The sequence below is a fragment of the Solanum pennellii genome, chromosome 4 (genome assembly GCF_001406875.1).
Source record: "Solanum pennellii chromosome 4, SPENNV200".
Classification (NCBI taxonomy): Eukaryota; Viridiplantae; Streptophyta; class Magnoliopsida; order Solanales; family Solanaceae; genus Solanum; species Solanum pennellii.
Genome location: NC_028640.1, coordinates 54,796,599 through 54,910,066, shown reverse-complemented (window position 1 = coordinate 54,910,066; position 113,468 = coordinate 54,796,599). Strand labels below are relative to the sequence as shown.

Sequence of the window (113,468 nt, the reverse complement as noted above, 5' to 3'; positions counted from 1 at the left end):
TTTGATCATAGATGTTCTTGTGGTGATGACTTCCAGATTTTGGGGAATAATAGATGTTGAATTTTAGAAGTTATTGAATTGTCTTTTTATTAATGAGTTTAAGTCTTCCGCATCGTATTTTGTTCATTATGGTTAAAATGTCAAGGTTTAGATTGGTTGGTTCGCTCACATAGGAGGGTAAGTGTGGGTGCAGGTCGCGGCCCGGTTTTGGGTCGTGACATAATGACTCCTAAAGAGATCAATAACACGACCTCCTATATTGAGTGCACATTATGATGCGACACTTGAAATAGGAATGGCTAAGACATAACGAACCATCTTCGCGAAAATAAGAAATCTCGGCTCATTAACTTTCCACCACATTAATATATCAAAATCATCACTATTTGGCTCAATATCATTAGCAAGATATCTTTCCATTTATTACCTGAACTTCCACTAACTTCTTTATGCTTCTCAAATTGTTGTTTCGTTCTCATTCTTTCTCTATTTACAAAGTTGCCACAACCACTCACACTAGATATACTTGATGAAATGTCATCTGAACATAGCTTTCCCCCAACTTATTAGTCCCTAACTAAAAGATACTTAAACAACATAGACAGAAAAAAAAAGTTCCATAGTAGAGGACCAGAAATACTTTCATGATCAGTCCCTAACTCATTTCGTATTAGAATTTGAATATACATATATATAGATATCTAGATGAAGCTAAAAGCCTAAGACTGAAGAGTTAAGATGAGATATAAGAACATATCAGTGAGGATTGAGCACTAACCTTCGACTTTTGAGTTGCGACTTGCGATCAATGTAATATACCATGGTTTCACGGTAGTTTTATTGCTTTTTCCTTAAGTTTAGTGGGTCCAAAAGCCTTTTTGTACTACTTTTTATTTAAGTTTTTCTTTATTTGCAGGAAATCTGTCTAACAGATGAATGCGGAGGTTTTTGAGCGAGAAATACAGAAAAGTACCACCTACGGAGCTTGTGACGGTTCGTCGTGCCCGTGACGGTCCATAGGTGGCATCGTAGTGCAGCTGCTGAAGGAAGATGGGGAAGTCTAACCAAGTGTGGGGTTACGGACTGCGTGACGGACCGTCGTAGCCATGACGTTCCGTCCTGCTTGTTCGTCATGAAGATCAGAGAAGTAGTCCCAGTACCCAAATTCCAAGAGTTCAAGTGTTTTGAAACAAAGACCCTCGACGGACCGTTGTGCCTGTGACGATTCGTCATACCTGCTGTCGAGGGTAATGAAGAGAGAAGCAGAAGAAATTGCACAAGTATGGGACGACGGATTCCATGACGGTTCGTCGTGACCATGACGATCCGTCGCGAGGTCCGTCGATCCAGTCGCGTTTTGACAGATTTCCAGCAAAATAGAGTCCTTATTTAATTAGGTTTTTTTTTTATAAATAGTTCAAAAAACCTCGTTTTTGAGGTTAGACCCTTGATTATTTTTAGACTCTTGATTTTTGAGCTTTTTTTGTGGATTAAACTTGAGGATTATTGTTACACTTTTGGAGAATCTTTGTTTTTCAATTAATTTCAGTAATTGATTGTTGGTGATTTTTGTTGATTACTCAAGCGAACTTTCAGATTTTACTCTTTCTCATTGAAGTAAGTACATGAATTCTTATATCATATATTTGAATATTGTGATTATGACTATGGGTAACTAAACTCCATAACTAGGGTTGTGGGAACCATAGGCGAATAATGAGGTAAAACCTAACTAAAATAACAATTCTAGAATAGTGTCTTGCATGTATTCATAATTCATTCGCTTAGAAGTCTTTTTAACGGATGACCAACGTTAGAACTCGCCTTAATGCTACTTGCCGGACCAAGGAGGTAGATAATAGGAAAAGAATTATCAACATAGATTTAGTGTATACTATCTAATAGGCTAGTATTGATTGGCACGAGGTAATAACTTAGTCAAATATCGAATACGATGCTTAATATGAGGTAAAGATAAGGGTTAGTATAGCAACACACGTAGCCGGACCAAGGTGCGGAGTGAAATTTTCTAGATGCCGGACCAAGGATTTAGAAATACATAACTTATCACTTTGCATGCAAGATACTAGGAAAGAATTGTTATAGTTAGAATTATCAAGTTATGAACCTGTGGGGAACACGTAAGCCCTAGTTACTTTTATTAATTGATTAAACTCCAACATTTGAAGCTGTTAGTTGTCTCCTTTAATTTCGTTAGTTATTTTCATTTATTTAGAAATAGAAAACCCCACTTTTATAATTTTTGCTTTCCAAGGAAATAATTGACTGAACAATAGTAATAATAGATTAAAGTTAAGTCTAAACTATTATCCTCGTGGGAACGATCCCAACCTCATTAGTAGGGTTATTTACTTGACACGACCGTTTTACTTCTTATTTGAGAAGTAAGTTTGAGCGTATCAAACTTTGAAGCCGCTTCTGGGGAAAGTAGCTTTTAGATTAACTTAAACTTATTTCTATAGTTTAGTTGATATTTTCTTGATTTTACTTTGTTTTATTGTTTTTGATTAATGCAGAACCATCTTCCTTGTATGCCAAATACACGGAGAGGAAGAGAACCCTTGATTTCCTACGATCACGAATTAGAGCGTACACTACGCAATATGAATCGAAACTTGGGAATTAATGATGATGATCCAAACCAGAACATCCCAGCTCCGCTTGATGTTCATGGTCAGTTGTTACCCGATGCTTCGGGTGAACACCAACAGAGGGGACAAAATCCCGCTCCAAGGCCCCAAGAATAATATTGAGGCTATGAAAATATAGCAGACTCCGATGGACCACTTGTCTTACCTCCTCTACCACCAGGCCACACCTTTGTGGTAACTAGTAGCCTGATCCAAATGCTCACTGCCAGATTTTTGTTTTCAGGGCTACCTTATGAGGATCCACATGCCCATATAGCTAACGTTAGGTCAGTGTGTAAAAGCTGTGTAGGGAGTCCTGACTTGGACTTGGATGTAATAGGGCTAAGAGTGTTTCCTCTCTCATTGACGGGAGAGGCTGCTATATGGTTCACTGAGCTCCCTTACAACTCAATTTTCACTTGGAACCAACTAGGGGACGTTTTCTTAGCATGCTACTACCCGGTCTCCAAGAAACTAAACCACAAAGACAGAGTGAACAACTTTGTGGCACTACCAGGAGAGTCAGTTAGTAGTTCTTGGGACAGATTCACCTCATTTTTTAGAAGCGTCCCTAATCACCGTATAGATGATGAGTCACTAAAGGAATACTTTTATCGGGGACAGGATGATAATAATAATGCGGTGTTGGAAACTATAGCAGGTAGATCTTATAGGGAGTGTCCTTATTCTGAGATTGCTGAAAAATTGAGAAAATCTCCCAGAATAATAAAGTTTGGAGTATTAGGAAGTCAGATACCGGGAGAAATACCTTCGCAGTGCACTCCACTCACAACCCAGCCACAGAAGAGATTCGTGAAGAAATGGCTCAGATGAGAACTGAGCTTGGGTTGGTACTAAAACATGTCACCAGGGGTGCAGAAAAGATAAAATTCAGTCAACTACTTGTCGAAACCACCGCCACAAAATGATGAGTGCTATTATGAGGAGGATTCCTATGCGGTAAATGAGCAGAAGGGGGGTTTCCCACCAAGTGCCCAAGGCTCTAATCAGGAGAATTGGCGCCAAGGTCAAGGGAACCAAGGTCGGAACTATAATAACTATAACCATGAGGGTCATTATGTCCGAGATGGAAACTACAACCGCGACAAAAACTTCAACAGGGGTAACTATGGTAATAGAAATGATAGGAATGAGCCCTATGTTCCTCCTCAAAATCGTGAATTTACTCCTAGGGATGGTGGAGGTAGTATGGCGCGAGTTGAGGATATGTTGCATAAAATGATGAGGAGGTTCGATGCTAGTGATGAACACAATAAAGAGTTGAGGAATGATTTAGCGGGTATTGGGCAAAAAGTCGATACACATGCAATATCGATTAAGCAACTTGAGTTACAATTGGCCCAATTATCTGCGACTGTGAACACACGGCAACCGAGCACTCTTCCTAACAACACTGTCCAAAATCTGAAAAATGATGGACATTGTATGGCAATCACTACTCGCGGTGGCAAGCAAACCATTGACCCACCTATGCCGTCTAATGAGAAAAAGGTGACAAAAGATACTGATAAAGTGGTAGATGTTAATGGTGAAGTAGAGGATAACACTGTAAAAGATGCTGAAGTGCCTAAAAAGGTAACTCCCATGCCTAGGCCACCACCCCCATTTCCTCAAAGATTATTGAAAAAGACCGAGGATGGTAAATATCGGCGTTTTATAACAATGTTGAAGCAACTTTCTATCAATGTCCCTTTGGTAGAAGCTTTAGAACAAATGCCCGGTTACGCCAAGTTTATGAAAGATCTGGTTACAAAGAAAAGATCGGTCACTTTTGAGGATGATGATAGAATGCAGCATTGTAGTGCTATTGCTACAAGATCTCTGGTCCAAAAGAAAGAAGATCCGGGTGCGTTCACTATTCCTTGTACAATCGGGCTATTACATTTTGCGAAAGCATTATGTGATCTGGGGGCAAGCATAAATCTCATGCCCCTCTCAATTTATAAAGAGTTGGGTTTGGGTGATCCAAATCCCACTGCAATGCGGCTACTGATGGCTGATCGAACAGTAAAAAGGCCTATAGGGATACTCCACGATGTGCTAGTAAAAGTGGAGTCGTTCATATTTCTGGCTGCTTTTGTTATTCTTGATTGTGAAGTCGATTTTGAAGTGCCCATTATTCTTGGGAGGCCATTCCTTGCTACGGGAAGAGCCTTAGTAGATATGGAAAAGGGGCAGATGAAATTTCGGTTGAACAATGAGGAAATGACCTTTTACATTTGTAGGTCCATGAGGCAGGGTGGTGAGCTCCAATCTGTATCTACTATATCCTACAACATTGGTCAGACATCTGAGACACAAATAGAAGAACGTCTAGGTGTAGAAGCATTAGCGGTAGTGATAATGAATTTTGATAGCGATTGCATTGAAGAGTATGAGTCATTAGTCGCGGCCCTTGATCGAGGTGATGTTCGGTTTAAACCGAAGAAATATGAGTTAGATATGAAGAATCGCGAGGCACACCCGCGAAACCATCTATAGAGGAGGCTCCAAAGTTAGAACTAAAAGCTTTCCCATCTCATCTCAGGTATGAATTCTTAGGAAATGGTGACACTTTGCCGATAATCATTGCATCAGACCTGAATGAACAACAAGTTGAGAGTTTGGTTAAAGTGCTAAAAAGGTTCAAAAGAGTTATTGGGTGGACTATTGCGGACATTATTGGGATCCCTCTTGGTATTTGCTCTCATAAATACAACTCATGCCTGATCATAAGCCAAGTATTGAGCACCAGAGACGCTTCAATCCACCTATGCAAGAGGTAGTGAAGAAGGAAATCATTAAGTGGTTGGATGCCGGAGTAATCTATCCGATCACCGATAGTAGTTGGGTATGCCCTGTTCAGTGTGTACCTAAGAAAGGGGGAATGACTGTGGTCCCTAATGAAAAAAATGAACTTGTTCCAATGAGACCGGTTACCGGATGGAGGGTGTTTATGGATTACCGCAAATTAAATGCATGGACTGAAAAAGACCACTTTCCTATGCTCTTCATGGATCAGATGTTGGATAGACTTGCCGGAAAAGGGTGGTACTGTTTTCTTGATGGATATTCGGGGTATAATCAGATTTCTATTGCACCAGAAGATCAAGAGAAAACCTCTTTTACTTGTCCATATGGGACCTTTGCATTCAAAAAAATGTCGTTTGGGTTGTGCAATGCACCCGCCACATTTCAGAGATGTATGATGTCGATATTTTCCGACATGTTGGAAGATACTGTAGAAGTTTTTATGGATGATTTTTCTATGGTTGGTGATTCATTCGAGCAGTGTTTGAACAATTTATCTGAGGTCCTTAAGAGATGTGAAGACTGGAATTTAGTACTAAATTGGGGAAAATGTCATTTCATGGTGAAAGAAGGTATTGTTTTGGGTCATCGCATTTTAGAAAATGGCATAGAGGTTGATCAAGCTAAAGTCGAGGTAATAGAGAGACTTCCCCCACCTATATGTGTGAAAGGTGTGAGAAGCTTTCTTGGGCATGCAAGTTTTTACCGAAGATTCATCAAAGACTTTTCAAAGATTGCACATCCATTGGGCAAACTGCTGGAGAAAGATTGTAAATTTTGTTTTGTTGAATCATGTCTTAAAGAATTCGGCAAGCTAAAAGAAAAATTGGTGTCTGCACCTATCATTATTTCTCCGGATTGGAACAGTCCATTTGAGGTGATGTGTGATGCTAGTGGGGTTGCTCTTGGTGTTGTATTGGGACAAAGAAAGAACAAAATCCTTCACCCCATTTACAATGCTAGTAAAGCCCTAAATGAAGCTCAGAAGAACTACACAGTGACTGAGCAAGAACTTCTTGCAGTAGTCTTTGCTTTTGAAAAACTTCGCTCCTATTTGCTAGGTACTAGAGTTATAGTGCATACTGACCACTCAGCATTGAGATATTTGATGGCAAAGAAGGATGCGAAACCTAGGTTGATTCGTTGGGTATTACTGCTACAAGAATTTGACTTTGAAGTGATGGATAGAAAAGGAACTGAAAATCAAGTTGCTGATCATTTGTCTCGTCTAGAGGATGAAGCTATGAGAGAGTTAGGGGATAAGACTGACATTGATGATACTTTCCCCGATGCAAGTCTTGGCTGCTTCACAAGACTTGATTCCATGGTTCTCAGATTTTGCGAACTATCTGGCTAGTGATATTCTTCCATCGGACTTGTCTTTCCATCATAGAAAAAAGTTCATGTACTATGTGAAGAAGTTCTTTTGGGATGAACCATACTTACATAGGAGCTGTGCCGACGGGCTTATTCGGCGTTGTGTGCCAGAATGTGAGATGTTGAGTGTGTTAGAAGCATGTCATTCCTCACCCGTTGGTGGACATCACAGCGGTATCTGAACCGCTCATAAGATATTATAATGTGGTTACTATTGGCCTACTCTTCATCAAGATGCTCATGAGTTTGCTAATGCATGTGATCGATGCCAACGAGATGGCGGCATTTCAAGAAAGCAAGAGCTCCCTCTAAACCCCATTCTAGTGATTGAGTTATTTGATGTTGGGGTACTGACTTTATGGGCCCTTTTGTGAGTTCTCATGGAATGAAGTACATTCTAGTAGCGGTTGATTATGTACATTCTCTCGTTTTCGCAACCCAAGGGCAATTATTAGTGATGGGGGCTCCCACTTCTGCAACAGATTGTTCAAGGGGTTATTGGAGAAATATGGGGTTCGCCATAATGTGGCCACTCCTTACAACCCTCAAACTATTGGGCACGTTGAAGTGTCGAATAGGGAGATCAAATAAATATTGTCAAAAACAGTGAATGCTAGTAGAACGGATTGGTCAAAGAGGCTTGATGATGCTCTTTGGGCCTACTGGACAGCGTATAAGACTCCCATAGGTATGTCCCCATACCAATTTGTATATGGGAAAGTTTGTCATCTTTCGGTTGAGTTAGAGCATAAAGCCATGTGGGCTATGAAGAAGTTGAAAATGGATTGGAGCAAAGCTGCAAAACAACGGTTAACTGGGTTGAATGAACTCGATGAATTTCGCCTCAAAGCTTATGAAAGCTCAGCCCTCTACAAAGAAAAGATGAAGAAGTACCATGACCAAAAAATTGAAAAACGAGAGTTTATGGTTGGGGATTTGGTGCTTTTATTCAATTCTAGGTTGCGCTTGTTTTCGGGCAAGCTCAAGTCCAAATGGAATGGTCCTTACTTGGTTACCTAACTATTCCCTCATGGAGCAGTTGAGTTGGAAACTAAGGAGGGTGTGCGGTTCAAGGTGAATGGACAACGCATAAAAATCTATTTCGGGCATGCTGAATCGGCGATTGAAGTGATCGAGGCATACCATATTGATGAAGTCTGAGTAATCAAGTGTCCTCAGTCGTGTCGTGACGTAAATCAGGCGCTTGTTGGGAGGCAACCCAATACTTATAGTTTTTCTTTCTTGTAATGGTAGCATTTTCTACTAATGGGTTTTTAAATTTGCAGGCACATCACCAGGAAATTCTACAGAAAATCACTCTGCAGCAGTCACTGACGGATACATCGACGGACCGTTGTGCCTGTGACGGACCGTCGCATGAATCTGTCGTGCCAGGTACGTCTTTCTGTTATTTTCAAACTAGGGCACACGCAATGGAACTAACGACGAACCATCACAAATGAGACGGACTATTGTCGGGGACTCGTCGCGTCATTAATGAAGCGTACCCGACCCGACCCGGCTGGGGTTTTTTAAAAATTCAACATTTAAAACCCCCTCCCCTTCATTTCACCACATTCCTTCCCTCTTTCTCCCATTTCCCTCCCTTTTCAACTTCCAAAGTCATAACCCCCCTCTCTTACAACCGATCGTTTTCCCCAAATTCTCCAAATTCCTAAAATTCACTATCTACTAGTCGGAGCTGCCGTTGTGGGTCTCTAGTTGATCACCAAGTACCTTCCTCTCTTGTTTTTCTCAAATTCTCAAGTATGTGTCTCTAATTTCTACTCATTTACATTGCATTTTTGTTTATCAATTAGTATTAGCCTAGTTTTTCTTGATAGGTTCATTCTTTAATAAAATTCTGTCTGACCTAGGTTGAGAATCCTCGAAATTGTCGTGTTAAAACTCTAGAAACAGGTGCTTTAGCATTGCTAGTTTACTAGGTAGTTGGGTTAGATAAATGTAGGTTAAAACACTAACAATTCCATTTGGGTCATAGGGGATGAATGGGGCATCCCCAGTTCTGTCGCTGAATGACAGAACGAGACCCCGATGATGGATCGTCGTGCCCACGACGGATCGTCATTGGGTCCGTTCCAATAGCCCCAACACCCCACTGACCAACTTTCTCCAAGTGTCCACCAACGGACACATGCGACGGACCGCCGTTCCCATGACGATCCGTCCTGCACAACCGTTCTGGTTGTCAGAGACCCTGTTCCGAAGGGTCTCTCACTTTTTCTAAGTGTCCTCCAACGGACACATGCGACGGACCGTCATTCCCACGACGGTCCGTCCTGCACAACCGTTCTGGTTGTCAGAGACCCTGTTCCGAAGGGTCTCTCACTTTTTCTAAGTGTCCTCCAACGGACACATGCGACGGACCGCCGTTCCCATGACGATCCGTCCTGCACAACCGTTCTGGTTGTCAGAGACCCTGTTCCGAAGGGTCTCTCACTTTTTCTAAGTGTCCTCCAACGGACACATGCGACGGACCGCCGTTCCCATGACGATCCGTCCTGCACAACCGTTCTGGTTGTCAGAGACCCTGTTCCGAAGGGTCTCTCACTTTTTCTAAGTGTCCTCCAACGGACACATGCGACGGACCGCCGTTCCCATGACGATCCGTCCTGCACAACCGTTCTGGTTGTCAGAGACCCTGTTCCGAAGGGTCTCTCACTTTTTCTAAGTGTCCTCCAACGGACACATGCGACGGACCGCCGTTCCCATGACGATCCGTCCTGCACAACCGTTCTGGTTGTCAGAGACCCTGTTCCGAAGGGTCTCTCACTTTTTCTAAGTGTCCTCCAACGGACACATGCGACGGACCGCCGTTCCCATGACGATCCGTCCTGCACAACCGTTCTGGTTGTCAGAGACCCTGTTCCGAAGGGTCTCTCACTTTTTCTAAGTGTCCTCCAACGGACACATGCGACGGACCGCCGTTCCCATGACGATCCGTCCTGCACAACCGTTCTGGTTGTCAGAGACCCTGTTCCGAAGGGTCTCTCACTTTTTCTAAGTGTCCTCCAACGGACACATGCGACGGACCGCCGTTCCCATGACGATCCGTCCTGCACAACCGTTCTGGTTGTCAGAGACCCTGTTCCGAAGGGTCTCTCACTTTTTCTAAGTGTCCTCCAACGGACACATGCGACGGACCGCCGTTCCCATGACGATCCGTCCTGCACAACCGTTCTGGTTGTCAGAGACCCTGTTCCGAAGGGTCTCTCACTTTTTCTAAGTGTCCTCCAACGGACACATGCGACGGACCGCCGTTCCCATGACGATCCGTCCTGCACAACCGTTCTGGTTGTCAGAGACCCTGTTCCGAAGGGTCTCTCACTTTTTCTAAGTGTCCTCCAACGGACACATGCGACGGACCGCCGTTCCCATGACGATCCGTCCTGCACAACCGTTCTGGTTGTCAGAGACCCTGTTCCGAAGGGTCTCTCACTTTTTCTAAGTGTCCTCCAACGGACACATGCGACGGACCGCCGTTCCCATGACGATCCGTCCTGCACAACCGTTCTGGTTGTCAGAGACCCTGTTCCGAAGGGTCTCTCACTTTTTCTAAGTGTCCTCCAACGGACACATGCGACGGACCGCCGTTCCCATGACGATCCGTCCTGCACAACCGTTCTGGTTGTCAGAGACCCTGTTCCGAAGGGTCTCTCACTTTTTCTAAGTGTCCTCCAACGGACACATGCGACGGACCGCCGTTCCCATGACGATCCGTCCTGCACAACCGTTCTGGTTGTCAGAGACCCTGTTCCGAAGGGTCTCTCACTTTTTCTAAGTGTCCTCCAACGGACACATGCGACGGACCGCCGTTCCCATGACGATCCGTCCTGCACAACCGTTCTGGTTGTCAGAGACCCTGTTCCGAAGGGTCTCTCACTTTTTCTAAGTGTCCTCCAACGGACACATGCGACGGACCGCCGTTCCCATGACGATCCGTCCTGCACAACCGTTCTGGTTGTCAGAGACCCTGTTCCGAAGGGTCTCTCACTTTTTCTAAGTGTCCTCCAACGGACACATGCGACGGACCGCCGTTCCCATGACGATCCGTCCTGCACAACCGTTCTGGTTGTCAGAGACCCTGTTCCGAAGGGTCTCTCACTTTTTCTAAGTGTCCTCCAACGGACACATGCGACGGACCGCCGTTCCCATGACGATCCGTCCTGCACAACCGTTCTGGTTGTCAGAGACCCTGTTCCTAAGGGTCTCTCACTTTTTCCAAGTGTCCTCCAACGGACATCTACGACGGACCGTCATACCCACGACAGTCCGTCCTGAATAACCGTTATGACGGTCAGAGACCCCTCTCTTAAGGGTCTATATACTTTTCCAAGTGTCCTCTACGGACAACTACGATGGACCGTCATACCCTCGAAGGTCCGTCCTGCATGACCGTTATGACGGTCAGAGACCCCTCTTTTAAGGTCTCTATATTTTTTTCAAGAGTCCTCTGATGGATACCTATGACGGACGGATACCTGTGACGGTCCGTCCTGCATATACCGTCATACTTGTCAGAGACTTCCCTTCAGGGTCCTCCATATAAACAGAGTCTAAGTAAGACACGACAGACCCCATGATAGTCCGTCGTACTCACGACGAGCCATCACCAGGTCCGTCGTGTTTCACTGTTACTATAGAAATGTCATTACATCTTAACTCTTTTATTTATTTTGTGTGGCTTTGCTTGTCTTGTTTGCTCCTTTTAGTACTAATATTTATTCTTTACAAGCACTATCTATTATGGCACCAAAACAAGATCGATTCTACGCACGCGGGTGATCGATGTTTGTCGCCCCATCTGCCTGCCTGGTCATTGCTCTGATGATGAGAGTGACCCCGAGTACGTGCCCCCAGGTACTTCCACCCCATCCCGAGCTGCACATGCTATCAAAGCCACACCCAAAAAGGTGGCGTCCGGCGTAGTCACTGCCTCCCAGTCTGATGAGGAGCGCACACTGACCGGCACAACTTCTGGGTCAGCTACTAATGAAGAAGGAGCGTCTGGCTCCTTAGGAGTTTCGTGGTCGGAGGAAGCCTCCAGATCTACTGAGATCCCTGCACCCGCCACCGCTGCACAGTCTACCTCGTCTGATGAGGCTGACAGTTCGGAATCCACACCCGATTCACCGACTCGTGCTCGCACCCCGGTTATCGACCAGCCCAACCGGTGGTGTGTCGACTGGCAGTATCAAGTCTATTCCGATGCAAAGTTCTTGAATGACAAAGGAGTCATGATTCGGACACTTACATTGGAGCGGCGAGTCCTTTTGGGAAGTCTCCCGACGATGCCAGAGATCCACAATCTCTTCACCATACATCGACTGGAGTGGACAGCGCTTCCGTTGGGACGTTATAGTGAAGAATTGGTCCGAGAGTTCTACGCCTCCTACGTAGCGACTCTCCGATCAAAGATTGATAGGCGGGCTGCCCCCGCCAAACAGGCCCCACTGGAGCAGGTCCGAGTACGTGGCATTCAGGTTGATATCTCCTTGCCTGCATCCGTCGGTATCTATACGGCGAGAATGTTGATGCTAACCGGACCCCTCTCACTGCCGAGTTTGACTACCGATGGAAGATTGCCAAAGATGGCCAATTCCTGTGTGAGCCATCGCTGAGAGAGACCACCAAGAGGTGGATGGCCCTGCACTTGTCCGTTGATGGAGAGGGTGCTGACTGGGTGACCGAGCCGAAGGGAGCCATCAAGAAGGCTAACATGACCTTCACGGTGATGTTTTTGTGGTTAATTGTCCTCCACTGCCTTTCCCCCACAGCCGCTGATAATATAGTTACATGGGATCGAGTAGTACTGATGGCGGCGATGATAGCCGGGTTTGAGGTGGATTTTGCTTGGCTTCTACAGGCGGTCATGCATGAGAGGGATTTTAAGGTCACAACTACTTACCCTTTCCCGTGCATGATATTTTCTCTATGCAGGTCCGCAGGTGTGCCTATATGGCACGTTGATCAGCTCAAGACCCCTCTGGGCACTGTTGATATCGGCCTCATCAGGGATGAGGCCAATGAGTTGGCTCCACGCAGAGGGCCCCGTCCAGAGTTGCCTCCACTTGGTGACAATCTGGCTGATACGGTAGCACAGGCCCGCACGGCTACGCAGGCGGCTTCCACTGACACTACCCCGGTCGAGTCTATCCCGGGTAGTAGCACTGCCCGGAGCTCCTCTCGCTCAGCCCCTTTCTCCGCTCTAGTCCCGTTTGCTAGGGTCCAGAAATTAGAGGCACAGATGGCTACACTTCTGCATCACATCCAGCCTTGGATGCAGAGGTCTATTGCTGAGGCAGAAGAGCGCTTGGAGCGGAGAATGGTCCAACACAGAGAGCGGAAGATCGCTAAGGTTCATCAGCGCTTGGACGCTTTTGAGTTGTGGGTGCTAGCCTGACCAGCCCCTCAGGTGGATTTGTCGACCCTTCAGGCTGCGGTCGACAGTCTTCGCACAGACATTGATATGATCTTAGAGGCTAGGGTGCTTGAGTCTGAGGCCCCTTCTGCAGAGCCTGCTGAAGACACAGTGATGGCGGCCCTATTCGCCACATCAGAGATTCCACCACCTTCTCCTCGAGAGCATGCCAAGAGGCGTAGGGGTCGAGAGAAAGATGAAGCTCAAGCACGGAAGAAGGAGCACCGTGAGATGGAGGCTGCGAGGAGAGCCTTGCTTGATGATGAGGAGACGCGTCAGATAAGAGCAGTAAAGTTAGTTGTTGGGGCGTCTAGCTCCAGAAATGTGGAGATAGCGGGAGGCACTGCTGATAGTGTTGTTGATGCTGAGGACACTATTGAGGGTGTCCAGATTACAGAGGTAATGGGTTCCGGGGAACCGGACCCACCAACTTTCTGATCGTCGGCGCTTTGCGCCCAAGGTTTGCTTCACCTACCTCTCTAGTATTTCAATTTTTTTGTGCATTAGGGACAATTGAATGTCTTTTTGTTGGGGGGTGGGGTAAATGGAAAGTGAGTGCTAGGGTGAAGTCTGAGTAGCCCAATTCACTATCCTCTTTTGGGGTTTTCTTGCCTGTGTTCTTTTTCCCTAAGAGACTGATTATTTTTTCTGTTGAACCGACATGTCTATATCTTGTGTACATAGTTTAATTCTGAAGCATGATGGCTAAAATGATATCCTGATAAAATGAAAATGATGCATGACTAGGCATAGTAATTGATAAATGTGTGGCTCTAAGCATGACATAGAGGTACACCACTGTATGACCCTAAGTCTAAAATTCAAACTAGGTGTCTGATACTCTGGTAGAGTAATGAGATGTCAAGTGAGTGTGAGGAAGATTTGAATAGTCCACTATTTGTACTGAGCTAGAACTTGTCTGGTTAGTCCTGCTAAAAGTAAGCTCTAATAGACAATTAGGAAATGATCATAGACCCTTATTCGATATAGCCCATTTTTAGCTTAAATAAAAGAAAACCAAATGAAATTTATCCTTCTTTGATCCAAATGATTTGAGCTTAAACTAGACCTTTCTTTTTCACCCCAATTGATCTTTCTGAGAATAATGTGTTGGCCCTGGTCCCTCCTTGGACATGTGCACCTCAGCTTATGCCAAAATCATAAGTTGAGGGAGGCTAATGCAGTAAACAACCCTTTTTATGGCCCTGACCCAACTTTGGGTATTGTGTACTTTGACTCATGGCAAAGCCATGAGTTGAGGGTGGCTATTATGAGGAATGCTCTGGAAAGAGGGGTTGAAAGAACAAAGAGAGAGAAAGAACAAAAGTAAAGTGACTTAAGAATTAGTTGAAAGAAAAGTAAAAAAAAAATATTAAAAAATATATATATACAAGAAATACAAGCAAGAAAAGAAGAGAGTCACTTACATAAATGAAGAAAGAAGGGAAAATAGCAAGGTGAAAGAATATGAGAAACTGGGCGAGATAAAATGATAAAAAGTGGTATGTTTAGCCGATATGTCAAGGAGGGCAAAAAGTCACTAAAGTATACCTAAATATACCCTACCTGACCCTGAGCCTATGTAACAAGCTAATAAAGTCCTATCGTGATCCTAAGAGTTGTATAGCGAACTTAAAGCAGTGAAAATAAAGACAAGCTTATGGCAATATGTATGAATGAGTGTGAATTTGTTCTGAGAGTGAGTGTTGAAAAGTAATCCTTATACTCAAACTGAAATCATTGTGTGAAAAATGAGGATTTTGTTTTGAAGTGAGGACACTAGCTGCAATACCGGAAATATTAGCACCTTAGTGAGAAATTGAAGAGGATAGGTGTTAATGCATGGTGAGTCCGTGTCATGGTCTGATTCCACATAATTCAAGCCTAATAGTGATAGCATGCATAAATATGATGATATTGATCGGGATTGATAGCCAAATGATTGCGAAGGATAAAACATGGATACTATTGTACAAAGATTTTGTATTGAGTCATAGTGCGTCGCTTGAGGACAAATAACGTATTTTAATGCTCTTTCCTTAAGTTTAGTGGGTCCAAAAGCCTTTTTGTACTAATTTTTATTTAAGTTTTTCTTTATTTGCAGGAAATCTGTCTAACAGATGAATGCGGAGGTTTTTGAGCGAGAAATACATAAAAGTACCACCTACGGAGCTTGTGACGATTTGTCGTGCCCGTGACGGTCCGTAGGTGGCATCGTAGTGCAGCTGCTGAAGGAAGATGGGGAAGTCTGACCAAGCGTGGGGTTACTGACTGCAAGACAGACCGTCGTAGCCATGAGGGTCCGTCCTGCTGGTTCGTCATGAAGATCAGAGAAGTAGTCCAGTACCCAAATTCCAAGAGTTCAAGTGTTTTGGAACGGAGATCCTCGACGGACTGTTGTGCCTGTGACAATACGTCATACCTGCCGTCGAGGGTAATGAAGAGAGCAGCAGAAGAAATTGCACAAGTATGGGATGACGGAGTCCATGACGGTCCGTCGTGACCATGACGATCCGTCGCGAGGTCCGTCTATCCAGCCGCGTTTTGACAGATTTCCAGCAAATAGAGTCGTTATTTAATTAGGTTTTTATTTTTTATAAATAGTTAAAAAAACCTCGTTTTTGAGGTGAGACCCTTGATTATTTTTAGACTTTTTGTTAGACTCTTGATTTTTGAGCTTCTTTTGTGGATTAGACTTGAGGATTATTGTTACACTTTTGGAGAATCTTTGTTCTTCAATTAATTTCAGTAATTGATTGTTGGTGATTTTTGTTGATTACTCAAGCGAACTTTCGGATTTTACTCTTTCTCATTGAAGTAAGTGCATGAATTCTTATATCATATATTTGAATATTATGATTATGACTATGGGTAACTAAACTCCATAACTAGGGTTGTGGGAACCATAGGCGAATAATGAGGTAAAAACTAACTAAAATAACAATTCTAGAATAGTGTCTTGCATGTATTGATAATTCTTTCGCTTAGAAGTCTTTTTAACGGATGGCCAACGTTAGAACTCGCCTTAATGCTACTTGCCGGACCAAGGAGGTAGATAATAGGAAAAGAATTATCAACATAGATTTATTGTATACTATCTAATAGGCTCGTATGGATTGGTACGAGGTAATAACTTAGTCAAATATCGAATACGATGATTAATATGAGGTAAAGATAAGGGTTAGTATAGCAACACACGTAGCCGGACCAAGGTGCAAAGTGAAATTTTCTACATGCCGGACCAAGGATTTAGAAATACATAACTTATCACTTTGCATGCAAGATACTAGGAAAGAATTGTTATAGTTAGAATTATCAAGTTATGAACTTGTGGGGAACAAGTAAACCCTAGTTACTTTTATTAATTGATTAAACTCCAACATTTAAAGCTGTTAGTTGTCTCCTTTAATTTCACTAGTTATTTTCATTTATTTAGAAATAGAAAACCCCACTTTTATCATTTTTGCTTTCAAAGGAAATAATTGACTGAACAATAGTAATAATAGATTAAAGTTAAGTCTAAACTATTTTCCTCGTGGGAACGATCCCAACCTCATTAGTTGGCTTATTTACTTGACACGACCGCTTTACTTCTTATTAGAGAAGTAAGTTTGAGCGTATCACAATGCACTTCCGAGTGACGCGAGCTGAGTGTTGAGAGATGAGTGACGATCAGACGGAAGTTACGGGCGTACCGCGTACCGCATATGCTATGAATGATGAGTTACGGACGGCGGGCGGCAAGGAGAGGACTGAAGAGAGACTAGCGTGCTGACTGCTGCGTAGTAGCGTATATGTTATGTTATCAATTTAGATTTTAGGGACAGGAATTTTGATTAGGAATTTAGGACTTAGGCAGTTAAGCTTGGGCAGTTGGGCTGAGAATATTATTAAGTTGTGGACTTTTGGTTGTGGGCTATTGGGCCGGCTGGGAATGAGGTAACAATTCACAAATATAAACATATAATTTTGGTTTTTTGGTTAACCGAAATATTAAATCTAAAAATCGAAAACCGAATCAAAAAACTGAAATATTAAAATTCAAAATCGAAACAGACCGAAATAACCAAAAACCAAAACCGAAATTAGAAAAAAATTGATTCGGTCGGTCAAAGAGATAAAACCAATGGGCAAGTGCCTAATAATCTCTTACTGCAAAAAGAAAACTCAAGTTCACGTGAAAACATAGTCATCATAAAGTTGTAATTCAGAAACCTAACATATACTTTAGCACGTCTGAACAGAGCAATTCAGAAATCAACAAATTCGATAAGAGCTAAAAACAACATCAAAATAAGTTTTTCCTATCATCTTCTTTTCACCAAATGATAGAAGAGACCAGAGATAAATGCCCGAACTCTTACTTCCACTTCGATCTATGCAAAAACATTTTTTATTTCTCTCGACGTTCAATAACTTACCAAAAAAAACTTTAATAAAGCAACAATATAGGTAGACACATGGACAAGTTAAATTAGAACGATAAAAGAACACACTGCAATGCAACATTATGCGAAAACACACAAGAAGTAATTATATTTTGTTTTAATTTGTGAGCGTATAACCTAATTAAAGCCTAAGCTGTCAGAGAAAGACATTTACTTGCTTAATTATGCTTCATAACGACAGTCATGTGCAAACCTTTTTCATGGTCCAAGTTCATGGAAATTGTTTTTTTGATAATAATGGGTGACAGGGAGACTGGAATTCAGGTCCTTTTGTCTATTTCGATACTATGATGTAGCGTGTGATCATCTCATCTAAATATTAAGTTGTTAAAAAGAACACATATTTAATTACTTAATTATGTTTCCACACATTTGAAATTCCAAACATTTATCGAAGAGAAATAGACTAAGAGTAATGAATGCAAACATTAAGATATGTGGTTTCTTAGCCAAATTTATGGGCATGGAGTTTAGCTTGTTAAAATTCTAGAAAAGTGATTCTCTTCTAATCCCACAACATACGCATTTCGTGCTATTTTCTCTCCTCTCTAGATTTCAAGGGTTGCTCTTAGTTTTGCTAGTCTTTTTCATCTGAGTATAAATTTTTGGCAGACTTAACTTAATTTTTGCCATAATTTTGATTCTCTTCGAATTTTGACCAACATAAAAATGAAAACTTTGTAAACCTACATAACAAAACTTCAAATACATAAACAGGAACCCCATCTTCTTTTTATTATTTGCTTACTGCAACTCTTTTCACCTATATATTTGTATTCTTCATTAACATCAAAACTTCGTAAACACATTCAACGAAATATGAAAAATTGATGAAAAAATTGGAGATAAAGAGAAAACTGAAAAAAAAAAAGAAACTTAAACTTTAGCATCCATTCAACCTTATAACATAACACTGAAAAAAATAACACACAAATATCTTAGAATTGCAGCAACGTGTAAGTGTTAGAAAGTTGATGATGAAGAAAGCTTTGAACTTTGGTAGATTGACTGGATTTTGATAAATGGGTCGGAAGTGGGCATGGAGGACACCTGTGACCCACATATAGTGAAGTGGAATAAATATAATAAAATAAAAATACCCTCATTTAATATATGAATATGACTGAAATCGGACAGGTTAATACCCAATTCCACTCACACTTCTACTATAGTAGAATTAGTGCATCAAATTACTCGTGCCTTCAACAACATTATGCTAATTTAGGTCCACGGATGGCCCATCAAAATAACTATTACAAGAAAATAGTTTTCTTGGGAACATAGTTCCTAAAATGTTTGTCCAAACATCCTTGGATGCGAACACTGGAGAAGCTACAAAAAAAGGTTGGTGTCTAACCTTCATACTTTGCATCTTGCTTGCTTAGTAGGTTTGTCATCTTAATTTTTTCCATGAATATGTGGAGCGGTGGTGGTTTCTCTAGCCTTTGCATTAGTGACTTGCATTTAGAGATCAGGTTAGAATGGAGCAAGTTGTCATAGTTAAAGGCTCTAAATTCAGACATATCAGAGTTTCCACAGGGGTTTCGGGAGGCGAAGCCTAAAATTCGTTTCCCCTTATTGTTTCTAATGACACTACCAATGCCTCATATGTTGAGACTATTGCTCATAAAACTATCAACCTCATATGTTGAGACTATTGCTCATAAAACTATCTCTATTGAGCATAAAAGTACCAATATGGGGAGGGGTTCATTTTAATAGAATCTCATATGTTGTTTTTCTTGTTAGTAGCAATAAGCAAATGATATTCAGCGGCGTGGCAGAGGGCAATGCTAAAGACGACATGCTTTTTCTTTTTTTCCGAATAGATTATTGTTCCTAGTGAACCATATGTTCTTAAAACACAAGGCAGCAAAACATCCCAATTAATGCAACATTTATAGGGTTTTCCTTCCCAAAGTCTTTTTTTCAATTGGTCAAGGTAGAGAGGGAAGACTTGATACAGTGGATGGAGGTGTTACTGTCTTCCACAATTTTCCAGAAAATGTTGGCATTAGCATTTCTAAAGAAGACATGGTTTATATCTTCTACATTGTGGTTGTGGCCATTGACATTACGCAATAGGGGGCACATTCAGACCAATCATGTGGAGGTGGTCTAAAGTGGCAGTCTATAATGGTGCAACAACCAGAAGAAACATTATAATCTTTGTAGGACAACATGCCTTCCAAATCCAATTGAACTTCTTGTTATCATTAACAGGCGTATTAGGGTGGACTTGATTGTAGATTAGATAGTAGGCCCTATTGGTGGTAAAGATGTCATTATTAGAGAGGCCACACATAAGATTGTCATCTCTATTATTGTTAAAACTGAAGGTATGAGAAAGGATGCTAGCTTTTAGATCGCCAGGATCATGGAAAGAGAGGTTATAAAGTTCCAAAGCTTTAATAAGAAATGATGTCACTGACTTTAAGGTTATCTCTCCAAAAGGAAGAGGGCCTTGGATCATACTCCTAATGGAGCGTTAGAGCGGAAGCCAGTTGTAGCTGACCTTATATCCTTTGTGGAAAAACCACCTATGACCCTCAGTAGAGTCTTTTCAACCCTCTAAGACATATTTTAAAATCCTATATATAGGCATTTTCCTCCAGTTAGGGTGAGGCCTATAGTACTAATTGATTAGTATATTGCCCCCAGAGGCTAGTAGGGTTATGGTACAATCTCCAAGTAAGATTGGTGTAGAGGGATTTGTTTGTAGTCTCACTCCTATGCATGCCAAGGCCCCTATCTTTTTTTCTTACAAGTTTGGATATCCTGCTCAGTAGGTGAATTCTTCTTTTCTCAACATTAGCCCCCAAATAAAATTCCTTTGAATTCTATTAATGATGTTGTTGATCTTAGACGAGAGCTAGGTGAATTGCTTAGGAATGCTTCTAAGGGAGGATTTGAAAATCACAATACTGCCTCCATATTTAGAAATTTGATTGTGAGGGTTCTGATTTGGGTAAAATCATGTATTTTCTTAATTGGGAAAAAGACAAACTAATTTTTTCTTACATTTTTTGCTATTTGTTATTCTTTTTCTTTTGAATGTATTATTTTTTCATCTTTGTTTTTAGTATTTCATTTACTAACTAAACTATAAAAATATTAATAAACTTTTTAGAAGGAAACACTTCTTGGCAAGCAGTTTAATGTTAAAGGAAGTGAATACCTATAACCTTCAAATCTTGTATTCACCACTGAGAGCTGCAATTGATCCATCAAATACATCTCTATATGCTTTTCCTTTTTCACGCGTTTTCCTCATCAATAAACCAACAAAAATTGAAAATGAAGTTGTAAGGGCTAAGAGTTTTGTGAATAGTTGTTTGCATAAGAGTTTTTTGGTGAGTGAGTTTGAAATTGAAACTCACAACATGTATACTAAGGTGATGAAAAATAATGTCTTTTATTTGAATGTATGTTTGAAGCTTAAAACGTTACTGCGAGTATCGTGTATTCATTTAATATTAGGACATTTAGTAAGAGCATATTATTTTTGGAATATGTATATATTTAGGAGAGTATTACCTTATTTACAATACTTTTCTTGGTTAGCAAGGTTTAGGAATTTGTATATAACTTTGGCTACAACCTATTCAATGGGAATGAACGTAAACATTGTCACTTTCTGGAAAAAAAATTCACATGGTATAAGGGTTGTAAACCAAAAAAACTGAGAGATGGTTAGCGAACATAAGAATATTAACAAAGACGGAGTCGCTGGATCTAGAAACATCAAAACTCCCATTAATGATCTGGTTTCTCCATTTTTCCTGCTTTCAGTAGATCACACCGGAATATTTATAACTCATATGATTTTGAAGGGCGACAACTATGACGAATGGTATAAGGCAGTGAGAAACACTTTTAGAGCCAAAAAGAAATTGGGCTTTATCGATGGATAGATTACACAACCCATGGAAGAAGAATTTGAACTTGATGACTCATATATCGTCAATTCGATGTTGGTTTTCTAGGTCTTTAACACCATAGATCAATCACTTCGTTCACTGATTTCTTGTATGAAAATTTTAAATAATTGTTGAAAGACTTGCGAGAACGATTTTCAGTTGGCAATGATATGAGCATACACCAAGCAAACTTTCATCCTGTAAACAAGGACGACAAATTGTTACAACATATTATGGTAAAGTGAAAATCAAGTGGGAGGAACTTGTTCTCTATCCAAAAAATCCTATGTTCATATGCGTTGGGTGTACATATGGGGTAGCGAACGAACTTGTACAAGAACAAGAAAATGAGAAAGTTCATCAATTCTTGATGGGACTGTATCATAAGGTGTTCAGGACTACATGTTTTAACATATTGAGCACAAAACCTCTACTAATTTAAATAGAGTTTATTCCATGATTATACAAGAGGAGAGACATCGGAACCTTGCTCGAGCTAAAGAGGATCACTCATATGTTGTGGTCTTTGTTGTGTATTCCTTATCTACTGCTTGCAACAACTATTGTTGCATACCATATAATGACCCATACAAATCACCATGTGCTAAATGTGAACGATTTAATCATGAAACAATTTTTTTTGTTAATCGGCTATCCAAAATGATGGGGTACCGGACGAGGAGAAAGAAATAATAATGGATGTGGTTGTGGTAAATGATTTGGAAACTTAGGTGATTTTGAATGCAGTGGCACATGACGTGGAGTTGCAGTAGTTGCCAATATTGCGCAAGAAACCGGATAAAATGGTAAGACAAAGGAAGATATGAATGCTTAGATGACATTATCAAATGACCAATGAAGTACACTTTTGTTTATGCTTAATTCCCATAATAAGAACCATGCAAAATTGATAGGTAATGTTCTTGGAATTCGTTGGATTGTCGATACAGGGGAATCTCACCTTATGAGTGGCGATGCTCATTTATGAAATGACTTATGTAATGTGCCATCATATTTGGTTAGTCTACCAAATGGTTCCACAACTGTTGCTTCGAAAATGGGAATTGTTATACTCACAAACCAAATGAAATCACACCATGTTCTTTTTGTACCTCAATTAAACTGCAATTTGATTTCTGTGTCTGAGCTCATGATTGAAAATAATTATTCAGTCATATTTTCTGATAAGCTTTGTGTGATACATGATCGAACTTTGAGAATAGTGATTGGTATGGGTGAACAATGCAACACAACATATTATTTCAAGGACAAGAACAAACAAATAATTCTCATAAGGTGGATAATTTATTCATGACATCATCGGCTTGGTCATCCGTCCAATAAGATAGCTTCTCTTCTTCCTGATATTAGTAGTCATAATAGAGTAGATGAGTTGTGTAGTATCAATTTAAGAGCAAAAAAAACACGAGAATTTTTTTTCTATTGTTTAAATAAAAATGTTGATTTACTCGAATTAATTCATTGTGATGTCCCTTATCACATTTCTTCTTTTTGTGGTGCAGTGTATTTTCTTACTATTGTAGATGATCTTTCTTGTGATTTGTGGGTCTACTTAATGACCGAGAAAAGTGAGGTTAAGCACAAGATAAAATAAATATGTTCCTTGGTCATATTACTCAATTCGGATGAACGGCGAAACTTCTTAGAAGTGATAATGGTAAGGAGTTCACTTGTCTTCATTCTTTCAATGTAGAACATGGCATAGTGCATCAAACAACTTATATTGATACCCCTCAACAAAATGGACAAGTGGAACAGAAGCATCGCCATATTTTGAATATGGCACGTGCACTCCGCTTCCAAGCTAATTTGCCAATTTCATTTTGGGAGAATGTGACTTTATTGCCGTATATCTTCTTATCGAGCTTTCACTCTTATATTGAATGAAAAGACTCATTGAAAAAGAACCTTCATATAAGCCATTAAAAGTATTTGGATGTATTTGTTTTGCTCATTGTAAGTCTTTTGATAAAGATAAGTTTGGTTCTATGAGTCATTGATGCATTTTTTCTTGGATATATCCTCTTGTCAAAAGAGGATGGTGTGTATATGATTTGAAAACTGCAAATCTTTTTGTGTCTCGTGATGTCACTTTTGATGAAAAAAATCTTTTCTTGCGAGACTAATACTTTCATTGGATACTCCTATTGTGTAGGATGATTACTCAACCTTTACTGACTTAATGGGGGAGTTTTGATATTTAGCCCAACATCAATAAAAATAGTAGCGCGGAGATTGCTTCGCCCGGTCCTACTCAAGAGGAAATATGAACATAAATTCTGCTATTATAGTTATAGTAACTTCTATTATGGGTAATGTTCTTGATTGAGGACATCGGGAACATAAAGTTTCTAGTAGACTAAAAGATTATGTATGTTCTACAACTCAATGTCATGTTACTAGGTGCACAAATACCCCAAAGCGATGCTCGTCATCCCCCAATTCACAGTCCTCAGGTACGCCGTATTCTATAGCTAACTAGGTGACTTGCAATAATTTTTCTTCTAGGAACAGTTTTTTTTTGGAAGTCATGACTTAAGGTATTGAACCCATAAGATTTACTAACGTTGTACATGACCCTCTTTGATAACATGCTATGAAAGAAGAATTTGATGCGCTGAAAAAGAATGGTTCATGGACATTAGAGTTTCTTCCTCGCGGTAAGAAAATTATCGGATGTAAATGGGTATATAAAATTAAATACAATTCTAATGGTACAATTGAACGAAACAAGGCTCGACTTGTGGTTCTTGGTAACAAACAAGTGACCGACATTGATTATAACTAAACATTCGCTCATGTGGCAAAATGTTAACTATACAAATTTTCCTCAGCATTGCTGTAGCTAAAAATTAGGAGTTACATCAACTGAATGTTCATAATATATTCTTGCATGATGATTTAGATGAAGAAGTTTATATGCAACTTCCACTTGGATTTGAAACCACGACTCAAGAGAAAGTTTGTCGTCTCTGCGAATCTTTATATGGACTGTGACAAGCGCCAAGAAATTGATTTGCCAAACTCGTTATTGCTTTAAAGGCATTTGATTATGTGCAATCATATGTCGATTCTTGTTACATGTTCTTGTCTATGTCGTCGATCTAATCATTGCAAGAGACAATATTTGCATGAGTGTTTCCACATGAAAAATATTGGGCCTTTAAAATATTTTTTGGGAATAGAAGTGGCCAGAAGTCTAAGTAGTCTTTTTTTTATCAAAGAAAATATGTCCTCGATGTCTTGAGTGAATCAGGTCTTCTTGACGCCAAATTTGCCAATTTTTCAATTGAGTAGAATAACAAACTTGCATTGGACAACGATACTGATTTTGTTGAACCTGGAAATTATAGGTGATTGATCAATCGATTGATTTATTTGACCATCACTCGTTTTGAATTGTATTTCGGTTCACATATTGTCTTAGTTCATGCATCGCCCTAAGCAAAAACATTGTGAGGAAACAATAAATTTACGGGATATTTGAAGGGCAATCTAGGTCAGTGAGTTTTCATGCATCTCCATAAGGATAAACATTAACATTGGGAAGAAACACTTCATGTACTGAGATATTTAAAGGTTAATCTAGGTCATGGAGTTTTCTTGTGAGCTGATAACAACTTGCTCTTAAATGCATATTGTGATCTAATTATGCAAGTTGTCCGATGAAACGATGCTCTATAACTGGTTATGTTATCTTGTTGAGGGAATTCAACTATTTCATAGAAAACTAAAAAGCAACATACTGTCTCTCATTCTTCAACCGAAGCAGAATATTGTTTAATGGTTGTAACATTGTGTGAGTTGAAATGACTTAAGGCCTTTATTACGATCCTTTGGCATCTTTCATAAGAATTTTATTCATTTGTGTTGTGATAGTCAAGCTGCTCTTTATAATATGCAAATTCAGTTTTATATGAGCGTACAAAGCATATTAATGCCGATTGCCACTTAGTTCGTGATGAAATAACAATTGGTCACATAATAGCATCTAGTAGACATATTTACCAAGACGCTGAGAAAATAACAATTTTTGTATTCACTTCACAAGTTGGGCATTTATGATCTTCATGCTGCAACTTGTGCGGGAGTAATATGAGATTTAGTAAGAATACTATTTTAGGAAGATATATTCATTTTAGAGACTATTTTCTTATTTACAATACTTTTCTTGATAACATGTATAGGAATTTATATATAACTGTGGCTACAACCTATTCAATGAGAATTAACGTAACCAACCTTCAACAAAAACTCACATTTAACATCAACAATTTTATCAATTTTACCTCTTTAATTCTTAAATAAGATATATTCTAGAATGTTACTTGGTAATACATTTAACAAATTACTAGTAATGTAATTTTTGTAAATATATAATTATTTAATAAATTGCTTTATATAATATTGCTTAATTTGGTAAAAAAATCACTATTTGTCTAGTATTTAAGCCGTTTATACGTGTATATGGAAGAGGAAAGAAACCGGATCCACGTGTAGGGTAGAACTGGAGTAGTAAACCGCTAAATATAGATTTGAACGACGTCGTCACTGTCCAAATCATCTTTACCAAAGCCCCATTTTCTTCCATTCTTATATACTGTATACTTTCGAGGCTGCCAAATCCCAGTAACCAAGAACTGTTCTTCCCTTGTTTCGTATCGATTTTCAAAACCAAGTTCGAACACACACAAAGAGGGGAGATGGAAGATGAAGAAGAAAAACACATTGAAATGGAAGAAGAAGATGTAGAAAAGGCTTCTTCTGATCCTTCTGATGATTCGTTTATCAACGATGATGATTCAGATGATCCTATAATGGATGACGATGATGATGACAATCAACAATCGCTTCCTGAGGTTAAACATTACCGACCCATTTCGTTTTTTTCTCTTTCTAATTTTTGTTTGCTAGAGTGGTATTTTATTTTTTTGATTTGGTTTGTAGGAACCCTTAACTGATAAGGAAATTGAAGAGCTCATTGCTGAGCTTTTAGAAACTGAGAGTAAGGTATGGAATTCTGTTTTTTTTTTTTTTTGGTTTGACATTGAATTTTCTGGGTTGGACTTGTTTTAGCTTTTTTTGTTTGTTTGTTTTTGTTGGGGGTTGAATGTTATAGGCTGCAGAGGCTCAAGAGGCTTTAGAAGAAGAGTCAGTCTCTAAAGTGGAGGCTGATGTTAGAGAAGAGTTGTCACAAACTCTTAAAGGAGATGAGGTGCATTTTGGGCTTCCCTCCTTTTTTTTTTTTTTTGGTTTGATTTAATTTTTTGCAATTATATAAAACTATTACCCCCCTATCATTTACTTTGAAATTTGGTCATTTCAGTTGGAAAATGCTGTAGCTGATGAAATGGCAACCTTCAAAGAGGAGTGGGAAACTGTTCTCGATGAACTGGAGACTGAAAGTGCTCATTTATTGGTATGAATTATTCTTTATCTGTCAAATGAATTTGTTGATTTTATCTTTATGAATTAAATCAGCTTTGAGAGATGACTGCAAATAAAAGGAGCTTCACCTGCTTTGTTATCTCGAAGCTCTGGATGAACAAAAAAGGGATATCTTGTTCTTGCTAGTTCCTGTTAGAATCATGCTCGAGGATGTTTTGTTTACACTAATGTATTGGGCAATGTACTCAGGGTTGAACTTTATGAAAACAAGGTACAAAAGGATAGCATTTGCTGTTAGTTTAATTGATAGAGGAGTAGCAACATTTTTTTAATATAATAGCAATAATAATAGTAGTGGAAGTAGAGGGGTAGCGAAGAAGCGGTAGGGTAGAGAGGCACAAGTACCTTGTACCTCGTACTAGCATAGCTGTCAAGTTACTTTGTCTACTATGCTTTATGCACTTAGGAAGAGTTCTCTTCTTTTTGATAACCGTGGTGTTCGGTCCAGCTTGCACGCACCTTGACTAATAACCGGTTGGGAAGAAATCACCTAGTGTTTTTGTCTTATGGGATTTGCACCTCCGACCTCATGGTTATAACCCACTTCATTGACCACTAGGCCAGGGTTCAATTAGGAAGTATTCACCTTGTATTTTTCCACTGAAATTGAAATCCACCTGCATAGGGGTTGAGTAACCTTGCCCACAATGCTTAGGTCAACAGGAAGAACTCACCTAATGTCTTTTCTACTGAATTTGAATGTTGGTTCTTAGTTACCTACTTCCCCACGTTGTCACTCCAACTGTTCGACCGGGAGATATCACCCCTTTTGGAGGCAGTCAATTAATTTATCAACTACTTGGAAGTGGCAGTTGATATTTTGTTTATGAGTGTCATGCCAAAGTTAAACTTGGTTAATGCTGTCAGGTTTAGGAGATGCAACTGGTTTCAGTAGACTTACTGTTAGCCCTAGGTTTTGGGGTTCATTTGGGTAGTTTCTGAAATTAGATAAGCAGAAACTTGTAACAAATTTATATAGAAGGCAAAAGAGACAAATTCGTACAGGAACAACTCTCGATGGAACTGCTTCACAAGGCATAGAAAACTGGTGAAGTCATTTCAATTTCTTTTCACATATAAAAGAACTGGTGAAGTAAGTAGATGAGAACAGATGAACCAACCGGAAGAGAGTATGTCCAATCATTATGTTGTGGAATGTTTGGATTAGTTTGACTGTCAATGCCTCCATAATTAATTGGTCAGCAAAAGGTCTTTTATCAAGTGCAGTTTTCTTGCTACTTATATGACATGGCAACACCCAATTGACCTAAAAATTTATTATTCAAGCATCTTATAAACTGGAAAAGGCACAGAAGCTAGAGTTAGTTACTTAATGTATTTTGGGCCTTTTTAGAATCTCATATCACCAAGTTAGATGCTGTTTGGCTCATCATAAACTGATTGGAAGGGCCAAAGCTAAGTTACAATATGTACGGATTTTGATGTACCCTAATTTGGAATCTCTGGCTACTCAATAAATACACTGGTTTTGCTCATCATACGAGGATTCACTTCCATATTACCTATATACTATTGTAACTTTTCATATCCGTTGTCCCATATGCTGTTGACAATTAAGCTACGGTGCACTTCATTGGGAAAAGAAATAAATCATCTAGGATAAAGTTATACATAGCAATTTGGTTACCAAAAAAAACTGCTGCTTTTTTGCGTTTAAAGGAAATTGAGCTAATCAATTGAAAAAATTGGAGTTCTCTTTCCTTTTTTTGATGACAAGGGAAACCCACATCCGCTACCCTTTGGGTACGCACAGGGTGAACCCCCCGCTGCTATGCAATAGCTTAACTTTTTTTTTTCGCTTTAAGCCCCAGGGACTTGTCACTTTTTGTACTTTATGCATGTAAATCACTAGTTGGAAGTAGATATAAGCCCTTCAAAAGGAAATAAACCAGGAGACTGAATTATTAATACAGAGAAAAAGCAATGCAGTAGTTGCTGGTTCATGGGGGGATTGCTTTTGCATTGGATGTGCAGGTTCTTTATTAACCATTTCTTTTTTCTTTGTCCATGTTATAGATGGTGTAGTTCCTCTCTGCTACCTTTTTCCTTAATATCTCCAAGCAAATTCTTGCTTAACCCAAATGTCATTGAGTTCACTTGGTACATATCTTTTCCATATATAACTGGAGCCACGTTGTGCTGTTATGTTGATCATATACTCCACGTCATTTTTTTTCAACAACAACTACAACTAACCCCGTGTAATCCCACAAGTGGAATCTGGGGAGGGTAATGTGTACGGCCGCAAAACTTACCCCTACCATGTGAAGGTAGAGAGGCTGTTTTTGATGGACACCCGGCTCAAGTAAAACACAACAAAAATCAGTATGAAAAGGAAATATAATAGCTTTTTCTTTTTTACTATGTGATATAATTTTTCTTGTTATGTTGTCGTGTTGTTAGTATGCTTGATTTTTGTAGCTCTTAGTTCCAAATTCTACTTAATTAACTTGAACATGCTGATATGATTAGGAACAACTGGATGGTGCTGGAATTGAACTCCCTAGTCTCTATAAGTGGATAGAGAGTCAGGCTCCTCACGGTTGCTGCACTGAAGCATGGAAAAATAGGACTCAGTGGGTTGGTTCTGAGCTGACAAGCGACCTCACTGGAGCAATTGCTGATGCTGAGAAGTATCTTCAAATCCACAGACCTGTAAGAAGGCAAGTTACTCCACCTATCTTATTCCAGTTACTCAGTGATAAACAAGGTATGTGTTGTGACTTTGGCCGCTGGCTTTGTTATGGGGCAGGAAACATGGAAAAGTCTTGGAGGAGGGTGCCAGTGGTTTCTTGGCAAAAAAACTTGCTGGGAATGATGGCAGTGAGGCTCAGGGAGGGAGCAGTGGTGTAGATTGGGGCTCTTTTAGCAAATTATGCTCTGATAACTCTTCATCATCTATGGGTACTACTTCATTTGGCAGCAAAGATTGGTCCTCTGTTTACCTCGCTAGTACACCACAGCAAGCTGCTGAGCTAGGACTAAAATTTCCTGGAGTGGATGAGGTAAAACAATTTGATGTATTTCGTTGTGATTTGTTGAGACATGACATACCCTTATTGTATGTATTTGCATTTTAATACATGTATAACCTTCTTTAGTTAATTTTGGCCTTGCATGCCTCAATTGCACCACTATATCTCCCTGAAGTTGCGTCTGAAACTTGGCCTTCAATCTTCCTTGCCCTCTCCTACTGATTATTTTGATACCGCTCTATCTCATTGAAGTTGCCTCTGAAACATGACTTACATTCTTCCATATCCTCTTGACCACTACTACCCAATGGATGACAATGTGACAATCTCCATTACCGACACTGACCCTTTCCACTTAACACCACATGGCAGAAGGTTTCCTTTGGCACCCAAGGGTGTACCTAGTGGCCAATGAAGTGGTTAAGAAGAGGTTGTGGAGGTGAGAGGTACCTGTGGAATTAGTTGAGGTTCACCAAAGCTGGCCCGGACACCACAGTTATAAAAAAAAGAGAAAGAAACGTTGATCACAATATCCTTTCCGTTGAGCAATATAAGAAGTTATCATCTCTTGAGCTCAAAGGTATATGAGCAAAGATCTATTTATAGACGGGAATCATTGATAGCGTGCAGTCAAAGGAAACGAGGGAGAAAGGAAATAAATGTGGATTGCTGAATAATTTGGGCAGTTAGTGTGAGAAATTTATAGTGCTAGGGCTGTAAACAAGTTGAGTTGAGTAAGAAAAAACCAAGAAAAAATTTAGCTGGCTTGAGCTTGACTGAGCCAATTCTATTGAGGTTTGAGCTTGACTTGGTGCTATACGTGAACAACTCATGCTCAAGATACAAAAGAACAAACAACTCATGCTCAAGATACAAAAAAACAAACAACTCATGCTCAAGATACAGAAGAACAGAGCACCATTAGGGTGACCAACCAAGGTACAATAGTTTTTCAATCAACCACGGTAGAAGTAGAACAAAGACCAAAACTAATTATCCTCAGACCAGCTACTCTTAATAAGAATAAAAATCTCGGAATAATAGCTACACTTCTGTAATTCAAAGAGCTACCTTCTAAGAGGTATAGGAGATGGAGAAGAAAGCAAGTTGATGCTAATAGGGGACTTTGCATCAGTAAAGGAGGCATGAGAAGCTAGTGTGTAGAGTTGTCATGACGTGCAAAGGGAGGAGGAAATGGTGGTGGCCTGATGAAAGAATGTCACGGTGTTCTCCTTTTCTTATGCCTAATCCTAAATGAGCTGAGTTATTATATATCTATAGTCATTACGAGCTAGCCCTGACACCACCGTTATTATAAAAGGATGCAATGACACAGTGAGTAAGATTAGGAGCTGAGAGGTTGAGTAGAAATGGAGTGACAATTATTGTAAGATGTGCAGAAGCTTAAGATGAAAGAGATGATGCCTATAGTTAGCATTATGTTGGGTGTATAGAACTAACCAAGTGCTTTACAGTTTATATCTATGGAATCTCTTTTATTTGAAATATTTGGATAGTTTTTTTGACACTAGTAACATTGTATTTCAGTCAGTACTTAGGTAGTACTGAAAAACCATATTTACAAAAACAAGAAAAAGATTAAAGTCCTTCCAATGCTAAACTAGGAACTAGATGGACCCTAAACCATCTATGATCGACTCAGTCTCATTGGAGTGATATAGGATATCTTGATTGTGATATTGAAGCAAGATTGTAATTGAACAAAATTTTGAAGTCAAATAGGCCTATATGTCATTCAACTTGAAATTGGTAATTTGAGGCTTGGGATTGGTTGTATCCATATTCTAGCAGTTCAAGCTTTAAACCTTATGGGTTGAGCAAGCTTGAGGAGCCTGTCATTGGACGTTGGCAATTTACACCTCTAATATGAAATAACTTCTTGAAGGGACAGTGGATAGTTTGCAAGTATGAAAATGATTTGAGACATAATATGTAAAGAACAAGGAACCGACATGATTACTAATAAAAAAGAAGCACAAATATTCCTACATTGTAAAATTATGGAAGAGCTTTGGAGAATGTTCATTAACCTTAACAGGAATATCTGGACAATGCCTGGATGGGTCATTGATGTTCTACACAGTTGGGAGGAAGCCGGTTCTCATGGAATTGACAGGTATAGATGGAGAGCTGTCCCAGCTAGTGTTTGGTGGACAATTTTGAAAGAAAGAAATTCCAGATGCTTTGAGGCTGTGGGCAACTCTTTGCATAAGATCAAGTTGAATTGTCTCTTGATTTTTTGAATTTTTGGTGTAAGCTGACCTACTCAGAAGAATTTGTTGATATTATTGATGTTCTGAGTAGCATTTAGGATGACAGTTTATCTTTTAATAGCTGAAGTGCATTTGTAATATGGTTTTAGTACAGCCTACGTGCTGTTTGTCTGTTAATACACAGAACTTGCCGGTTTCAACTTCCAAAAACAAGAAAAAAAAAGCACTAATATGGGAAAAACTTTAATTTGGTGATCTCTAGCAATTAAGAGTATAACAAAGTTATTTTGTCAAAAAACAGAATATAAAAAAGTTATTGTAGGCTTGTCATTAAATCAACAAAAAGTTACTGAAAGTTAAAAGTTAGTTGAACCTGTTTATTCTTTTCAAGACATCAGCAAAGTTCAGACATATTCAGAAATGAATATACTTTCTTGTAAGGGATTTACATGAATAATCTTTTAATATATTTATGTTAATTAATAATTTCTTTAATGTATTTTTAGTTTTTTTAAACTATATAATCAATTTGATACGATTTTTTTAGGAAAGTATTTGACTATTTTTGTTTGTAAAAAATTACGACCAAGTCTTTTTTGTTTTATTAGAGTTTGAAAAAGGAATGTCCTTTCTTATAGTTATAGGTAGAGCTATATTTATAGTAATTATGACGAAAAAGCCTTTGGTTTTGCCTACAAAGATGCCATCCTTGATCCCATTCCTTCCATGCTGAACTGCCTCTTTTCGTCATTCGATGATTCCACCTTCCCTTTCTACAAAATACGTAGGTGCGCCCTCTTTTCGAATAACTAAATTAAAAAGACCAATCAAAAACCCTATCTAAGTAACGAGTTTATTCGATTCATTCCCTAAATGCCATAAAAGCTATGTACAAAGGAACCGTCATAGTTTAGAGAATAGTGGTAGAAGGTATACTTGAGTTGCTATAATTGTTGACTTAAACTGGGATCATCTTGTAATTACCCTATTTATGATTGAGCTAACTAACAATACACAGTATGAGATTACATGGCCTATGGTACTTGCGGATGATATTGTGCTAATTGGCGAAGCTAGCGAGAGTGTTGACATTTAGCTCATACTTGGGTATCCTAGTTATATATGAGTTAGCTAATAATATACAAGATGAGATCCCATAATATGCTATTTTCAAATGATATTGTGCTTATTGGCAAAACTAGAAAGATTGTTAACCAATAATTCAAATATGGAGATGTACTAAAGAGAGCAAAGGTTATAGAATAGGTAGAAGTAAAACTATATGCACTGCAAATTTATTCGGGATAAGAAAAGTAATTTGTGTCGAGAGTCGAGACAAGCCCGAAGCTGGGTGCCTAAATGCAAACTAATTCAGATACCTAGGCTTGACATTCCAAGATGAAGATATTACACAAGTAAAATAGGATGGTACCTGAGTGCTAGGTAACACACAAATAAGACTAACAATGTTTTGCTAGTGAATATTGGTTTTATAAAGTTCAAATACCCACAAGACGAGTGTCACAAAAATGTGAATATTAATATAGATGTATGGTCATTACAAGATAAGGCTTAAAATGACCACATTTTGCAACAGGTGTAGGTAGCACACGTAAAGGAGGAAGTGAGTGTTTCCCAAATGGCATGTCCTACATCAACCTCTGGATGCATTGTTTTTGTATAGGTGAAATAATGATAATTAAATGTGTTAGGAAGGGGCAAGTCAGACCTAAAACAACATGGAAACATGTTTTCATGAAGGACCCACCATCTCTTGTAACCATGTGGATCTAACTTAAAATAGAGCATAATGAAAGTGAAAGATCTATATAGCTATTCTAATTAATTGGGATTACGTTTTAGTTATGTTAGTATCTTTGCTTTAGCTCCAATGTTCAGTAGGAGACTTTTGGTCCATTCATGTTAGTACACTTACTTATGGTCCAATGTTTACTTGGAGCCTTTTGGTCTTGTCAGAGTTTTATATGCTAGTTGAGATATAGAAAACTTTTAGTGTCACATAAGCTAATTTTTTAGCGACGAAACAGTAAGGATTCATATAGCCAACCCCAACTTGTTTGGGATTGAGGCGTAGTAGTAGCTGTTTTGTTGTAATATTTCTCCTAAACTCGAGAGTCTCAGAAAGATAGTGGTGTAGAAAACAGGGTAATAGATTGTAGAAAAGGATTTAAAATAACACTCTTGAGGGGGGTTGTTCACTTTTATCATAAAGCAAGTAAAGATTGAATGCTAAGCAGCCGTTTGCTTTACGTGGATAAGGGATTTCTGGGATAGATATTTCTTTCAGCGTTTGGTTAAGCCTTTTAGTCTGGTATAAGCAATCCTAGTACTATCTGTACCACAGAAAACAATCTCACTGAACTAATCTTGGATAAAACAACAAAATTTACATCATAAAAAACAACAAAAATAAATAACAACAATGCTCTTTTCCAAAACTCTTCTACAAAGTCTCTCAAGGAAGCCAAGTTTGTCTTATGTCTACACTTTTGTAAAACCAAACACATGTTCGATATTGTATCCGGTATATCCAGTTTTACTCCAATGAACCAAACATCTACTAATAAAAACTTTTCTGATAGATAATACTTCCATTATTTAATCCCCACATCCTAATCCTAGTATAGCTTGTTCAACAGTCAATGATCCTTATGTGGCACATTTCGTTTTTTGGGAGCCAAAACGGTTTAAGTTTCACCAGGAATTTATGCATGAAATCTTCAATATTTTTGAAATAAAATTTGTATATTTATAAACTACGTAAAAAGTATAGGTCACCATCATTGACAATTCAGAATAATTTGAAAGATATATGAAAAATTTACGGTCTATCGTCAAAGATAGACTTGTTGGAATCTCGAAATCTGAAAAGTGCCATAAATTGGGACAGAGAGAGTATAATCTATAACAAGGCAAATGTTGTCCATTTAATCTGTGAATTTTCCAAAATTTGTATTTTTTCTTTGAAGTTATTCTATTTACTTTGGGATGGATGCTTGGTGCTAATGTGCTTTTGCCCTTTGCTTTTCATAATTGTCAAGTGGGCATTATGATATTATTTCCTGATTCTTACCAGTGTTGTGGCAAGTATACTGTAAACTTACAATGGTATTCTTGATCACAAAAAATATTCACATGGTATCCTATATTCGAGAAACTTTTTGCCGCATTATAACAGTACTGTGTTTTTATATGCCGTCGTTTACTTCAGAGGATCTTTGTTTTGATTTGTCTAGGAGACTACTTAAAAATTATCAGTTATCTTATATGCAATCGAATCTCAGGTTGAGGAGATTGATGATATTGAAGACAGTTCTGGTGATCCATTTGTTGCGGATGCCATTGCAAATGAAAGAGAGTTAAATCTTTCTGAAGAGCAGAAGAGGAAGTTTAAGAAGGTCTGTGCATGGTATATTCTAGTTCTTTTCTTTGACATTGACACTTCATTTCTTGAAAATATGGAGCCGGATCATTGCATTTTTATTTTATTTTATCTTTTTTTCTCCAAACATGTTCTTTCCTTTTTCTTTTAATTAAAGAGTTCAATGTATGTTTGTGTCTTAATTCAAATTTTCAGCTGATGAGAGGTAACTTCTGATGTTGTCTCTGGGCTGTTGATTCCATTGTTAACAATTCTTATTTTACTTTTCTGTCTTCCAGGTTAAAGAGGAAGATGATCTAAAAACTGATCTGAAGCTTAGGAGATGTTTGAAACAGAGAAGACACAAGAACAGACAGAAATTGGTAATTGCATGCTTTAAACCATCTTTTTAGTTTCTCATATGTTTCTAGAAGTGTATCATCTGGGAAGGGCTTGAACCATTGCACTTGAGTGTGAACTATTATGAGCAAAAGATCTGACCTCTGGAAATTCACTACTTCCATGGAGGGAGCCGACAGACTTCACATCGCCGCCCATTTTTTTTTTTTGCCATGAATGGTGCTTAAGTTTCACTCACCCAGCCAGCCTACCCATATTCACAACAAAAGTCCGATAGTGTCCTCTGTGCCCAGAGCATCCCCATTGTGTTATCCGTGAATTAATCACATCAACACAAATCAATGGCAATAACTATTTTTTTTCAATAATCAACAAAAACCAGACTCGTATAATCAGTTCTGGATCTTCAAGACTGACTAGTGAAAGCATAACTTCAGAAATATGTTCCAAAAATTATAAAAGGGGCCTAGTGTTTTCTTTATTAAGAAAAGGATAGAAGAATGAGAAGATAAAAGTTCTGAAGAGTAGCTATCGTTGTGTACCTGTCATAATTGGATAAAGGAAAAAGGTTGAATGTTAACCTGAACTTTGTGTTACTCATTTGAGTCTGTATAGGAAATGTATGTAAGTGGTGTGCTATCCAAAATTGCATTGTTCTGATTATATATGACTACGGTACCAAAGAACTATCAAGGTCTTCTTGTTCACTGTGTACCTTAAGTTTTCTTCTTCAGGCAGTAATGTTGATGAAGTTCACAACGGTTATGCAAAATCTTCTATCAAGTCAGAAAAGTAGTTTGATTGCACAAGCTTGGCTGTTTAATTTTCTTCGACCCATTCATATTTATTGGATTTTCCTATTTTATATTCTACTTCATTTGGTACTCTGTTATGTCAACCAGGAGGAGATACAGGAAGATACAACAGATGTCACTACTGGTTATTTATCTCAAGATTTTGGCTTTGACAAGAAAGAGTATTCCACCGTTGATGATGGGGATGCGCCAAAAAGCAATGAAGTTACATCGGTTATTGATGCCACAGTTTCAAAACATGAAATTGATGCTGAGGCCAAAGGATTGAAACTTTTACACAACTTCGAAGAGATGGAGCCTCAAAGTAAAAAGGCTCGGATCATTATACCAGATAGTGATGAGGAGGATCTTCCTGGGAAAATGTTGTCTCCTACATGTAGTTTGAGCGAGACAGAAGATCAATCAAATGCACAAAGAGATGGAGATAATGTGCTTCCAGTTAGTTCCCTTCCTGTATGCAATGAGAAGCAAAATTTTCGCTGCACTGCTTGTGATAAAGTGGCTATTGAAGTCCATGCACATCCTCTTTTGAGAGTTGTCCTTTGCCTGGACTGCAAAACTTCAATGAAAACAAAGATGCAGGTAAGTTGTAACCATCCTTGCTTAGTTAGAATAAAGATAGCATAGTAGAGCTATTTTTTCAAAATGCTATTAACACATAAATTGCATAATTTCTTTTTCCTATCAATTTTTTTATGCAATCTATGTGTTAATAGCATTTTTGGAATTTTTTTTAGCTGCGTTTCTGTTTAGACGCATTAAGAGATTGCTATTGTGTTGGATATTTGCAATCAGGGATATGCATGTCATTACCTGTTATTTTTTTACTAATGTTGGTTGACTTTAAATTCAGTCAATAACTAGATGTGATTCACAGTGGTCTGTTTCTCTCACTCTACATCTTGTTACATTGTACAGGATGTTGATTGCTCAGAGTGCTACTGCAGATGGTGTGGGCGTTGCAGCGATCTGTTAAGCTGTAAATCATGCAAAAGGTTATTTTGTAGTGTGTGTATAAGGAGGAACCTTGGTGAAGAAATTTTATCAGGAATTAAAACATCTGGGTGGCAATGCTGCTGTTGCTCCCCAAGTATCCTGCTTCCGTTGGTTTCAGTGTTGGAGAAGATCATGGAGTCTCAAGGTTTGGTAGATTCAAATACAGACACGGATTCAGATAACTCAGATGCTGATATCAACGGGCATAAAAGGTACACCATGTACTTAATAATTATGTCAATGTGTATCCCTACATCATTAAGTTGCATATCTTTAGAATTTGCCCTAATTTTGTGTATTTTTGCATGATTAAGGCAATCAATTAAGCTCATACAGCATGTGTGCCCGATCGAGCTACTCTTAGTTTATTAATAATACAAAAGAAGTTTGCATTCTCTAGATAAATAGATTTTATTTTAAGCAGTTTCACCCATGTTTTGGAAAATGCTGTGTCTCATTCTAATTGAGAAGTGTTGTGGCGAGGGAGTATTAATGCTTAATGTGTTTGCTGTTTTCCTATTCTCTTTTTCCGTGGTCGTTGATGACACCAATGAGAGTTTTTCTGGAGCATTTTGTTGCACAATTAGTTTGAAAAAAAAGGGTATTTTCTGCCTCATATATGGAGGTCCAATTCTGTTGCACCCAAATGGACTTAATGATTTTATATTTGTATTTATGCTCTATAATGGTTGATGAGCCTCCTCATTTTTTTTGAAATTAGCAATGTTAAAGTTGATGAACCTCCTTTTTTTCCAGCGCGTTTACCATTTTCATCTCTGTGTTACAAAATAGACTGAAAATAATGGAAGGACTGTGTTTCTTAATATAATAAAATAATGGAAGGACTATATTTTCTTGAAGCAGCACCAAGAGAAGGCCTAAAAAGAAAATTAGAAGAATCCTGGATGATACTGAGTTAGGGGAGGAGACAAAAAGGAAGATTGCAATTGAAAAGGTAAAATTCCTAGCAATTACATTTTTTCCTGTCAACACTTGCTTCTTAAGGCATCTGTTAATGCCCGTATACTTTCAGGAACGCCAAGAACGCCTCAAATCTCTGGGAGCAAAATTTTCAAGCAAGACTATGTTCATGGATTCTGGGGGTTGTAGCAAAAGCTCGTATGAAACTGGTAGCTTGGAAATGCTTGGTGATATTCAAACTGGTTACATAGTTAATGTGGTGAGGGAGGAAGGGGAAGAGGCTGTCAGGATTCCACGCAGTATCTCCGCAAAACTAAAATCTCACCAGGTCTTGTTCTATGCAGTTGTTGATCTCGTGTTTATTAGTTTCTTGCCCTCTCAAGTAGTATACTGATTTCACATCATGACAATTTTGATATTTTGAACTTGTGAGTAGTACTTTAATCTGTTGCAAGAATAAGAAAGTTGACCCTGTTTTTCCCTCTTTCCTTCATCACTAAGATCTTCTCTATCTCATTCATGTCTATCTTTTGTCATTTCTTTACATAAAGAAGACAACATTTCACTTTTGGTATCTACCTAGCTTATTCATCTAAAGGTTGTCTAGCCTTTGAACATGTCACCCTAAGGGCACTTAAATTCTGAGATTTGTTAAAGTCATCCTCCTCTTTTATGATTCTAGGCCCTGAAAAGAAAAGGCTTCTTAGGATGTGTACTCGAGGAACAAGGGTTGTTTGTTTTGTTAAACTGAATTGCTTTGTTATTTTATTGAACAAATTTATGTTTGCATAACCTTCTCTTCATAATTTCTGAGCGGCACAGTGAACCTCTGGCACCAAGGAACCCTCAATAATTACTCTGAAGCAATACAATACACTTCTCCAAAAAACTTATCAACAATTTCATACAAATTGCCCTCCTGGTAATGCCAGAAACACCATTCCGATTGCAAATCCCTGGTCAACCCTTTGTTACATGAGCTCTTCATTTGTCTTGAAGTACTCATACTGAGCAAGCATATCATTTCAAACTATAGTAACTATAAAATATTCAAAGGTACATAGTCGGTACATGTAGCTGCAGGTTGACCTGTGCCGAAGTTCATGTAATTTAGGACACCCAATTTATACTATATAGAAAACAATGATGAAGCTCCTTGGTCTTCTGTTCTTTATTTGCTAAATGCTACATTATTCAGACCCTTCACTTTGATGAGGAGCACTTCTGACATGATCCTATTCCATTGGGATCTTTGGCAGATCCTAGAACTAGTACAAATTTTGTGTTAGATTCAGTCGAGGTCTCGGTGAGTTTGATCCTTCACGGGCAAAGAAATTGAAAAAACGTAAGATAGAATAATTGGTAAAAAAGTATTATACCTATTTGCATATCTTGTCTACACCTAATTAATCTCTGGCAAATCGTTCTTACTTTTGGCATAAAAAACTTCTACTTCAACGATAGCCAAGGTTGGAATCTGAAAAGATCCATGGCAGAGATAAACAACCATCTTATGGTGTAGTAGGAGGAAGGGGGAGGGGATGGGGGTGGGAAGAAGATAGAGAGACTACTTTGAATGTGAAAATCACAAAACCAAAGCAACTGAAAGATTTTGCTATTTTGGGACAGTGGGTATGTTGCATGGTGGCTGGAAATTTTCTATATTACTGTCGTGTTTTGTTTAACTGGCTTTTTACCAAGTAAAGATAGTTTTTCTTGTTTTTTCCAGATAATTAGAAAAGTGACATGTCTCCATTACTTTAGTAATACTAGTTATACCCAAGTTGAACTCAAATAATTTCATACATTTGCTTAGGCAAATCTTTTGTACCCGTATCCAGTACTTTCTATGTACTTGTGAAATTGTTAAACCAAATTTGACATCTCACAAGGATCATAATTTGACATTTTTCATAAAAAGAAAAAGAAAATTTGGCACCAGCACCCAGGTCCATTAAACGTAGGATAAAAGCAAAGATATATAAAACAGTGGAAAAGAAGTTGGCATATGATGTACATCTTTTCTGATTCAGTCATTTTCTCATTTTTGTCCTTCTTCTGTATGCTGATCCAGCAGATATCAATCAATCAACTAGCTGCAAGTTTCTACATGGAATCAGAAAGGTTTTGCATGCATTGTTTCAGTTTTCTATAAGTTCAGTTCCACTCTGTCATCACTTCTATATTTACTCAACATCTGCCAACCTCTGGTGTATGTTGTTTTAATCATATAACTAGGAGAACCTGTTTACTGTGTGTTGAGTGCTGACTGCTAGATTATACATTGATGCCTATAGATGGATGGATGGTGGCTGTTGACTCTGAGTCAGAATCTTACATATTCAGTTAGTAGATTTGCCTTGATTCATTATATGAATCACTAGAAAATGGACTGAGATTTCATCTTACTTTCCTAATTTAATGTAAGTAGAGTCTTGTTGATTGCATTATGTAGCTGTACCCGAAATGCAGTATTGGTCTGTTATCATCCAAACTCATTATTTGGCTCTTGGTTCTGTATCTAGTGTTATGTGTACTAAAGAAATTTCTGATAGTGTAACTATTGGTGACTCTCTTTGTCATTGTAGGTTGCTGGGATTCGATTTATGTGGGAAAATATTATTCAATCTATCAGGAAAGTCAAGGCTGGGGATAAAGGTCTTGGTTGCATCCTAGCTCATACTATGGGTCTAGGTAAAACGTTTCAGGTATTATTTGGCTGAATTACATGATAACATTGCTGTGCAGTGTTTTTTTTCCTGATTCTGACTAACTTATCATTTTGTTTCCTAAGAGTACTAAACTTTTGGAAGTTCTCATTGTCTGTGTCATTGTATATGGATTTTAACACTTCCTGGTTCCACATAGTTTGGGAAAGGGTTAAAATGCCCTTTATTTTTGGTTTAACTTTATGTACCATTGGTCCTTTTATTACTCATCAGGGTCAAAATGCCCTTAACGTATTGATAATGGTTTTAAAATGCTCCTTCTACCAATTGTATCAAAATTGCCCTTTATGTCTTCTTTAGATTTACAAATGCCCTCTTTTAACAGAATTATGACATGGGACTAGTGGGTATTTTAATAAACCAAGTGGCATTAGGCATCAAAAATTTGAAGAACCAAAGCAAGGCTCTAAAGCTGAAATGGTTGTGGAGATATGCTCATGAACCACACTCGATGTGGAGCAAGGTGATTAAACTGAAGTACGAAGAGATGGATTCATGGTTCACCAAGGAAGCAACCAATCCCTATGGTGTTACTGTTTGGAGATCAATTAGGAACTGATGGCCTTTCCTAAGGAATCATACTACTATAACAGTACACAATGGTGTCAGGACACAATTCTGGAAAGATAGATGGCTTGGTAATCAAAATTTGTCGGAGAGATCTTCCCTGACATCTTTGACTTAACACTGCAAAAAGACAGAACAGTGGCTGAAATGTGGTCTCCCCAATGTTGGGATCTATCTCTCAGAAGAAATTTAAATGACTGGGAAGTTTGTAGATTAGTTGAATTCTTTAAAAGGTTGGAATCATTTCAAGATTTGAAGGAAGGAGAGGACTGCCTACGGTGGACAGAGCACAACAAAGGAAGATACAAAGTGAGCTCAGGTTACAAGGTCATGAACAGGGCTCCTCTAACCCTCAATTGGAATAATGACGTGTCCAGTTCTATAGCTTGCTACCAGGCACGATTACCAAGACAAACTTCTAGAGGTCCCTTCTGGGCCCTAAAAGCCCCTTCTCCGACGATCTTCTATTGTCGGAATCCTTTTTCCACCTTTTGACTTCCAAATCATTTCTTTCTTTCTCCCTTTCTCTCAAAACATCCACCATGGCAGATGATACCATCTACTTCACGGTGGGTTTCAAATCCTATGACATCGCAAGGGTAGTCTCCAAAGCAGAAACTTGGTATGACTGGGTAGAGAGAGGGCGAAATAGAGTGACAAGAATTACTGTGAGCCAGAAGACAATGGAGTGGCTTGTCTATGCCCTTACGGAAGCTTCGAAGGGCCAAGGCAACTCTGTTCGTAGATGGAAGATATGGGATCACTCCACAAAATTTTTCTGCTCAAAGAATTTCAATAAAGATGGAAGGTATATTAGCATCATAAAAACACAGGGAAAGAGGAGAGCCGTCATCTTTATTCCAGAGTGGTCTTTAAATTCTGGTTGGATGGACATATCAACTAAAATAACCCGATTCATTAATGCAAAGGCCCAAAAGATATCTAAGTTGGTTCACAGGTAAAAGGGGAGGGCTTATTGTATTCTGATTCTGTCAAGAATAATAAATGGACAACAAGAGAAATAAATGCTGCAAAGATTCAACAAAAAGGAAACTTTATTATCTCTGAGACCACAACAGAGAGTCAGAACGAACTTCTAGAAAAAGTGTGGTCGAAAGTCTGCCGGAGGAGATCCCCGATGTCACTCTGTCGGATGTTCGTTGGTGGGCTGTGAGCTCATGGAAACATTATCACGACAGCAACATAATGAGCTCGGTCACAACAGATTTCTCTTTGAGTTCCCAAATAAAATCGATGCAGACCATACTATCAGTGGGTAATGGTTCTGGAAATCTCATAAATTTTCTCTGGAATGGTGATCGCCGACCTCAACCGCCACATCTGAAAGGTTGAACCAAGTATGGATTAGGGTAGTGGGCATACCCCTTCAACTTTGGTCCCAAAAAGTTATCCGTGAGATCGGAATCTTTTGTGGTGGTTGGATTCAAATTGAGGAAGAAACTGAGTTGCGAAATCATCTTAAATGGGCGAGATTGAAGATAAGAGGAGATGGAGACGATGTTTCGAGTTTTGTAGAACTGGTACACAAAGGGTTGTTGACCTTCAAGGTACAAATGTGGGTAGAGGCGCCGGCCAGAATCATCTCCGGCGGGGGCAGAGTAGTGATTTTGGAGGACCAGCGGTCTATTGAAAGCATCGACCCTAAGGTGAATGAAATTTTTTTTTAGGTTTTACAGGAGTGTCAGGTCACATGGGGTCGTCCTATGGCCCTGCAATTTCAAAATCGCCAGCTAATTCCTCACGTGCAGGTTTTAAGTCCCCTTTTAAGAGGAATAGACTGGTACACAAGGGGGAAAAGTTGGGCCCCAATGGCCCAAAGTATTTTAATGGAACAAACAAAAGCAAGTGGCCCATCTTCTTTAATTAATCCGTTTACGGTAGAACTTGAAGCAAACAATATCTCCTCCACCGCAATTTTTCAAAATTGCCCAGAAGAACTAGAAACAGGGAAGATGCCAAGGATAAATATTAAAAAGAGAAGATTCATGAGGAGAGAGAAGGGAGAGAGATGATAAAATATGACCCCAGGAAGTCCTAGAAACTCTACAGCCCTTGATAATTTTTTCATGCAAGGGTGTACCCCATAAAGGCTCGAGGAAAATAATTCCAGTCTGATTTCTATAGAAGAAGCAGTTCCTTTATATCGGAAGAATCTGGAGGAAGAAGATGATCCAGCTTTTGACATGCCAATTTGGATTCGTCAGAATATACTCAAGTTCGCCAAAGATTTTTTGGGTTGACATTAAGGGATGGAAAGAGGAAGCACCAATGCTAATTACGAAGATAGACAGTATGAGCCGGATCAACAATGATAAGGGGAAGGAAATTGCTTAATTGACTTCAGCAGTCAAAGGGGTAAAAGAACTAAAGAGCTTGGGCATCTTCAGAAGAAGGGAACAAGAAGTAAGGGGGGATAAACTATCAATGATAGTCAACATCATATCATGGAATGTGAGGGGTTTGAACCAGGCAAACAAAAGGTGTACAATCAAGAACTTAATTCATAGTTGGAAAGCTGACATTTATTGCTTTCATGAGACGAAAAGGGAGATATTGGGAGCTTCGTGAAAGATTTATGGGCCAACGGATGGGTATTTTAGTTATGTGGGATGGGAGACTATGGTCAGGGGAAATTAGCAGCCTAGGAGCTAACTCCATTACATGTAAGCTCAGTGGGATAAACCAAGACTTAATTTGGTTTCTCACAGGCATTTATGTTCCAAATATTAGGGAACAAAGAGAGGAAGTCTGGTGGGAAGTTGGCTCTGCTAGAGGTTTATTTGATGGCCCGTGGGTGGTTTGTGGAGATTTTAACACAGCAAGATTCCCATCTGAAAAAAAGAATTGCTCGAGAATATTTAGAGCAATGACAGATCTATCTGACTTTATTGAGGACATGGATTATTGGATCCCCACCTAGTATGGGGCAAATATACTTGGAGGAAAGGGGACAGCCATGACACAACATCCAGATTAGATAGATTTCTCATGTCTAATGAATGGGATGAAGTATTCAGAAACATCAAACAAACATTATTGCACAAGGTTACTTCTGACCATAATCCTATAATGCTTCGAAGTGGGAATTGGAAACCTATGAGGTCCTATTTCAAATTTGAAAATTGGTGGCTACAAACAGAGGGTTTCCTGGATAGAGTGAAGGAATGGTGGAGCTCTATAGTATGTGAAGGGAGGCCAGACTTTATCCTAGCTTTCAAACTGAAAGCTCTTAAGGATAAATTAAGGGAATGGAGTAAAACATCCCAAGGAAACTTAGCCTCTCAGAAACAGAGTGTTCTCAATCAAATTGCAGAACTAGAAGAAGTGCAAGATCAAAGAGCTCTTCATGAAGATGAGATTCAACTGAAGGCTGATCTCCTTATAGAGTTTGAAAATTTAGCAAAATTTGAGGAGATATCTTGGCGACAAAGATCTAGGGTTAATTGGTTGAAGCAGGGAGATAAGAACACTATGTTCTTTCACAAAACTGCTACTCTCACAGGAGATACAATAACATTGACGAATTAAATGTGGATGGTGCAACAAAGATCCAAAGTTAATAAAAAAAGAAATCATAGACTTCTACCAGAAGCTATATTCTGAAACTGAGACATGGAGACCCTCTGGTGGCTGCAGGGAAGGGCACAAAATTTCTGAAGAAGACAATAGGATGCTACAGCGGGAATTTGAGAACCAAGAGACATGGGAGTGTGTAAAGCTTTGTGCTGGAGACAAAGCTCTGGGTCCTGATGGTTACACCATGGCCTTCTATACCCACTGTTGGGAGGTTGTTGGGGAGAAAGTCATTGCTGCAGTAAAAAATTTCTAGGAGATGTTTCTTCCAGAAAAGCTTCAACTCCACCTATGTGGCATTAATTCCCAAAAAGATGGGTGCAAAGAATCTCACAGATTTTGGGTGCGAAGAATCTCACAGATTTTAGACCCATTAGCTTAATTGGTAGTGTGTATAAAATAATCTCCAAGGTGTTAACTGAGAGGCTTAAAAAGGTTATGCACAAGCTAGTGGACACACAACAACTTGCTTTCATTAAAGGAACACAGATCATGGATGCTATTTTGATGGCTAATGAATGTGTCGATTTTAGGATTAGAAGCAAGGTGCCAGGCATTTTATGCAAGTTGGACATTCAGAAAGCATATGACCATCTGAACTGGAATTTTTTGCTGGAGACCTTATCCAAAAGAGGTTTTGGTTGTAGATGGATGAGATAAATAAAGTTTTGTATCAGTACTGTGAAATATTCTATTCTCATCAATGGCTCTCCTACAGATTTCTTCTCTTCACAGAGAGGATTAAGACAGGGAGATCCCCTGTCTCCTTTCTTATTCATTATAGCTATGGAGGGACTCAATGATATGTTGAAGATTGCTCAAGAGAAACTAGGTTGAGGGGCTTCAGAGTATCAAATAGGGTGGGTTGTGACATGGAGATCACACACTTACAATATGCTGATGATACTCTGGTTTTTTGAGATGCCAATAGAAATCGACTGATGATTCTCAGAGTTATATTTGTGCTATTTGAAGCCATATCAGGACTGCATATCAATTGGGAAAAAAGCTTCCTATACCCAGTGAATGAGGTCACCAATCTAATCTCTTTGGCTGGTACACTTGGGGGAAGGACTGGTGAGTTACCAACCGTATATTTGGGCATGCCACTCGGAGCAGGATGCAAGTCCTCAGGAATATGGAATGAGGTGGTCGAGAGAAGTATGGAAGAAGATTGGTCAGCTGGAAGAGTCAATATCTCTCCCTTGGCGGGAGACTCACTCTCATCAATAGTGTTCTCGACTCCATGCCTGCCTACATGATGTCTGTCTTTCCTATCCCAGATGGGTCATTGACAGACTTGATGCAATAAGGAGGAATTTCCTATGGGAAGGAAATAGTGACACTAAGAAATTCCACTTGGTTAAGTGGGATGAATTGATTGGAGGGTTGGGGTAAGGAATTTGAAGATTCAGAACCAAAGCCTTATATGACGAAATGGCTATGGAGACTAGCATCTACTGAACAAGCACTATGGAAAGAACTTATCAAGCAGAAGTATGAAATGGAGGGTAAATGGTCTACCAAAATGGTCACTAGTACTTATGGAACTAGCATCTGGAGGGCCATCAGAAACCTTTGGCCAAAATTAAGAGAAAATTGCAGCATTAGAGTAGGAAATGGGATGAAGGTCTTCTTCTGGGAGGACAACTGGTTAGAACAAGGCTCCCTAAAAACCCTCTTCCCATATATCTACATTCTGAACCAACAACAAAAAGACACTGTGGCAGAAGTTTGGTCAAATCAGGGATGGAATTTGAGTTTTAGAAGACCTCTAAATGATTGGGAGATCCAAAGGTTAGTAGATTTCTTTGGAATCCTTGAACAATTCAAAGGAACCTCCACGTCCCAAGAGGATTGTTTTGGAATCATAACTGCAACCGAAATTTCAGAGTGAAGGAAGCTTACAAAAAGTTCAACTCTTTCACCCATCAGGTTACTGGCTGGCCATGGAAATTTATCTGGAAAGTTAAAATACCTCCTAAAGTGTCCTGCTTCACTTTGCTACTAGTGAAGCAGGCTGTCTTGACTCGGGAGAACCTCATGAAAAGGGGTATCCAACTGAGTCCTAGGTGTTTCCTGCGTGGAGAAGAGGCTGAAACAGTCAACCACCTCTTTCTTCACTGTAGGATCACTAATATTTTGTGGAGCATTTTCGTCAATTCGAAGGACCTATTTTGGGTGATGCCAAGAAATATTGTCCAGGCCCTGAAGATATGGAGTAGCTTTGCCTCTGTTTCTGGTCACAAAGAAAGATGAAAGATCATCCCCACATGTATCTGGTGGTCTGTGTGGAAAGAGAGGAACCTCAGATGCTTCCAGAACAAAAGCAACAACATCCAGAAGATGAAGATGAATTGCTTGGTTTTATTTCACTTTTGGTGTAAACAGGAGTATATGGAAGATCTAGAATCAGCAATGAATGCTTTAGGCACCTTGTAATTTTTGTTTATTTAGGATTGAAGATCTTCCTGATACTCATTTGTAATTAGTAAACCTGTAACAAGTTCTGGCAGGTTTGATTTTTTGGAATATAATACAAGACTTGTTACCTTTTAAAAGAAAATTGGCTTTGGAGACAAATCTGGAAAACCATAATTCCACTCAAGGTGGCATGCTTCACTTGGCTTCTAGCGAAGGAGGCAGTACTAACACAGGAGAATCTGAGGAAACGAAACAACATTCTGGTGACACATTGTTGTTTATGTGGGGAGCAGCTGAGACAGTTAGGTATTTGTTCTTACATTGCAAAATCACTGGACAACTATGGAAGATTTTCATCAATCTCAGGGGCATTCAATGGACAATGCCTAGCACGATTGTTGCTCTCTCAAGATGGGAGGAAGCAGGAATTGAGGCAAAGAACAGAAGTTATTGGAGGACAAATTCCAGCATGCTGGTGGACCATTTGGAGAGAAAGGAATGCTAGAAGCTTTGAGGATAGAAGTAGATCCCTACAAATGATCAAAACAGATTGTATTCTGTTATTATGTTTTTGGTGTACAAAGAGTTCCCTTGTAGATGCAGAAGCAATCCTAGAAATATTAGAATCATGTTAGGCTTGCTGTTTTTGTTCCTAGATTTTTGTGTGTTTTCGTAAAGGGGCTCTCAGTACTTGGTTTATAATACAAATCGTTACCTTCTCAAAAAAAAAAAAGTTTATTGGTGCACATGGACTTTTAACCCCACCCACAGAACCCGATCCATTCATAATGAGCCCAATAAGCAAATCTCGAAATACCCTAACCCTTCAATCTTTTCAATTTACACTCCATTTTCAATATATTCCTAATATCTCTGAATGCCGAAAGAAGTTCCTCTGGGTTTTGACCTTAGAGTATGATGATGGAGAAGACGTAAATATGGCTTAATATGGAATAAGCTAAGATGTGTTTTAAGCCTCGAAAATAATTTTAATCAGAGGAAGACTGAAACTTCAAAGTTTATGCTTGTTATTTTAAGGTTAATTTATATTGATTATAATTTATGAAGAACTTATATGGGTCTCATCAGAGATCAAATGATTTCAATTATGGACCAATTGAGGAGAGAGACTTTTATTAATAGCATCAGTATGTGCTGATAAGGTATATGTCTGTCAAATTTAGATATGTGGATTCATTCTCTGTTTATATCATTGCCTCTGTTTTTAACATTGATCCATTGGTTCAACGCATTTGGCCTAATACACGTTGAATTTCACTTAAATGTTTTCGTCAGTTATGTTTTAGATTCTAATTGAAGGACCTATTCAAAGGTTTGTTGATTGATATTTCAGTATTAGGAACAAGTTGAAAATGGAGGTGTAAAATGAAAAGGAACTGACATGTTATATACTTATATTACTTTGGGGTTTGCTTGTTGGGTTCATTGTGAACGGGTCGTGTTCTGTGGGTTGGCTTAAAAGTTCACGTGGACCAATAATTTAATACCACTTGTTTAATATAAAACTCCACTAATGCCATGCCATGATTTTGTTCAAAAAGGGCATCTTAAACCTAAAGAATACGTTACGGGCAATGTTGACCAATCTGTGAACTGGGGCATTTTCAAGCCATTTTCAATATGTTAAGGGCATTTTTAGACCTTTTTCCGCACATAGTTTTTATTCGGAAAGGGGGAGGGACACTGAGAAAATGCTGTTACTATGAACTATATCTTGCATTCACTTTTACTTGTTTTATGCTGGCATGCAAGTTTGACTGATATTGGGGACAGTAAAGGTTTTCAAACAGTATTCAATCAAGTAAAACTTCAATCAAATTATCTTTCACTTGAAATATTGAAAATCAGGGGGTGTATTCTCTGTGGACTTTGACTTTTAAACCAATGTTTGTTTAAGAAACTGGCAGAGTTTATTGTTCTCTTGACCTTGGGTGGTTAATCTATCATGTTAATTGTTTCTACAGGTGATTTCTTTCTTGTATGCTGCTATGAGGAGTGTGGATTTAGGATTGAGAACTGCTCTCATAGTCACGCCTGTAAGTGTTCTGCATAACTGGCGGCAGGAATTTATAAAATGGGAACCATCAGAAATGAAGCCTCTCCGTGTCTTTATGCTTGAAGAAGTTCCAAGGTTCCTCATCTTTATAATTCTTATGAAGCTCGTATTGGGTTGCTTTGTTTTTAATTCGAGTCATATGATTGTTCAGGCTTGTTGAATCCTCAGTGGTAATATCTTCAAATTATACTTAGCAGCAGCTTACTGTATGTTCTTTAAGAGCTCATGAATGGTGTGCATGTTCTTGGTCAATTTGTCTTGTCAGTTCTAGTTGTTTCTCTCTTCTTGTTGGGCTACTTCTTCGTGAAGATGTCTAGAGGTTCCAGTAGTAGCTATGCTAGTTTGCTTTTTTTCTTTTTCTGATGAAGTAAAGGATTTCATTAAGGAGCATTAGGATGATGCTAAAGGCAAAAGTGTAGAAAGAAAGAGGTTCCCTTACAAGAGTACTAAGCTAGAATCAAAGAGCTAACAAAATCCAAAAAACTGTCAACACTATTAACAGGAGACTAAAATTTCCAACTAAACAGATTGACTAGGAATCTAGCTTTTAGAGTATGGCTTGGAGTTGAGATCCCACCAAAGGATCTGCAATTTCTTTCATTCCAGACCACCAAAAAATTACTGCTGGAATCAGCCTCCAGATCTTCTTGATTGTTTTATCAACTTTCCACAAAATCCAACTAGAGTAGGCTTCTTGATGTTCCTAGGTAAGACCCAATGTAGACCAAACATATTGGGGAAGCAGTTCCAGATGTGTGCTACAAAGGGCAATGCAAAAGAAGGTGGTTGACATTTTCAGATGACTATCGCACAAAAGGCATCTACTGACCAGAACCTTTTTCTTTTTGCAAAGGTTATCATGAGTAAGCACAGCATCATTGAGAGGAAGCCATGTGAAGCATGTTACTTTAGGGGGAGTCCTAATTTTCCAAACATGCTTCCATGGCCAGTTGTCCAGCAACTCATTCTGAGAGCTCATGAGGCAGTAGTTGTATCTGACCGTGTATTTCTCCTCCGCGGACAATTTCTGTGTCTGTATGAAGCCCTTCACTTCTGTATTCTTCTAGAGTAGGTAGGAGTGTGAGGAGATCATTCATTTCCCAGTCTTGAAGGTTTCTTCTGAATAGAGGGAAAAGTGCATTTTTGTCTCAGTATTGGCTCACAAAGGAGTCTTGGTTGCTGGCATTTGGTAGAGTCGAGGGTAAGAGACTTGCAGAGTATTGTTGCCCAACCATCTATCTTTCCAGAATTTAGTTCAGTTTTTTTAAGGGTAAAAATTGAATTAAAAGAAATAACACCAGTAAAGATGTTACGTTAAGAACTCAATAAATCCCAAAAGAGTATGAACACCCTGTCCAATAACCCATAATCTTACACATCGCCTAATAGATCTACCACGTCTCCTATTTTTTCCCTCATATTCTTTCTACACCAAAAAAAGAAAAAATTAAGACAATTTATGCTAGTACCTTCAAAAAATCTTGGATTCCTCTCTTTCCATACTGTCAACCAAATAGAAGCAGGTAGGACCTGCCAGCGGTTCTCATCACCTCCCTCTCTCCCAATACTTCTCCAGCTGCTTAGCATCATCAAGGTAGAACTTGGCATTGCCCATTTAATACCCGAAATACAAAGGAACATGTGCAACAGATCTGTAGTTGTCTTGTGATGTCAAGACAGAGGTTCATTACTTTCTCCATCCTGTCCACATAAAAGGCGCCTTGAACAAATCTGAAGAGCTCTCCTTTGTGATCTTTCTTGGGTTAAGCATGCTTGTCTAGTTACCAGCCAGACAAAACCTGATACCTTCTCAGGTATATTCACTATCCAGACCTGCTTCCAAGGTCAGCACACATTCTCATTTTCAGTGCCTTTATGATTCAACTTCCAGTATGCTGATTTAACTGAGACTGCCCCTTTATAATTCAGCTTCCATCTAAGTCTCTGGGCAGTCAGATAAGCCATCAAAAGATTCCAGTAAATTAAGCAATGTAGATTGTGCTCCAACTTCCAATGAATAAGAGCTCTTCTGAAATTCAAATAGCATCATTGTTGACTCCACGTTTGGTTGATTGTAACCTGTTTTTGAGTACAGATCATTGAGAGTTCTTCTGAAATTGAAATGCCAACTTTGTTGACTCCACATTTGTTTGATCATAACCTGTTTTTGACTACTTATTGAGTACAAAACTGGAAAACTGGACTTAAGGCTATTCTTGCCGACCCACTGATATTCCCCAGAAATCATTTTTTCTTCCATCTCCCACCACAATCTCCACATTACCCCCCAAAAGCATGCCATTGATTTCTCGTAGTTCTCCAGAAACTGCTGCCATAGGGGCTTTTGACTTCATTTGTTGTCCACAGATTCAACATCCCATATTTGTGTGATATTAATTAAGGTTCTCCACAAATTCCTGTCCTCTGCATTGAGCCTCCATAGCCACTTTTGAAGGAGGCTTCCATTGTGCATTCTAAAAATCTTAATGCCCAATTCCTTCTGTTCCTTTCTTAAGATTTCTTTATCCCATTGTGCCAGATTCATGCATCTAATCTTGTCGTTGCTTGCTAAAGAAAATTGTTATGAATGAGAAAAACAAATCTTGAAATTTAAGGAGGATGACAACAAATGGTTTCCTTATTGTTTGTCTTAGTACCCATTATTCCTGAAAAAGAAAACAATGTCCAAGCCAGTTGTGTGCACACCTCTACTAATTTCATGGGGTACCTACTACTTTCGATCAACATAGGTACCACGTGACTTTATCCACCAAGGCTTGGACAGATGAAAAATGTTCAGTACATGTTGTAAATAGAGTATGCTCTATGCAACAACTTAAGCTTTTAGATGAGATAGTAACACACTTCACCTCTAGCTTTTATAAAAAAGAATCATTATGTGCTTGGCAAAAAAGAATCAAGTTTGTACATTAGTGGACATGTTGAAAATATAATTAAGTAAATAAAAGTGTGCTTTCTCTTATAACTTAAGCTTATAGATGAGATGGTTTTGCACCCAAGAGTGTTGCCCAATGCTCAATGAAGTAAGTCACGAGGTCTCTCGTTCAAATTCTAGCAGAGTCAGAAAACCAATTGACATGCATATCAATTCTACTCGAAAATCATGTTTACTGTATAATCTCCTCGCGAGCTGCAAGAACCTACTCCTATCAAAATGAGAAGCATCAAGCAGAACTTGAACTTGAAGAAGCGAGCCTCTATCTGAGAAAGCCATTGCACGCTAGCCCCTTGTATAGGGTTTCAGACCTACACACCCCTAAACTACAAGCTTTCTTTGAAGCCCCTACAACATGGGATATTTGCCTAAGAAATTCAGTTCTTCAGTAGAAATATGCTGTTTATGATTGATGGTTAGCAGTTAGTGATTCTGCCATATGATCTAAGTTTTCCTTGAGTTTATTTTTAGCGATTTTAACTGGTAGAAAAAGAGAAGAAGAAGAATAGGACTAGGCAATTTTTTCTCCTTAGTCTCATTTCTATGTGACCTGCTATATTTTGGTTTATCCCGGAGCGCTGTGGCAGTATATTGTTTGGGAACCTTTTTTATACAATCTTCTATTCTTATATCTGGATTCTGCACCCACCTTGATATTGTTAAATTTTCAAATTAATCATGAAGTTAACTTTTCATGAACTTTATGCTACTTCCATTTTAGTACAATCAAATATTAGCCTCGCTTAATAGCCATTCTAAATGAAGTATAAGGTGGTTTAAAGTTGGACTACGGTTAATTAAATATCTGCCTTTCTCTTAATAACTAGCTAGATGAAGTAAGGTTGCATAAAATTGGACTATGGTTTTGTTTTCTCTCTGCTGATGAGAGTCTTGAAATGTGACATCCTGTAGAAGGGTGATTGCCGAGGAGCTAGCTTCATTATATTTTTAATAGGCATCATTGATGAAGATAGTTGATGAGTAGCTTATAATGCTTCAAACTCATACCCATCTCTTAGTTGAACTTTTTATTCTGGAGGGCGTCTGGCAAAAATTATTCTTGTGAGATCTTTTTACTTGTAGGGTGATATCGGTCTAGCTGATCTGGAACTAAACTTATGCATCCGAATTGCTGGAAATAGTGAAGGAGATTCGAGGATGTATTTTTAGTACTGTTGATTTGGTTCTCTGTTATTTCAAGATCATGGGTTTCTGCTTCTCTTGTTTTCTTCTTCTATTTCTATTGATCAGTATCATCTAAGTATTCATGTTTTCTCTTTTGCTGGCCATCTTACTTGAGGATTATCAGTTGATTTGATGGAAAATTTCAATCATCCCCGGAGTAAAATGCAAAATATTCTTGGGCCTATAAGTACTGGAAAAGGAGAAAGTGATGCAACACCAGTGGGAAGGCACCACTTTAGAAAACGAAAAAATATAACAGCCAGTGGGTTCCACTAATGCACACCAAATGTGTGCTATTTAGTAGAGCCCCTATTCTGCAATCTAGTCATCATAGTGATTCTCTTTCATATTTACTAATTTTTGTCACCAAATGTGTTTTACAGAACAATCAGCTTTTCTTTACCACAAGTTATCAGATTGTCTTGAAGGATTTCATTACACCAAAAATAATGCTATTTAGTTGGGGGTTTGCATTACCTGCAGAGGTGGATTGCCTGCTATAGGGGATGACAAAGTCTTTCTGGCCCGAAGGAATAGCCATTTCCATAATATTGAGAGATACAAATTTTTTTCTATTCCTATGAATTTCATTGGACCCAGAAATGATTCAAATTTTTACAATCTGGTCTTCTAAAACATTCCTTTCGAGCTGAGGGTACAGAAACCACCTCTCTACCCCACAAAGGTAGGAATAAGGTCTGCATACTCCTCCTAGACCCCACTTGTGGGATTACACTTGGTATGTTATTGTTGGTGTACTAAATGATGCTCTGTCATTTTGGATATTTTAGCCACCAGAATGAGGTCGGTGGACCCATAAGATTTTCTTGTTTAAAGATTCCTGTGTTGTATTCTTGGCAGTGATGCTTCCACTTCATCTAGCAGTATTTTAGGAAAGTGAGCGCTTCATCGCTTAAAGCGAAGCGGTGTGAGCTTTCTACGCTTCACGGACTAGAATGAGTATGTGAGTGCTTCATCGCTTTAAGCGAGCGCATCATCGCTTAAAGCGTGAAGCAGGGCCTTATCGCTTTTTTCGAACACTGTCATCTAGTGTTATATATATTATTGGAAGTTTCCGGTTACCGAATTCTTTTTATGATGTCTGGCTCTTCGTTTTATCATGCCCTATAATGGTTTTTAGGCATGTGTAAGTGTGTTTCTTTCAATGAAGTCCCATATTTAGCTATTATTTTCTTGTGTTTTCTTTGCATGTCCTATTTTTTGATCGGCTGTTAGGATTTTTTATATGTTTTTTAATTGGCTGTTAGTATTTTTGTATTGAAGTACTCTGAACATTCATTTTAAAACCTCTGAGTCATTTTATAGGTGGCATCTTAGACAACTTTACTCTACTCTATTTTACAGGGAGAGAAGGGCCGAGCTACTCCAAAAATGGAGAGTAAAAGGTGGCGTTTTCTTAATTGGCTACACTGCTTTCAGAAATTTGACACTAGGGAAGAATATAAAGGAGCGTCACGTGGCCAGAGAAATTTGTCAGGCTCTTCAGGTAGTGTTTGTTACCCTTAGAATTGATAATTGTGAATTTTTGATGGAGATGAGAGTGAAGATTCTCCCCCAGTTACTTCATTTTCATGTCCTTTTGGCTTAATATTATGCTCTTTTTTGAGACAAGCAACATTCTATTCACTAAAAACTTGGCCACCCTAGAAAAAGGTGCTAAGTTGGAAACTTTACAAGCATCGGAGAGGTACTTAAACCCTGCCCAAAACCTATATACATTGCCAATTTTGAAGGCACTAGCAGTTCTATCGAGAAAATTAGGATGAATTTATACATGTTATTCTGATATGGGCCTGACTCAACTCCTTTCTTTGAGTAGCTTCTCTTTCTCTTTACCCTTGTGCAAATCCGATCTTACGTTCAACTTATTTGATTGAATTTAAGGAAGGCTTCTGGATGTCAACATGACGTGAGGATATTGCGCCATCTCCATTCCATCCATTGGGCATAATAGACAATACATCGGCACTCTTGATCGATTTTAACCCCATTGTCCTTATCTGTCATTTTTACTGTGGTCGTTATACTTCTAGGTTCTTCATGACCATCATCAGCACCATCTTGATAGGAATTTGTCGTCTTTTAATTGTTACCCTCAATTTTTTTGAATGTCTTTTCTCCTCTGCATTTTTTGACAAGAAAAATTAAAGGTAAACTAGTGTATGGATGCTTGTGGTTGAAGTTGAGCATAATAAGTTTCATCTCAATGAACCCAACTTTATTTTGATATCTTGGTAATGCGTATAAACTCCTTTCATCCTCTAAAAGTCATATAAAGAAAGAGAGCTGGACTCTTCTTTTCTGTTTGAAATGAATGTAGTTGATTCTTAGATAACTTATAGTTGTGAGTGCTTCTCCATGCTGTTGGGGTTAAAATTTTATAGTCCTCTGCCCCCCACCCACTCCCCACTTCCCCCCCTTCTTTTAGTTGAACTTCCTTCTTTTTTTGGTTTAAGTAGAGCAAAATTTTTCTCATCTGATTCAAATATGTTCCGTTTGCCAGGACGGACCTGACATTCTTGTTTGTGATGAGGCTCATATTATCAAGAATACCAGAGCTGATGTTACTCAAGCCTTGAAACAAGTCAAGTGCCAGAGAAGGATTGCATTAACTGGATCTCCTCTTCAAAACAATTTGATGGAGTACTATTGTGTAAGGCTGTGATGAATTTGTTTATCTGGTAAGACTTTAATATAGAAATCTAGTCTTACTATTTTGATATCATGGCAGATGGTTGATTTTGTGAGGGAAGGATTTCTTGGCAGCAGTCATGAATTTAGAAACCGGCAAGTGATCTTTCCTTTTAACTGCACCGTCCTTACTTTCTTTGTATTTTGACGATATTATCTTCCTGGTGCAGCTTTCAGAATCCGATAGAAAATGGTCAACACACCAATTCTACAGCTGATGATGTTAAGATTATGAATCAGCGATCTCATATTCTCTATGAACAGTTAAAAGGATTTGTTCAAAGAATGGACATGAATGTCGTGAAAATGGATTTGCCACCAAAAACTGTCTACGTGATGTCTGTAAAGCTTTCTCCTTTACAGAGAAAATTGTATAAAAGATTTCTAGATGTTCATGGCTTCACCAAGGACAAGGTTTCTGGTGAGAAGATAATGAAGAGATCATTTTTTGCTGGGTACCAAGCCTTGGCTCAGGTACTTTCTTGTTGGCATGTTTCTTAGTTTACTTTTTTTTTTTGGATGAAACTAATGTATGATAACAGCCCCACAGCTAATTAGCTTGCTTGTAAAAAGTAGCAAGTGACGACATGGTTTACCGTATCAATAGAATGCGAAACAATATCTTCAAGCTATATGAAAATATGCCTTTGCACATGTTTGTATTCTTATATTTACTAATTCTGCAGATATTCACTGAATACTCATAAAGTGATTCTAAATAATGTATTGAAAATGCAACAACTTAGCACCAACTTGATGCCAGGATAGTACTAGGGTTGGCGTTCTTTCTGGAAAAAAATAAAAAGTATGATATTCACAATGAAGGTCCTATTCTTATAAAGACTATATGAAATTAATGTACTATCTTTATCCTTTATATACTGTAGATAGCACCAAAAAGTCGAAATCCACTAACATTTGTATTTAAGCTGCTGTACACTTTCTTCCCTTAAACACATCTCGTATTTCTTTCCTTCCATATATAGCAGCATATACACACAGAGATGCTGCTCAGTAAACCAGTAAAGAAGATCTTTTTCTTGTCAAAAAATAATCTTGTTTACTGGTTTACTAATACTGCTGGAGTTCCAACAATTAGTAACTCTTTGACTGTCTACGTAATAACAGTGACAATCTTTAAAATTTGGAAGAATAATGTCTAAATCTGTCAAATCACCAAGCTATGCAAGCTGCAACTTCCAATTTCTTTCTTACAGATGAAACACCTACTGCATAACAAAAATCCTTGTCTCTGTAAATTGTTATGTGCAAGGCATGGATCTTTAGCCACCAACCATATAAAACAGTTTATTTTACAAGGGGTTTTAAACTTTTAGAGTTGCTTCCATGGTCAATTGTCAAAGTTAACTCCCCCATCCTTGAGGGTCTTGTAACATTTTTGCTGTACATTCCGTACCATATTTCCTCCACTTGATCATTGAGGGATACCATCTCTAAATCTTTAAATGGGAGAACAATTCTGCAGTTTTTCCAGTCAACATTTTGTAAATGAAATGTGCCAATTGTGTTGCCATTCCAGAACTGAGACAAGATTACTAGCTGTGTCTGCTGTGAAGGTAAAATGATCATAGTATTCGAGTTATAGGTGGAGTATGACTTACTCAAGTATCTTGTCAGAAACTAGTTTTGCAGCCTAACTGGATATTTGTAATTGTAGGCCATAATCTACTATGCGTTTGCAGAGGCTTACTCGTGAGAGGGTAGTATAGGATTAGGGTTTCAAGAGCTTTACAAACCATATTTGTTAGAAATTTACCTTTCTCCATAAAGATCCTGTTTCTTTACCGTATCTCCACAACCACTTCAAAAGCAAACTATCATTGTGTGATTTTAAGTTTGGGTGTGTTAGATACTTTTAGCAAATCTGACACACTTGTTGACATTTTTGAAGAGTCCAAGCAACATGGGCCGACTCCATTGCTACTTTTCTCCAGCATAACCTTGTCCAACGTCAACAAATAGACAACCTCCTATCCTCGTCAACCTTCCATAAAAGCCCCTTAAAACTCTTTCTAGCTTTTTTTTTTCACATTCACACTCAATGAACTAAAGTCATAAGAAAAATAGGGAGAGTCTTAAACACTACTATTGAGAGTCACTCTTTCCTTCAAGTGAAAGATACCGCCTTCTCCAAGTGGCTTATCTCCGTTCAACCTCGAGCGTCTGCCACACCTGCTTTGATTTGTATCTCGCACCTTAAGGGCTTAAGGCAAACCAAGACAATTCAGAAGTTCCTTTGGCTTTTGTATTTCCTAGACAACATTCATTTCTATTACCGTAGTAATATGAACAAGAATAATATATACAATCCCACTTAGAATATGAATAGGAATATGATTAGTAATTAAATTATTATTGGGAAAAGTATTGTCTTTCCTTCTGGGTCGAGCCTGGTGCGGGTTATCTCTCCTTTGTGGTTTGCGAGCTATTGCATAGGAGCGACGGTTTTACCCTGTGCGCACTCAAAGGTAGCGACTGCGGGTTTCCCTTGTCATAAAAAAAAATTTAGGATCTTAATGTAGTATGTATATACACAATTCAATAATATTCTTCTCCAATATTTCTCTCATGGATCAAAGCTTTTTATGATCTTGGTATAGAGTCAAAGAGCTTTCGCTGCCGGCGACGGCTATGGCCTATATATGCCGCGCTTCTGGCTAATGCTTTTGTTAACAAAAGTAGGGCTAATGATATATGCATGAACCCCATATCCAGGAGAAGAAAACTGAGTCAAACATGTCATCATGCGTCAATTTACGACGGTCGTCACTGTTCAAGTAGCACCATGCCATCTTTTCAATGATTACTTTCGCATATTCAATTTGCGTAGCACCGTGCATTTTTTTGGTGACTACTCTCTCATTCACAGTGAGTACCAACTTCGGCCTAACTCTTTACACACACTATTTTCTTTCCCTCACACTTTTATCAACTTTATTTGTTGCTCTATTATATTTTCACTTGATCACTGGCTTCTTGCTCACTTGAGCAGTGCTCTTTACTTGTGCATACACTATTTATTCGAGTGCACATACTACTTAAATGACCACCTCTATCTATAGGTGGTGATGTAAGGATCAATGGATGTAGTATTCAAAATTATACCTTCCACCTATTGCTAGAAATGTACGTTCTAGAATGGTTGTAGGCTTCTCATTCTAGAATTCTCACTCTAAATATTAGTATGGTCCATATAAGTATAATCTTAGTTATTTATTTCTCCTAATGATTACACCAAGCTTTCAAACACACCTTTTTATTGATTGTGATTAGTAAATAATTACCTTTTTTCATAAAATAGCCTCATTCTGATTTATGTTTGAGCTAAATAAGTTGAACGTTTTTTTGCTAAGAGATTTTGTGCTTTTGTATCACAAAAACTTCAGTTGATTTTAAAGTTTTAAATATGTGGAAAATAATTAAATAAAGTTTTAAATATGTGGAAAGTAATTAAATTACAAGCTTTTATGGTTACCAAACTTTCCTTTCCCGCAATACGAATGTATTAATTTTTTTTTTTATATAAAGGTTTCCCAAATCTGAAAAAAGTTAAAAGTAATCTTTCTGTTTCTTATTGCCATTGAATTGTGAAAGGTTTTAATGACATATAGATTCCTATGCCTAAAAGGAATATGTTAGAATAGGAATAGGAACAAGGATAGTATATACAATCCTACTTAGAACAGGAATATGAATAGGAATAATATGTAGAATCCTACTTGAGAAAAGGATTATAGTGTAGTGCCCTAGTTGGGCAAGGAGTCTAATGTAGTGTCTATAAATAGGGTCAATGTAATAATATAGATGCACAATTCAATAATATTGTTATCCTATATTTCTCACTTGGTTTTAGAGCCTCTACGATCTTGGTAGAGAATCAAAGAGCTTAGTTGCCAGCGAGGGGCTACCCATATAATTCTTCTTATCGGCCCGACGATTATGTTAGCAAAAGTTGGGTCATCGTGTATCTTTCTGGTGGCTATTTTCTCATATCTAATTTGCGTAGCATCGTGCATCTTTCTGGTAACTGATTTTTTCATATTTAATTTGCGTAGTACCATGCACTTTTTTGGATTACCTTATATCTGATCTATGTTGCAATGTGCATCATTCCGGTGACCACTTTCTCATATCTCATTTATGTAGAGCACTATGCCATCTTTTCGGTGACTAATTGTTTCATATCCGATATGCTTAGTACTGTGCCACCTTCTACTTTCTTATATGTTTAGGGTCGTACCATCATTTCGTCCCTACCAATATAATTTTATTTCTCAGATTGTTAGCACTTTCAACTATCGAATCTAATACTCCGACCTATGAGCATATTTGGGCCAATTTCTAACGACTTTCTTGTTTAATATCGACTCATTTATTGATTTCAAGATGATTTATATATTATATATATACTAGATTGATTTACTGTTTAGCGATCGCGCAACCACCTAGTTTTGTTGCTCATAGCATTGTATCTCGATATGCAAGTTACTCTGTGGACTGCAATTCTTGAGCTTGGTTTGAAAAGCTCATCACAATAATTTAGGAATTTGGCATGACTAATAGTGGAGCTAATCATTTGTGATTCATCACATTTTTCATTAAATTCAGTGTTTAATGAGAAGGCTAAGCACTTTGAGTTTGATTGTCAATTTTGTGAAGTGAGTTATCAACTTGAAAATGTCTTCACCAGGCCCTTCTCCAATCCTCGTATTAATTACATTTGGAACAAGTTAAGTACATTTTTCTATTTGCACTGGGGGAGAGGGTTAGAACAAGAATAAGAACAAGGATAGTATATAAAGTCCTACTTAGAATAGAAATAGGAATAAAAATATGAATGAATAATATATAGAAGTCTATTTGAAAAGGGATTGTAATGTAGTGTTCTAGTTGAGAAAGGAGACTAATGTAGTGTCGATAAATAGTGTCTCAATGTAATAATGTAGATACAAAATCCAATAATATCTTCTCCAATGCTTTTCAAACAAAAGTGTAAAAGTTTCCTAACGTAACTTCACAAAACTTTAGTTAATGTAATATCTGGAATGTTAGAAAAATAATTAATGACTATTTTGTTTGGTGAGAAATCTATTTCTTAAAGGGTGAACGATATTTCGCTAAGGGTCTTTTCACTTTTAATATAATATGAAAGTAGTTCAAATTTAATATGAAAATGTATTGTATGGATAGATAAATAATATATCATTTAAATATAGATAGATGGTGTTTTATTCATAAATATTCCTTTTATGTTTTTTTTGCAAATTAAAATTTAAAATATTAAGACAAATTTCAATTTCTCAAGATCCAAAATAAACTCTAAAATTTATGTAAAAAAAGTGAAGTGGATGTCGCGTCAATTAATTCAATTTTTTATTTAAGGAATACAAATTATGTAAATATAAATATACATAAACGATAGTGGAATTTAATATAATTAGATATCTTCTAAACCTGTAGCGTTTAATAATTTGGTTAAATTAGTTTGTCAAAAAAATATTTGGTTGAATTAGTTATTTAAATTTACTTAAATGCTTAGTATGTATGCAAAGAATACTTAAAGAAAATACATGCAAATTATTAAGAAATATTTTGGTAGCATTTTTCTTTCCAAATTAGTTTCCAATGCCATTCCATATCCATTATTTGAGTCTAAGCTCCAATAACAAGACTTCACAGAAAATGTCCCTTTTCGATGCATTATGCAGATTGGAATATCAGGAACTCCAAAATAAAGTTATTTTGTTTTCCTAATTTTTTCCGTACAACTTCAACCTCAAAATATACCGAGTCCAAAGTGAATGGTTTAAAACTTTAAAGCATTGAAGGAGGTATTCTTATAGTGTGTTTATACTAGGGCAATGAATGTAAGGCATATTTTGCATAAACACTTTTTAACACTTAATCGTGGTTAAGTGATATACATAATTATTTTGATTTGTTGATTCTAAAGGTAATCATTTAGTTAGGTGTAAACACCCATTGCCTATTTCCCGTATTTATGTTACTACAAACATATTATAAACAAACTTTTCAAGTTTCTTGTGACATCAAAGGGATTACTTTTTTGGGCATCTTGTTGAGTTAAAATATTTAATTCTACTTGAGAAGATCAATGCTTCGAATAGCCAAGACATTGATTTGCAATACATAGTGTACTTAAAATTTAGACCTTGAAATGTAAAGAATGAAAACAAATACTACTTAAAAACAAACAAATTATTTGAAATGTCGAGAAATCATGATAAAATATTATGTCAATGTAAATATTGATGAATGCGCAACATAAAACACCAAACTAAAGTTATAAGAGAAGTGTAAAGTAGAGATGAAAGTACACCTGTATTGCAAATAATATATGTATTTCATAGTTGATCTTCAAGTTTTTTTACAGCCCAATGATATTGTGTTGGTCCATATTGATCTCATTACTAATTTTGCTTATTTATTTCTTGAGTTCGTGATGGGTTTTTAACCTTGAATGATTCAACGGAATTTCTTATTCAACTCCTATATCTACCAAAATCCAGAAGAAGAATTTGTTTGAAATTCTCTTTTTTTGATAATGGTAACTTTACTTTTATATATCCACAGGTATACTACAACCATAGTGTAGTACCCCTTCAAAAGTATCACAACTTACATTACAACTTGTAATTCAGTTATGTGCCTTACAAAAAAGTTAAAGACGTCACAAATATCTTCTGTTTGAGCTAGTAGTTTTTGCTCACACCAAAAATAATAAAGGCCTAAACAATTCATTTTAAGATTCTGAACGTTGTTTTGAGTCCCCTCAAAGCACCTTTTGTTCCTCTCAATCCAAATTGACCACCAAATACATGCTGGGACGATCTTCCATTTTTCGTCCTTCTTGCTCACATTACCATCCATATTCCTGCATCTTAGGACGTCTGCAATGCTTCCAGGTTTCACCCAACTAATCCCTTTCCAACTGATGAACATTCTCCAAAGCTGATCTGTCCATTTGCCGTGCAAAAAAAGGTGGTTGATTGTCTCAGCTTGTTCCCCACATAAAAAACAGCCAGCGGTTAGTTGGTGACCCCTTTTGTTCAGGTTATCACGAGTTAACACTGCCTCTTTGGGAAGAACCAGATGAAACAGTTAACTTTGTAGGGAATTTTTGGTTCCATATCATCTTCCAAGGCCAATTTCTTTCCTTCACCACTTCTACATTTAGCTCCCTATAGACAGAAAAAATTCCTTTACTGTTTGTGTTCCATTCTAGTCTGTCCACTTCGTCATTCAGATTGTTGAAACTTGCTACTGAGTTATAGAATTCTGTTATCTCTCCCAATCTCCCAATCATTCAGATATCTCCTTAGATATAGATTCCATCCTTGTCCAGTCCACATCATGGCAACTGTGGTTGTTTGAAATTCTATTTTAATTGTTCTTTGTTAAACTAAATTAGCCTATATATTAGTAGTAGAAATTAGAATTCGACTAAAAAAAGTGCATACATTACGGGTAACTTTGGATCTCAAAAGGGATGATATCTGAAAGAATTTGAATAAAGTAAAATAATAATTATTTTAAACTTTGGAAAATTAGGGCTTCTTACATGATTCAAATAAGGAGAGAATTAATAAGCAAATTTTTAGATGATTTCTAAGTACTATTAAGAAATACCTAAATGACTATTTTCTCTTGTATGAAATGCATTTTTATAGGTTAGAAAAGAACAATATTTCATTAAGGATCTTCGTGCTTTTAATATAATATTGGATATAGATTGTTCCTATGTGAACTTTGAAAAGTATGGCTACTGCCCAGCTCGGATAACGGGATAGTTTTGGTAAGTGGAATATCAACATGAAACTTGTTTAACAATATGGTGAATTCTCTGAAAATTCAGCAGGGGGGGGGGGTGACTGGAAAAAGCGGAGTATAACCTAGGATTGATAGAGCTAACCTCAACTATTTTGGGATTGAGCTATGAAAAAGAAAATGAAATAAATAGAAGTTTCTCTTTCTTCTCTTTGTTTCTTGTAATAAGTGGACAATCAACATGAAAATGTCTTTACCGTGGTGATTACTCTAAAAATTGAGCAAGTGGTTTGAGCTGGATAAAGCAAAGGAATAACTTGTATTAATATAGCCGACCTCAACTGTTTCGGGTTGAGCTTTAGTTAATTGATCGTTGCTTTTTAGCCACGGTCATCCTGTTTTCTGGTTCATTTTCTTTATGAATAGTTCTTTTATAAAAAGCAAAGGAAATAATTAGAAATTTTGTTTTCTGAAGCCTGGATGAAAACATCCGTCATTTTTGTAAAATGAATAATGCAGAGTTCGTTGGAAAATTAAAGTTTTTGGTGTTTTTATTACTTAACATTTTTACAGTGGCTCTTCCATATATGTGTATATAACAATAGATATCTGCTAACAAGAAGTGTTGTTGATTATAGATATGGAACCATCCTGGGATTTTGCAATTGACGCGAGAAAACAGAATCTCTAGTCGTCCTGAAGATCCTGTTGAGATCCTTCTTGCAGATGATTGCTCAAGTGATGAGAACACATATTATAATGTGGTTTCTGGAGGTACTTTTTTTGTTTTCCTTCACTCTGGATATAACGTACCAGCTAGCAATTAGTTTCTTTTGGTAGTTACAGATTCATTAGAAGGATTTAATTTTTGAGCCTATAGCATATTGATATAGATCTGCCTTTTGAGGCATCCAGAGGAATCTTTGAGTGGAGCTTACATGTAGTTGGATGTATTTCCTGATTCTATATATTGCATATTAGTCTCTCTATGATGTTTTAGTAGTGTTTATTAAGTATATCAACTGCATGATGTATTGAATTCGCGTACAATGTCTGCAAGTAACCAACACTTGTGGAAATATTTCACCTGCTCCTGTTCTGATGCCAGGAGCCATGTCTGGCTTCTATAACCTTTTTTTCTGTGGCCTGATTTAAGTGAGTTCAGGATAATAAATAACATTGGGTTGTATTAAGCGTTTCCATTAATATGTTATTGAAATGACAACTAGCCTATTTTCATTATCACATATAAATATCTGTTTGTCAGTTTCTGCAGAGAAGACGAATAGCAACAATGAAGCTCTCAAAAAAAATCATAATGGCTTCCTCCATGGGGTATACTCTTGCTCCAATTTGCTAACTTTTGTAATTTTGCTGGTATGGTTAATTGGTGGATGTGCAGGGAACTCTTGCCATCTATCTGTAGTAGATACACTTCTTTTGTATCTACATTCTACAATTCATGTTATACGTGGTGATTGTTCCTTTTTTCTTTTTTTTTTGACGTGTCATTAGTTTCCCAGCTCACTGTTTCTGTTTTGCAGGATTGGTGGAGTGATCTTCTAGATAATAATTGCAAAGAAGTTGATTATAGTGGCAAAATGGTTTTGCTACTCGACATCCTGACAATGAGCTCTAATGTTGGTGACAAAGCACTCGTGTTTAGTCAGAGCTTGTCAACCCTAGATCTCATTGAACAATACCTTTCAAAACTAACGCGCCCAGGGAAAAAGGGGAAGTACTGGAAACGGCGGAAAGACTGGTACAGGTGTGTATACCCTGTTTAAATTATTTTGGACATTGATCTTTCTCAAAAAAAAACTATTTTGGATGATGAAGAAAATTACCTCATTGTTGCTATTGTTAATACTTGAGTACATGTTTTACTGTTTCTCTTTAGCATTTGTTACACTGTGTGATTCAACACGTTACCTTGCATAAGAGCCTTGTTCCCTTTTTCTGATGGGCCATACTTGTGAATATCTTCTAACGAAGGGTGGTGGTGAGATTTTTACCCAAGACCTCAGCCTACTCTTGTACCATGTTGAAGTGTGTGACCATCTCATTATAACACTTGGAGCTATTATGAGCACACTTTTATTTGCTTACTATGTTTTCAACACGTCCTTTCAAATACAAGACTTTAATTTTTATTGATGGGTGGAAATGGAACTTGAACTCTTGATATTTGCCTGTTTGTATATCACATTGAAAAAGTGGACCTTAAGCTTAACCATCCTCAAAAGCCAGTTCATGTGGTGAGGATTGCCCAAGAACATTTAAAGAGACAAATGTCCACTCTCCAATCAATGTGGGGCAATTTAACATCATATTGTATACGAATGCCTGTGATCTGGAGCTTGGATAACATAATATGAAGTCCAACATTAGGAATACAATAATATGAAAGGTTCTGCCTCTAATTCAACTCATGATGTAGGATTGTCAAATACCAAGACTAGGATCTCATCCTGCTATAATATTATGGTAAAGTGTCTTCGTCTTATCTAAAAGCTTGACATGTTAGAGGGGCACACATTTATTTACCAGAAGTATCTTCTAACAACCTTGGTGCGGGAACCATCCTTGTTGTTGCATTTCTTATAAATATCTCACAATATATCATTTGAAAGATACAATTCTTGCAAATTTCATCGTCTTCATAAGAACATTTGACCTATTTTTAGAGTGATTCCAATCATCTAGTCAAAGAAAAAAAGTAATATTTCCCCAGTCAACAATGGAAAGAAAACAAGCCCACTGATTCACATATTATGCGGCACACACTTCTCATATTTCAGAGATTGTCGTTATAATTACTAGCTACCCAAGCGCACTCTCAAAAAAGTATATATAGTTGTCTACTAATCTTGTTAGTTTTACGTATTAGTTTAGCTTTTCTTATTCATCACATGAGCTCTTTAGGGACGGATCTCTTCCTTCTGGTTATGGTAGAATGGAACACAAAATAATTGGTGCACTGAACATTAATAAATAAGTAAATTTATTTTAAAAGTTGTCTTATTGAAACTGTCCTCAAAATTCCATCTAAACTAAAATTGCAACATTTCTTCTTTACTCGCACTATTCCACAGAAGATTTAAAAATGATTAGAATAGAGTGTTCCACTTGTTGTCTCCTTGTATGGTTTTGGTTCGTCCTCGTATCATTAGCTAGTTTTTGGGGTTGAGTTAGGCACAAAGTCCATTTCTTATAATAGATCGAACTCATATTCTGTTGTCCGTGCTCTAGAAATCCAGTCTTTGACGTGTTGGGGATGTTAAGCGTCCCACATTCGTGGAGGGAATTGATTATTTCCTTATATAGCACTAGTCAATTCTCATATTCACAGCGTAATTTTTGGGCTCGAGTTAGACCCAAGGTCCATTTGTCATCAAATATTACACCAGATTTTGTACTGCATCTTCGTCAAAGTTTTTCCAGTTTTGATGGTCAGGAAGCCCTACATCGTCACTCTTTTTGGAAAGAGAGAAGGTTACAACAAGGGAAAGTAGATGAACTTGTAGACTTCTTAGGTGCCTTGTAAATCTAGATTCTGACTTACTCCTTTGTGTAAAATATTTTCGGAAGCGGCAAGCGTTCCTTAATGCTGAGGAATGTAATAGTACGAATTGTCAAAAGAAATTACATAAGGGATATAGTGGTGAATGCTATTTTGCTCAATTGTTTCTGCTGATGTGGTTTGACTTCATTTTCTTGCTTTCACTAACTGTGTTATTGAGAGTTTTTGGTCTCCAATTTTGGATAATAGGATTGATGGAAGAACAGAATCATCTGAAAGGCAGAAACTTGTTGACTGTTTTAACAGTCCATTGAATAGAAGGGTTAAGTGCGTACTGATATCTACTAGAGCTGGATCTCTTGGTATCAATCTTTATGCTGCCAACCGTGTAATTATAGTTGATGGCTCTTGGAATCCAACTCATGATCTTCAAGCTATATACCGAGCTTGGAGGTGTGTCTTCCAAATTTGCTCATTAACAAACACCCAGGTTCCATTAGAATATTTATTTAGCCTGAATGCTTTGTATGGTTCTAGGTATGGTCAAACGAAACCTGTTTTTGCTTACCGTTTGCTGGCACATGGAACGATGGAGGAAAAGATATACAAGCGCCAGGTAAAAGAAAGAATCCAGAATCAGCTCATGTCAGAATAGCTTTTATTTCTCGAATTATTTAAGTGGATGATTTAAGCAGGTAACAAAGGAAGGTCTTGCAGCACGGGTGGTTGATAGGCAACAAGTACATAGAACTATATCTAAAGAGGAAATGTTGCACCTTTTTGAATTCGGAGATGACGAAAGCTGTGATATACCTCTGGAATTGAAGCAAGTTAGAGAACATGCTGGTGAAGCAAACACAAATATAAATGTTGGAAGTGTTCAGAAACAAAAATTAACCTTTCCAAATGGAAGTTCTTCTTCTGACAAGCTAATGCAAAGTTTGATTGACAGGCATCATCCGCGGTACGATGTTCTTTTCTTGCTTCGTTGTGTTCAATAATTTCTTCAGAACATAACTTCTGTTGTTTTCAATGTGTTTTGGAAGTCTTGTGCAATCAGTTTGTGTTCTGAGATTTTTCAATTATACATTTTCATTAAACTATATATAGCTGAGTGTTCTAATTAATAGTGTAATAGTTTGCGTGCTTTAGACTTCATAGGAGAAAATATCCAGAACCTGTGGGGGTGACTGATTTGCTATAATCGGAAAAAGCCAATTGTTTTTATTTGTCTAGGTCTGTTTAAGTATGCTCGGTTCCTTTCTCTAAGTGAGTACGTGTGTTGATATTTAAAGAATTATGCAGAAAGAAACAGTAACGAAGTACTTTTTTCCCTTCAAAAAAAGAACAACCAAAAAAACTTTGTTCCTGTTACTTTCTCTGCATAATTATTATTCGCTTAAATAAAAGGGTGTCTGTAAGTTCTTTCATAGCTTCCTTCATTGTTCTTAAAATCACCTTGTTGATCTGTCAATGCTGAATGAGACTGGTTGTTTCTGTTCTCATGTCGGTTGTTGTCTGATGTCAGTCTTGCACCAGCTGAGTCACGAACTAAACAAAAACAATCCACCAGCTGGAGTTAGATGATATTACTGTCATCACTTCTAGAAACCTTGTTTCGATATATCCATCTTTCCAGATTGAAAAGAGTATCTACCAGCTGATTTCTTGGTTGACCTGGATTACTTATTCCTTTTTTAGTGTCTGATAAACCCCTGCGTACCTTAAGATCTGTTGTGATATGTAAGTTATCCGGGCATTGGTGCCCCTGCTTAACCTATGAAAAAGAAATGAACGATTCTACGGAGCACCTACTTCTCATATTTTGAGCTCATAATGCTCTAGAAGTTTTCGAGCAAATGCCTTTTGTTTTCAGCGATTCTCCGTACCTTAAGATCTGTTGTGATATGTAAGTTATCCGGGCATTGGTGCCCCTGCTTAACCTATAAAAAAAGATGAACAATTCTACGGAGCACCTACTTTTTGAGCTCATAATGCTCTAGAAGTTTTCGAGCAAATGCCTTTTGTTTTCAGCGATTCTCCATATTTTACTTCTATTATTTCCATACTGATTTTTGCAGTTCTTCCTTCGGTACTGAAGCTGACAAGTTGACTCTATATTTCCTTTAGAACCAAGTATACCACCTATTAATCCAAGTATTAGCTCTATCTTAGAATGACTTTTTTTTTTTATTTGTGTTAATATGATGTGTCGATTCTTCTCCTCTTTTCTGTTTTTTACTTTCTTTAGGTGTTCTCTTTTTAATAATCTAGTGGTTAGTAGTTAAAACCATAACCTGCAGTGTCTTTTGGGTTAGAAGACATCCCTGCTTATGTATTTGTCTGGATGTTTTTTTAGCAACTCATTCAAGCTTAGATTTTTTTCTGGGTGTGCTTGGAGCCTGTTTGGATTGGCTTATTGAAAGTGCTTTTAAGCCTAAATAGCTTTTAAGCACTTCTGGAGTATTTTGGGTAAATTAAAGTAGTTCTTATAAGCACTTGGTTTGAAGCTAAAATGATAAAAATAAGCGATAAGTTAGACTTTTAAGCACTTCAGAGTGTTTGGGTAAATTATAGAAGTGCTTATAAGCGCTTGGTTTTTAAGCTAAAATGATAAAATAAGCCCAAGTTATAAGTTAGGATATCTAACTTATGACTGGCTTACAAGTCAAAAGCCGATCCAAACAGAGTCTTAGTCTGTTGTGGAAACTCATTTTAGTTGTTAAATTATTATTTACTTTATCAATAGAAGAACAATGTTTCTAAGAATTTAGTAATTTCTTCAGGTGGATTGCGAATTATCATGAACATGAAAGTCTCCTGCAAGAGAATGAAGATGAAAAGCTATCAAAAGAAGAGCAGGAAATGGCGTGGGAAGTGTATCGGAGATCTATTGAATGGGAAGAGAGGCGAGTTTCGCCTGATGAACCTGTTGAACAGCAGCATATCTCTACCACTGAATCATTGTCAAAGCAAAAGCCATTTGTTCCCAGGGCCACCGTTTTTCCGCCAGCGGACCGTAATCTTGTATTTGCAGTGGGGAGTTCTAGATGCCGTTTGGTGCATAGGAAGTGCACAAAGCTATCACATTTGCTTACTCTTAGAAGTCAAGGCACAAAGTGGGGTTGCAGCACCGTTTGCGGGGAGTGTGCTCAAGAGATCAAGTGGGAGGGTGTTAGATCAGCAAAGTGATGCCATCCATGTATTTATATTATAGTTCAGCCTTTTTTGGGGCGATTCAATACACTGTGAGGGCTTGGTAAACATTCAGTTTTAGGTTTCAGCCATGACTTGAGAAAACAATATACTCATTTTGGGGTAAGGGAGATGGAAATGTTCTTCTGAGATTTGGCTCTTTGTTAAGTGAAACTGTTGTCATCATTTGTATTTTGAAAAATGCAGAGGGATATCTCTTTTGTCTGAACTGCTACCTCATATTGCAAAGAAGGAAATCCCTCTTTTTTCTGCTGGATGCCCATCATAATTTGTCCAAGATTTACTATTCGGTTATTGTTGACTAATTTATCTTTAATTGCATCCACAACACTCTGATTAGTTGTGCATATTTTTTTAATACAAAAATTTCAGTATTGCTGGTTTATGTTAAAATAAATCTTGAGCGGTGACTCGAAAGATTGTCTCTTAGGGGTTGTTTGGTAGAGGGGCTGTTTGGTAGATTGGTAGAGGGGCTGTTTGGTAGAGTGTATTAGAAGAAATAATGTATGCATTGGCTAAACACATTTATGTATTAGTAGTATCTTATTTGGTACACTTTTTTTTCCTATGATTATTTTATACACTCTTTATCATGTATTGAGGGATATACTACTAACACATGAAAGTTCATGGTATTAGTAGTGCAAAGAGGATTTAATACAAGCATTGTTATCTCCATTTTATTTTGTTTTGACATCTTTTTCATTAGATTTGTAGAGGGTATTTCTGTATAAAAATATTTTAAATGAAAATCATACAATACTGCACACTATTTTTAATATATCAAACCAGACAATGCATAAGAACACTATTTATCATATTCTTCTACGTTCTACCAAACAAGCTCTAATTCGTTGATACTGTCTATCATGAAAAATTTATGATTGTTTGTACAATTTATTACGTAGAATTGGATACAGATGCAGAAGAAAGGTTTTCATTTGAACCCCCCTAACTGCAGTGTACATCAAATGGTTGCCAAGTGCATTTTGGACATGAGCAGCTATGTCAAACCACCTACCATCTTTCATCCCCCAACCAATTGTCCTTTTCCTTTGGTCCTGTTGGCCCTGCTTCACCATAAAGTTCAGTTGGAAATAGCTCAATGAAACTTTCCACTGAAAATCTCATGAAAAAAGGAAGATGCTTGATTATTTTTTCCACTTCTGATCGTCCGTCGTATATGATGGTTGGACCCCATTCTCTCATATACTGCAACCATGGTGGTTCTGCAACAACTCCCTCTCCAAGGTACTCGGCAGCTACAATTTCATATTTGCTGCTAGAGTCCACATAGTACTTGCTACGGGCACAATCGTTTCTCAGTCCAAAACCGAGTTTAGAAGAGCCTTGAAGATAGCAGCCAGGATGTGGGAAACTCGCGTGGCCATATTTCGATGCATATACAATTGGCTTGTTACCCTCTATGAACTCCAATTTGCAGGCATCTACCCATTCACCACCACTATGTTCTGAGAAATACACACTCCAGAGCTCACCAGAAAAGTTGCTGATACGGAGTGTGTAGTGCTCCCAATCACCGACATGCTCTCCTACTTTATTCAAAGTAAAACTCAATAATCCAATCTTGACAGTAGCCGGTCCATTGAAAGGACAGAATATCCACATTGCAATATCTGTGAAGATTCCCCCTATCGATGGTTTGACATGAACATAGAGCTCTGCACTCTCGATATTCCCACATTTGACACTGGTTCTATTTGCATCATCTTTATTTGGCAAATCAAGCCAATATTGACCATCGTTTAACCCTCCTGCAGGCAAGTTTGAGCCTTTTGAGTTGATGACTGTACCATTATTCCTTCCGTCTTTGTAAAGGAGAGCTCCATTCATGAAGAACCATGGAACTGAGGAAGGCAAATAAATTTCATCTGGATGGAGATACATTGTTGGTCCATAGTGCTTGATGAGGGCATGGATCTGCTCGAGATTGGGCATTGCGTGTAGAGAGGAGTCGAGATTTTTCAAGCATGCAATATCAAGCTCATCTCCAGAACTGAAGTTTGTACTACCGAAGAACGTCCCAGCAGAAACCCCTGCACAAAGCATGCCCCTCTTGCACGGTCTAGTTTTCCAAACTTGAAATTGTTTCCTTTGGAAAAAGGAATCTGAACTAAATATCATTTCAGAGGCCTCACAATTTTCCGTCAGGTCAGCTCGGACACATCTAACTTCATCAGGATCAGGTTCATTAGGCTCAACAGAAGCCAAACATCCTATCGATTTATAACCAACTGGTGCATTTGGCATCCAAATATAACCACCTCCATTGTATTGCGAGTCCGACCTCCAAATTAAAGTGTAATTCAGAGGCTTTTGAAGAGCTGGGAGCTTTGAAGCTGAATCTTGGACATTAGATAAGTCTTTGGCAACAAGAACATAACCAGTTATATGCTCACCATCTGGCTGACAGTAGTGACCAAGGATATAATATCCTTCTGGAATTCCATCCGGCTTATAAAACGAAACACAGTCCGATTTTCCAAACGATGAGCCGCAACCCCAAATTTTCTTAAATTTGGTGATTTGAACAACTTCAATTTCCCCTAAACATATTCTTCCTGTTCCAAATCCTTTGCCTACAAAAACAAAATATGCCCCATTAGCAAACTGAGCTTCTCTTTCTCTCAATTCACATACGTCCCACAAACAAGACACAACATTCTGAATAAGAAACAGTAACTACCACAAAATAATGGTAAGCAATGTCCGAGGAACAATACATAGAAACAGAAATCGAAATAGCTCTATCAAAGTTATCTAAATTTAGTCAAATTTGAAAGCTCTCAGAAAATCTAAAACAGTGAAACAAGTCACATCTCCCATTCCTAGCCAAACAATTGACCAAGTTGATGAATTTTCAAGAATAGAACACCATATTTGACCAAGTCTTTAAACAAAAAGTCAGCAGGAAATTACAAACAATAATCTTTTGTCCAAAATTCTTCTTCCCAATAAGGATTTTAAGAGGAAGTAGTAATTTCATTTTGTTGACCCTTTTGATCATAAATAAGCGTAACAGATATAAGTACACAAGATCAACTAAAGAATTATGTCTTATTCAAAAAACAACTGATCTTTCATCATATTCAACATGCACTGCAGACAGACACAAAGATCAAGACTGAAAAACAGGGATTTTATGAAAGAGAACAACAAAATGATAAAAATACAAAAAAAAACAACAAATTTGAAGAAGACATACCTTGAGGCCATTTAGGAATGGGTGAAGGCAAAGAAAATTTCTTTGATTCAACAACAGGGTAATAATCACATAAATTATCCCAACACCAACATTCCCTCCCTAACATTTTTTTCCCAATTACAACGCGAAAAATTGACAAACTTCAAAACCCACAAAAATATTATCAAGAATTTGATCACAGCTTATCAACTACACATAAAAATGATAGTTGGCAGATGGGGTTGGTCGATATAGCAGTCAAATGAAAAATCAAACTGTTTGACAAAGAAAACAAGAAAGAGAGAATTATTTCTGGTGAAGAGGTTGAGTAAGAAGAGATTAATGTATATATTTACAAGTTAGGGGCTGCTGCTGCTCCTTTTATCATATTATATTAACAATAATATAATGAGAAAAAGTAAAGTTGTTCTACTTGACATTGTTTGACATTTGCTTTTGTACCTCAAAGGAGGTGGCTGTAGCCAGGTTTGGGTCCCTGGGGATCGGTGGGAGATTAATTAATTAATTTATTTATTACTTTTATAACATGTCTTTAGTTCACTTTCTTTGTACTTATCAAGAAAAACAAATATCTATTCATCAATGTACTAGTTCATAAACATGTGTGTTGTACATATAGACCTAAGTCATTCAGGATCATTTAAAATTTTTCACACAATTCACTTGGATATCTTAATTGAAATTATTATTTATTGGATACTTTTATTTATATAAATTTGTTCCTATTAGACATTTTTGATAAGCAATTAAAAAATGTAAAGTGTATATGATATTTTCTCGAAAACATCACAAAATGATCAATAAAAAAATGGCATGGACCTCAAAAATTATAGAAAACAATTTTTAATTAAAAAAATTGTTTCAATTTTCAAATGTATTTTCTACCGATTCTACTACCAGCCCCATGCTAATCCCCCCTGCCGACCTTCTTTTCTTCTTTGTATTATTTTTTTTCAAATATCACAAAATTTGGTATCTTAATCAAATTATTTATAGATTCTTTTTCTTTAACAAAATATTTTTCATACCTAATACATGAGAGAAAGATATAAAGAGAGACTCGTACAAGAGTGATGAAGAAGCGGAGTTTGTTCATAGATAACCATTTCACAATCAATTGTAAAAGGGAAAGAAAAGATCCAAATTAATTTTATGGAATTCTCTGATATTACTTTTTATAAATTAAATAGATTATATTTTAATTTGAGTAGTAATGTTTGTTTGGAGGTTGTCAGATATGGAGTTGAACGGATCGTCGGCCATATTGTTGACTTTGATGTCCAAAAATCATCTTTCTTCTTTCTTTTTGCAAATACAATTAGTTGATTTTTTTTTTTTAAAAAAATAGATACAAAATGTAGTTTTTGAAATAAATTAGGTGGGGAAGGAGAAGACTAAAAGCAGGGAAAAGGGAGCGGCGTGGGGATTTTTTCTTTTGGGATTAAAAATTATTGTTTTTCTAAAATATTTAAAAAATTATTTTAATTATTTATAATGTCAGCTCTGAATGGAAGAAGAAAAAGAGTAAGTTTTTTTTTTTAATTCAGATTTTTTCACGCGCTAAAAGTGGGTGAAACTCACTTTTTTTTTTGCCATATCAACATTTTTTGTTTAATAAGTACACATTTTGAACAACTTAGGTGTTCCATAGGTACTAGCTTAAGTTAAGATGTCTAAATGAAATATGCGGATAACTTTAAGAGGCCGTAGATGACTCAAGCCTATATTTTAGGCCAAAGACCCCCTAAAAAGTTGGTAGCAAATTTCACTTAGATACCTTAACTGTCATACCCCAAGCCTACACCCTGGACATGGCTGGCACTCGAAGACCAATGCTGGCCTCGAATGGATCCTTGGACTGGCTTACTTAACTCAGCGGAAGACTTAACTCAATAAAACATTCGCATTTAATAACTGAAAGAATAATAAGTTGGGAAAAATGGAACTTAAGTCTCATAACAAAATATCTGAATACAAAGATGAGAGACTGAAAACTAACTATCTGACAGTCTATAAAGCCTTTATAATAAATAGGTATGTTGGGACAGTGTAACACCTCAAATGAGATTTAGTTGTAGCTAGAGCCTTACATGAGTGTCATGAGGTTATAAGGTCCTAAAATGGTCAATTATGGTGTTTAGAGGCATTACATAGGAGTTTGAGAGAGTTTGGAGGTGAAACGTCTAAGAACGTCTGAAAGATAGCCTTGAGACGTGCTAGCGTGCCTTAGTATGTTTCATGAGGTTTTAGATAGTGTTTTAGCTCAAATTGATAGGGATAGTTCCTAACATCTAGACGGACGTAATTGGGGTTGATATTTCAAGGCACGACTCCCCAAGGGCCTCGCATAAGGCCCTCAAAGAGGACCCCAACCATGGCCTATACAACGTCTGGGCAGTGTCAATCGACGAGGCAATCGACGTCTCGTGTGTTGGTTGATGCCCCGTCGATGGAGGGGCGTAGATTGACACTTAAACTCTTGAGTGAGAGGCTCCTTGGAGCAGTCTTTGACCAAGACAACGGTTTCCAGTACGGTCCGTCATCTGGTCGACGCCCCGCCGGTGGCCTTTCGTCGATGCAACCCGTATTTCATACAATTTACTGTTAAGTGAAGGGTGAATTGGGAAATTCACTCCACGTCCAAATAAATGCATGAGCGGTTAAATTAGGTGCTTTTATGTATTTTAGGAGTATTTCAACAATAAAGGACCCTCCTAGACTCTAGACTCAAAATCCAAACCTCTCTCTCACATTCGAATTGTCAAGAACACCATTAGAGAAGAAGAAGAATTAGGTGCTGCATCTTAGGACGATATCTCCAAGGATTCAAGCTAAGATAAAGGCTCTAATCTAAGGTATGTGAAACTTATTCATTCATGGATTCTTCCATCCATGAAGCCCCTTAGTTTCCCATAAATTGTGAATCGAAAGAACCCCAATCTAGTGAGGGTTGCGATTGCATTCTAGGTAAGGTGTGTTAGTGATCCCAACATACTGGGTAACATTCACTTATGTTTATATGATGATTATATGCTTTTTTCATGGTGAAGTATGGTAATTGAATTTGAAGGTTATCATGGTAATTTTAGGCCATTAGAGACTAGATGAAGGTTTTATATTAATCTTCTTAATTCAATTGTATTCTATGTTATTTGATCATGATTGAATCATCTAGATATGAATCGAACTAGGCTTAATTGATCTAGGTTGGTCTTGACTTGTAAAGCTTGAATTGAACCTATGTGATCATGCATACCTAGAATTACCTTTTAATAATCTAATTGAATGAACAAAGTATGAAACTGAAATAGATCATAATGAATTAAAAGGTAGTAATAGTTTATGGGCTGTTACGCCGTTGATATTAGGGATTTTGGGTTAAAGTCATGATGAGGATGATTGTGGTGATGTTTCCTTTCTCTTCTACACCTAGACATGAACATGATTAGGAGAAGCAAGTTCGGTCACATAGATGAACCCTAGGTTGACTTAAGAACCTAAAATGAATCATTGCATGGTTGACTAAGATTATCTTGAAGTTGAGTTATATGATTACTTCATGAGTAAGAAAATTGGTCAGACAAGACCAAGGCATGATAGCTTGAGATGTGAATCTCATGATAGCTTGAGATATAAATTCTCACGATAGCTTGTGATTTGAATTCTCACGATAACTAAAGATGTGATTCTCATGATAGTTTGAGATATGAATTCTCATGATAACATGAGGTGTGAATTCTCATGATATCTTGAGATAGTCGTCTCATGATAGCTTCAGATGGTAGGTCTCAAGGGTAGCTTTAGATGGTAAATCTCAAGGAGGCTTGAGTTGAAATACTCATGGTAGCTTGAGATGTTGAGTCTCATGGAAGCTTGAGTTGAATTACTCATGGTAGCTTGAGGTGATGAAATTCATGGTAGCTTGAGATGGAGGAAGTAAGTTCTCTCATGTTTAGCTTGGTCATGTGTTGCAAGGATGCTTGATCATGGTAGCTTGCGAATGGTGGTTCTCATGTTAGCTTGGGATGGAGTAAGCAAGATCTCCCATGATTAGCTTGGTCTTGTGTTGTAAGTTTACTTGATCATGTTTTCTTGACTTGGTTAGGCCAAAATCATTTCATGGTAGCTTTAAGGGAAAGGCCTATACTCTCCTAATATTAGCTTGACTTGCATTCAAGGTGCATTTCATGGTAGCTTGATTTGCATGCAAGGTGAATTTCATGTCATAGCTTGAGATTAGTTTCTCATGGTAGCTTAGGGTTAAGGATTCATGCTCCCCTATGATTAGCTTGCATTTACATGATTGGTTGCATGGTGGTTATGATGGTTGTATCCTTCCTTTAGTTAGCTTGGTTAGTATGTCGAGATGCATTCCATGGTAGTAGGTCTATTATGGTAGTATGTTGAGCTTAATAGACAAAGTTACAAGAAAAGTTATATTGGAGTAAGATAGTTTAGAGGAGTAGTTAGTATGGATGGTAATATGAGATGGTATCCATACATGACACAAGAATGACTTGAAGCTACCTATGACATTACCACTACATGATGTATGCTTAGGTAAAAAAGTGCTATTGTTACTTTCCATGACATGATTGACTTAATATGATAGTTACTTGTCAATATTAAGTAGGTCTATTAGATGAATCCTAAGATGATATGAATCAAGATAGGGTGACTTCAAGATATGCTTAGTGTGTGAGGTAGTATGGGATGTTTCACATGCATTGCACAAGTATGCTTTGGGGTGACCTAGGGGCATAGTTCTTATATGATATGATGAACTTAGGTATTAATTATGAAAGTGGACTATGATCAAGAATGACCAAAGAGATGTACTAGCTTTTGTAGTAGTCTGAGATGCTACCTTAGTCTTGCACTAGTATACTTGGAGGTGGCTTGTGAGTAGTTCATTTAAGTAAAAAGGACAATTATTTAAATATGAACTCTTATATACTTTATGATGTTGTATTATGCTTATGTTATTCATGTTATGCTTATGCTTTTCTCTCTTAAGATTATGTCTATTATTTACTAACCCTTTGAGATATCTTATGTTTTTAATGATAGTTTCCATACTTAGTACTTATCGTACTAACATATATTGCCTACATATTGTTCATGTAGGGTCTTGAGGATATTGAGTTGATTTCAAGGGAAAAGTTTTTAAGGCTTGAAAGAAAAGAAGATTGGTGAGTCCTCCTAGTATCTGAGGACATAACTACTACGTTGTTTTTTATATTCTTTCATGTTTAGAATTTTATGGACAGTGACACAAGACTATTGTACTCATGATGTCATAGATGGTTTTTGAGACATATGTTAGATGTTTTATGAAATGACTTCCACATTATATTTTGAAATAAAAGTTTAATTCCATTTACTTTTCATATATATGCAATGAATGATGTTCAAGGGCTTGTACAAGACCTCCGAGAGGTCAAGTACGCCATGTTGTGACCTAAGAATGCCCTAACTTCGAGGGTGTACATGCGGGTTGTGACAAAGTTGGTATCAAAGCAAAAGGTTATGAAATGGTCTTAGGATGTTTCAAAACCATGTCTAGTAGAGTCTTATTCATCGGTGTGAGTCGCAAAACTTCTATAAGTATGAGGCTATGGGATGCTAAGGAAAGTGTCACTTCTTTAATCTTAAAGTCGTGCCATGGAGTTTGGCTTGAGTAAGCCCTTCTTTTAATGTTTGCCTTTGATTTTGTAGGTTGTAACTAACACTAGGGATAATTATAGAAGGGAAGGAGAAGGGAATGGGGAGCAAGAGATTCCTCCCCAAGTATAAGGGCATGTGCCTACCCATGTGCAAGAACAAGTTCCTCCTCAAGTTCCTAATGACCCTCCAATAGGGAATGCTATGCTTGAGGAATTTAGGGCTTCTATGACTTTGTTGGCTCAAGACTTAACGGCCCAAGATAATAGGTGCGAGGTGGATACGACAAATCCTATAGGAGAAATGAGTGCTACTAGAGTAAGAAAGTTCTTGAGAATGAATCCACCGGAGTTCCATGACTCCAAAGTTGAGAAAAATCCGAATGGGTTTATTGATAAGGTGTATAAGGTTCTTGCAATCATGGGAGTGTATTCCATTGAAAAGGCGGAGTTGGCTGCCTATCAATTGAAAGATGTTGCCCAACTTTGGTATGAGCAATAAGAATATAGTAGACCTTTAAGAGCGGGCCCTATAGAGTGGGAGACTTTTAAGTTGGCTTTCCTTGATAGGTTCTTTCCTAGGGAATTGAGAGAGGCTAAGTTGGAGTAGTTCATAAACCTCAGGCAAGGTAGTTTGAGTGTCAAGGAGCTTTGAAGTTCACTCTTTTGTCTGAGTATGCTCCAAGTTTGGTGGCAAATCCTAGAGACTTGATGAATAGGTTCATGACAGGGGTTTCCGAACTAGTAGAAGAATAATGTTGTATGGCCATGCTTGTTTATGATATGGATATCTCCCGACTTATGGTGTTTTCTCAACAAATAGAACAATCCAAGATTAGGAAGGAGAAAAAGAGAATTAGCATGGACAAGGAGAGTTTCGATGGACATGGTTGTTCTAAGAATCGACAAAAGTTTTTTGCACAAGGTCATTTAGTGCTTCTACGTATGAGGATGAAAGGGTGTCTAACCCTAGACCTCAAGAGAGGAATGAGTATTCCAAACGTATTTTCCCTTGGTGTGGTAAGAAGCATGAGGGTAGGTGTTTGACTGGTAGTAATTCTTTCTATGGATATGGTGAGTGGTCATATGATGAGGATTTCCCTAAGGCAAGAACTAATGTGAGGGAAATCAAGATAATTGCTACCAATAGTGAGGAAGATGTTCCTAAAGCCAAGGCTAGGTTCTTTGCACTCAAATCCAAGGGTGATCAAGAGGGATCACCTCATGTCCCTTTCTGGTATGTGTTTCTTTATTAAATTATGAAAATTTCCAGAATTTCTTATGATTATTACTTGCTTTGTAGATTTTGGTGTTTCCTTATGATGAGGAGTTGATGTTATAAAGACATGTGTGGCTTGTTCCCAAGTGGGGGATAACGAGCCCTTTTCATAAGCCTTTATATGATTATATGTAGTGATGATTAGCTTAGAATTGAATTGTTTCCTTGATTTGAGTACGTGAATTTAGGTATAATGCATATAAGATGTGCTGCTAGTATATAATAGGTCCTTTAAAGGATTGCTTAATAGGGTGTCATTCAAGGACAATGTTTCCCAAGTGGGGGATATTGTAACACCTCAAATGAGATTTAGGTGTAGTTAGATCCCAACTTGAGTGTCATGAGGTTATAAGTTCCTAAAATGGTCAATTATGGTTTTTAGAGGCAGTATATATGCTTGAGAGAGTTTGAAGGTGAAACATCCAAGAACGCTTGGTGACATTTGAAAGATAACCTTGATACATGCTAGCGTGCCTTAATATGTTTCATGAGGATTTATGCAGTGTTTAAGCTCAAATTGATAGGGATACTTCCTAACATATAGAATGACGTAATTTGGGTCGGTATGTCAAGGCAAGACTCCCCAAGGGCCCCGCAAAAGTCCCTCAAAGAGGACCCCAACCATGGCCTAGACACTGCCTGGGCAGTGTCGATCGACGAGGCAATCGACGCATCGTGTGTTGGTTGATGCCCCGTCGATGGAGGGGAGTAGTTTGACACTTAAACTCCTGAGTGATAGGCTCCTTAGAGTAGTTTTTGACCAAGAAAATTGGTTGCCAGTATGCTCCGTCGTCTGTTGACATCCCGTATGTGGCCTTCCGTTGATGCAGCCAGCATTTCGCACAGTTCACTGTTAAGTGAAAGGGTGAATTTGGAAATTCACCCCACGTCTAAATAAATGAATGGGAGGTTAAATTAGGTGCTTTTAGGTATTTTAGGATTATTTAAATAATAAAATATCCTCCTAGACTCTAGACTCCAAATCAAAACCTCTCTCTCACATTAGAACTCTCAATAACACCATTAGAGGAGAAGAAGAATTGAGCAACACCTTAGGACGATTTCTCCAAGGATTCAAGCTAATATTAAGGCTCTAATCTAAGGTATGTGAAGCTTATTCAGTCATGGATTCTTCTATTCATGAAGCTCCCCTAGTATCCTTTCAATTGTAATCCAAAGAACCCCAATCTAGTGAGGGTTGTGATTGCATTGTGGGTAAGGTGTGTTTATGATCCCAATAGAGTGGGTAACATTTACTTATGTTTATGTAATGATTATATTCTGTTTTCATGGTGAATTATGGTAATTCAATTTGAAGGTGATCATAGTGATTTTAGGCCATTAGAGGCTAAATGAAGTTTTATATTAATATTCTTAATTCAATTGTATTCTATGCTATTTGATCATGATTGAATCACCTATCTATGAATTGAACTAAGATTAACTGATCTAGGTTGGTCTTGACTTGTAAAGATTGAATTGAACCTATGTGATCATGTATACCTAGAATTATCTTCTAATAATATAATAGGATGAAGAAAGTATGAAATTGAACATAGATCATAATGAATTACTGGTAATAATTTTTTATGGGTTATTATGCCATTGATGTTAGGGCTTTGGGGGATAGAGTCATGATGAGGATGATTGTGGTGATGTATCCTTTCTCTTCTACACCTAGACATGAACATGATTAGGAGAAGCAAGTTCTCTCACATACACGAACCCTACGTTGACTTAAGAACCTAAAATGAATCAATACATGGTTGACTAATTTTATCTTGAAGATGAGTTGTATGATCATTTCATGAGTAAGAGACTTTGTGAGACAAGACTAAGACAAGATAACTTGAGATGTGAATCACATGATAGCTTGAGATATGAATTTTCATGATAGATTGAGATGTGAATCTTATGATAGCGTGAGATATGCATTCTCATGATAGCTTGAGATGGTGGTCTCATGATAGCTTGAGATGGTAGGTCTCAAGGGTAGCTTGAGATAATAAATCTCAAGGAGGCTTGAGTTGAAATACTCATGGTAGATTGAGATGTTGAGTCTCATGGAAGCTTGAGTTAAATTACTCATGGTAGCTTGAGGTGATGAACTTCATGGTAGCTTGATATGGAGAAAGTAATCTCTCTCATGTTTAGCTTGGTCATGTGTTGCAAGGATGCTTGATCATGGTAGCTTGCGAATGGTGGTTCTCATGTTAGCTTGGGATGGATGAAGAAATCTCTCTTATTATTAGTTTTGTCTTGTGTTGTAAGGATACTTTATCATGTTTGCTTGACTTGGTTAGGCCAAAACCATTTCAAGGTAGCTTTAGGAGAAAGACCTGTACTTTTCTAATGTTAGCTTGACTTTCATGCAAGGTGCATTTCATGGTAGCTTGATTTGCATGCAAGGTGCATTTCATGTCATATCCTGAGATTAGTTTCTCATGGTAGCTTAGGGTTGAGGATTCATGCTCCCCTATGATTATCTTGCATCTACATAATTGTTTGCATGGTGGTTAGGATGGTTGTATCCTTCCTTTAGTTTGCTTGGTTAGTATGTTGACATGCATTCCATGGTAGTAGGTTTATTATGGTAGTATGTTGAGCTTAATAGAGAAGGTTACAAGACAAGTTATCTTGGAGTAGGATAGTCTAGAAGAGTACTTAGTATGGATGGTAGTATGGGATTCTATCCATACATGACACAAGTATGACTTAAAGCTACCTATCGCATGACCACGACATGATGTATGGTAGCTTGGATAGTGCTATAGTTTCCTTCCATTACGTGATTGACTTAAGATGATAGTTCCTTGTCAATATTAAGTAGGTCTATAAGATGAATCCTAAGATGACATGAACCAAGATACGATGACTTAAAGATATGCTTAGTGTGTGAGGTAGTATAGGATGCTTCATATGCATTCCACAATTATGCTTTGGGGTGGCCTAGGGGAATAGTTCTCATATGATATGATGAACTTAGGTCTTAATTATGAAAGTGGAATATGATCAAGAATGACCAAAGAGATGTACTTAACTTTGGTAATAGTATGGGATGCTACCTTCGCCTTGCACTAGTATACTTGGAGGTAGAGGTGTACATGACCGGGTTGGCTCGGGTTTTTCAAATATCAAACCAAACCATTCGTGTAAAATTTAAATTTATAAACGAAACCAAACTAATAAAATTCAGAATTTTTTGGGTTTTTCAACCTCGGGTTGGTTCGGGTTTTTCAAATACCAAACCAAACCATTGTGTCAAATTTTTAAATTTATAAATCACAAAATTAATAAACTTTGGGTTTTTCCAAATTTTTTGGTTTTTTTTTGGTAAAGTTTGCATACAAACATACAATTAACTTGTGCTCGAAATATTTCTTTAGTCCAACCAAAATACAATTATCTAAGGTATTTTTTAAAAAATAATACAAAATATGATATGAGTATTGATAACACAAAAATATTCAATAAAAAATAATAATGAAATCATCATATAAAATAAATATTGTAAAGTCATAATGAAAATAATAGTAATTTAAAAGTACTAAATCATTCTAAAAAAAGTTTAATAAGTATAGTTACATTACTAAATATCTAAGGTAAATTAAAGTTAGAGTATGCATTTTAATTATAACTAAAGAACAAATATTCAATACTATTGTCATTCTTCGTGTTGAATTGATTTTCTTCTTGCATTAATATTAATTTGATTTTGATTTAAGTTTAAATATAATTATCAACATCTATGAACTATAATCTTTATTGGATCATTCCGAATTTTAAGTTTTAAACTAGAAATAATATATCAAAAGATAAAAATTATGAAATAATATAAAAAATATTTTAAAATGATATCAAAGTAAATATTTTTATGTATAAAATAAAATTTTAAAACTACATATATAATGTCGGGTTGGTTTTTTCTCGTTGAAACCAAACCAACCCAAATATAATCAGACTTTTTTTCCAATATCAAACCAAGTCAAACCAAACCACTAGTCGAATTTTTTTCGGTTTGACTCGGTTTGCTGTTTGGTTCGATTTTGGGTTTGGTTTTGTACACCCCTACTTGGAGGTGGCTTGTGGGTAGTTCATTTGAGTAAGAAGGACAGTGATTTAAGTATGAACTCTTATATCCTTTATGATGCTTTATTATGCTTATGTTATTCATGTTATGCTTAGCTTTTATCTCTTATGATTATGTCTATTATTGACTAACCCTTTGAGATATCTTATGTTTTGGTTGATAGTTTTCATACTTAGTACATATCGTACTAACGCATATTGCCTACATGTTGTTCATGCAGGGTCTTGAGGATATTGAGTCGATTTCAAGGGTAGAGTTTTCAAGGCTTGCAAACAAAGAATATTGGTGAGTCCTCATAGTATCCGAGGACATCACTATTATGTTGTATTTTATATTCTTTCATGTTTAGACTTTTATGGGATGTGACCCAAGACTATTGTACTCATGATTTTCATAGATGGTTTTTGAGACATATGTTAGATGTTTCATGAAATGACTTCTGCATTATGTTTGGAAAGAAAATTTTTAATTTCGTATACTTTTCATATATATGCAATGAATGATGTTCAAGGGATCGTACAAGAGATCCGATAGGTCAAGTACGCCATGTTGTGATCTAAGAATGCCCTAACTTCTAGGGTGTAAATGCGGGTCGTAACAAACAAGACCCCAATCATCCTAACAACTAAAAACTAAAGACAAGAACTGAATGATAAAGATGTCCTCTAGAATGCAAGAAGGCTCACCATTGACTTTGAGTGCTCAACTGGATCAACGAGGCGCTGGATGATGACGATCCTTGTTACCTGCATCTGCATCATAAAATAATGCAGGCTAACTAGAGTCAGTACATTGAATGTACAAGTATACAAGTTGGAATACTAACAACAACTTAAGCTTTAAAAAGAGTAAGAAGGAACACTTACCTTTACTTTGATCAACTCATGAATAACTTGACTTAATATAAAGCAATAATACACATGCAATATATAAAAGCTTGTATTACAATGAAAACACACAGTTTTTTTTTAAAGAAATGCAATAACAAGCTCTACTTTACTTATATATGAAGTAATATAGTTTCTCGGAGATTCTCTAACCGAAAATCATCACTATGAGTCTAAGTGATGGTACAACATCTTACCTCACGTTGCAAGAGGACCGTCTTATACCTTGCCGTCAGTATAGAACCTGAACTACTAAGTGGATCCACTAGTATATACTAAAATGCACTAAAAAATCATCCAAAAAGTATGACCCTTCTTTTGTCCATGTGGGCTACATGGTTTATGGGGGCTTTTGAGTTAATATGAACTCGCTTCCCCATGTCAGTACTCAATACTACTCCTAAAAATAATAGCTCATATGTTTTTAAAACAACTTCTTCTCTGGTTTGAGGTAATAACTCAAACTTAGCTTTAAAAGTCTTATTGAAAATTATAGTTTCCTCTTTACTAAAACTAGCCCCAAGACTCCGTTGAAAGTCTCAGCTTCCTTTCTTGCTCAAAATGTGAAAACATTTGTAACTCTTAGGGAATACTTAGATCCCTTTTGATAAATGAACTCAACTCTTTTCTCTTTTCTTAACTTGCAACTTGAGCCTCAAAACAAAGTTAAAACATTTGTTAGACTCTTGAAATCTTTAAGAACTTACTTTAACTTTCTTCTTAACTTTTAGACTTGACTCTTAACTTCTTTGACTTTCATCTTAGCTTTACTTGAATAGAGTATGGATTCAAGGTTTATGATCTCATGTTTATGGTTGATTCATGATGTTTAGATGCACCTTAGAGTGTTGGAATCAACTAAGAAATATGAGTACATCACTTAGGAACTGTTAGTGAAAAAACTTATAAGATAATAAAATTGCAAGATTACAATTGAAAATAAAATGAAGAAAGTAATCTCTTCAGGCTGAGGCGCGGATATCTCGCTCTCTTTAAGGAGATTCAAGCCCACTGCAGCAAATGTTTTCACCGGTCCAGCAGTAGTCCTCTTTGACTTGTCCCCTCCAGGATACAACAGCCTTCACAAAGTATAACTCAACAACTCTGGACAAGAGTTGAGTTCAAAGCTCCACAAAAAAGAACACCTCCCTTCAACTAATAAGAACTCTTTTAGACTAACTCTTTCACTCTTTGTTTTCTCTTATGAATTGTGTGTTTCTAAAACCAAATGAAGACTACCACTATTTATACTACAAGAAGTCTTCCTAGCAATGAATAGGAAGATAATGGAGGTAGTAAATAGTGAAGATAATGGCCTTAGGAGTTTCATAGGTTACATAGGTTACAATAGGAGTTACATAGGTTACAAAGGGTAATGGAGGAATTAAGAATGAAATAAAGTGATGGATAACCAATGCTAATGGATGATGTAGAAGTCATCCATTCCAATGTTCATTCTTATAACTCCAAAATAAAGCAATTTAATATGTTAAATATTAATATTAAAATGCTAATAACCTAACAATCCCCCACTCATTTTAATATTTAGATAAGAGAGTATATCAGTTGAAGGAAGACTACTATGCATAATGAAGGTGTGCTCTGCATTGAACCTCCACTTAGTGAAACAGTAACTTTTACTCCAGAGTCGTAGTGGTCTCAGACTTGAACTATGACTGCTTAAGGGAAATAAAATATCACTGCTCACACATAATAATCAAGGTGTTGACATGAGCTTTAACAGCCAGCACGTTATGGCCATGTGCTATCCCGGTTTCATGAGTGCATTTGAGAATAAGCCCCATTCTCATAGGAAGCGACCTACTTCCACACATCACATAGGTGAAATCTGTCGAGAGTGCTCCTGTAAGATTAACACTCCACCCATACGGGCTACAGATATTCATTAAGAGTTTTATCAACTCAACCTTCACAAACTACAGGAAATAATGCACTCACATCATAGGGAGGGAAAAAAAATAGTGCATTTTTCACAACAAGTCATCATATGATTAGTTTTTCCCTTTGAACCTGGTTATAGGATCTCTAGTCCCCAAGTTGGGTTTCCTCATATATGACTCAAGGATTTGTAGGCTTCAATCCCATCCCCCTCGATGTGCTCCAGACCTTTTCTCTTGTTAAGGCCTTCGTAAGAGGATCTGCAAGATTATCACAAGATTTGACATAATCAACATTAATGATACCATTTGTCAAATACGATCTTACATTACTGTGTTTCCTCCTTATAGGTCTGGATTTACCGTTGTAATAACGGTTTTGAACTCTACCAATTGCAGCGGTGCTATCACAATGAATTAAAATAGGAGGAATTGGTTTTTCAAAATAAGGAATTTGAAACAATAAATCTCTTAACCAATTCGCTTCCTCACTAGCTGAAGCTAAAGCAATTAGTTCAGCCTCCATGGTAGAGTTAGCAATTATAGTTTGCTTTTTTGATCTCCAACAAACAGCACCACCACCTAAAGTAAAGACATAACCAGTGGTAGAACAGGAATCACCTGACAAAGTGTTCCAATCCGCATCACAAAAGCCTTCAAGTACAGCAGGATATTTTTTATAGAACAAACCACAATTTTTCGTTCCAATTAAATATCTCATAACTCTTGTTATAGCATGCCAATGTTCATTACCTGGCTTGCTTGTAAACCTGCCAAGTACTCCTACTGCATATGCAATATCAGGCCTAGTGCAATCAGTCACATATCTCAAACTTCCGATTATACTAGCATATTCCTTTTGATTTATTACATCATTTTCACTTTCAACAGGAAATAAGTGAACACTTGAATCAAAAGGAGTAGCAACATGCTTGCAATCATGAAAGTTATATTTTTTCAAAATTTTCTCAACATAATGTGACTGGTCAAGGAAAATCCCCTCACATGTTCTTGTTATTTTTATTCCAAGAATAAAATTTGCCTCACCAAGATCTTTCATATCAAAATGGCTTCTAAGAACATTTTTAGCTTCATCAATAACATTCATGTTAGAGCCAAAGATCAACAAATCATCAACATATAGGCAAATGATCACATGTGAATTATTCCAAGACTTATGATATATGCACTTATCACACTCATTTGTTTTAAAACCATTTTCAATCATGCAGGAATCAAACTTTTCATGCCATTGCTTTGGTGCCTGTTTCAAGCCATATAGGGATTTAGTAAGTTTACATACTTTGCTTTCTTGGCCTGCTTCAACAAAACACTCGGGTTGGTCCATATAAATTTCTTCATTTAGGTCTCCATTTAGAAAAGCAGTTTTTACATCCATTTGATGAATTTGCAAATCAAAAATTGCAGCCATAGCAACTAAAAGTCTAATGGATGTAATTCTTGTTACCGGAGAAAAAGTATCAAAAAATTCTAGGCCTTCTAGTTGTTTAAAACCTTTTGCAACTAGCCTAGCCTTGTATTTATCAATAGAACCATCCGGTTTCAACTTTTTCCTTAAGACCCATTTGCAACCAATTGTTTTACAACCCGGTGGTAAATCAACTAACTTCCAAGTTTTATTAGAAATTAGAGATTCCATTTCATCATTTACAGCCTCTTTCCAAAAAATAGAATCATGTGAAGATAATGCTTCTTTCAAAGTTAGAGGGTCATTTTCAACATTAAACACATAAAAATCAGGACCAAAATCTTTTTCTACTCTAGCTCTTTTACTTCTTCTTAACTCAAAATCAACAACTTCTTTATTTTTCAAAGTTGAAGTAGAAGAACTAGGTAGTGACAAAATATTTTGTTCAATCCTTTGACCCCCACTATTTTTAGTATCAAAAGGAAATTTATTTTCATGAAAAATAGCATCACCAGATTCTATTACAATATTATCTTCAAGATTAAAAAATCTATAGGCTGTACTATTTGAAGCATAACCAAGAAAAGCACAAGTAGTAACTTTCTTACCCAACTTTGTAATCTTGGGATCCATTAGCCTCACAAAGGCTAGACAACCCCAAACTCTTAGATATCCCAAACTTGGCTTGTAACCTTTCCACAATTCAAAAGGTGTCAATTTAGACTTTTTATGAGGCACACGATTCAACACATAACAAGCAGTTAAGATAGCTTCACCCCAAAAATTTAAAGGTGCATGTGACTCAATAAGCATGACATTAGTCAATTCAACCAAAGTTCTATTTTTCCTTTCTGCTACTCCATTAGACGAAGGAGAGTAAGGAGGAGTAGTTTCATGAATTATTCCTAATGATCTAACAAAAGAATTAAACTCATTTGATTCATATTCACGGCCTCTATCACTTCTAATTCTTTTTATTTTTCTTCCAAACTGATTTTCAACCTCATTGAGATAAGTTTTGAAATTTTCAAAAGCATCACTTTTATTTTTCATCAAGTAAACATATGTAAACTTAGAAAAATCATCAATGAAAGTGATAAAATATCTATTACCTCCACGAGTTAGAATTCCACCAAGTTCACAAATATCAGTATGAACTAATTCTAACAAATCAGTTTTTCTTTCAACTTGAAAATGAGGCCTTTTAGTGATCTTGGCTTTACTACAAGCCTCACACTTTTCAAAATTCTTTTTAACCATTGGGATTAATCCTAAACTACTCATGATTCCAACATAACGATCATTAATATGACACAAACGAGCATGCCAAAAATTAGTAGAAGAAAGCATATAAACAGAAGTAGAAGTTTTATTCATTTCAACATTCAACTTAAACATCCCATCACATGCATACCCCTTCCCCACAAAAATACCTTTCTTCACTATTACATATTGATCAGATTCAATAATCTGTTTAAAGCCTGCTTTATTAAGAAGAAAACTAGACATCAAATTTTTTCTCATAGAAGGAGTATAAAGTACATCTTTCAATGTTAATATCCTTCTAGAAGTAAAACACAATTCAACATCTCCCTTTCCAAGCACTTGAGTAGTGTGAGCATCACCAAGCATGATGGTTTTGGGCTCCTCAAAATGAGTATATTTTTTAAACCAGTCTTTGTCATAACAGACATGACGGTTTGCACCAGAATCAGCCCACCATCCATCAACATTCTCAACCATGTTTATGTCGGTAATCACCGCCACAAAAGGTTCTTCGGTAACGTTTGCCTGAGGGTTAGGACCACGTTTCCGGAATCTGCAAAATCGAGCAATATGCCCACTCTTGCCACAAACAAAGCATGGTCCCTTTTCTTGAACTTGTTGATTTTGTGCTTGGTGATTTTCACCATTATTTTTCTTGGGAGGTCTACCATTATTTTTCTTGAATTTTTTCTTCTTAGGCTTTAAAGAAGTATTTTTGTGAGTTTCAGGAGTAGCATTATTCGAAGTAATTAAATTTACCTTCGATGTGATGTTGTTCTCTTCTGTTTGTAAAAGTGCATCTTGGCCCCTTGCTTCTTCTTCCATGCGGATTTTCATTATCAAGGTTTCAAGAGAGGTTTCCTTTTGTTTGTGGCGCATAGTTTTTTGAAATTCCTTCCAAGAAGGTGGAAGTTTATCCACTATGCCACAAACAATAAGGTTATCTCCAATTTTAACCTCTTCGGACCTAAGCTCTCCAACAATCATGATGAAGTCTTGAGCTTGATCTACCACTGATTTGTTGTCCACCATTTGGAAACGAAAAAATCTACTAGCTGCATATTTTTTCGCTCCAGCCTCTTCGGTATCATACTTACTCTGCAATGCCTTCCAAATTTTCTTTGCACTAGAGTAAGTTCTATCATAATAATCATAAAAATTATCAGATAGACAATTAAGAAGATAATACCGACACTTATAGGAATCACCATCGTACTTTTCCACTTTCTCTAGATGAGAAATAGTTTCATCATCATTCATAGTGGTGATGTCTTCTTTATTTGGATTCTTCTCGGTTAATACATAAGAAACATTGAGAAGACTTAAGTAGAAAAGTACTTTACCCTTCCATCTCTTGAAATGGTTACCATTGAACCGAAATGGCTTGTTAAGATCTCCCATCTTGACATCCGCGGTTTTTTCAATTGTAGCCATCTTTGAATCTCCTTAAAATTGTTAGTGAAAAAACTTACAAGATAATAAAATTGCAAGATTACAATTGAAAATAAAATGAAGAAAGTAATCTCTTCAGGCTGAGGCGCGGATATCTCGCTCTCTTTAAGGAGATTCAAGCCCACTGCAGCAAATGTTTTCACCGGTCCAGCAGTAGTCCTCTTTGACTTGTCCCCTCCAGGATACAACAGCCTTCACAAAGTATAACTCAACAACTCTGGACAAGAGTTGAGTCCAAAGCTCCACAAAAAAGAACACCTCCCTTCAACTAATAAGAACTCTCTTTTAGACTAACTCTTTCACTCTTTGTTTTCTCTTATGAATTGTGTGTCTCTAAAACCAAATGAAGACTACCACTATTTATACTACAAGAAGTCTTCCTAGCAATGAATAGGAAGATAATGGAGGTAGTAAATAGTGAAGATAATGGCCTTAGGAGTTTCATATGTTACAATGGGAGTTACATAGGTTACATAAGTTACAATGGGAGTTACATAGGTTACATAGGTTACAAAGGGAGTTACATATGTTACATAGGTTACAAAGGGAGTAATGGAGGAATTAAAAATGAAATACATTGATGGATAACCAATGCTAATGGATCATGTAGAAGTCATCCATTCCAATGTTCATTCTTATAACTCCAAAATAAAGCAATTTAATATGTTAAATATTAATATTAAAATGCTAATAACCTAACAGGAACTAGTACGAAAAGGTGGGGGAAAGAATGTGGTGGATTGACGTCCTTGGCGCTCTGAGAAGCATGGGGTGCAAGGTCCCAAAATTCAACTTCAGTGACCAAGTAGGGGCGCTTTGGCTAGCGTGACAACCCAAGGCCCTACGGACAGAGATTGTCCTTTGGGGCTATGGGAGGCGCGACACCCAAACCCATGTACCCAAGTGTTCTCGACTTTTCTCCTTCTTTTTTCATCTCTAAACCCTCTAAACTTCCATGGTTCTTTTCCCAAACACTTAGAAACACATGTACCCTCAATACCGAATATATTTAACTCGAAAATAACCCAGAAACACTAATCAAATAAAAAGTAGGCATAAGCAACAAGAATTCGACAATATTCTTCAAGAACTTCACATATTAATATGTAAACAACTCACTAGTCACTAAATTAAAACAAGTTTGGTGTGTGTGTAAACTCAACCAACACTAAATGACCTCACATACTTTAATAGGGATCTCCCCCGGCGAATTTCACTCGCAATCTTGACGTTCTTGGCGAAATTGATGAATTCTCTCTACCTTCTTCTTTTTTTCTCTCTTCTCCAAGACCTAAGCGTAGTTCTGATTTTTCAAAACCGAATTAAGACATTTTTTTACCCCAATAAACCCGTAAAATGAAATAGAAAATTGATTGGTGAAAAGACTATTTTGACCTTCCGTAAATTTGGATTGGGATTTTGCTCAATCCGACAGCCCAACATCGGAAAGGCATAACTCATACGATATCAAAATCACGCAAACTAGGCGGGGTTGAAAAGATTATTCCAAGATCTTTCCACCCATATTCAGAAGCACCTCTAACTCATCCTGAGCTAAAAGTTATAATGGCTATTTCGAAATGACCACAACTCACTTTCTTAACTTGAAAGTTTTTTCTAGATTTTCCCTTTTCTTTCCAAAAGGATTATTTTAGTTTCTTAGATTATTCTTAGCTATTTCAACTTGCGAGATTTTACATTAACTAGGCGATATTCATTTTAGACACATCATGTGGGGTTCTGTTGTGTCATTTGACACTTTTATTGACATGTCAAAGTGAGTGTGATAAATTCAACAATAGCGCGTGAAAGATTTAATTTAGTCAATTTTTATTTTATTTTCTCTTTTATTTTATCGGAAAAATGGATACCAACACCCATATTTCATATTTATTTCCTCTTTCTTTTTTTTTTCTTTCTTCCTCTCCCTCTTTTCTTCCTAAAAAACAAAATTAAAAAGAAAGAAGAATAAATGTGAAAAATCATAAAAGAAAAGAATAATTAAAAAAAACACAAAAGTGATTGAGTGAAATGAAAAAAGAGATTTCTTTAGATAACATTTTGAATTTATTTACTAAATAGATTTTTAAAATAATTTTTAACTAAAAATAACACATGTAATCATTTAATTGGTTGTTTGTCATATCAACGAGTGTATTACTCTTTTCTTCAGATTTTTGTTTATAGTTAGAAAAGTGTCAAAATAATATAATGGGACCTTACATGAGGGATCTAACATCGCTAAGTTGGGGTGTGTAAGTGAAACTTGTTGCCAACTTTAGAAGGCTACCGATGGATTTGACCACGGATGTCAATTTTAGTATAATGATTTAAAATGATATAAACGATATTGAAGTATATATATGATGAAAATCGGTTGAGGAAAATACATGTGCGAATTGATGAATAATTTGTTACAGTGTGTTCACCAACTCTTTCTTGTAGTGATACTTCAAATTTCGAACTTATTAAACTGATGCAAATTACACTTGAGATTTTTTAAGAAGAAGAAGATTGAAAAACTTCAAAAATTTGGAGTTAAAAAATGATTGGAAATTCCTCTTATTTATCGCTAACAAACGATTGTATGAATATGTGTTAATAGGGCCTTATTATAAAACCTAATCCTTCAAAAAAAAATCACATCTCATTAGAAAAAGTCACAACCTTTCGATAAAATCACAATCTTTTAAAAAGTCACGAGTTCACACTTTTAAGATAGTATATCTTAGATTATGAGTAAATAATTTATATATGCATTTCTAAATAAATGATTTTTTTCGGGTTTGTTCTTAATTATAGTCTCTAGTCTAACTTTAACTTTAATAGCTAAAATCACCACATCGCTCCCTTTATTTTTCTCCTCTCCATCCAATCTCGTTGAGATCATTTAAATTTGATTGGAAAAGCTCTCTTTGACGATAGGTTGTCTTCAGTGAACAACATAGTTTATTTTAATAATCATTTAATTTAAATTATAGTGAACAGAACTTAGCCATTGAAAGCTTTTGACGTTCTATCACGTGGCTAACACTAGTGTTGTTGACAATGACTAGCATTAATCAGAATCAATAGGTATCATAAGTTGACGGAACACAAATTAATTACTACTCCCTCCGTTTATTTTTATTTGTTATGTTGTGTATTTCAAAAGCAAATTTGACTAATTTTTAAAATTAAATTAGATTACATTAATTCAATAATTTAAACAAAAAATTTAGATATTCAAAAACTATACGAAAAGTACTATACATTACAATTTTTTACATATCAATATGATGAAAAAGTATAGTAAAACCTCTATTAATTAATATAGTTGGAACCATGAAATTTAATTATTTTATAGAGATATTATTTAATCGATAAAATAATATTTATTAATTTAAAGAATGATGTGAAATTTAATGAAGGTTAATTTTGAATATATTATCATTGGTTCTCATAAAAAAATTATTATACATAAAGTACAACGAATACATCAAAACCATTGTATTTTACTAATTTCAACCTTGTGATGTTGGGATAATAAGATTTTTCAATAAATATTATCGAATAAATTTTATCATAGGATATTAGAAGACTGTGAAGTGGGACAAATTGATCCAGTTAAGATTAATATTTTTGAAGTTGTCAATTATGCAATCCCTTTCTGGACAAAAAATGTTTGGCAAGAGATAATAACAAATTGTTTTCGATATTGTAAAATTCGTTCAGGGGACGCAATTTCAAAGAATGTGAATGAACCTACTTGTGAAAATGTCATTAATGAACTTGATGTCATTGATTATGATCTCAGCTACCACAATAAAATCGATGTCAATAACTTGTTGGATTATCCAGGTGAAAGTGAAATATGTTAAGAGGTCCAGAATATAGAAGAAATTGTGGATACAACAAAAAAAACCCAATATTGATGAAGTTGAAGATGATATTATACCTTTGGAACCAGTTACGAATAGGAAAACACTTACGCATCTAGAACTTTTCACAATTTTATAGTATTTCAAAAGACAATACCTGAGCTCTTAGTTGCAGAAAATTAGTCAGAGATGAGCTTAAGCTAGATTTAAATTTTAAGAAAAATAGAACACAATAAAATCATATTTTAGTAAATTGTGTTAGATGAATTTGTACTTTTAAAGAATTGTTAATTTATGATATTAATGAGACCATGTTTATATAGTGGTCTTTTGGAAATATATTATCTTATCGGAATTGATTATTTTTTCCATTGGCCCAAGTCGGGATCGAAGGAAAATATTATTTTGGAGAGATTATTAATTTATCAATTATTAATTTATAGAGGTTTTATTGTATATCGTAAAATATTAATCAAAATTTTATTAGTTTGACTTTAAAAATGAAAAACATGACCATTAATTGTAGACGGAGGTCGTATATCATACGAACTATGTTAAGAATCATCAAGTCAATGCAACAACTAAATAATTTTAAATGTTGAAAGTATAAGAAACTAACCAGAATCATATATTAAGTAAAACTAAAGCACAATAAAGATTAATATCAAGAAATATAAAGCAAAGCAAAGAAATCATATGCACTACAAAGCCATAGCCAATAAGCCTACCTTTATACGCCCCCCTCCAAAGTGGCATGGTTGAAGGTGGAGCTTGCGGAGGGCTCACTAGCTAGGCTTATATATCGCTCCATAATTCATTTTTCATGGAAATTAATATCTATTTATCCTAAGATATTATTAATAATCAAATCCATCAAACCATTTCCTATGACAAATAAGTGTTCTTCAATCGGTGTTTTCATAGTACCAACCTTATGATCCATGAGAATGAGTATGCATGTATGATCACAAAATATTGCTTTTAAAATTATTCTGATAGACCATCAACTTTTACTATGTAACACAAGAAAAATCAGTAAAACACAACAAGTACTCCTTTTACATAAAAATAATATCTTCATCATTTATATTTCCAAACTAGATTTTACGAGAATGATTCATTACTCTAAATATCTAGTTCCACCAATATTAAATACCAACCCAAACATGATTTATAGCATAACTTATTGCCCAAGACAAGTCTAAAAGAGTAATACATAACCTGCCTAAAATGTTGGGCAAATGCGTCATGAACCCTTATCAATAACTTTCCCCTCTCAAATCATATTATTAGGCTCCCAAACGATAAAAATCATACACAACGTTACAATATGAATTCACACATTCCCATATTGCAATATAAAAGTTTGAACGAAAATTTAAGTCAAAAAGCCAACTCCAAACCTTAAAGATCAAACTGAAATTTGTTTTCGAAATCACTTTACCTATAAGGTAAGGGATTCAAAATTGAAATTTCTAAAAGAGTTTGAACCCGCCCTAAAATTCTTAAATTATGTTTCTCATACACGATTAAATAAGTAACAAATCAACGGGAAACATCAAGTAAAAAGTGAGAATACTACCCTGGCAAAGAAATATAAAAATAGTTTCTAAAATCTCCCAAAATTGAGCTCTCTACCTCCGAAAATTGAAATAAGAAGTGTAAGATCAAAATGAGATTTAATTTTGTCCAGGTACTAGTAACTCTCCACGAACATGAAACTCCATAACAAATGCATACCTAGTGACTTTACCGAGAACGTTTTCAAAGGTGAGGCCATACATACCCAAAACCCTTCTCAGTTCATGCAACCCTCCCAGACGACTTGAAAGTCTAATGAATTTCTATCATGCCTTGAGTCAAATTACTTATTGTAGACTCCAAAATCAAGGAGACAGATTAGCTGCATCAATTTAGAGGGAACCTTAGTACTTGTGGAATTTCTTTAAATGATGGTACACCTTGGAGGCATAATTTAAAATACAGGATCCCACTAAGTTATAAGAAGAAAATTTTTAGAGTTAGCTCTATCTCACAAACTAGAATATAAGAGAATGGTAGTATTTCCTAATATCCTACAGCCGATGTGGACTCTACTAGACATGACTTCATAGGCATCTTGGGACACTAACACTATATTCTCTGATACCAAATTTAACACGCACCGAACTTATATCTTGGCTGACACCTAGATCCAATTCTTGTCTCAAGTGAACCCTTGGCCTAACTTATTGCTAAAACTAGAAGACTGGATAACTTATGCGGAAGCTATACAAAACATGAACATCATAATCATTTAAACAAACATAGGTCATCTCAACAACTTTATCTTAAACTCCAACAAGTCAAAATAATAATAATAATGACTAAATTTGGAAACATCTAAAAAGCACGACTCGACTGACTTGTCTATTAATCCTTTAATAACCTAAGGATAGGTGGCAGGAAAAAAACCATAATCTACTACTAAGTATTGAATATATTAGTTAAACTGGACCCTCCAAAAGCAAGGAGGTCTCACCAGATATTGATGGAAATAGATTCTAGTGAAACGTCTGTTGCCGATCCTAAATAGTTGAATCTACACCATTTAAAGATGCAACGCCAAATGACGCTAGTACGTGGAGTGTAAGATATGCAAAATAACTTAATGAAACAACTATTAAACTGAATTGAAAGAGTAAACCTGAAGGTAGATTATAAATAGTACGCAATCATAAAGTAAAACATGCATGTTTATTTTATAAATTGAGATTTACAACTAAAAATATGTGTGCATTATTAGAAAATACTGAAAATAATATAATTTACTTTTTGGGGGGAATTTCTTTAACTGACAACTATCACATGATCTCAAGATGATACAATATCCTGTCCACGCTGCAAGAGTCTATCGACACCTTGTTAGGGAAAATGAAGAACTTAACTAATTAGATTTGATCTTTGAGCCCTTAACAGATGCTTTATGAGGAGTTACCCGAATCAAAGACACAATCCTATCTTACGCTGGCGATACAATTATGGGATTTGGATTATCTAACCCTTACCTCACTCATTGCTCAATACTATTCCAAAAATAATATAATAATATTGCTCAACAACTATATGATGTCCCATTTATGTAAAAGTCTCACTTCAGGGAAAAACTGATAATCAATATCTTGAGTTAATACTAAAAAGTTTCTTGATAATTTTACTGAACTTCCTTTAAAAGACTATTCTTTTATGAAAAAAAACAATTGTACCTTCTCCAGACTAAGATATGATTTCTCTAAAGTTAACTTTTCTTTTCTTTTTGAAAACAATGCACATGAAGAAATCCATTCTTTCTTGAAACTCTTTCTGAAAATAAGGCTTTAAGACATGAAATTCACTTTACTCATGAAAAAAGTTCATAGGATATAGTATGTCAAGGTTTTCAGATAACTCCCAGCTAAAAATGATTCATGTGGTATATTAAGCATGACTCATAATCAAAGATCATTAATAATATAAAGTAATGAAATTTTATAATGAAATCAAGAATCAATAAATGGAATATAGAGAGAATTTAGAATATATTCAACTTTGGGGGTAAATACTCTAGTTTTGATCTTACTAGTTGAAACTATAGATTTAGGATATAAGGAAGAACTTAATCTCCGTGAGACTTACATATTGTAGAGAACAAGAGTTTTTGAAGAAAGCTCGAGAAATTTGAAACCTTAGGTTTGTTCTTCTTGACTCTTGCTCTAAGCTTGGGGAGAAAGATATGAGAGTATTTAGAGGTAATACTATGATATAATCTCCAAATAGGTACTAAAATATGGAGGTTTAGGCACAGGGAGAATGGGAAAATACTGAAATAACTCAAATAAAAAGTTGTCGAAACTTTAGGCATGGGCCCAAATTATTCCCATTGTTGGGTTCATGAGAATCCAACCAAAAATTCAGTTTCAGAAGTTGATTTCATGAGCTTGAATTAGGGGTCGTACTTTGTTTCACAGACCATAAAGTTGAATTGAAAAAGTTAGTTCTGATATATTGGGAGTGTCGCTAGTAAAACAATCATAAGATTTTACTCCAAATTCATATTGATGTTAACTTGGTGACGTTGGAAAGAAGACTCACAAACCTTTACTTTGATAGGACAAAACTCACCTTACTCTTTTTATTGATAAAGTATATGATTGTTTGAAGTTGACCCTTGCATGAACTAATGTGAAAGACTTAGTCGGGGCAAAGATTTTGAACTCGACTTAGGCATAGCGAAGATGTATCACGACTTGAGGAAGCATTACTGGTGGAGTGGTCTACGGAGACACATTGTGGACTATGTGTCCCGTTGCTTCTGTTGCCATCAGGTGAAGGTCGAGTATTTGAGGCCACATAATGCTTTCTAGAGATCGCCCATTTCGGAGCAAATATTGGAGAGCATCACCATGGATTTTGTCTTGTGGTTGCCTCAGACTTTTATAGTTCTCTATAGTATTTGGGTCATCAGGGATTGATTGACCAAGTCATCTCACTTTCTACCTTTTTAGATTTCTTTTAGTGCCAAGAGGCTAGATCTTGTTTATATTCAGGAGGTAGTCTGTCTCCAAGGTGTGCCTGTGTCTATTATCTGAGATAGGGGGTTCTGAGTTCACTTCTAGCTTAGAGTATTTTTCAAAAGGAGTACTTGGGTACCCGAGTTCACCTTAGCATAATCTTTCATCCACAAACCGATGGATAGTTAGAACGTTTTGTTCAAGTGGAACCAATTCTTAGTCTTAGTAGAGTTTGCGTATAATGAAAACTACCACTCAAGTATTTAGATAGTCTCAGTAGAGTGCTCTCTAGTTGTTTGGTTGAGGCTCCACATCTTAGGGCTAAGACATGATTTCTATCAATATAGGCTAGTGGTTTGCGTATAATAACTGCCACTTTGGAGTTGTTATGCCCTAGGAATCCCCCGGTGTAGCTTCAAATGATTCTAGCTCCCTGTAAACTACTGATGTAGCATAATTGAGTCTGGTAGCATGTCTTGTTTACTCTCGATTCTTTCCTTCTAGATTTGTGAGATGTATATATAGTTAGGCTTTATGCTTTTTTTTCCATTTATCTAACCTCTATTTGCAGTTTATTTCCTTGTTTTTCTTTATTTATTTGCTTTTCATGTTCAGTCGGCCTATGGTTCCTATTAGGTACCTATTTTTCGATACTCATGCTACACTCTGATCTATTTTCTTTATGTAGATACGAGTGCATGTCGACAGGGGTGATTCCACACTTCAACGGGGACTCCTGGAGACTGGGGTAAGCTGATGGCATCCTAGTTTGACTCATCTCCTTATGTTTATAGCTTTTGTCTAGTCAATTGTACTCGAGACAAGTCTATACTTATATCAGTTATTTTCAAACTTCTACTCATTTTAGGAGCTTGTACCTTTGTCCACCAAATCGTGGAATCAGATCTTTTTCTATTGTTTATAATATGTTATTTCTCATTTTCAGTTGTTCTTAAATTATGTTTTTTATGTTTCCGCTATTTTAAGGTTTCGGTTCATGACACTTGAAAAATGTAGAAACTCAAATGGACTCTATTTCCGAAAGCAATTTTGTGTGTTGTTAGTGGAAACTTACAAGATAACAAAAATACAAGATTATAACTGAAAATGAAATGAATAAATAAAATATCTTCAGGCTGAGGCGCGGATATCTTGCTCTCTTTAAGGAGATTCAAACTCACTGCAACAAATGTTATCACCAATCCAGCAGTAAATCCTCTTTGACTTGTCCCCTCTAGGATACAACAACCTTCACAAAATATAACTCAACAACTCTGGACAAGAGTTGATCCAAAGCTCCACAACAAAGAACACCTCCCTTCAACTAATAAGAACTCTCTTTTTACGCTAACGCTTTATGCACTCTATATTTTCTTGTATGTTGTGTGTATAAACCAAACGAAGACTACTATTATTTATACTACAAAAAATCTTTTTAACAATTAAGAGGAAAATAAATAATATAATAAATAGTGAAAATAATGGCCTTAAAAATTACATAGGTTACAAGGTATAATAGAGGAATTAAGAGTGAAAAATAATATGGACAACAAATGTCCCTCAAAAGTGCAACTCAACGGACAAAAATCAATGTTGCACTCTCTAACTGCCAATAAATAGGCATTAAAGATATTCTCCACCATTGGCAGCAATGAATAGTGGCAGTATTGCCTTAGAGACAACTTGAACGGTCAGAATAAAAATTGTCAATGTGACAATTCAATATATGGATAATTTTATATTATTTTATTTATTTATTTTAATATTAAAATGCCTACACTAACAATCTCCCACTTATATTAATATTAGATAAGAGAATTCATCAGTTGAAGGAAGACTACTATGCATAATGAAGGTGTGCTCTGCATTGAACCTCCACTTAGTGAAACAGTAATTTTTACTCCAGAGTCGTAGTGGTCTCAGACTTGAACTATGACTGCTTAAGAAAAATAAAATGTCACTGCTCACACATAATAATCAAGGTGTTGACTTTAGCTTTAAAGTCATCACGTTCTGGCCATGTGCTATCCCGGTTTCATGAGTGCATTTGAGAATAAGTCAAATTCTCGTAGGAAGCGACATACTCCCACACATCACATAGGTGAAATCTGTCGATAGTGCTCCTGTAATCTTAACACTCCACCCACATGGGCTACAGATATTCATTAAGAATTTTATCAACTCAACCTTCACAAACTACAAGAAACAATGCACTCACATCATAAGGAGAGAATAAAAAATAGTGCATTTTTCACAACAATTCATCATATGATTAGTTTTTTCCTTTGAACCTGGTTATATGATATCTAATCCCCAGGTTGGGTTTCCTCATATATGACTCAAAAATCTGTAGGTTTCAATCCATCCCCCTCGATGTACTCCAGATCTTTTCTCTTGTTAAGGCCTTAGTAAGAGGATCTGCAAGATTATCACAAGATTTGAAATAATCAACATTAATGGTACCACTTGTCAAATACGATCTTACATTACTGTGTTTCCTTCTTATAGGTCTGGATTTACTGTTGTAATAACGATTTTAAAAAGGAGGAATTGATTTTTCAAAAAAAGGAATGTGAAACAATAAATCTCTTAACCAATTCGCTTCCTCCTAGCTGAAGCTAAAACAATTAGTTCAGCCTCCATGGTAGAGTTAGCAATTATAGTTTGCTTTTTTTGATCTCCAACAAACAGCACCACCACCTAAACTAAAGACATAACTAGTGGTAGAACAGGAATCACCTGATAAAGTGTTCCAATCTGCATCACAAAAACCTTCAAGTACAACAGGATATTTTTTAAAGAACAAACCACAATTTTTCGTTCCAATTAAATATCTCATAACTCTTGTTACAACATGTCAATGTTCATTACCTGGCTTGGTTGTAAACCTTCCAAGTACTCCTACTACATATGCAATATCAGGACTAGTGCAATTAGTCACATATATCTCAAACTTCCGATTATGTTAGCATATTCCTTTTGATTTATTACATCATTTTCACTTTCAACAGGAAATAAGTGAACACTTGAATCAAAAGGAGTAATAACATGCTTGCAATCATGAAAGTTATATTTTTTTCAAAATTTTCTCAATATAATGTGACTGGTCAAGGAAAATTCCCTCACATGTTTATTTTTGTTCCAAGAATAAAATTTGTCTGACCATGATCTTTCATATCAAAATTGCTTCTAAATACATTTTTAGCTTCATCAATAATATACATGTTAGAAGCAAAGATCAACAAATCATCAACATATAGGCAAATAATCACATGTTAATTATTACAAGATTTATGATATATGCACTTATCACACTAATTTGTTTTAGAACCATTTTCAATCATGCAGGAATCAAATTTTTCATGTCATTGCTTTGGTTCCTGTTTCAAGCCATATAGAGATTTAGTAAGTTTACATACTTTGCTTTCTTGGTTTGTTTCAACAAAACACTCGGATTGATCCATATAAATTTCTTCGTTTAGGTCTCCATTCAGAAAAGCAGTTTTTACATCCATTTGATGAATTTGCAAATTAAAAATTGCAGACATAGCAATTAAAAGTCTTATGGGTTTAATTCTTGTTACCGGAGAAAAAGTATCAAAAAATTCTAGGCCTTCTAGCTGTTTAAAACCTTTTGCAACTAGTCTAGCTTATATTTATCAATAGATCCATTCGGTAAGACCCATTTACAATCAATTTTACAACCCGGTGGTAAATCAACTTACTTTCAAGTTTTATTAGAAATTCGAGATTTCATTTCATCATTTACAGCCTCTTTCCAAAAAATAGAATCACGTGAAGATAATGCTTTTTTCAAAGTTAGAGGTTCATCTTCAATATTAAACATATAAAAATTAGGACCAAAATCTTTTTCTACTCTAGTTCTTTTACTTCTTGTTAACTCAAAATCATCAACTTCTTTATTTTTCAAATTAGAAGTAGAAAAACTAGGTAGTGACAATATATTTTGTTCAATCCTTTGACCCCCACTATTTTTAGAATCAAAAGGAAATTTATTTTCACGAAAAATAGCATCACCAGATTCTATCACAATATTATCTTCAAGATTAAAAAATTTATAGGTTGTACTATTTGAAGCATAACCAAGAAAAACACAAGTAGTTACTTTCTTACCCAACTTTGTAATCTTAGGATCCATTAGCCTCACAAAGGTTAGACAACCCCAAACTCTAAAATATCCCAAACTTGGCTTGTAACCTTTCCACAATTCAAAAGATGTTTTGACTTTTTATGAGGAACACGATTCAACACATAACAAGAAGTTAAAATAGCTTCACCCCAAAAATTTAAAGGTGCATGTGACTCAATAAGCATGACATTAGTCAATTCAACCAAAGTTCTATTTTTCCTTTCTGCTACTCCATTAGATGAAGGAGAGTTAGGAGGAGTAGTTTCATGAATTATTCTCAATGATCTATCAAAAAAACTAAACTCATTTGATTCATTTACACGGCCTCTATCACTTCTAATTCTTTTTGTTTTTCTTCCAAACTGATTTTCAACATCATGGAGATAAGTTTTGAAATTTTCAAAAGCGTCACTTTTATTTTTCATCAAGTAAACATATGTAACTTAGAAAAATCATTAATGAAAGTGATAAAATATATGTTATCCCCAAGAGTTAGAATTCCACCAAGTTCACAAATATCAGTATGAACAAATTCAAACAAATCAGTTTTTCTTTTAACTTGAAAATGAGGCCTTTTAGTGATCTTGACTTTACTACAAGCCTCAAACTTTTCAAAATTCTTTTTAACCATTGGGATCAATCCTAAACTGCTCATGATTCCAACATAACGATCATTAATATGACACAAACGAGCATGCCAAAAATTGATAGAAGAAAGCATATAAACAGAAATAGAAGTTTAAGCATATAAACAGAAATAGAAGTTTTATTCATCTCTACATTCAAATTAAACATCTCATCGCGTGCATACCCCTAACCCACAAAAAAACCCTTCTTCACTATTACAAATTGATCAGATTCAATAATAATCTATTTAAAGCTTGTTTTATTCAGAAGAAAACTAGACATCAAATTTTTTGTCATAGATGGAGTATAAAGTACATCTTTCAAAGTTAATACCCTTTCAGAAGTAAAACACAATTCGACATCTCCCTTCCCAAGCACTTGAGTAGTGTGAGCATCACCAAGCATGATGATTTGGGCTCCTCAAAATGAGTATATTTTTTAAACCAGTCTTTGTCATAACAGACATGACGATTTGCACCAAAATCAACCCACCGTCCATCAACATTCTCAACCATATTTATGTCTGTAATCACCACCACAAAAGGTTCTTCATTAATGTTTGTGTGAGGGTTAGGATCACATTTTCGAAATTTACAAAATCGAGCAATATGCCCACTCTTGCCATAAACAAAGCATGATCCCCTTTCTTAAACTTGGTAATTTGTACTTGGTTATTTTCACCGTTATTTTTCTTGGGAGGTCTATCATTATTTTTCTTGAATTTTTTATTTTTAGGCTTCAAAGAAGTACTTTTGTGAATTTCAAGAGTAGCATTATTCAAAGTAATTAAATTTACCTTCGTTGTGATGTTGTTCTCTTCTGTTTATAAAAGTGCATCTTGGCCCCTTGCTTCTTCTTCCATGCAGATTTTCACTATTAAGATTTCGAGAGAAGTTTCCTCTTGTTTGTAGCGCATAGTTTTTTGAAATTTCTTCCAACAAGGTGAAAATCTATCTACTATGACACAAACAATAAGGTTATCTCTAATTTTAACCTCTTCGGACCTTAGCTCTCCAACAATCATTATGAAGTCTTGAGCTTGATCTACCACTTATTTGTTGTCCACCATTTGGAAACGAAAAAGTCTACTAGAAGAATATTTTTTCGCTCCTGCCTCTTCGGTATCATACTTACTCTGCAATGTTTTTCAAATTTTCTTTGCACTAGAGTAAGTTCTATAATAATAATCATAAAAATTATCAAACAGGTAATTAAGAGTATAATACCGACACTTATAGGAATCACCATCATAATTTTCCATTTTCTCTAGATGAGAAATAGTTTCATCATCATTCATAGAGGTGATGTCTTCTTTATTAGGATTCTTCTCAGTTAACACATAAGAAACATTGAGAAGACTCAAGTAGAAAATATTTTACCCTTTCATCTCTTGAAATGGTTACCATAGAACCGAAATGGCTTGTTAAGGTCTCCCATCTTGACATCCGCGGTTTTTTCAATTGTAGCCAGTAATGAATCTCCTTAAAATTGTTTGTGAAAACTTACAAGCCAACAAAAATACAAGATTACAACTGAAAATGAAATGAAGAAATAAAATCTCTTCAGACTGAGGTGCAAATATCTCGCTCTCTTTAAGGAGATTCAAGCCCACTGCAGCAAATGTTGTCACCGGTCCAGCAATAGTCCTCTTTGATTTGTCCCCTCCAGGATACAACAATCTTCACAAAATATAACTCAATAACTCTGGATAAGAATTGAGTCCAAGACTCCACAAAAAGAGCACCTCCCTTCAACTAATAAGAACTCTCTTTTTAGACCAACACTTTATGCACTCTATATTTTCTTATATGTTGTGTGTACAAATCAAAGGAAGACCACCATAATTTATACTATAAGAAATTTTTCTAACAATTAAGAGAAAAATAAATAGTGTTGTAAATAGTGAAGATAATGACCTTAGGAGTTACATAAGTTACAACTTATAATAGAGGAATTAAGAGTGAAAAATAATGTGAGCAACAAATGCCCCAGAACATGCAAGTGCTACTTAACGGACAAAAGTCAATGTTGTGTTGCCAATCTGTGTTATGAAAATCAGAAATTACTGGTTGTAATAAATCATTCAGAAACACGAAGTAACTGAGACTTTTAGAACCAGTAAGTAAGATGAACAGAAATTTATTTGTAAAAAATAATTGAATCTGTAAAACTTACCAGAATCTGGAATACTCTTTTTAATAATTTAGGAAGAAAATTAAGTCCACTGAATTCACAGTGTCCCCTTAAGGAAATTATTCCCCTCTAGTATCCGAGGTTTGATTTGGAATATAACCTCCCAGGGTAAAATGATCTTAACCAGTAGAGTATAGATACCAAAAACTCTACTGTCAGCGAATCAATTCACAGCAGGAAAGTACACAAAGAAATATGTGTTTTTAAGAAGACGGAAGATCAGAAAATTCGTTGGGAAATATTCTGAAGACTGAATGGTATTTATAGGCAAGAAGAATATATTCTGAAAGGTTGCAACCCTTTCAGAATTGACACGACCATTAATGAAAGGTTGCAAACTTGGTATTGACTGTTCCTGCAAGTTGCAACCTTTCAGAACAGTCATGGCGGGAATTTTTTTTATAAATATAACGGAATTTAAAACGGGTCACGCGCGCGGATCCGAGTCGGGTCGGGTTAACTAAAAAGTTGAAAANGTTGAAAACATTTCGGTTAACTTCTGTTATCAACTAATTAATTGAAAATAATTTTTGGCCATTTAATTAATTAAATAAATAAATAAAATAAATTTGTCCAAAAAATTATCTCTCGATCGATCATTTGCCAAAGCCAACGCCAAAGCCAAAGCCGAAGCCGAAGCCGTAGCCATAGCCGAAGTGAGCGAGCGAGCGACGACGACGGCGCGAGGGGGTCCCTCTTTTCAACCCTTTTAACAATTAATAGGAGTGTTTATTTATTTAAACTCTCCTATTTTCATTTCCATTACCGATGAGGGACTATTGCCTTTTTCATTAAAGCATTAGAGGACTTTTCAAGTTCCCAACCTTTCAAGTTCTAAACTTTTCAAATTCCTCTCCTTCCCTCTATTTCCCATCAATTCTTGCTACATACCCAACAATCCCCCACATTGATGGGGAATAGTTATAACATAGGAATGCACGGACAATTGTGTACTTTACAAGCAAGGATTAATTGCATCTGGATAAGTAGGTTTCCCCTTGGACTTTCCGTAGTGAACATATGTCGGATATACTCGGTCAATCGGTAGATGTGATATCTTTGAACCGTCGAACTTTGGTGTATACCTAGACAACCATATGTCACACAATTAACCCTTTACTGTTTATGATTCTTACGGTTGTGTTCGTTTCAGCCATGAACACCTCCTGGTTTCATGAGTGTATAGAGAATAGGCTTTTGACATAAAATTCTCTTTGAAGCGGCTTCCACTTCACACTCACATAGGTGATTTCTAACCGTGTCATCTCGTAGATACACTATTTGGTCAAATCTACCAAACTTAGCAAATCATTAAAAACTTTAAGCTTTATTACCTCATTAACAAGCCTTAAAGTCTTAACCTTTTCCTGAACATTGTCTTCATCATGAGAATGGATTGAGTTAATTGACAATGTCGAACCGTCAGCCACAACTTTGTTTTTCTCCTTGAATCTAGCTCTTGGGATCTCCAGTCTGCTAGATAGAGTTACCGTCATGCTGACTTGTCCTAAGCCGTAAACCCATTCCCTTAGATGATCTTTCAAATGCCTCTCTCACTAGGCCTTTCGTTAGTGGATCTGACACATTATCGCTTGACTTTACATAGTCAATTGTGATAATTCCACTAGAGAGCAGTTGTCTTACGGTGTTATGTCTACGTCGTATATGACGAGACTTCCCGTTGTACATAACGCTCCCTGCCCTACCTATTGCTGCTTGACTATCGCAATGTATGCAAATTGGTCCAACAGGTTTGGGCCAGAATGGAATATCCTCTAGGAAATTCCGGAGCCATTCCGCTTCTTCACCAGCCTTATCCAAAGCAATGAATTCAGATTCCATTGTGGAGCGAGCAATACATGTCTGTTTGGAAGATTTCCAAGAGACAGCTCCTCCACCAAGTATGAATACATAACCACTCGTGGATTTTACATCATTTGACCCGGTGATCCAATTTGCATCACTATATCCTTCAATCACAGCAGGATATTTATTATAATGCAAAGCATAATGTTGTGTCCATTTTAGATAACCCAACACACGTTTCATAGCCATCCAGTGAGTTTGATTCGGATTACTAGTGTACCGACTCAGTTTACTAATAGCACATGCTATATCTGGTCGCGTGCAATTCATAATATACATCAAACTTCCCAACACTCTGGCATATTCCAATTGAGAGTCACTTTGACCTTCATTCTTTTTAAATGTACAACTTAAATCAATTGGAGTTTTGACTACATTGAAATTCAAGTAATTGAACTTATCCAATACTTTTTCAATATAATGAGATTGAGATAATGCTAGTCCCTGGGGAGTTTTGATAATCCTGACCCCTAAGATCAAATCAGCAACTCCTAAGTCTTTCATATCGAACTTGCTGGACAACATGCGCTTAGTAGCATTTATATCGTCAATTTCTTTACTCATTATTAACATGTCATCAACATACAAACAAACAATGACTTCATGATTCATAACGTTTTTAATGTAAACACATTTATCACATTCGTTAATCTTGAATCCATTTGCCAACATTATTTGATCAAATTTAGCATGCCATTGTTTGGGTGCTTGCTTGAGTCCATAAAGTGACTTCACAAGTCTGCACACTTTCTTTTCTTTACCAGGAACTATAAACCCTTCAGGTTGTTCCATGTAAATTTCTTCCTCTAACTCTCCATTTAAGAAGGCTGTCTTTACATCCATTTGGTGGATTTTAAGATCATGCACTGCTGCTAGTGCTATTAACATCCTAATTGATGTTATCCTTGTTACTGGAGAGTATGTGTCAAAGTAGTCCAGACCTTCCTTTTGTCTGTACCCTTTGACTACCAGTCTAGCCTTATATTTGTCAATAGTCCCATCAGGTTTCATTTTCCTTTTAAAGATCCATTTTGATCCTAAAGGTTTATTTCCTGGAGGAAGATCAGTCAATTCCCAAGTGTGATTGCTTAAAATTGATTCAATCTCACTATTGACTGCTTCTTTCCAATAAGTTGACTCTGACGAAGACATAGCTGCTTTAAATGTTTGAGGCTCATTTTCAAGCAATAGTGCTACAAAATCTGGTCCGAAAGAAACAGATTTTCGTTGTCGAGTACTTCGCCTAGGTTCCTCACTAGTTAGAATATTTTCCATTGATTCTTCTCGTGGTCGTTTAGGTCTTTCACTTGTTGACTCACTTTCAGTTTTATACGGATAAATGTTTTCAAAAAACTCTGCATTATCTGATTCAATTATCGTATTAACATGAATCTCAGGATTATCAGATTTGTGAACCAAAAATCGACAGGCTTTACTATTCACAGCATACCCAATAAAGACACAATCTATTGTTTTGGGTCCAATTTTAACCCTCTTAGGTAAAGGAACCTCTACCTTGGCTAAACACCCCCACACTTTGAAATATTTCAAGTTGGGTTTTCTTCCTTTCCACAACTCATATGGAATTGATTGTGTTTTTCGATGGGGTACTCTATTGAGTATTTTATTAGCTGTAAGGATGGCTTCCCCCCAAAGATTTCGCGGTGAACCAGAATTGATCATTAAGGCATTCATCATTTCCTTTAATGTTCTGTTCTTCCGTTCTGCCAAACCATTTGACTGTGGTGTATAAGGTGCAGTAGTTTGATGAATAATACCATATTCCAAACATATCTCTGCAAAAGGAGATTCATATTCTCCACCCCTATCACTCCGAATCATTTTTATCTTTAGATTCAATTGGTTTTCCACTTCATTTTTGTATTGCTTAAATGCATCAATTGCTTCATCCTTACTATTAAGCAAATATACATAACAAAATCGAGTGCAGTCATCAATAAAAGTTATAAAATACTTTTTTCCACCACGAGATGGTGTTGACTTCATATCGCATATATCTGTGTGAATTAAGTCTAAAGTTTTAGAATTTCTTTCAACAGACTTGTAAGGATGTTTAACAAACTTACTTTCCACACAAATTTCACATTTCGACTTATCGCATTTAAAATCAGGCAATACTTCTAGATTAACCAATTTTCGCAAGGCTTTGTAATTTACATGTCCCAAACGGGCATGCCATAAATCACTTAACTCCAATAAGTAAACAGAAGCAGAATTTTTATTAATACTGTCAACAACCATTACATTTAGTTTGAAAAGACCCTCATTGAGGTAGCTCTTTCCTATGAACATTTCATTCTTACTTATTACAACGTTATCACTAACTAGGACACACTTAAACCCGTTCTTAACGAGTAGTGCAGCAGAAACTAAATTCTTCCTAATAGTAGGGACATGCAAAACATTGTTCAAAGCCAACACCTTTCCGGATGTCATTCTCAACATTACTTTCCCAGTTCCTGCAATCCTTGTTGTTGCTGTGTTTCCCATGAATAAATCTTCATTGTACTCAGCAGGAGTGTACGTTACAAAGGCTTTTTTTGCAGAGCAAATATGTCTAGTGGCACCTGAGTCGAGAAACCACTCCTTGAGATTTCCAACTAAGTTACACTCTGATATCATTGCACACAAGTCATCTGCATCTTCCATCTTTTCCACGATGTTTGCTTGACTTTTGCCTTTGCCTTTGTTTTTGTCCTTTCTTGGAGCATGACAATCAGAAGATCTATGACCAGCCTTGCCACAATTATAACAGTTGCCTTTGAATTTCTTCTTGGCCTGTTCTGACTTCTGCCCGTTGGACTTCTTTCTCTTTTTGTCTTTGGTAGGAGCTTCTTCAACAATATTAACTCCAATGATTGTTGAACTCTTACGCGACTTCTTTTCGGCATTTCTGTTATCTTCCTCAATCTTGAGCCGAATCACAAGATCTTCAAGCTTCATTTCTTTACGCTTGTGCTTTAGATAATTCTTGAAATCATTCCACGAAGGAGGCAACTTCTCGATCATTGCAGCCACTTGAAAAGCTTCATTTACTACCATATCTTCAGCAATCAGATCATGGAGAATAAGTTGAAGTTCCTGCACTTGTGATCCAACAATTTTACTATCTACCATTTTATAGTCTAAAAACTTTGCGACCACAAAATTTTTCAAGCNAATTATAACAGTTGCCTTTGAATTTCTTCTTGGCCTGTTCTGACTTCTGCCCGTTGGACTTCTTTCTCTTTTTGTCTTTGGTAGGAGCTTCTTCAACAATATTAACTCCAATGATTGTTGAACTCTTACGCGACTTCTTTTCGGCATTTCTGTTATCTTTCTCAATCTTGAGCCGAATCACAAGGTCTTCAAGCTTCATTTCTTTACGCTTGTGCTTTAGATAATTCTTGAAATCGTTCCACGAAGGAGGCAACTTCTC

General features: G+C 36.7%; 2 protein-coding genes across 3 annotated transcripts; one reads left to right on the top strand and one right to left on the bottom strand.

The window, feature by feature from the left end:
* The first annotated feature begins 26,225 nt into the window (after positions 1–26,225).
* On the top strand, positions 26,226–71,879 carry LOC107017879 (protein CHROMATIN REMODELING 20). 2 transcript variants are annotated; one of them, XM_015218160.2, is made up of 25 exons: positions 26,226–26,529; positions 26,618–26,680; positions 26,790–26,885; positions 26,997–27,089; positions 29,612–29,802; positions 29,892–30,144; positions 35,654–35,767; positions 36,030–36,113; positions 36,993–37,487; positions 37,824–38,113; positions 38,766–38,856; positions 38,935–39,150; positions 41,411–41,530; positions 50,122–50,288; positions 55,720–55,861; positions 56,879–57,028; positions 57,107–57,162; positions 57,237–57,540; positions 65,514–65,649; positions 66,152–66,210; positions 66,420–66,643; positions 68,648–68,851; positions 68,936–69,014; positions 69,094–69,362; positions 71,185–71,879. In XM_015218160.2, exons 1-25 carry the CDS (start codon positions 26,374–26,376, stop codon positions 71,588–71,590), a joined length of 4,458 nt encoding a protein of 1,485 aa, XP_015073646.1. In that variant the 5' UTR covers positions 26,226–26,373; the 3' UTR covers positions 71,591–71,879. The 2 variants fall into 2 exon arrangements, with proteins under 2 accessions (XP_015073646.1, XP_015073644.1); XM_015218158.2 differs by having other exon boundaries at positions 66,143–66,210.
* A 487-nt stretch (positions 71,880–72,366) lies between these two features.
* Positions 72,367–75,327, bottom strand: LOC107016007. The gene is made up of 2 exons (XM_015216478.2): positions 74,841–75,327; positions 72,367–74,214 (listed from the first exon to the last, which is right to left on the bottom strand). Exons 1-2 carry the CDS (start codon positions 74,944–74,946, stop codon positions 72,632–72,634), a joined length of 1,689 nt encoding a protein of 562 aa, XP_015071964.1. The 5' UTR covers positions 74,947–75,327; the 3' UTR covers positions 72,367–72,631.
* Between the last annotated feature and the right edge of the window lie 38,141 nt (positions 75,328–113,468).

Coding starts and splice junctions, on each gene's coding strand:
- LOC107017879 (XM_015218158.2), top strand. CDS start 26,374: ATGGAAGATGAAGAAGAAAAACACATTGAAATGGAAGAAGAAGATGTA. Junction 38,857..38,934: donor GGAAGATTGCAATTGAAAAG/GTAAAATTCCTA, acceptor GTATACTTTCAG/GAACGCCAAGAACGCCTCAA. Junction 57,541..65,513: donor GGTACCAAGCCTTGGCTCAG/GTACTTTCTTGT, acceptor TGTTGATTATAG/ATATGGAACCATCCTGGGAT.
- LOC107016007 (XM_015216478.2), bottom strand. CDS start 74,946: ATGTTAGGGAGGGAATGTTGGTGTTGGGATAATTTATGTGATTATTAC. Junction 74,215..74,840: donor CATTCCTAAATGGCCTCAAG/GTATGTCTTCTT, acceptor TTGTTTTTGTAG/GCAAAGGATTTGGAACAGGA.